Source organism: Hoplias malabaricus, chromosome 10 (assembly GCF_029633855.1).
Source record: "Hoplias malabaricus isolate fHopMal1 chromosome 10, fHopMal1.hap1, whole genome shotgun sequence".
In the NCBI taxonomy this organism is placed as follows: Eukaryota; Metazoa; Chordata; class Actinopteri; order Characiformes; family Erythrinidae; genus Hoplias; species Hoplias malabaricus.
Window position 1 is genome coordinate 17,328,693 of NC_089809.1, and position 108,381 is coordinate 17,437,073.

At 40.1% G+C, this 108,381-nt stretch overlaps 2 protein-coding genes and 2 long non-coding RNA genes across 5 annotated transcripts; 2 read left to right on the plus strand and 2 right to left on the minus strand.

The window, feature by feature from the left end:
- Window positions 1-12,631: 12,631 nt before the first annotated feature.
- On the minus strand, window positions 12,632-14,897 carry LOC136708322 (uncharacterized). The gene is made up of 3 exons (XR_010804341.1): window positions 14,840-14,897; window positions 12,903-13,143; window positions 12,632-12,750 (listed from the first exon to the last, which is right to left on the minus strand). It is a non-coding gene; the product is annotated as an uncharacterized lncRNA (long non-coding RNA).
- On the plus strand, window positions 12,853-68,660 carry rreb1a (ras responsive element binding protein 1a). 2 transcript variants are annotated; one of them, XM_066682800.1, is made up of 13 exons: window positions 12,853-13,158; window positions 32,947-33,026; window positions 46,160-46,279; window positions 46,591-46,808; window positions 52,485-52,574; window positions 52,667-52,830; window positions 58,995-59,142; window positions 59,545-59,687; window positions 61,971-62,160; window positions 62,752-65,293; window positions 65,393-65,557; window positions 66,634-67,383; window positions 67,836-68,660. In XM_066682800.1, exons 3-13 carry the CDS (start codon window positions 46,162-46,164, stop codon window positions 68,387-68,389), a joined length of 5,082 nt encoding a protein of 1,693 aa, XP_066538897.1. In that variant the 5' UTR covers window positions 12,853-13,158; window positions 32,947-33,026; window positions 46,160-46,161; the 3' UTR covers window positions 68,390-68,660. The 2 variants fall into 2 exon arrangements, with proteins under 2 accessions (XP_066538897.1, XP_066538896.1); XM_066682799.1 differs by lacking the exon at window positions 32,947-33,026.
- Window positions 68,661-74,695: 6,035 nt separating this feature from the next.
- On the minus strand, window positions 74,696-77,047 carry LOC136709022 (uncharacterized). Its single transcript, XM_066683985.1, has 2 exons — window positions 75,460-77,047; window positions 74,696-75,352 (listed from the first exon to the last, which is right to left on the minus strand). The coding sequence occupies exons 1-2, from the start codon at window positions 76,649-76,651 to the stop codon at window positions 75,306-75,308; spliced, it is 1,239 nt and encodes a 412-aa protein (XP_066540082.1). The 5' UTR covers window positions 76,652-77,047; the 3' UTR covers window positions 74,696-75,305.
- A 13,795-nt stretch (window positions 77,048-90,842) lies between these two features.
- On the plus strand, window positions 90,843-93,574 carry LOC136708070 (uncharacterized). The gene is made up of 3 exons (XR_010804310.1): window positions 90,843-91,226; window positions 92,668-92,788; window positions 93,317-93,574. It is a non-coding gene; the product is annotated as an uncharacterized lncRNA (long non-coding RNA).
- The last annotated feature ends 14,807 nt before the right edge of the window (window positions 93,575-108,381 follow it).

Below are 108,381 nucleotides of genomic sequence, written 5' to 3' on the forward strand. Positions count from 1 at the left end.
ACTACCTGCTGCGCCACTGTGCTGCCCCCTAATGATTCAGTGTTCATATATTTGTATTAAATTATTATTAAACTATGCAAAATCTTAAAATCTGTGCCATCTACATGATTTAATACCTTACCTCCAATAATACCCGTGCTGGAATATTTTGACTCATGCCAGTACCACAAGCCGATCCCCAGTGCCCTTACTCATTCCTGAGAGAAATGCTGTATCCGTTCGTGTCATGAATCATGCTGTTAATCTTAGATTCAAATCAGTTTTTCTGAAAACAATGCACCAGTCACGTATGTTATTTTCTATATTTTTGAAAGAGCCTAGATTTACATTTCGGAGAATGACATTTACATCAATGAGGGTCATTTCACTATTAGCAACTATTGCAAGACTTTTTATTTCTGCACTAGCAGGTGAGAGTGCGCAAACATGCTTGGAACATACTTTATTTGAATAACAGCGCAGCAGGTAGTGTCACAGTTACACAGCTCCAGGGAAGTTGTGGGTTCAAGTCCCGCTCCGGGAGTTTGGTGTGTTCTCCCTGTGTCCGCGTGGGTTTCCTCCGGGTGCTCCAGTTTCCTCCCACAGTCCAAAAACAACGTTGGTAGGTGGATTGGTGACTCAAAGTGTTCGTAGGTGTGAATGTGTGTGTTGCCCTGTGAAGGACCCTCCGCGGCCCTGAACTGGATAAGCGGATTTGGATAATGAATGACTACACTGAGTACTTTTGACTATTTTACTTCCCAAAAATGTCATCACATCATCAATTAAAGCTATGTTTGGCATCTTCTTTCTCCAAGTTTATAACGAGTTCCTTACCTACACATTATAAAATTGCTCAGCATCAGTTGGGCAGACTTGATTGGAGAGAGCATACTATTTTGTGATCTCATTCGTAATGGAATTAATTAATTAATTCATTGTCTGAAACCGCTCATCCAGTTCAGGGTCACACACACACACACACACACAACCGGAGCAAGGGGCTGACAACCACCTTGAGACCCGGGGAGCAGTTTGGGGGTTAGGTGCCTTGCACAATTTTCTCTTGTCACTTGTAACAATTCCACTGTAAATGTGATTGGTCACTTTTTTTGTTTTGTTTCATAAGTTACAGTTTTGTAAGAAATATACTGTTCACAATTCATTGCAGTGGCATCTGGAAGCAAAAGACATGTTCCTGTGTATCAGAGTGGGGGATGTGGCTCGAAAATGTTCTCATTTACAAGGGGGCGGTGCAGAAGAAGTTTTGGAACCGATGGTATACCTTAGCACAACTTCCCTTTACAAAAATATTTTAAGCAAATACGCAAAGCCATATGAAATGATGCAAAATTAGCCAAGCTAAAATAAGCCCTCGTCTCGCCAGCTTTGTGGCAAAAGCCAATATCTGTACATGTGCATTTCAGCAAAGTTCTGTTTTTGATAAGAGACTCAGTCAGTCAGAAATCGAAAAAGCCTCTTCTAAGCGGGTTATAATGTGGGGCCCACAAGTCAGTCCGGCAAAAAGAAGCATCTTTACTGGTAGGCTCAGACTTTGGTAGTCTGCTGTATGAGATTACGTTATAGTCTGTTACTCTTAGTGATCAGAATATGTGGGAAAACAGAAAATGCTTAATGTCAGTGTGTAAGAGCAGCATTACTGATTCTTCTGTATTGATGCATTTTGCTTGTTTATTAATCCAACGCATGAGTTTACTACTTTTACATGCATGTCTATTAGTAACGGATTTCTTCAGGCCTGTATGTCTCATTCATTCTTCATCATGTTTTGATTTAGGTGCTGTAAGGACTTACTGATTTCGTCATATGACAAACTAACAACAGCTTTGGAATGTGAAACCATCTGGCCTGTGTAAATAAAATGATATCCCTGTGTCATTTAAAGCAATGCATTCTGTGGGAATTACTCCATCCACCTCAATGAGCTACTCCTTTTCCTTCTGTGGAAGCAAAAACTGAGGCAAGATCATACAAAAGGGTTTTAGCAGAATTCTCATTTTTATATCCTTCATGATGGCGGCACAGTGGTGCAGCAGGTAGTGTCACAATCACACAGCTCCAAGGACCTGGAGGTTGTGGGTTCAATTCCTGCTCCGGGAGGGGGTTGGTGTGTTCTCTCTGTGTTCATGTGAGTTTCCTCTGGGTGCTCCAGTTTCCTCCCACAGTCCAAAAACACACATTGGTAGGTGGACTGGTGACTCAAAAGTGTCCGTAGGTGTGAGTGAATGAGTGCCTGGTGAAGGACTGGCGCCCCCTCCAGGGTGTATACTTGCCTTGCTCCCAATGATTCCAGGTAGGCTCTGGACCCACTGCGACCCTGAACTGTATAAGCGCTTACAGAGAATGAATGAATGAATATCCTTTATGGATCCTTTTACAAAACATGCCCCAGATCCTCAAAAAGCACAATTTAATATTAGATTTATAAGGAAAAAATATGTTGTAATGCTCGTCGCAGAGTCAGGCTGGAGCACAGTACTGATAAAGATGTCATCACAGTTACTGAATCCCTAACTGACAGACAGATGAATAACCAAAGTACTGTGCAAAAGTCAAAGACCCTTCATTTAATGTCTGTTAAAGCTGAAATTAAGTATTAGTTCTTCCTTTAAAGAAGGTGGCAGCCAAATAATATAAGTGAAAAACACACATTTCCAAAGCTTAAGTTAAAAAAAAGAGTAAAGTTACAGAGAAATATGGAATCCTAACAACCATGTACAACCTGGAAGAGCAAAACTTCATCCTTGCATCAGATCAAGAACATTCTTTCATTCATCATTCATTCATCCATTTGCTGAAACCACTTCATCCTGATCACGGTCTTGAACACTTGAACTATAACTGGGAATTCATTGTGGGTTCTAGCCCCACTCCGGGTGAAGAGTTTGGTGTGTTCTCCCTGTGTCCATGTGGGTTTCCTCCGATTGCTCCAGTTTCCTCCCATTGTCCAAAAACACATGTTGGTAGATGGATGGGCTACTGAAAATGTCCATAGGTGTGAGTATGTGAATGAATGTGAGTCACCCGGCGAAGGACTGGTGCCCCCTCCAGTGTGTGTTCCCGCCTTGCGCCCAGTAATTCTGGGTAGGCTCTGGACCCACCACAACCCTGAACTAAATAAACAGTTACAGACAATGAATGAATGAACAGACATTGATGTTTGTACACTCAGAAAAAAAACACTACAGTCGCTATGGTGGTACCCTAAAGAATACATACTCTGTCCCTTTAATTAGGGATGTGATATACTTTATTGTATTATAATTGTAGCGTTTAGAAATTGTGTTGATTTCATATTCCCAATTTCATCTCCAGGAATTACATTGTGTTCATTTCTTTTGCACAATTCTGTTTTACTACAAATATTCACCTCTCCTTCTGAAGAGGGTAATGTATCTTTAGGGAACTGGACTTTAAAAAGTCTGTTGAACCTTTAAAGGCACAATTACACTGTTTGTGCCTTTTGTGACAATAATGTACCTCTACTGTACCTTTTTTTCTTACAGTGTACAGGCAAATAATTTGACTTCAGTTGCACAGCTGCTGAAAGTACACAGTAACAGACAACAGAAATTTCACAGTACAGTAACACAGACTTCTCAACTGGAGTATCACACATCACACAGGCATGCACATACACCCCCTCCCCACACACATACTTTTAAACATGAGCACACATGTTGGTAAATTGGTGTTTGACTGCAGTAGCCAGACAAGAATAAGATAAACATCTTCGGTTAAGTAAAATATAATAAACTGGAAAATAAGTGTCAAGTATATATTGGTGTGTCAGAAGCAGAAACAAGTGTATGTGATGTAAGATGAGTGTAATGAGGGCTTGAGGAAAGAATCATTTATCTATTCTGAGGGGATGAGCTGAATCAAGTGATGGCTCAGTGATTATTTTCTTTGCATTCTTCATTGTTCTGGAAATGTGAGTGTCATTCAAGGGGTCATTCTTATACAAGTGGTCTTTTCTGCAGGTCTGATAAGTGATGGAAGACATTATGTGCAACTGTGTAGGACTGGACCTCCTGCTTGTGAAGTAGGTAGAGGAAGTCCATCCTCTGCTGGGCTTTCTTTATGGTGGAGTCTGATTTTAGGTTCCTGTTGATTGCGGTTGGTAGGAACGTAAAGCAGTAGTTTGTTTACAGTGAGTAGAGCAGTGGGAACAGCACATATCCTTGTTAGGGTTTTTAATGAGGCTTTCCTAGCCACGACTGCTGCTCTCTGCCTGTGAAAATGATCCACTGGCAGGTGGAGGGCAGCACATTAAGGGGGGAGAGTTTATTGTGGATTAGTGTGTGGCTTTTTGTGTGCCAGTACAAGTCTGTAAAAGCATTTGAAGACTATAGATGTCAGGGCAATGGGTGTGTAGTCGTTTCATCATTTAGTTGGTAGCTTTTCATGGATGGTTGTTATTGTGGAACGTTTAAAACAGGAGGTGCTTGGCACATTTCCAGTGATATGGTGAAAATCCTAGTGAACATAGATGCACATTGCTCAATTATGTGATTACTATCTTCAAACAGGAGGGTGAAACACCATCTGGACCATGTGCCTTCCTCACTTTCTGTCTCTGGATGATTCAGCACACATACATTTCATGTCTTGTTCTTCAGTGCAGACAGGCAGTCAGAGTTGGGGGGGAGAAGAGCTGATTTTTGTCATGGTTTGAATGAGGTGTGAATGGGAGCTAGAGTGGTGGGCTTTTAAACCAGCAGTTGAAGGCATTCAGCTCATCAGGCAAATGATGGTCCTCCATTGTCAGGGGGCTGGGGGGCTTTCCCACAGATCTGATGGTTTGTTACCAGACATTATACCACTCAACTTGCTGGAGTAGCTCTTCTTTTGTCTGCATTTATTTTCTAAAGCTTCCCTTAAATATGACTCAGGATTCTGTATATTGTCTTAAAGAAACATTCTATATTACGATTAATTTATATGATCACTTAGACATATGTTTATAATAATGGTTATTTTTGTAATATCACATTCCCCATGCTTTAGTGTAGCAATATTTATTTCTACCAAAAGATGGCGCCACTAAACTTTTAGCCATTACCTTGTATCAAACGGTCTATTTTAGGATTTTTCCTCGTTCGTTGATTCTTCGCTGTTCATTACGCCGTTCTCCCACAATGGCTGATTCACGCAAAATCTTCTTTATGAACTGAATTCACAACAATATTAGTAAACATATAGTACTAACGACATCACCGTGTTTGGGTGTGCTCCACTGGGTTACAAATTGTGTTATTTTTTAGGAAAAAAGTTGTTTGAATTGGCGTTTTGGTGAGGGTTATATGTTCCTTTCTGGCTGTACTTGATTTTATGGTTGGTGGACAACAACATATATGCAATACACAGACACTTTAAAAGAGTAGAGTATGTAAAATTCTATGGCATCAAAATGTAAAATATTCAATGGTTAGCAGAACCAATTTTTTCAGAAACTAAATGAAGAAAATTTAGAAGCAGCAATGCCAGCCTTCAGTCTCATAGGAAGGCTTTCAGTAGATGTGGGAACATTGCTGTAACTTTGTGGCATTCTGTAGCATTCAGCTAAAAGAGCCAGAACTGTCACTGTGTTGGGACCCTTAATTTCTTAACTGTACCTCTTGATCCCTTTAATTTGTGAACATAATTGTACCATATTTGACTTTAATTGTAGAGTCTGAGGGCGGCGTGGCGACGCAGCAGGTAGTGTCGCAGTCACACAGCTCCAGGGTCCTGGGGTTGTGGGTTCGAGCCCCACTCCGGGTGAATGTGAGTGAGGAATTTGTTGTCAACATGTCTGAATGGGTTTCCTCTGGTTTCCATCCATGGTCCAAAAGCACACATTGATATGTAGATTAGAGACTCGGAAGGTGTGAATGTGAGTGTATGTCACCATGTGAAAGACCCCCTCCAGAGTTGCGCCCAGTGATTCCAGGTAGGCTCCACCCTGACCCAGTTGAAAACAGCTAAACTTCAAATTCTACATTCATTCACTCATTTTCTGTAGAGTTTGAAGTTTAGCTGAACTTTAGTTCCAGACTTTTATTTTCTTTTTCTATTTAAAAACACATACATTCAGACAAGGTACATATACCCAACTTGCCTTCTGAAGAATAAAAAATATAAATGGACTTTCAAGGTACCCAACTTGACTTTAAGACTTTAAGCGGTACCTTTGAAGGGACATTTGCATTTTTTTTTTTTTGTAATTTTAGTGAACGACAAAGTACCTGTACAGGGCTTTTTTTTTTAAACATGCTGTTGTTGGATAGTCTGGATCACGGACACTGATCCAATTGAGTCGAATCACTCCTAACACTTCCCAATGGGCAAGCAGACCCTAGACTAATGTCTGAGTACTCCAGAGTGGGCTGTTCTGTTTGTCAAAAGTCTTCTAAACTGTGTGTCAGAAATGCTGTATTTTTTTTAAGCAATTGAATTTAATAATTACAGGTGAATGTGTACATTACGTTCATTGTCAGATCATTTATCTGAAATGTCCATCAGTTTTGGGCTTATGACACACAAATAAGAACCAAGACAAATCATAATAAAGACAAACTAATAATATACTGTGACTATCATGTATCTTAATGTAATTGGAGAAGGTAGAGCATGCAAAAGTACATGTTACAAAAAAAATCACATATTTCACTGAGAATAAGTTGTTTTTAAAATAAATGTATTTATAGTACTGAAAAACTATTCAACCTTTTTAATCAGGCAGAAGGTTGTAATAATTAGGTTCTATGAGCCTGCATGGTCAGAATAAAGGTACTGTGAAGGTACATTATTGTTTACTAAAGATACAAAGAGTTTAAATGTACCTTTAAAGGTGCAATGTTGATTTTTAAGTCTAGTTGTTTTCGCTAAAAAGATTAAATTAAATACTCCTTTACAGAAGCAGAGTTGAATATTTGTAACTTTTCTTTATAGAACTTAGTCCTGAAGATGAAATAGGGCGATCTACAAAACTAAAACTATTATGTTCCATAACAAAAAGTACAAAATGTATCCTTGAAGGTACCACCATAGTGGCAGTGTTCTAAGAGGATTACTAAAAAACAAATTGATTATATAAATGTGTATGCATTACCCAAACTTGTACAGTGTATAGATATAAAATGATTACTAACATATACAAGTATATAAATGATGATGTTTTTTACACTTCCTGTATTGCTCTTTCTCAGAATTTACTGTAGCTAATTTAGATGAGTTCTTCCTGTGTCCATGTGGGTTTCCTCCAGGTGCTTCGGTTTCTTCCCATGGTCCAAAAACACACGTTGGTAGGTGGTTTGGCGACTCAAAAAGTTTCCGTAGGTGTAAGCGTGTGAGTGAATGTGTGTGTGTTGCCCTGTGAAGGACTGGCACCCCCTCCAGGTGTGTTCCTGCCTTGCGCCCAATGATTCCGGGTAGGCTCCGGGCCCACCGTGACCTTGAATTGGATAAGAGGTTTCAGACAATGAATGAATGAATAATTTAGATGAAAATATATATTCAGTGCAGCTATCTAGAGTAATATCATGCAATTTTACAACCTCTTTTCTGTCACATGGCCTTCTGCAATGTATAAGAGTGATGGAGACAAATGGATGTAATCAGGAAATACTAAACACAGCTAACAGGTGTGAGTTGGATTTAAAAGCTAAAAGATAATATGAATATGATGTGTCTCAGTACCTGATCTTTTGCGTATTGATTAAGGAGTGTCACAGTGGAGCTGCAGTTAGTGTGTCGCTGTTGCTTGGGCTGTATGTTCTATCCATGTGTTTGGTGGATGTGTTTAGATGAACTTTCCTCCCGCAGTCTTTGGAAGGTGGATTGCTTTTAACAAGTGTCCATAGGTGTGAGTGAATGTGTGAGTGTTCGATGCCCTGTGATGGACTGGTGCCCCATACAGGGGGTGTTCCTGCCTTGCACTCACTGAATTCTTAGTAGGCTCTGGATCCACACCAACCCTGAACACGATGGAATTGTTACAGAAAATTAAAGCATGAATGAATGTATTGATTAAACAGACATTATGTTAGTGATAACATAGATATAACAGAACATCCCTGTAGTCTGTACCCCCCCACCACTACACTCTCTGCTTTTGCTCTGCTTTGAATTGCCACAGGAATGCTGCCTCAAGCCGAGCGAAAAATCCTTTAATGCACTGTATGGAGGAGAGGTCCACATGTTGGAAGGGTCAAACTTAGGTAGATGTAAAGAGTTTTGATTTTGGGTAACAATAACAGTGGTTAAACTGTTCGCTCACATTTACCAAAGAGGAAAAACTCTGTTCTGAGTTGCAGCTGAGCTACGCCTCGAAGACTGCGAGGCAAACAAGTCACCAGTCCCCAATGTAAACCGGTTTTTTTCGCACCACTCCCTCTTTCCTTATCTTTGCAGGGCCTTCTCTGGGCCTGAGCTCACACAGCATGTTTAAAAACACTGGAGCACACTGCTGTTTTCAGCATTTAGTAACTAGAATATTTAACAGTAATCAGCTTGATTTTTTATTTTTTTATTATTTTTTTTTTTTTTTTATATTTGAAAAGAGTTTGTAAACCTAATTAAGGTTACATTTCCAAAATGTACCATCCACATCCTAGTTTTATATTGTGAAGCTAGGCTGCAATAGTACCTTTTTGAATTCACTGTTTTTGTGATGTTAAGACAACAAGTATTAACATAACTATTATAAGCCAACGGCTGTTTAGAAGTTATAAGGAGTATTTCAGGCCCTACAGCTTTTTGAATGAGGCACACTATTAATTTCATTTACATACTGTCATTGCCAGAAACAAAATCTCCAAAATGGTAACTTTACAGGGGAAGGATAAACATGCTCAACATTAAATGGAATTTTATGTAAATTTTTAATTCCAATTAAATTTGGGCAATAGCACCCTGTAAAAACATGTCTATTTCCTATACCTCAACTGGAATAGATCAGGGCAATTTGTGCTTGGACTCTACACTCAGTGTTTCCTTCCAAGTCTTTTGCAGGACCTACACAACTATTTCATATGAAATATAGCTGATAAACTGCACTGTCTCCAGCCTGTCGTCCAGCTTTGGTCTAGCGCTGGATGCTCTAAAGTTGCTGTGAGGTACTCTTTCAGCCCTGTTCACGGAGGATAAAGGAAACCTTTTGTTGCTGTGCAGGGTTGTTCCTTAGCAACAGGCCTGCATTTGGATGCCCTGGCAACGGTCAGTAAATAACATCACTCTCAAGTTTCCCTGCTGTTTGGACAGTCTGGTTTCAGCACATCTTCTCTGACTTTGTGTGTGTGTGTGTGTGTGTGTGTGTTTTTTTTTTGTTTGTTTTTTGTTTTTTTTAGAAATGCACAGTTACTCAGGGCTTTTAAAACTACTGTTATTTTTATCTGTCTTCATCTGCATTGAAAGTTTGTTAAAAATATATTACATGGGACCCAGTACAGTTTATATTGTGTATAACTTTAATTTGATAGCATTTTAATATATGTATCATTTTATAAAAATAATTATTATTACAGTTTTGTTTTTATGGGTCCTCTGGCTGAAAGTGCACATGTAAGTTGCCTACATAAGTTACTCATTGACTGAAATGACCTGGACTCATCTTAACTGTAACCCTTACAGCTAACTCTACAGATTATACTCAAAAAAGCCTTGAAATGTTAATCGCAAAACATATTAACTTAATTTAAAATCATATCGGAGCAAATAAGCATATTTTATGATAATTTGAGCACAATTATTAAAATGAACAATAAATTAACTTTTAAGAATCCAATAATGTCAAATTAAATGGATCCCTTGACCACTCCCAGATGGACTTCTCTACATTATCAAACCTGCTACTTTTCGCTTAGAGCACCCTTTACCAGTTATATGTTTAATTTCTTACTGGGACACACAGCTGCTCTAATATATTCCTGTTGATGTTAGTCCTACTCTTTGGTGGCATGATGGAATTTAACAGAAGAATGAAAACTCCTACTTCAGAATTATATCAATGCACAGTTATTAATTATGTGATGTAACCATACAGGAATTTCTGCTGTGTTAATATCCCAACCTTAAATAAATTCTGTTGTCTGTAATAGTTTTAGATGCAAGTAAATTTCAATTTGGTCAACTTTTTATGTTGCTTTGCTGAAAATAATATCCATTGAAATGAAAGTCAATAAACTGACCATTTAAAAAACAGTTAAAATGTATGTTGAAGTGGCATACTGTATGAATTTGCAGATGAGTTTACTATTCTGATTCAGTGGAATTGTGTGGCACAACTTAGTTAAACTCATACATTTTAATGTATTACTTAAACTTGATAATGTGTTCATGAAAACATTTGTTGTATTTTCCAAAATTAAAAAATAAATAAAAATATATGTATAAATATTACTTATATTTCTACATATATATTTTTGTTTGTTGCGATTACATTTGCATAGAAGACTAGTAGTAAGCTTTGTGTAGTCGACTACAGACACAATCAAATCTTCAAATTCAGCTCAGTTAATTAAATCACTGGTTAATGGTCTACAGCAGATTGTGTAAACACAGATTAGTTTAAAAAGGTGCCACTTCACTCTCTCCAGAAGGAGCTTTTAGAACTTCGTTCTTATTAGTATTGCAAAAGGTACTAATACATAAAAAGCAGACCTGTTGAGCCCATTAAAGAGTCTGTAGGGCTCAGGTAAACAGTGGTGAATGCAGTGGGAGCTTCAGTCTGTGGAATAAAAAGCTGGGTAGGGTTCTTTGGTCTGTCAAATAGATTTGGAGGTCTGGGGGTCATCTGAACGCAGCAACAGCTTCAGAAAAGTATTAAAGGTCGTAAACGTGTTCTGTATTGACAGTCGCAGCTGTTTTAAAAAGAAGCTTCATTGTAAGTCGTGCTGCTTCCCAACAACCGCCTGTTGCTCGCGAGTCTTTCCTCAGCTGAGCTTCCTTCTTTCTCTCCTCCAGAAATTCACATGTACGGCAAGTCCAAACTATGGAACCAGCCCCTTAGATCCTTAAAAATCGAGTGCTTCATTTACTAGTGTTTTATTTCCGCGCAGCACCATTCAGATTTCGTAGAAATGTGTCATTCGTAAAAGAATCGACTCTTTGAACCGACTCATTGTGGTGAAGACTTGATATACACACAGAAATGTGCAGAAGTCTTAGGCACCTAAGATTATTTTATATATTTAAACTAAGGCCTTCTTGTAAGCGTGATGCTTGTATAAAGTTATATATAATCACAGTTAATACAAATATATATATATATTTTTTTTTTTTTTTTTTTTTTTACCTATACAGTAGTAGGTGTGAGTGAGTTTGAAGAACTGTTTTGTTCAGATTCTCCTTGATTGCATGAGTTTGTTAAATCAACAGAACACATTTTTTAAAATCATTATTGGAAAAAGTTAAAACCAACACATTCACACACACACACAATATCACACTTACTGGTACAATGTTATTTGGTTATATTCTAATGTTGGGCATTATTTGTTTGTTTGCTTGTTTTTAGCAAATAAACACTTACTGCTCAGATAAATAGCTTTATGAGTCTCATAGCCTCTGGTGCCTAAAAATTTGGACAGTACTGCATATATATTGTTTACTGTTTGAAAACATTACTGTGTAGGATGACTAATAAATGACTGATATTACCAACACCTGTTGCTTGTGCTAGCTTGTTTTTGCTTTTCTTTGTCTTCTAAACTTCTGAGCTGTGTTAGACTTTGACTGAAAAGCATCCAGTTAAATTTCATTCATTCCTTCATTCATTGTCTCTAACCAGGGTTGTGGTGGGTCCGGAGACTACCCAGAATCACTGGGCGCAAGGCAGGAACACACCCTGCAGGGGGCGACAGTCCTTTAGAGGGAGAAACTTTTGAGTAGCCAATCCACCTACCAATGTGTGTTTTTGGACTGTGGGAGGAAACCCACGCAGACACGGGGAGAACACACCAAACTCCTCACAGACAGTAGAACCCACAACCTCCAGGTCCCTGGAGCTGTGTAACACTAACTGCTGCGCCACAGTGCCACCCCCCAGTTAAATTTCATGTATGAAATTACTGTATATAGAAAATATCAATTCGGCCTGTTTTGTCTCAGACTGTGGCAGTTTGGTAGTTTTTAAATTTATGTTGCAAATATAGCACTTTGTTTATTTGTTAATAAGAAAATAGTTAATTACTTAACTAGGTAATAGATAGAACTGATAACTTGGCTAATAATAACTAAACAAAAAATGTTTTTAAGCCAAAACATTTAACACTCAGTTATTCTCAGGCAGCATCACTGACACTTGTGCTAACCGCCTAAACATTCTGTAGAGTGGATGAAGCTTTAGAAGTTGTTTCGTGTGGTGTATTGAGTGATTCTGCCTTCAGATAATCAGGTACTAAACGAAAACTTGTTTACTAAAAAATTCTATTCGCAGACTGTCTGAATATACTGGGGTAATAATATTAAATGTACACATTTAAATACATGTAAAACTTATGTCAAAGCAAATGAAAGAAATTGTTCACTGATTGCTGAGGACCTGTAAACGTCCTCCTTTTTCTCTCGTTGGTCGTTTTCTTATAACTTCTCTCTGACTTAGCAGGCAAACTACTGTAGTTTTTCCTGCAGTTGTCGGAGGTAGGAGCTTTCAGATTGCATTATAGCAGCGTGTAAAACAGTTTTGCTGAGCACAGCGTCACTGAGAAGATTCGTCATGTCCATCACTAGAGGCTGACCACAGCTTCAGGAACACACACACGTCCCCTAGGAGACGAGAGAGAGAGAGAGAGAGAGAGAGAGCAAGCAATACACGTGATGCGTCGGAGACTTACTGATCATGGTTAGAGGAGAGCGAGAGAGGGAGGACAGGAGTGAGTGAGTGAGTGAGTGAGAGAGAGAGAGAGAGACTGACTTACTTTTGGGGAGCACGCCGAGGGGACGAAAACCACAGAAAGGGCTTCCTCTCCTCCTCGACGCGTCTCATCATCCTCCTCTGGAGGAATCCACTCGAGAGGAGGAGAAAACAGCAAGTTGACGAACTTTGCACATCTTCAGGAAACGCCATTTTGATTCCTCTCCGGAACAACTTTAGCTGTTCATTCTTTCCTCCTCGGACCATCTCTCCCATCAGCATGTCTCGGAGAAAGCAGCCCAACCCTAACAAAGTCAAACGTGAGTTGTTGTTTTTGGACTGTTTCGTTACTCCTTTCTTCACTTCTCCACGGTTTTAATGAAACGCGTGGTGATCTGAATGATGTTGTGGGATTACAGAGTGAGTACAGGGACGTTTTTTATGTCGTGTGAGTTCGTGAAGGTTGTTCAGTTCAGTTGAGCTCGGTTTGTGTTTACTCCTGTTTAGTTTCGCTGTAAGAGCGAGGACCTGATGCTCAAACCTGCGGAATGTGCTTCTCCACATCCCTCGCGTTTTATCACTTTTATCACAGGGAAAGGTGGCTTCACGCGGTTTTATGGCCACTAAAGTAACTTTTCGAGCTTGTGGGAGTTTGAATTTGAGTGTTGTTGCTTCTAAACAAGTTTAAGATGTAGCTGGCCATTGCTAGCCTTACTTGTTGCGTCGCGCTGAGCGGAGCATCCATAACTTCTCTCTCTCTCTCTCTCTCTCTCTCTCTCTCTCTCTCTCTCTCTCTCTCTCTCTCTCTGCACTTTGATCGGAGCAGCTTTGTAGACGTTAGGTCGTTTTACTTCGTTAGGTCATTTTTATTTTTACCTCCTCGACGATTACAACTCAAAACGTTATCATAAATTGTTTTATGCGACTGTACGTTTAACGTAGCTACTTTATTTACACAAGTTAGTGCAAAGTTACGTTCTACCTACAGCTTATATTGAAATATTCAGATATTAATACATATATATTTTTCGGACCATTTCTTCCTCTCGTGGAGAAGTATTTACTGTATGGACGCCGAAAAAATATATTAGGCTAACAAAAAAACCCCACGCGGCTCATGTTGGTCGAGTTAAAGTTGATGCTCGGATTAAAGTACCGTATTTGGCCACTAGCGTTGGTCGCGTTAGGTAACAGTAGTGTTAATAGTTTATCGAATACTGTATTTATGAAAATGTTACGGTTCCTGTCGTCGTTAAAGTCTGTTTTAAGATTAACTCCATTGATGGAGCTTTTATTGTTGGGAGGGGGAGTGATGGGGGGGGGGGGGGGGGGGGGCAACGGCTGCTTCGTTGCTTCCGCGATGGTTGCTAGGCATTTTCTGCGGCCGTTTCCTGCCTTGTTTTGTCGAATTGTTTATTTGTTTGTTTGTTTAGGGAAATAAAATTAAGTTAAGGGAGTTAGTTAGTACCGTTTCTTTAGCAAAAAGCCAACGTGGCGGCTAAAATCCTGGTCACCGCTCCGTGTCAGTCAGCAGCAGCGGCATCTTACAAGGTTAAAAGAACCGATGTCCTACTTTTTTCCCTTTTGCTATTATTCCCCATTACAGTTGTCTTTATGATACTTGAGTAATTTTATTTAGCCCAATTCATTTTTGCCTGGCAATTTTCAATCGATGAGAATGACTTCTGCTCTGACTGGCTACCTCATTTGGAAGCACTAAAACACTTTTTATAACATCATTGTGAATTAGCAGGTCAAACTACTGGATATGGAGAAAGAGGGTATATAGGTAAATCAAAAAGGAGTATAAAACTATAAATATGTTTGCTTCTAAGTCTCACTCCACTCATCGATTAAACCCCTAAAAACTTGTCTGTTTACCAAAATTACAAATTTAGCAAAAGAAAAAAACAAACAAACAAACAAACAAACCCCAATGTCCTATTCAGTATGAACAGATCTACGATTATGCAATTAGTCCACACTTTTATATCTACTTACTCCTGCACTGATAACTTGCAGCTCAGAAGTCCCTCCCTCTAAGTTGAGGGGATTGGTTCCTCAGGTATATGATGTCAGACACCCTGGCTGTCTGAATGCCCCCACTTGAGACAGTCTTTGGAATACTACAGTTTAAAAGCATTAGTACTCAGCCATGGCACTGAATGCTTTTGTTGTTAATTAGAGGAGGTCTTTAATAATCTTTTAATGGTCGTTGTTGGGGCAAAACCTTGAAAACATCAGCTGTCGTATAATTGTGTGAGTTTTTATTCATTTATTTATTTAAATTACTATCAGTACCAGCAATGAAAAGATGTAGTTTTGCATTAACTGGGATTATAAGTCAAGAAGGTGTCTTCCTTCTCCTGACCAGTTCTTTCTTTGAAATCAACAGTATAGTCTGAGGAAGTTTGTGTTACATGACATATGGCCTGTAAAAGCATGTCTTAACTTAGTTGTTTGTTGAATCTGTCTTTCTGGCAGCAGTAGGATATAACATATGTAATTCCAGGTTTAAATAGGGATGTTCTCTATGGTCACCCAGCCTCCTCTCTGGCCATTTGGGAGGAGGAGGAGGAGGCAGGGAGGACAGATCCGGATGAGCAGTTCGCATTCCATTACGAAATTCAACACTGTAGAAGAGCAGGGCCTGCAGCCGTGCACACACACTGAGTTTGCGCAACGCCACCATTCTCATTCTCTCTCTCTCTCTCTCTCTCTCTCTCTCTCTCTCTCTCTCTCTCTCTGTGTGTCAATGCAAAGAGATGCTAGAAGTAAAAATGTATCTTTGTGTTGTGACCAAAATAAAGTCTAGCTGAGCTAATAAAGTAAGATTAACTAATAATAGTTACACAGAATGAGAGTAAAGGCCCTTCACCAACTTGTAGACCGATTCTGTTTGATCATGTGTTTAGAGCACACAAAAAGCAGACATTCTTAAACAAATTGTGTATTTTGTGATGTTAAAGGCCATTTTGAAGAGAAGTACCATACACATGTCCACACCAAGGCCCTAAAGCTATGATCAAGTGAGGGCATGCAGCTTGAACTAAAGTGACTGTTCTATGAGGATGTTATGCAGTTTCTGTGTGGTAGCAGAGGTTCTGTGATTAGAAGAGACACATCAAAACTGAAACCCAGCTCCAGCCTTGATGACAAGCAGTGTATATTTGATTGCAGTTGTTTGCAGTCTCTGTGACCTCCGATATACTGTAAAAAATCAGACTGAGTGCAGCTTTTGTTATTAAAGTTATGTTGTGTCATCACATAGAAAGCAGATAAAAAACGCTTTTCCTTCTCCACAAAGCTGCTGCTTCTCCATTTTGCTTGTTAACTGTTAGCTGCGCTCTGGTACGCAGGCCTGGGCTGGATGTGGCCTACTCTCTATTGTGATGACTGTTGACAAAATATACAAATCGCTGCTTTCTGCTGAGATGAAGAATCTAGGGACTAAACTAGCGGTTAACTGAGGGAGACTTTCATTCAAAAGTGTTTTTAAAAAAGACACACAATGAAATGGCTGTAAAGAAATATGAATATAATTTTCCAAAGCCCATCTGGGGATCATATACACCTGCATGGAGATCATACACCCCAAACAACAAGATGATGTGACTTGATTAAACTGCTAGACAGATGAGGCATATGAGCTAAGCTGCAACTGTCAGTTTAATTAGTGTCTGAGCAGAGTTTTAGGGACAGAACCGAGTCTTGTGGAATTACCTGTGTTAAACTACTTATTTGTCCTAATACATCTCATTTTACAACTATGCATTAGCTTTATGTAAGTCATCCTCTAAACAGGCAAATTGCAGCAGACTAACTTTTTAAATGTAAAAATGTAGTTTCTGATTCGACTCAGTGCAATCACAGGAAAATACCTTAAGTCATTAATTATTTGAAGTTTTGGAATTAGATGTGTTTTTGTGGTTCCTTAAGGAAATGTTTCCTTCTAGCACCTCCCTCACTTCTTTCCCCTGGGGACCCAGAACTGCTCAGGGAACTACCATTAGCATTTCTTAATTCATTATAATCCATTATCCAAACACCCAGGCTGCCTGACCCACCCTTGCATTCAAACAGCCAGATACCTGCTGGAGTATTATCACTTTGCATTGGTCAGCATATCAGAACAGGGCATTTGCATGGAATACTTGTTTGATTTTTTTTCTTATTTTAACCTCCTGAAGCTCAGAACATATATATGTAAAAAACAGTAAAATTAAATGAGCCTTCAGTTTTGTCCTCATGATGCAGAGGGTCCTCTGTTACTCTGGGGTATTGATGGGCTGGCCCTTTGGCTCTCAGGCTATATTTATCTTGCCTTTTTTAGATAAGATTATATTCCATCTCACTGAGGGTGTGGAGCGGAGGCAGGGACTGAACTTATGTCTGAAGTAAAAAACTTAGGATGAATAGGCCTTAGTCAAAATTAGACTCTGTGTACAGTTTTGTTGCCGTTCACTGCTTCTCGTGTAGTGACGAGAAGTGTAAAAGCTCTGTTGTGCAAAAGCTTTATTTGACTCTTATTTCCCTCTAAAATGTAGCCTAATTTGCCAGCACTGAAGGAGAGCCTAAACCTGACATGTTTATTTATCGATATTTGCCAAGTACTTAATTTCTTTTGAAAATGCTTGTGTGTACTTCAGTTTAAATGCAGTGCTGAGAAACTTGAGTCCTAATCTCACCTACAAAAGCATAATTGTGGAAGGCATTGTTTTTGCATAGTGTACCTTCTGTAAGGGTTAAAGGTGGACTGTCTCGTGTGAATGTGGACAAACTGGTGCGAATGTGAGCTGTAAATGTGTGGAAAGGAGTTCTTTAAAAAGTAGTCTGGCAGCCAGGAGGTCCTCACAAGAATAGTTCTGGTCACTGCTCTCTGTCAACAGTGATGTTGTAAATGATGCCAGCTTCAAAGTTGCATATCTTTGCATTCTTCTTCTATTTTTATGATCTTCATGAATTTAGTTAACCAACTTTAATGTGCTTTGACTTGGAAAAATCTAACCTCCTCCATGGAATGCTATGGGGTACCAAATTGAAGCATATCTTTGGCTGTTGTCTACTTGTAGCCTTTAGGGTATAATATAGATTACTGACTATAAGCAGGTGTTGAAAACGAAAGATGTCACTTGTTTGGACATGTTTGTGCCATGGGAACTTGTTTGGTTTAACTTGCACAATAAGCCTGCATTTAGATGCTCTGTCACTTTCCCTCATCGATTCTTATCCTTAGTGTAGTTCTCACTTTTCATAAGCTCTTACAAGAGTTTGCCGTAGTGATTTGATATGTAAAACATCTTGTTTTGAGAAATTGTGTGTGGAAAGCCTTTCATTACCTCAGTGACCTAATCATCTGCTGCTGAGCCGTCACCAGACTGATGAGCCATTGGGATGAGCACATCAGCTTGTTTTTTGTCGACCTGGTCACAAAAGCCTACGTGTCATTCAGGCACACCTCCGGCACCCTGTTCCTGAGTCCCGTCTCTATCACCTTCTCTACCCCCCACCCCCCTCTTCATCTCCAGCCAGCAAATAAAGCACGTATTTACTGTGGGTTCAAAGTCTAACTCAGCAGCCGGCACTGATGTGAAAGAATGTCATGCTGGAGGAGAGGAAGGAGAAAAGTGGAGGAGAGGAAAAGAGAGACAACAAAGACACTAGAGAGAGAAGAAGAAGAAGCATAAAAAATGCGAACAAGAGAAGACTAGAGGAGGGTCGGCAGGAAGTGAAACTGCCTCTTCTCTGAGGTGGACGGGGAAGTGATGGAGGAAGTGTAAGAACAATGGTGTTAAAGCGACTGGCCCTCGACTGCTCTGCAAAAGTTATTTAGCTCAGACAACAGCTTGTTGCTGATCCTGCAGAAGCCTGCATTGCAGATATTTGGTTTATGTGTTTTATTATTGAAAAAAAAAAAAAAAAAGTTGTTTTTTTTGCTTCCTCCTCTTATGCTTTGCTCTTGAATGGTAGCTATGACTAGAGGGTAGGAAAGGGTTAATATAATGTGGAGAATGATGGGAGCGCACGAGAGGGGCTAAATGGAGACTGCAATAAAGACGGCCTCCTCTAGTTCTCTCTCACAAACACTCCCTCGCTGTCTCTCTCTTTCTCTCTCTCTCTCTCTCTCTCTCTCACTTCTCTTCTCTTCTGTTGAGCCCATAGCTCTCCCTCCCTGCCTGGCTTTCTTGCTGACTAAACAGTTTTGTCAGCTGGCAGTTGTGTGCAGGCTGAGGATTTGTGATAGCTTCTGGAGGTTAGAACGGCAGGGGGAGGGGGGAGGAGGAGGAGGAGGGAAAGAAGGGGGAGGGGTGGTACTCCCAGGCAGCACTTGTTGCTCAGTGGAACGAGCGAGGGAGGGAGTGTGAAAGAGGGAGGGAAGAAAAGAGGAAAAGAGAGACAGAGGAGAGGCTGCGGGAGGAAGGAAAAAAAATGTGGCAGCAGCATCGTCCAACCAGTTTCTGCCAGAGTGAGTGAGAGAGAATGCAAATGCTACTCTGTTAAATTGACTGTATCTCTCCACAGCCAGATTGCTGTAACCACAATCAAAGTTTAATGGTTATACAGTAAATACTTTGCAGATTTTAAGCGGTTTCTTAATTCTTCATTGCTTTTTTTTTCTTTTTTTTCCCCTCCCACTTTGAATTATTCAGTATGAACGACAATGTAGGGGATTGTAAAAAATGACAGAAGCGTACCCAATGCTAAGCATTCTCCACTCTGGCAGGGCTGAGCATTTGCTTAAAGTTTACCCCAGGGTGGTGCGCCGTATTTTCCACATCTGCCACCTTTGAGGACAGGCAGAGGAGCTGTTGAGTGCCTTTGTGTAAACAGTGCTAATCTGGCCTCCTTGCAGCGGGCTGCTAATCGAAAGCAAGGCAGCAGGCCGCTAGCGCCTGTCAGCTTTCGGCTGCCGTGCTATGCCGTCACTCAGCCCAGACAACAAATATAGCCCAGGAGGATGAGCTTGAGCTGCCCTAATGACACCCTACCTGAGGATCTCACTGCATGCTGGGAAGGGATGTTATCCTGAGGTGCCATTCAGCTGATGTAAAATGTCGAAAGCACCTTCGGCAGATCTAGAGGTGGATTTTTCCAGACTGGGATGAAGTGTTGTGAAATTGTGGCTGCATTTTGTTGCAAAACATGCAATTATAAGGGTGGGTTTTGGGATAACTCTCTTGTGGTAACCCCTCTGTCTCATTGCTATTCTCTTTTTGAAGTCCTTTCAGCCAAAGTGCACCATACGTGCACCAAGCACACTCATATACACAATGTCCTGCTTCCCCCTCAAGCTGGGCTGAAAAGGTACCATTGTTTGTTCTGCAAACACAGGACACACCTCGTCTCCACGGAGACGAGAGCGCATGCCCCTAGTCTGGCTGCTCCTTTGGCTTGTAAAGAAGTCGGCCACACACCTCCTTGCAGCTTCACGGGCAAACAAATGGCTTTTACCTGAGAGCATCCACTAGCACAGTTGTTGTGGCTGCAGTGGGGGAAGGGAAAGGGTGGGGTGACCTGGAATGGCAGTGGAGGCACAGATAAGTCGTTGGAGAATGGTGATGGGGAGGGGTCTGAGCAACTTGAGACTTTGAAACTCTAGTTGCACTTTATTCTGGTTCAGTAAGGCCTTGCAGAATGATACAAAATGATATAAGGAACTATGAAAAATGCTGGCTCATGTTTTTTTTAAATTGAGCAGATGTAGTTTGTTTTCTGGTGAAATTTTATGTCACAGGCTTCTTGTCACATTTTTGAAACTTCAGCTTACGCATAGCGTCCTGGCATTTTGTTCATGCTGAAATTGACTTTCACAATCTTCTTGTTCTCTGCTGAGCAGATACAGGGATTTCCAGTTCAGTTTGTCTTGCTTAAATATGTGTCAGTCTAACCTCGCAAGTATGAAGCCAGTGGTTGAATGATAGGCAGGGAATGACTGTTATCTGGACGCCACACCCAAGCCACTCTCACAGCTCTGCTGAAACAACATCCTACTCAGTCCAGTTTGAATGGGATGATGTGCTTCAAGTCATGTCTCTATGAGAAACCTGCGGATGGCGAATGACAAATTCTCCACTGTGAAAGGTCAGTTTGACAGAAGACTGAGAAACCCTCCCCCCGTATGTTGGTACATCAGCATTTGAAAAGATTGCGGACACTGATATGCTCAGTACTGTTTCCAAAATAAATGTGCCATACAGGGATGGAGCCAGCGCTGGTGTAGAGGTCGGGGTGGGGACTGGGCTATTTGTAGAGTGTGTGTTCAAGCCTAAATTTGGGTTGTGGTTATGTGGGGGCAGGTAAAAAAAGGTAAAGACGTGCCTGGTCTTCTCGACTGGGGTTAATGGTACACTGTCATCCTCCCATGGGAAAGAAGGAGTCAATGGGCCAAGCTTTGCTGCCGCGCCCCTGAGCAAGGTGACACAAAAGGGAGTGATCCGTACTCTTTCTCCCACCTGAAACCTGGCCTCTCCCATCAGGATCCCAACACACAATGAAGCACTAGAAACCCTGCCCAAACTCAACACCTATTTCATACCAGCCATGCTCACTAACTTGTCGAAGAGAGGCCCACCTTCTTGTTCGGTTGTGCTAGCCCAGCTCCCCACGCCACACCTTTTACAAATACTTGGCCCATATACTCTCAAGTTTGAAAGTTTGTTCATGAGAAATAAAGAATTGAAAACTTCATCTTGCACATGCAGTACTTCTCGATGAGGATGAAAACAAACAGTACATGCAAACACAGTATGATCCAACTTGCCTGTGCCTGCCATGTAGATTACAGAAGGGATGAGCTGTAAAGACTATTTCTTAAACAGTTTCAGCTGAGCCTTAGTCACCAGGAAGTTAGTTTGGAACCTTGATTTTCTTCACCAAACTTTGCCCTGCATCCCTCGCATCGAGCAAAGCCTTCCTTTTAAAGAGGTGTTATCATTAACCAGCAAGTTAGACCTCAACTTGTGAACTTTGATATCAATCACAAGAAAAAAAATGGAGCAAAGGCAGTCATAAAGCTGACTGAAGAATGATGAGATAACCAAGCTGTTGATTGGCTCATACAAAGGCAACCAGGCCAAGGGTCTTTGCAACAACTCTTCCTCCTCATGTAATTGGTCAGCCACTAAATAGCTGTTACACTCGTTTTAATCTTAGTATTCTAGTATTCTCTGTTACATTGAAACTGTTCTAGGACACATAGCCTAATAACAACATTTTTTTTTCCAGTTTTAGTAGATGTAAGATTACCCTGCTGCACACTGGGTCCAAAATATTACCAACATTTGTACAATTCTGAAAGAACAATATGTAACTGGATTTATCTAAACTATGGCTGTGAAGAATATATAGTTCCATCTCTCTATCACATCTATGATATGCAGCTACAAACCAGGCTCCGTTCATATTCTAAACCTTGTGCTGCACTTTTAGACCCTTTCAAGTCTTAAGCATTTAAAGCATTTAAAACATTTTGCAAACCCATCACTGCTTGAAATATGCATAGGAATCCCCGTAAGGCACTGTCTGTTTACAGATAAAGTCTTGCACTTTAACGATAAAGAGCCAATCAGCTTGTAAATCCACTATGAGCGGAGGAATATAGAAGATTTTGTGGCATTTGTAGGGAAAGCTTCCCTTGATGTGGAGATCTGCACAAGCACAGGAGCAATAACAAGTGGAAGGAAACAGTAAATTGACTTCAATAAAGAGTATTTTTTTACATTCAAAGGCATAGGCACCTAGCCTTGTATGACTTCAGATAACTGCCCGGAGGCGTTGCCAAGATGGCTGCAAAGTTTGCCTTTAAGGATTTTAATTATGTTCCCTGGTCTTCTGAGTGGTATTATCATGGTCATTACCTTAGCTTTTTAGCCCTTGCATTCTGAATGCCAGCACACCAAGGCTTCAGAGAACTATCATAACAGTAGTGCATAATTTGACAAAGATCTTGGTAATTTATAACGAGCTTTTATATGCACATTTGTCTTCAGAGTTTGGTTTTCCTCCATTCATTTTATGCCTTGGTAAGGAAATGGCGTATCCCACAAGACTACACGTTTTTCAAACTTCCGCAGAACAGGAAATGGTGGATTGTGGATGTTGTTTCAGGTTTTCATAATTACGATAAGCACTGTGCTACATTAAGACAATTGCAGTAGGGGAGCAGTACTTAGGCAGAATGTCTGCATATTTGTAAGGCAGGGAATGGTCAGGAAGTGGCATGAGTGAATCTTTCTTCGGTTCTCTTAGATCTCTGCCGATAAATAGTTTATAAAAAATACAATGACACATTTACTGCTTCTGAAGTAAATACTGGACCTAAATAATAATTTTCTTACTACATAACTTCAGTTGAAAACATCTTATTCATTTAATTGTAGTTTCACTTCTGCATTTAACTGGTACATGGTATGATTCCCTTCCTTCATGCATTTTAACCCTTCTCATCCTTTCAAATCTTCTGGGTGTGGAGTGCTGTAACCCACCCACCAATCTGTACCCAGGCTGGTACTGGCTAACATCTGATGGGTCTCTTTATAGCCCTGTTGGCAAACATTGAGGGGGCCCATACAGATGGAAATGAGGCCTTTACAGTCACACAGCCGAAATGCTACTGCCCTAACGCCTCCACAGAGTGCCATGGGATTACAAAGGGGACCGGTTTGTCATGTCCACCCTCCCCTTGACTGCTGTGATGCTGGACGACAGAGATCTTGATGTTCCTCTTTCAGCATTGCCTCGCATACATTCTTTCATGTTAGTATCAATTGTTGTTGCACATTTCTGGCTGTCGTTGCCATCCTTTGGTTGTCATTAACAGCTAATTAAAAGCACTTAAAAGAATGCTGGTTGCGCCAGAGTGAATAGCACAATCCACTGATTCTGTTTTTGTGATGTACACTAAATTGGCCTCTTGTGTGTTATAAACTGTCGTGCTCTTTATTGAGTGCTCATTCAAAGTTGCTTTCTTGCCTCTAGACTTTGTCCTCTAATAGACATGCGTTCATAGCATGAATAGCTGATTTAGGAATTGTGGTGGACTAAATGCCTAAAATCAGTATTTCAAGGAATTTTTGAGGTATAGTAAGTTGAAATAAACAAGTAAGAACAAATAGTACCAAAAAAGGATATTAAAAAAATTATATATATATATATATGTTCAGCTTTTCACACACATGACTTCATTAAATTCAGTTAAACATGACTAATTATGTCTTTGTAACACTATATGCATTTAATAAGGGCTTTTAATTTTTCATAATAATAATAATATAAGTCTATGACACAATTTGATTCAAGTGCTACAGATTTACAGTCAGCATGGTACATTTTTTTTTTTAATGAAGATGGACACCCTTCAGAATTGACCACTGAAACAAATCAAGACTATCCCAGGACACTGGGCAGAGTGATGCTAACAGTAGTACACGTTAAGGCATAAATACAATAATAAATATATAGGCATGGCCCTTTTTAACACTCTCAGCCTCCAAATTCTCTCTGAAGTTCCAAAGCCTCCACCCCCCTAATCCAGATGAATTGCTCCCTTGTAGGAGCATGTCCTCAGGCAGAGGCCTATAGAGAGAGAGAGAGAGAGAGAGAGAGAGAGAGAGAGAGACTAGCACAGACACTCTGGAGTGGTGGGGAAGGAAAAAAAACAAAAAAACAATGTGACTCTTATTTCAGCCAGAGGAGGGGAGAGCGGAGTACGTGATGTGATGCTGGGGAGTCGCTTCAGTGTAGCTGAGAAAATTCAGCATGCCCACATACCCCCGTGTGTGATGGATAACCCCCGCTGCAAGGGCCGGCCGGGCTGTCACTCAGGCGCGCGGCCATAGCAAACAGCTGGCTGCCCAGGTTCCCATTGGCTGATGCAGAGTCACATGCCTTGGATTTTGGAGGTGGTTCCTCTTTAGTGGGTGGGTGAGAGGCTCCACTGCAACAGTTGGCTGATGTTATGGCCTTGTACTTTGGCCTCCATCCTCACTTTGGAGTTTAGGTCATATAACATCGGAACAGAAGCCAAAGGAGGTGTGTGTGTGTGTGTGAGTTCTCGTAGCAAGTGAGAAAGTGAGGATTAAAGATAGAGATGTTCAGTGAGCAATTGAAGGAAGTGCAGGTAACATCACAGTTGTTTGCCGTCTAGTTGTTCACCAAGTGCCTTCACAGTGATTTTTTTTCCCCCTCTTTACCCAAGTGCCTCTTTTCTTCAGTGCAGGAAAAAAAATGTCTTGACAGCCACAAATCATGTGTGGTCACTGTGTGTGTGAGTGTGAGAGAGATGTGTATGTGTGACAGACATAGGGATAGTCTCAGTCTCAGCCTAGATGAAGGGTGTATTCTTCTTGGTTTCACAAAGAGCTCCATTATGGCATGCTGTAAGAGGCGTATCTGCCCAGTTCTCCATCAAACCCTCCCTCCAGCGGTTTTCCTCTGCCTTGTCTCCCAAAAAGACAAGGTGAAACCCATTGAGGGCCGTCAGTGCGGCTCCACAACTAACAAGCTCAGGACGTGAAACCTGGGCATCACTTCCTTTTTTTGGGGGTGGGATTTTAATGTTGGAAAACATGGAGGCCAACATGGAGTGTGCTAAAATAATTTCGAATAGACCCAGTAGTGTTCAGATTTGTTTTGCCATATGTTATGAACATGCTGGTAAAGTAAGGAATTAAAAATAACAAAAATTAAAATTAAATATTTTTTTTTCTATAAATAATTGAATAAAAAAATATATTCGATTAAAAATAAACTCTAATTTAACTGGGGACTATACCTATGGTTGCATTTCCAAATTCATGCATGTTTCAGTTCGTGCAATTAATTTTTTCCAGGCTAGGTATTTTCATTGTACAGAACAGAACTTCGTTTTTTTTGTTCTTCTCTATCTTGACGTGTGTGTGTGTGTGTGTGTGTGTACAATGGAATCTCTTTGTGATTTACAGCACTGGGAGCAGGTTGTGTGTTCAGGGCATATTGGGGCTCTTTTCAGGTTGGGGCTTGTTCCTTTAACGGGCCTGAAAGCCCTAGCACCCAACCCCCCCCCCTCTCCTCCATCTTTGTCTTCTCAGGTGTGGCGAGGCTTTTGGGTTTTGCCTCATGAAACTGACAGCCACGCCTTAACCTCACTTCAGATAGAGATTATCTTAAGCATCTTTAGTCCTTTATTTTCCAAAGATGTTGAGATGCAGCAGTGAGATCAGCTTCTGTATGACTTCACCCACAGCTAAACTTGGCATATTACAGATGTGTTTTTCACCATGGCTTGGCCAGTACTTCATGTTTAAAACCCATCAGCAAATGTTCTGGCCTCTCATTATCATGCTGAGTTTTTTCATTTGTTTTTTTTTTATTTTCCTTGAGGTCTTTTATTAAAAACTCACTCACACAGGCATCTTTCACACCCATGTTACTGCAAGGAGTCATTTAATACAGCCCTGCCCTTCAGTGCAACTGTGTTGTAGTGCAACTATTTTGTTTTTTTCTTTTTTTTTCTTTCAGATGAGGGGTCTTTAGTGCATGGTCATAGAATTGTCTTGTGGAACTGTTAACCTTTAATCAGCATCTCATTTTCTGTCACCATTCTGTTTCCATTCTGACTGTATTTGTGGTTTTGTTGTCACAGGCTGCTATTACAGTATGCCTAAAGACATATTGGGGAACTCTTGTGGCGACATGGCTTGCTCTAGCTTGACTAAACTTTGTTGGGTCTTTTGTTAGGCCTTGATGTCCCAGAACCCTGCTCTGGAATAATTGAGAGTGGTTGGGATCCTCAGGGCACTTCAGTGAAGGCCTCTTTATTGTGGCAATGATTTAAAAACAATATATTCTCCTGCTGTAGCATTTATGTTATGTCATCATATGTTGTCCAGCAGTGGGGCCCATTTTTGAACAATGCTTGCTCATGAAAGACCCAAAGATAATTCCATTGCCCCAGTTCCTGATGCTGCTTGCTCCGAGGCCACGACCTGCTACGTGCAGTGGGTGATGGGCGATGAGGTCAGTGCATGGAGAGGCGGCCCTCAGCCCCCGGTGTGGACTCGCGATTTATGGAGTGGAGCTGTCACTGCCGCCTGTGAATGAATGTGCCATTTGTTGCACGGATAGACAACTGTCACAGGAGAGATTGGCCGAGCTGAGGCCTGTTATGTCCTCCTTGTCATAAATACAGCCACCCAGAACTGTGCTGCTGAGGGAAGTTGAGAACGAGAGTGTGAAAGAGGGAGCATGAGAGAGAAAGATAGGGGGAGGGAGGGTAGGGAAAATGGGGAGGGAGGAATTCCCATGTGACTGCTTTACAGGACTTTGTTTCATCAATGAACGAGGGCGGAAAAAAAAAGTTAGGTAGCACTGGCCAGACAAGTATATTAGCATAATATAAATAGTCTGAATTTCATGAGTTAGTTGTTAAAAAAAAAGTTTTAACCTATTTGTATTCATTTAACCAAGATGCATTTTAGCATCTGCATTATGAGGTAATTGTCATGGAAGCTCATGACCATTGTGTACCACTGCAAACTGCATGGCTAAATCATGACCTTTTAGTAGACACTTTATTTGTAATTATTGCATAATATTTAAACATATATAAAATCTGTAGTAGCCGTCATTATAATATATTTTTTACACTTTTCATTCTAACTCAAGCATGTCACTTGACTAGAACTAAATGTTTTTTTGTTTTTTTTTTTTTTTTTGTAACACAGCGTTGTCAATGTGATTTAAATGTGTTTTTGCATGAGCTGCCACATTGCCATTTACTTGTTAATGTTATGTAAAAAGCACTTGCGAGTTTGGTTGCTTTTGGCCAGTCTTACTCATCTACTGATGGATCACAACTTCTCAAACACCCTTCCAAGAGAAAAATATGCAGCTAACGGCATCACACGGTGTAAGTGTATACTATTCCAGGATTGATCTGCGAAATAAAGAAATAGTTAGACCAGCATCATTGAGCAGGGGCGGAGTGGGGGGTATTAAGAGCTCATGCTATTTTCCTCCGGTGATTAGCACCTCACAAAGTAAAGGCAGCAAAAGCACCGCTGTGTCTCATTTGACTGGGTGGCCCTGTAGCCTGACATCAATGCGACCTCTTTATGGTTTGGTATTTAGGCCCATTTCTTAACAGAATTGGAAGTCCCTCTCAAATGGCTGCAGTGTGTTTTAATGAACTGAAAATGTAGTGATGGTCTTTGTGGGAAGGCCTGGCTGAAGACACATGTGCACATACAGACTGGCACCATCTGTAGTGTGCTGTGGACAGTGTATGCCTTTTCCAGGCAGCTGTCAATGGCACACCAATCTGTCAGCACACAGTCTGCATCTATGCTCCTGCTTTGTAACTCACACCATGTAACACTCTGTGGTGGTGATCAAGCTTTCCAAATCGCCTTTTGTTGAAGCAGTCTACCATCTCTTGTGAGAAAACGTTTCTCATCTATCTGCCTTTTGTACCTCTGCATATTGACATGGATAAGAGCAGGAGACTAAAACTGAGCGACATTGGCTTTCCAGGCCCACATGACCAGTTAGCATCTTTTCGAGTGCCCCACTGTGCGCCCAGCCAAGCCTAGGCTGCTTATGCACTATTCAGGCCCAAATAAAGGCGCACGACCTGGGAGGAAAACGGAGGAGGGGAAAATGTGTCTGTCATTGGCACCTGTGATGGGTGAAAGCTGAGTCGTGTGTTGCCAAGGACCTTCATTTTCCAGCCCTGTTTATGCTCTCTCTTAACCTCTCAAGAGCTAAAAGCTACCAGGTCTGCTTTGCAGCCGGCTGGCAGTTCCCTGAAATCATGATTATCTGACGCTTCAATGGTTTATTTGTGATTCATTAGGAAAAGATCCAGTGTTTTGAGAAATCAAATGTGATCACATTAAAAAAAAAAATCAATTAATTAATTGAATTAGATAAAATAATCGGAATCCTGAAGTTTAATCTGAAGGATTTTATTCTTGGAATTATTCTGAATTTTTTTTTATTTTATTTTTCATTGCAGTGGCCTTATTTTTTAACACAACAAAACAGTGCAGTTTAATAAATACTTTATTGTGGATTTAATCCTTCTGCTCCCTGTCTTGGAGATTTATCCGCATGGTGGACACAGTCAGTTGATTATCTATAAACCCAGAGTGAATCTCCTGTCCAGAAAATTAACTTCACACAATTTTGCCAAGAAATGCCTCTTGCCTTTTAACTTTGCAGTGGAAATATGAAGCTAACGAAACCAACACGTAATGCTAACAACTCATGCTCATGTTTTTGCGCATGCACATTGCATGCTAATGTCATTGTAAAATATTCTGGCTGATTAACTACATTTGGGATGAGGCAAACTGCTTCACCTAACTATTGTTTTTTACTGTTTCTAAATCATTGTCATTTGGTTTAGCGAAGCACATCTCTTAACACACGCTGTTAGTGCTACTGTTTACATTAGCCTGAATTTGAAGTTAAACATCCGTATCCACATTTTGTATCTTTTTTGTTTAACTAAAACACTGTGAAACAGTATAGTCTTTAATCGTGTGGAAGCCAAAGGACACTGATGGTCCCTTTAGCTTGGTCAGCCCGTATTGGGCCATACTGTGGTAACAGCGCTGTTGTCTCTGTTTCAGATTTTTAGCTCTTGTCCCTTTTTTTTCTTTCAAGTCATTGTCAAACTTAAACCAGCTTGAGAAAGTTACACTACTGCATTGTTGTTCTTCTTTTTCTCAGAGTTTAATATTCTTCAGCTTTTGGCTAAAGTTTGAGGTAATATCTGTGGGAAGATGAATAGGAAGCTGAAAGCACTGTGGAATTGCTTTGGTTCTGAAGGGAAATGTAATAAAGCATTGTCAGTGAGTGTCTCCTGTAGTCCAGCTGCAACAGAAAAAGCTTAAACCCACAGCTTAATTTTCCACACGTTACCACACACTGGCCGATCAGATGACTTCAATTAGCTCAGATAGATTTTGCATTGCAGTCAAAAACCTCCTGTTTGAAAGTGTTTAGGCTGATGCTCACAGCCTCCACTCACTTTGTCACACATTAGTACAATTTATATAATTGTAAAGTAAATATTAATACATCTTAACAAAAAGACTGAATCTTGAAATTGGGCAAAAATAACAGTAAATTAACTTTAACTTAAGAAAGAATTTGTTACGTTTCACCTCTGCGCCTCAGAGTCTGCTACAGAGCATGTGGGTGTGAGTGAAAGAGAAAGTTAGTGCGTGGTTTACAGTGTGTACGGTTTGCATTGATAAGGATTGGAACACTCCTACCCTTCCTCCTCCCTTCTCCTCCTCCTCCTCCTCCTTTGCACATTGTCCTTGCAGGCATGTGGTGTTGGTACAAAGTGACCGAGGTAGGGAGGTACAGGGTTTTTTTTTTTTGCTGCGCACTAGAAAACTGGCCTTTCTGGTTCCTCCAGATTTTCTTCTCAACCTGTTGTGCTTGCATACACTCATTCATCATTAACACACTAACTTTCAGTTCCTCTATATATCCTTTCATTCTTACACAGCTCTCCATCTGCTTCTGCTGCACACTCTCTCTCTCTCCTTCTCATTGTCTGTATGTGTTTTTGTCGTTACCTCTTGGTACTAGAGGCTGATATTATGGACAGATATGAGTGAGAAAGAGGCAGAAACGGTCATATCTCACTGAGCCAACTGCTCTCAAAGCCTTCAGTTTCTGCACTTGCCTGTGCCTGTCATCCTGCACAGAAACAGCACAGCAGCATTCTTTCTCTATCTCTTTCTCTCTCTCTCTCTGTCTGTCTCAACCCAACTCTGGTTCTCTGGTTTGCAATGTTTCTTGTGACAGTAGCATATCATTGTGAAAACTAGTGAAAATAATGAATTTATTTTAAAAACATAATGAAGCTGGTATCTAATTTAAAATAAAATACTGATGGCTTTGTACCGAAGGCCTGAAGTAGTTATTTTCCGATTCTCTGGGGCAAAACCCAAGAAGCAAACTTTAGACACTTGACATATCTTGGCTGATTGACGCTATTGATTGTTTGTCACTCTATCGCTCTGAAGAAGTGCACGTTCTTGCAGTGGAGTCCATTGCTCGGGGTGAGAGCTGTGTGACCTAACTCAGCATCTTTTGTCACTTCCTACAGGCTTTCTCACATGTGATACAAAGTTCCTCAAAACTCTGCCCTGCAGCATTAATCCATCTTTACTGCAAAAGCACTAGAGTGTGTCGTAAAAATAAACCCTCTCTTATCGAGTCCGTAGACGGCAATTTCTTCCTGAGTGCGGCTTGCTGCTCTGCTCAGTGTCACAGCTGAAGTTCGGAGAGACTGCACTATATTGTGTGTGTGTGTGTGTGTGTGAGTGAGTCTTTGTACATTTTAGGGTGTGTTTCTTTTTGTGTGGTTGGGAGACGTTTAAGTGAGGTACTTGAATTTTTTTTTCCACACCCAATTGTTACTAATTGATTCCCTTTTATATCCACAACATCTCAGTCTACTTTAGGAGTAACACCTTAATCCCATTACATCCATTGATTAACATTAAACAAAATTATAGCAATGAATAATGGACAATTATTATGAAAATTCATATTTGAAATAATGTTACTAATTTTTTTTGCAGCAGGACAAAATGTCTGAAAGATTTATTAATTTGTAAATATGTATATGTTTTCATATTTTAATATGGGTATATACAATGTGCATTTTCTCAACGTGAAAACGTGTTGACTTCTCTGTGATTGCAGCCTCTCGCGCTCTTTAATACAGCTCTTGGATTCTTAGTACAGTGGATCAGTTTATGATCAAAATGAAAAGCTGTGTTTGTCTGAGCGGATTCATAGCAGCTTGCAGCACTTCAGCAGCTGAGCTTCAAGCCTGCAGTGTTGTGGATGGTTATGCATCAAAGTTGATAAACGTGTGAACGGCATCGAAAATGTGACATTAATAATGTATTCAAACTAACGCTTACAGACAGTTTTAAAATCTGTGCGACCTCTGAAATGTGTTGATGCTGAGACAAACTTCTCCATCTTCCATGACTCACATACAGACAGGGTGTGTTTCATGATCTCTCTCTCTCTCTCTCACACACACACACACACTGGCATGGCTAAAGACCTTTGCAACCTAAATGTCTCCTCCACCCAGCCATTATAACTACCTCTGTGTGTCTCAATTAGGCAGTCTTACCAGCCACTAATCTGATAATCACTGTCCTGTACCCCCCCACCTCCCCACCCTCCACATATCTTCATCCTCCCCCACTCCTCTCTCCCGCTCTTTCTCTCATCCTCCCTCTTTTCCTCTCATCCGTCCTCTGCTCATTTGCACGTCCTCCTTCACTGCCCTCCCATATATCTCCGTAAGCAGCATTTATCCCATTGTCTTTTTTTTTCATTTTCTTGGCTGTGTTTGTCACTTCTAGAAGTTATTCCTTCTTTCTGCTTCCTTCTCTTACCCAAACAAACACTCACACATGCACACAAACACACTCCATCACCCACTCTCCCCGTCTCCTCTGTCTTTTCAAAAGCTCCTTCACAAAGACGATAAGCTGTTAGTGGCTACGTAAATCTCTCCTCCCCCTTGTCTGCATCCATCTGTATCTCTCTTTCTCTCTCTCTCTCTCTCTTTAACACACACACACACACCCTTAACTGACTTGGAGCCACTTTTTGTCTTACAAAAGAAATCCACAAGATGCTGTATACAGTTTGGCTCAAATGCAGTACACATTTTAAACTCGAAACAGAACTGATCAGCAAAGACATGTTCCGTGTCTGACGTTTGCATCTTTATTATTACAGTGGAGCTACAAGGCTGATGTGACTAGCAAGTAATTTAAAATATACCTGCTTAAGAGTTTCACCAAACTCTTCCTTTTAAAGTAAGAAAGTGGCAATGAAAGTAACGTACCAAGCATTGCGTTTGCAATGTGACTCCCCCTGGTCAGATTGTTTTCCTTCCTGGTCATATTTTATCGCCATGTTTTGTGATTTTATTACTTTATTCTCGGGTTCTCTTCCTTACAAGTGTCTTTGGGTGTACTGTGTGATCAGGATATCTTGTTTCTTTTGTGTGTGTATGTGTGTGTGTGTGTGTGTGTGTGTGATATTAAACCCTGTCTGTGGTCTTCCTGCAGTGTGAGTCGTGGGCGCTGACACTCGAGGTGCTGCCGTCCCTGTTGCATCTCCAGGTTAATACAGCCTCGTTGGAGGACGGGTAAATATATACCTCCTGCCAGGGCTGTGCCTCTTCCACCTCACTGACCCTCACTTGCCACACACACACACAGCATGGAGGCCCTGAGCCAATTGTGCAAGTCATTTTTTTTTCTCACATGCTTTAATAGGGGCAAGCATGCAAAGTTTCATCTGAAACTTTACCCTGGAGTTTGACTCTCTGGCTCTTTGCAGGTTCTCTGCCACCTCTTTCTCTTTGTTTTCGTCATGGCTTCAGTCGTTATATCAGTGACACGACTCTTACGTCATCCATTTCATGCCCTTATGCCCTTGGCTTGCTGCCCTCTTTCTCTGTTTCTGTCATTCATAGCACTGAGCATGTGAGCCCCATTCCTGCTCAGCCTGAGCTAGACAGCATGCATTTTTGTTGTTGTTGTTGTTGTTGTTGTTGTTTACAAGATGCAATGAAAAGTCAAGACACTTGAAATAGCAAAGGATTTATTCATTATTAATTTAGTTAAAGTATTCGGAATTAGGGGTGGGAGATATTTTAGAAATAACACAGTATGTGCAAGGTACACCATATTTAAATACACAGAATGCATTGTGTCACATTTAAGAACTGTATTAAGTTGATCTTGGTACAGTGATAGATACTCTATCAACAGTCTTATCACAATGTTCTACACTAATTCATGTCAGGTATATGCACATTATCAAATTAAGAAATCCTTTTTTTCATGTATTTATTTATTTAAAAAAAAAACTTTAATTACTGTAGTCTTGCTATGATCTAAAAATACAGGAAGGTGAAGTATGGGTCTTAATTTCTTCATCATAAATGTTACCCCTTATTGATATTCCAGTTAAATCTCTGTGAATCTGATTGTCAGAAAGTTCTGACTGTTCATGACTCACCTCTTGCTAAACAAGCAGCCCGTCGTTGTAACTCTGAGTAAACCCCTCCTCCCATGCTCAGACATGTACCACATCTCTGCAAAGTCACCAAACAGGACCAAACCATTTTAGCACACACCCAGAGAGCTGTAAACCAAAGTCAGCTTCCATATCCCTGATGATACTTGAACATCAGATCTGTGGTGTTACAGTAAGCATGGACACCTTACTCCCCTCAGTATAGTCTTCCTTAAATTTCACATTGTAAATAGTGTAGTTGGTGTTGTGAAGATAAGGTTTCTTATTTAATTTATTTGGCGATAAGCTGCTGGTTCTAGACGCCAGTTTCTTGTTGTTTTTGGTTCATATTTTAGTAGTAAAGCAAATCTCCTTCTGGAACAGTTGGGGAATAATCTAATTTTGTATTTTGTAGCTGAAGTTGATCCAGTGTTGCCCCCCGAGGCGTGTGGGCTGAGGCATGCTATCAGCCAGTGAGAACCTGTTTGAGCGGCTGTAAGGTAGAGATGCTCCGAGATAGTGCAGGGATCCTAAACACTGCTTCTGCAGATTCATACCCTCATATTAAAATAAGATTTTTCATAAGAAAGCCCAACATTTTCATTCAAGCACTAAAAATAACATGCTTCATATACATCTTAGTCATAGACTTGTTTTTGTGTGGGACAGACAATAAAGAACTAGTGATGACATGTCAAAAGCAACCTGATCAGAATCTAAGATCACAAGGAAATTTAATTTCATACCAGTGCACTACATTCAGTAAATATTAATGTTAAGGATGCACAGATATGGAAATTTGGGGGTCAGTGGTAATATGGGTGTTACACAGCTCCAGGGTCCTGTGCTCCTGTGTTTAAACCCCACTGTGGGTCACTTTGGGAGGGTTTTGGTGTGTTCTCTCTGTGTCACTGTGGGTTTCCTCTGGGTGCTCTGGTATCCTCCCATAGTACATAAACACATTTTGGTAGGTCGATTAGATACTCAAAATTATCCATAGGTATGAATGTGTGATGCTCCTTGATGGACTGTAAACATCAGGATGAACCAGTTACAGAAGATGAATGAATGAAAATATGGAAATTATTTGGAATGCTTTCAGTATTAATGATAGTACATAATTTATACAGTGTTGCAGCTTAAATTGAGAATATGTCCTTGGTGTTGTGGTAAACTGTGGTAATGCTTAATGTAATGTAAATGCTGAAATACTGTCTAAACCTAAACGCCTGCCCATTGATGTTTAGACATTTTAAATTTTAATAAATTTGCTATGATTCCGATTTAATAATGGCTTATGCTTATTTGTTGGTCAATGCTGGTATTCAAGATATAGACCAGAAATAATATTTGAGATATAATTTTGCTGAAGTTTAGGATAATGATAATGATAAATGAGGTTATTGCCCACCTCCATGTGAAGTTTGTCACATTTGGTTAGGTCAGTTGAAATGGTCGAGGGGTTCTAACTCTCTGGAAGAAAAGTATAGTTTATATAAAGTTAACAAAGATGGCAACGTAACATGCATCATTAATAAATGGAAGAAAAATGGTGCTGACTTGGAAGAGCATAATGACAGGATTCTGGTTGTAGGCCTTTAGTCTGTCAGAGTTGTGAAAGAGTGAGGTGGAATCCTCTACTTTAATGAGATGGCTTCCAGTATTGGTGCTGAGTTTTTCTACTGCACTGTGGTTGGAGCAGACAGACACACCCTGTGTGTGTGTGTCTGTGCGTGTCTCTCTCTCTCTCTCTCTCAACTCAGACAGGAGCCGAGAGGACACTGATGCTATCTCTGGTGCTTCACACTATTTTAACTGTAGCGTCTGTGTGTGTGTGTTTGTGTTTGCGCTTGCCCATGTGTGTGTACGTGTACTAAGATACCAACTTATGCTGAGACAAACTTGTTTCTGTTCTGCTCTGTGGATGGTTTGGGCCAAATCTAGACAGGAAGCATTTAATAAGAACGTTTTCTCACAGTCGTAGTTAAGACTATTTCATAGTGTGTCTGAATGGTAATATAAGAAGTGAGTGTGTTTTAAAAAGGTAACACCCAATAAGTAATAAAACTAATAAACTTTTGTATGGTTCACAGCAGGGTATAAAATGCACACAACAACCTACATTTTATTTAATGTGCACAAAAAATGGCCCCTAATTACAAGGTATTTTGGAAAAACATATTTTGGAAAAAAATGACACCAGTGCCCAAACCTAATATAATAACATGTCTTTACTAATTAGTTGTGTGCAAACCCTGCGTCATTATTACAACTTCCATTATATGCTTTCACTTCACAGTCTTCAAATATTTCACTTTGAATAATATTAGCTCTCAGCATTTCGCAAGAGGCGTGTAATATTTCAATTGTTTGTTTTTGTTCTTTTTTTGATCCTGAAACTATGCATTTTTTAAACTTAGTGTTATTAAACCCACTAAACAAACACAACTGTCTGCTAGCATGTCTGAGCTGACCAGCGTGGCTATAATTAACACTGTAATTTGTTCATTTTTGTAGGCTGATGCTACAGTGTGGGCCTGCTTAGCTGGCCACACGGACATGGTGGTAAATGCTGAGCTTTTTTATGTTTTAAATTCCATATTCCACCAGTGATTATGACTCCATTTTTTACAATGCTTCATTGTGCAGGGCCTGAAACACAAATCTCACTCAGTAAGCCATCACAGAGGCTTATTCCCCTTTGAGCTGGCTGAATGAGGAAAAGGTTGTATAATGTACAACAAGGCAGAGGCAGAATTACCCAATGAGGCGATAAAGAAGAGCTTGTGTGAATGAACCATCAATGAGAGAGAGAGAGAGAGAGAATGTGGAGAAAAGAAGAAAACAGGGGTAATGTTCTTCTTTTCTATAACTCTGTCCCACGTTGGCCCCAGATCAACCCCGGTGCCCTCTGCCTCTGTCAACATGGCACTGCACTGATACCTTGATCTTTGCCCTGAGAGAGAGGGAGTAGGGGAACAGAATAGAGAGAGAACACCTGAGTGTGGGAGAGCACATGAAGAGAGGAAGCAATGAGACACTAAAGGAGTGACTGCAACACTGGTGTTAAAAAGAAATATACTCCCAAACATCAGTTGATGTTGGAGTATGAGTGAGATGTGATCTGTGTGTGTGTGGTGTCCCTGTAGCTTGTCCAAACCAAATTTACTTTGTGAGACATCACTTTTATCCATTCCATTATTATCCACCGTTTAATCACTTTTATCAAAACTCATTTTCATCTTAAACTAATTTAAATTAATTACCATATTATTTGTAACTATGTCATCATCACATTAAAATGATGGAACATCTGGGAACATTTCTGGAACACCTGTGTAGTGTTTAGTAGACATTGGCCCATTAAGTTAGCTGTTGTCATACTCTGTAAGATTACAGGATGGGTAATATTGTTAACATAATAACATCTTAATTTGATTTGTCTGTGCATGAAGAAACTGGATATATGTCCATATATTTAGTTGTTCTGAATATAGATTGGAACAAAACATCAGTGGCATATAATTTAATAATAATAATAATAATGTTACACTTGTTGGTGCCTTTCATAAACCCAAGGATGCTTTATAATCAATGGCGGGGGACGAGGACAACTTTAAAGAGAGTGAAAAAGTAGAGACCTAATTGAGTGGAGGAGCGTAAGGCTGTAAGAGAGCAGAAAGATAGGATGGAGCTAATTCATGCAAAGCCTTATAGCTCAGCAGATAGATTTTGTTAACGGTTGACCAATGAAGCTAGTGTAGTACAGAGTACTAGGAGTACAGAGGTGATATGAGCAGATTTTTTTGATTGGTCTAAAATTATGGCAGTAGAGTTTGGAATATATACTAAAGAGGCCGAAGAGTTTTGGCAGGTAAGCCGTGAAAGAGAGCATTACAATAATCCAAACGTGAAGTAACAAAAGTCTAATGATGTTTCGAAGGTAAAAACAGACTAGGGTCAAATATGACTCCCAGATTAGAACAGTAGAAGATGAGATGACAGTGGTGTCATCAATGCCAGTGACGCAGTCTGAGTAAGCTGAGAGGGCTGCCTTAGAACCAACAATCAGAAATCTTGTTTTTATTTATTCATTTATTTATTTTAAACTTAAATTAATATAAAAAAAATAGCTCTCCCTTCTGTAAATTTGTGTATTGTGTTTACAAAACCCTAATGACTGTAAATGAGTAAAAAAACCAAAGCATCTCAGTCCAGTATGTTTTATTTTTCTTTCCTTGTTCATGGCAGAGGCATCTGAAGTATATAGATGGGTAATATTGACTTATTTTTGCTGTTTACAGAAATGTCTCCAAACTCGGGAGAGCGCTACCTGCATTACCGAAAGTGCTACAAAACTAAACAACTTCAGTTCCAAAATAGTTTCTGTGGTACTTCGAACAGTGAACTAAAAATTTAGAACTTAAATTAAACTTCATCCATGTACAACCAACAGGTTTTTTTTTCACCTTAAAAGACACTTAGCTTCTGAATGTAAGCAACCAGAGGGAACTGTGTTTATCCACAGCTGTAGATGTTCGCTTTACGTTTGCAGTGTGCTTTGGTGCTTGTTTTTCTGTGGGTTTGACTAAAGTTTCCTTTAAGTTGAAATCTCTTTTAATGTTTAGCTTCAATTTTGCTCTAGTTTTACACATGCTAAAAACATATAATTTATTGCATAACAGTGTATGATATTATTTTAAAATTCAGAATTTTTTCATTCTGATCAAATAAACCACACTACTTTCATGTATTTCATAATGATCTACACCAAGACATTCAACTCGAATGCTGTCATCTTTAAATGATTAACTGGCCTTTCATACTGCCATCTATAAGTTTTAAGTAGGTATTTTATCCACTTTTGACTGAACTGTACAACTACAAGTTTGAATAAATAATGTGACTTTCAAAGAAGCATCAAAATGGAGGAGCGGTTAATTGCAGTATCGGCCCAGCTCTACTGTGCGTGAGAGAGAGGCAGAGCGGGAGAACGAGGGAGAGAGGGAGGGAGTACGTGTGGCATGTTGGGGCAGGATGCAGGCCTGAGTGAGCAGAGGATGAGCCTCAGTGTGACTCAGGAGGGGAGGAGAGAGAGGGAGGGAGAGTGAGAGAGAAGCAGGGGAAAGATAAAGACTAAAAGGAGAGGTGTAACTGGAATGGTTCTGGATTTTACACTCCATTTTGTAAGCGGTTACGTTTGTTTGTTGTAAAAGTGAACTGTTCTGGCGCTGTGCTTGGTTGTTAGAATTAGAGCTGTGCTTGGTTGTTCTGTCTGTATTCCTGAGGGAGGGGGCAAGCAAGAGAGGGGGTGAGTGAGGGAGGGCTGCTTCCTTCCTCCATCTCTAAAACACACACATACACATACACACACTCACTCTTTCCTCCACTCTCTTTTCACTAATGACCACGACTTACTGACACAGCCCTGCATGGGTGTGTTCAAGTGGGGTTCTCTGTCTCCCCCCCCTTGTATTCTCCTCTCTCTCTCCCCGTTCTTCTTCCTCCAGCTCCTAACTGCCCTCCCACTACCCGCTCTTTCTCTCTGCCTTTGACTCACTCCCCCCTCCTTCCTCTACTTTTTTTCCTTCTCACTCTGTCTCTCATCAGCTCCCCCTCACTCTCCCCTTACCTTTCCTCCCTCTCTATCTTTCTACCTATCCCTGCCTTCTCATTCTTCTCCCTCTTTGCCTCCTTCTTTCTCTCCCTGTCTTCCAATCTCTTCTTTTTCTCTTTGCCCCCCCCCTTTCTGTCTCACTCTCTCCCTCCTTCTGTCTCTCGCTTTCTTCAGTGTCTTTTTGTGTAGTGTGGTGTCAGGGCAGACACACAGGAGGCTGTAATAAATAGCCAACATATGGTCACCGGATCTCCTGCTTTTCAAGCCCCTCACCCCTAGACATCTCTCTCTCTCTCACACTTTTTTTTTTACTCCTAAAGATGAACTTGTCTACCTCTCTCATCCTTCAATTTCTCAAATTTAACCACACACACACACACACATATATGCATGTCGTCCCAACTCCTGTTTGGTTTGAAATGCATGTGTCACTTTTGGCAGTTTGGCTCCGATCCATTGTCTGTGAGCCATATCTGTGGAGCTAACTGCAGCTCCAACATGGAGACATTCAGAGGCAGGATGGTTCAGTTTCTCAAGACTTTCTTAAAGGTTTTTCCCCTCTAAAGGCATTCCATGCTTCAGTTGAGGACCAGCACAATGCACCCACCCAATTTAACCAAGCTTTATGTGCTCCATCAGTGACACGTTTTCAGTCACTTTGAACATTAACCAATAGCTGTAGATTATTTTTGGTTTTTGTAATGAAATGCAATATATTCTAATGTTATCATATTGATATTGTTGAATGGCTGCATTCACACTGATGTGTTACACCTCTGGTTACAGCTAGGAAAGAACCCTGTATGACGAAGTACTCCAGGGAAAGCTGTGGTAAAGCTGATGCTGGGCTGAAAGTTTGGCTGTCTGCCCTTGTTTATAGGTAAATTTAGATTTGGAATGAATCTTGGCGAGTCTAAAAAATAACCAGGCGTTGCTTTAAGTGTGGCAGAGTCAAATATATACATCCAGAGAACAGGCAGCCCATGTATTAGGCTGTTTTAATAGTCTTGCAGCTACCTATATGGTAAAATTAGTGAAGCAAATATGCCTTGTGATAGAGATGTTTTGATCTAAAATGTAATGGATCTGTATTGGCTAGTGCTGGGTGATATGACAACAAAATAATTTCATGATTATTTGAACATTTATTGCCCTCAGTGACAAGGCTTGTACTGTAAATATGCTCAAGTAAAGCTGGGATTTTTTTTTTCTTCTGATATTGATGGGTGCTTCTCAGTCTTTTTTTTGTGCTATATTTGGTGATGGGCTTGTTTTTCAAGTGTTAAAACAGACTGGAATTACTTTTGGTTGCTGAGCCTGTTTTATTATAACAGACACAGCTGCTGGAGTTGCTCGGTTTTCCTCTGTGTTTAGGTTCTCCTCTATGTTGCATGGGGCAAAATTCACATGGCTACATCTGCAGTCGTATGGAACAATACATGAACACATTGTGGGACATAGTAACAGAATGAACAAAAACAATGAAAAATGTTGAACAGACTTAAAAGAAGAAATGTAATTGAACCCTCCACTCCACGTGTTCAGCCTTGTCAACATAAAAGTCTTGAACGAAGCTTAAACATCCGAATATTCACAGAATGTCCCCTCCGAAGCCCTAAAAAATCGTATTAGGGACAGCCCTAGTAATTGATAAAGTTAAGCTTGCGTTGATTAGAATTTGAATTTAAATGATATTTGGTTAATTGCCCACCCTTGAATTTGGCTATATTAAACCCAATCAAATTCTTTCATACAAATATTTTACATACTATTTACAGCAATTTTTTAGATGTCATCCATTGCATTTTAAATAAAATATAGCTCTATACATAGCCAATGCAATGTAATCCAGTTATTGGAACTACTTTAAGATGCAACCTTATTAAAAGTAAGCTATGTTTTATCAGTTCCATATAAACAACCTTGTAAATAAGCAAATTCCAGTGTCTATCTTGCCTTACAGCGAGTGGACTATCTGACTTTAGTGTAAAGCTCACAATGATGAGTATTATAAATGTCATCTGTAATAAGTCTGAGTGCCAAATGACTAATGGTGTCTAGCTGAGTGACTAGCTGAGTGTTGCAGTTAAAGCATATATTTACAGAATGACCAAATGATCCAGGACTAAAAGAGGCAGCACTGTGGCATTAAGGTAGTGTTGGTGCATTGCAGGTCTGGGGCCCTCGCTTTGGTCAGTGTGCCCTCCCTTGTGTGTGCTGGCCCCTGCCACTGATTGGCCAGTGCGCTCATAGGGCCAGGTAGAATGGGAAGGGCATCTTGAGTTAAACCAGTGGCATGTTGAGAGCAGCCAAAAGTGGAAGAACGACAACATATCCATAGGTTATTATGCAAAAATACAATTATCAGATCAGAATCTGTCAGCAGATATTAGGATCAGAGCAAAAAAAAAAAACGTTATCATGCAATCTTTAGTGTGTCTCAGTGGTTGCAGTGTGTCTGTGTGATATAGACAGATCAGATGACCTTTAACCCATCTACGATCTGTAAGGTGTGTGAGTGGAGTCTCAGAACTGCGGGAAACTTCTGAGGCTCTGAATGAGCCCTCTGTCTCGCACCCCATACACACTGCAGGGGTCTCACACCTCCATCACCCCCACCTTCATGCTCAAGACATGCTCAAAACTTACACTGAACTTTCTGGAAGGACAGTCTAAAGGTCTTGTGTGTACTAGCCACGCAGGTTTAGAACAGTTCTATTCTCAGTAGTGCTTCGGAATGCTTGACACATTGAAATATAACATATAATGTTTAGCAATAAGAAAAGCTTAGCTATTTACAAGTCCACATCCTATTGTAATGGCGAGTGATGACCACACTGATAAATTGTGGTTTAAATCTATCTTCTAATACTGGATCTAGCCTTTGAGTGGGTACTTTGATAGTTTAATTATTGCAATTATTGACATTGTCATAGGGCTGGATAGTAATTAAATATCAATATATATCACAATAAAAATGTTTAAGTAACAATGTGATTTTTAAACCCATTTTCAATATTTCAATATGAATTTATTGTCACTGACTAACATTCATTACAGGGCACTGCTCTAAATCCATTGCACTCAATGTTGGAGCTGGTTTTGTCAGTATCAATATTTTTAAACTAAGAGGTTTATGTTTGACGGTGATGTCATGTTTCTTGTTTGTTCTTGGTATTTTTCTGGGGCTTTTATTTTTTTCAAATTGATATCAGAATTATATAGTATCAACAAAAATTAAGAAATATATTGTGATATTAATTTGGGACATATCGTCCAGCCTTACATCATTATATCATTTCTTCCAAAGAAAACATATGTCTCCAGAATAGTAACTTTATAGTAGGGGGAAAATCTTTCAGTGGAAGTCAAAATAAAAAAAAAAGATTTGGAGCATTTCTATTGGTGCATTCATCATGAACTATAAACACAATGTGAAGAATAGCTGTTGGTTTTAAATGGTGTAGTAAACTAAAGAAAAATAAAAAGTATTGGAAAACCCCAGCCTGTTAATAGATTTTTAGACACTTCTTTTTTTAATAAACTTTGCATTCAGTAAATTATTTAATACATTTTAAAATTGGCCCTTTTTGGTTGGAGCCCAAAAAATTACATTTTCAACAACTTCTATTATCCATGGGTGTGAAATAGACATCTAACAACAGGACCTCACACAATCAAATTGTGGGATAGGGGTGGGTGATATGGCCCTAAAATATCACAATATTTCAGGGTATTTTGACGATAACAATTTTCTTGACAATACTGTTAAAAAAAAAATTGTAAAAAATATATTGAGAATATTGATAATTTATTTCCAAACCACCTCCACACGACTGACGTCACTCTTCTTTTGGAGCAAATTCTTTGATTCTGTTAAGCAAATTTCACTAAAAGAATGTATACTATATTACGTGTAACTGCATGACATCATTACGTAAACAAGTCAGAATATCACAATTATCACAATACTGATTTTATTTATTTATTTTTGGTCATTTAAAAAAATTGCACGCGATACAATATGGCACAACCTTACTGTGGGTTATTTCATGATAAATTTGTTAATGGATTAGATCTTTTTCTCTGATATCTGAGCCAGCATTTTCTGCTGATATTGCTCCAATAATGATGAACTGTTTTATGCTTAGTTTACCGTGCTTCCCACTGGCAATTATCATATTCCAGTTGAAAGACAGGTTTAGTAATATCTGAATACGGATGTAAAATAGGAAGTGAAGAAGAAATGGAAGACACAACAGAGAGCAAATGGAGGGAGGTATGGGAGAAAAAGGGGGGCACACTTTTCCAGTGTGTTTGGCACTCCATGAGGACTTTTCCACTCTGTAATGCCTCTGCAGAATACACACACACACACAGCCATATTACACAATGCACAACCTCAGTACGATCCCCTACCCTGCTCACACTAGAAGATTTTTTTTTTCTTTCTTGCAAGGATGTGCAAGAACCTGTGTGTGTGTGTGTGTGTGTGTGTGTGTGTGTGTGTGTGTGTTTCAGTGAGAGTGATGGGTGGGAACAGATGTAGTAACAGCAGCCCCCCTTACCCTAGCACTTTCTCCCAGCGAGGAAGCAAGAATCTTATAACAAGTGCCTCTCTCTCTCTCTCTCTCTCTCTCTCTCTCTCTCTCTCTCTCTCACACACACACAACCACACAGCTCTAAACTTGCCCCACCGTTGTGCAATCCAAACTCTCTGCCTGTCTCTCACAGCTCGTTTACACCACACACCTCAATCTTTCTTCTCCCCTTTCCCGTCATCTTTGTTGTTCATTCTTTCTTTTCTACCTTTAAGAGAACTGAGGTGTTATTTATTTATTTATTTTTACTTTTTTTCCTAATTCATACATTTTTTCTACCCCTGCTCATTATTCTTTGCCCCCTTTCCCTTCTCCTCATCGTCTGGTGCTGTTCATTTTACAGGCCATAAAATCGCTGGCCCAGCATCTGTTTGTCTAATCACAGCTTAAGGATGCTCAAAACACTCAAACTTAAGTGGCTGGGTGCAATCAAATTCTCGCAAGTGTTCCAGGATCTAGTGCAAAGTATTCACAGAAGAGTAGAGACAGATAGGGCAGCAGACGTGGGACATAATCCCTTTTAATACACTTTGAGTGAGCATTTGTCTACGATCTTAAGAATATGCAGTGAGTTTTTCTACTCTGTAAGGTGAGAGAGCTTCTAGATGCTTCAGACATCCTGTCACTACCGTTTCTCCTGAATGGATCATTTCACACCAAATCACTTCAAATGACTTGTTTACATTGAAAAAAAGCTGGATTTTAAATAAGAATGGAATGTCCTTGTAATGGTTTCAGCTGTGGATGATCTGTGCAGTGGTTTGGTTAAAATCTGTGTCAAAAGAACATTTGGACACTTTTTTTTCTCCCCTCACTCAGCCATCCTCTCTCCCCCCGCCCTTCTTTCCTGAAGAAACATGTTGGTTTCTCTCTTCCCCTCGAGGCCCCTCTGTGTTTGCTGCACATTTTGAAGTGTGCACAGCAGGTTACATTTCATAGTTCTTGCCTTTTGTCTTCTGCGCTGAGAGAGCCGAGGCAGTTGTTAATCCAGCTGTTAAGATGTGTGCAGTGTGAGGCTGTAAGACCTTCATTCTGGGCCTTGTATAGCTATTCAGCTGATGAAGTTTCTCCAGTTGGTGTTGTCAATGCTTCATGTACATCCCACTGCAGTGATTCAGCCAGCTCTCTCTCTCTCTCTCTCTCTCTTGCTCTCTCTCTCTCTCTGAGGAGGAGGAAGTTGCCTGGACCGGAGAAGAGCTTCCTGTGGGGCTCTAAACGGGAAATGGCAATTAGCTTAGGGAGAAGCTAGCTACTACATCTCTCTCTCTCTCTCTCTCTCTCTCTCTCTCTCTCTCTCTCTCCTCTTTTCATCCTTGCATATTTTCCTGCTTCACTTTATTCTTCTTTGCAGGGATGTTTCTCACTTTTTTCAGTCAGTTGGCTCTCTCTTTCTCCCCGTGTCTCTCACCACCACCCCATCACCCCATCTCTTTTTCTTTCTCTCATTTTGATCCTACAGTGAATACATATTGGTGCGGAGTTGACCAATCCTGTGCTCATGGGCTTGTACTAATGTGAACAGACAGACACACACACACACACGGTGTTGTGTTGTGTGGACAGGTGCTGGAGTCATAAAGCACACACAGTGCCAAAGCCATGTCAGTGTGCGCTATGCGCTATGTGCTACGTCTCTCAGAGGTAGAGGACACTTTGCTCTCTACAATGACCCTGTCAGACCCTGTGGCCTTTACCTTACTCACCGGGCTTCTGTTAAATCACTGTCCACAGCTCTGATACAGTCTTAATAGTTCTTGACCGAACGGTTTAGCATGACAGAGGCCTCTCTGATAGATCTGATAGACCACCAGTACATCCATTTATACTTTTATATAGTGAACGTATTGAGATAGACTGCCAGTTCACAAGCTCTTCGTTATTTGAATATGATCAGATGGTGTTGAATAGTGTACATTTTGTCAAGTTTTGAAATTACATTATGTTAAATTGTAATTTTAATTTAAAATGAATTATCCTTAAGTCTTACAATGGTTGCCAAAGCACCATTCATTCAGACCATCCCTCTTTCATGTCTTACAGTGATGGAGAGTTCAGCTGAGGACAAAAAAGCAGGAGAGAAACTAGGGTCCACTGTTGAGGGCAAGGAGACCAAACAGGAGGAAGAGACTTCCCCTACACAAACACGAGACAAACACACTGGTAAGAATAGTCACACCTTGCTGAAAAAGACCCTCCTGCTGCTCTTCAGGATTCAGTGGGACCAGGGTGAACGTCTGCTCAAAAGCTGTAGCTGAGACTGGGTGGTGCAATGCATGTAGTTCTAAATGGATGTTAATTGGTTAAAACTATGCAACTTATTTAATATAAACAAATACACCAAAAAAATAGCTAAACTGCACCAACTCTTACTTGTCAAAGAGGCATGTCTGTGAAATAATTGAGAGAAATCCATTAGTATATGTTTGTTTCAGAAACACTTTACTTCAATTAATAATGTGAGTTCTTCTCAGAGAGTCGGGGAAAATCAGAGGAGAGAACGACAGAGGAGATCAGAGCGCAGGAAGGGATGGATGGGGCAGACGGCGTGGACCTGTCCTCCATTAACTCAATGATGAACACTGTGATGAAAGCAGCTCAACTGAACGGAGGAGTGGACGGAGCCTCCAACACGCCTGTGAAGACCAGCATAAAGAGTCCCAGCTCCAGCCGCAATGGCAGGAAGAACCAGGTTTGTGTCATACACACACACCCGTGCCCTCCCAGATCACACAAAACATTTCTGAGAACCTTTATTCCATACGCCATCATGATATCGTACATTTTCTCCTGGTTAAAAGTGACAACTGCTATTTGGTTATTAAGGAAACACTGAATATTTAATAGCCCAATAGAAAACATTAAAAATTATTTTAAATACGCTCTTTCTACATTTTATCTAGCTTTGAATCCTGAAAATACTTTTCATCATAACTTTAAAAGGGGGCATATTGTACTATTTTACCAATGCATAAGTTAGGTAAGTTCCCTGGGGCCTGAAACATGTGTGATGATTTTTGTCAAAATACCACATGGATCCAACAACACAGCACCTTTTCATACACTTTCTTGTTCTGGTTCCAGTGCCCATCTATCAAATTATGATAGGAAACTGTTCACCACACCCTGAGCAAACAGCAGGGTTTTTGGATTTGGTCATTTTTTACTTTTTTTTTTTTTTTTTACCATTTTTGCTCAGTAGTCTTACGTTTTGTCACCCGTTGTGTTCATTTACACCATTTAAACTCAACTTTTACATAAAGGCGAGTCTAGCACTGTGATTGGAAATGCTCTTGTGAGAAGGTTTTACAACTCAAGTACAGGCACTTAATTCAAATGTTGAGCAACAGCAGAACTTATCATGAAATATGCAGTAGTTTCATTTTGTTGGTTGAAAGACCTTCCAGATCCACAAATGAATGTGCTATGCATTAAATCATTCATTATTATGTGAATAAATACAAAAATGAACTTTTTTTTGCCTCATACTTGAAAAGCAAATACGGCAAATGGCAACAACAAATTTGTGACAAAATAACACCAAAACATTTCAATAAATATTTGCATAAGTTATTAAATAACTTTATATGGTAGAATACATGTGTCTCTATGGAAATTGTGATCTCAGCTTACAAGTTTTGAAAGGCTCCCTCTCAGAGGGACCACATTTACTGAGTGAGCACACAGGCGCACACACACACACACACACACACACACACACTGACACATGCAAAAGCTTTGTACACTCACTCTCACAGATGCTCTCATTTGTCCATTTAAAATAAGCACTGATGTACACCACAGGCTGCCAGCAAGTTTCCAGCTGCCCCTGCACATAGCTCCCTGTCCAATGCTCTCAACAGATGCTCTCTGGCACACCACTGCCACTCACATTCGCTCCACTTCAGCAGCAAAGCAGAGGAGTTTATCAGACTTTGAGCACATGAAATATTAAACTTTAGTTATCAAAGAGGATGTAGGTCACTGATAAAGAGCTGTTAAGTCAGAATAGGAGAGATTAGGGTTAATGTGTGTTATTTTTATTTTTTTTATTTATTATGATATATATATATTTTTTTTATCTAAAGGCAAATTTAAGACAAATCTATTATATGGCCATAAGTTAATAGACAACGCCATTTCCTGTCAGTCTAGAGGGTTTATTACAGTGTTTATCTGTACTTTAAATGGAGGAAATGTTTGTAAGAATTTGATTATATTCACGCACAAGGACAGTAGAAAGGTCAGGAACTGTTGTGGTATGATAGCTCTCGATCACAAACACCATTTCACATTATCCCTGAGTGTTGTAGTACTGAGTGTTGCTTCGTCACTTTTATTTTACTGCTCAACAGCCCAGTGGTCTGGGCCTTTCTACCCCTCTGTTCAAAACAAGTTAATGTGCAGCTGCTTCAGAGTGTCTGAGTTTTAGAAATTGTACAAACTTTGTGTGCAGCTGAACTTGTGTGCTCACAGTGGGTGCACTTTCAAGTAGCTGAATTCACTAATTATAAGGTGGCGCATAAAGTATCTAGGGTAAACGTGATATTGGATTTCAAATATGAATACCACTGCGCATTAGCTGAGAGTCAGCTGAGAATCAGCTGATCTACATGTGTGGGTGTACAGTATATGTGCCTTCTCCAGGTTGAAAAGTCATCATCATCCAGGCGTACATTACAGAGGAGATGACAGGATGGTGATAGTGTTGTTCTGGTGCCTTGTGTGTGCTGAATGTGCCACAGAGCTAGAGATATATGAGATGACTGTTGGAATAGAAGCTTGGCAATAGTCGTAGATTTGATGTGTGGCATATGAACACTGTTAAACCAAAGGCCATGTTTTATTAGGCCGACAGGAGGGGTGCCCTGGTGTTGGATCAGTGGCAGGTGTCCGCGTGTACATGTATATGTCTGTGTTATGATCAGAATTGTTTCTGTATGCGTATCAGATGTATGAGAGGCGAGGTGATGGAGAGCATGTCCATGCACACAGAGTGGGCTCCTATGTTGAAACAGAATGACACATGGTCCTCTTTCCCTCAATCCCCCTTTTGTCCACGCAGCTAGCCGTCACATGGCTCTGATTAGAGCGTGCACTTCAGGCCTGTGTGGGGACTAACAGGTGTCAGTTCAGAGCCCTCCAAAACCGCCTGGCCTGCTTCTGCCCTTAAACTGAAATCAACAGATTTTTATTTGCAGTCATCCTTTCCCCATCAGTGTGTTACTGTTTTCAGAAATGGGCATAATGCAGATTTTGCGCCTTTTGAGCAACTTGTGACTTATGGATTGATGCCAAATAAAGAAAATGATAAATAACTATATTTTAAATAATATAATATAATGTATATGGAAAAGTGCCAGTTGAAAAATTAATTGTTTTAGGGTGTAAGTGGCAAAGTATTTGGAAGATTTTGGAACACATTATATTTTATGATATTTATGCTAAAACCTCCGCTTTTCTATTCCTTTGATTGTATTCATACCCATATAAATGTCATGTTGTTGTGGCAGTGATATGTGTCAATCTTTAGTTGCTTTGAGAATTGTTAATTAGAATGGACTAAAAATGCTGTCTGTAATGAAGCGTCTAGGTGCTGTGTTTTTTTTTAAATAACTTTTTGTATTAAAAAAAATCCCCAGCAATTGTAAATTTGAAGGGATTTTTAAAATAATATTTTTTAAAAATTTCAAAAAGATGTTGCACAATTATTATTTTTTTACACATATGTATGTGTATCAGCAGATGAGTTGATAAAAAAATGACCCACCTTTTTCTTGCTGGTGCACATTAGTGCAATATGTTTGTGCTCTTCACCTTTATTGATTATTTGTGCTACACTGAGCAACAGTATGTTGTGAAAGTGAATGCTCTCCTAAAGAAGTCCCGCTGTCTCAGACTGCTCCCTCTTTTGAGGAAATGGATGAGGCTTATGGAGAGTTATGTAACTGGGTGGATTAACCCCACATAAAGCAAAGCACTACGCTCTTGAACTCTGCTCAACGCTGCTGTGTAATACAGATGGACACTGACGGCTGACCTGTTATTTTCAGCTTAAATAATGGCAGTGGAGCTGAATTCAGGAAATTACGTTAAAATTTTGTACTGGAGGTTCTAAAACGTCTTCATTCACCATCAGTACTAGTGAGTCAGTGAAATAGAAGGGGGGGGGGTCATCTGTTCTGATATAAGGAACAACAACAAAACATACTTAATACGACTGAACATGTTTAAACCCTCATCTGAGAGCTGAGCTGGGCCCTGATGTATGCAGGTATATTTTTAGTTTTGTTTTACAGCCTATGTAACACACATGATTGTGTTAGTATTTTTCTTTTAATGCTAAATACATCTTGTCAGAACGTTTTCAGCTAGTGAAAAGGAAATGTTTTTTTCCTAGAGCTTTGTGTGTGTGGTACATGAATTGGTTTTGTAGATATCCACTTTCCAAAACTATAAGCCGGGACCCAAACCACACAAATTAAACTGTTTCCATTTGTTGTACTTTCCCTTCAAAACTCTGTTTTTGATGATACACTCTGAAAAAGATCAGAGCCCTACTACACACTGGTTATACAAATGTATTACATCACCTGAAGTTGTATTTTGCAGATGTATCCCAATGCTGGCTCATTTTTAGAAGAATCCATCCATCACATCCTGACTTATACTTCCCGTTTTCTTTGAGAATGATTAACCTGTAAATTGTCCTAAGTTTAAACAGACTAACTTGATGCAAAGTGCATTTTCCAAGTCAATACTTCTCAATGTTAAAACTGTTTTTTAACCAGACTTGTGCCCATCCGGGGCACTGAAATCTTAGTTGGAGAATAGAAGGCTCTGGAGCTTGCATGAGCTAGAGCAACTTAAACGTTGAATTGCGTTCCAGAGGTGGGTTAATGTAGTGTTTGGAAGCTTCTCCAAGGTCAATGTGATATACCATGGTTTTGCTGCCTAAGCTTGGAATCAAACACAAGTCTACCATGTGGAGGGCAGCTGTGTAACCCACTTTGCCGTATCTTCACGTAACAAGACAATAACAGCTGCTTGCCTGTCAGCATTTGTGTGGTTGTGTTTTTTGCAAACTCCATAACAATATACATCACAAAATTACTTTTATTTATTTATTTAATTAATCAATACAATTACGTTTAATAAAGCCATTTAGGCTTATTTTAATACCCAATTAATTATAAAGATTACTGAGGAAAGTTTGGACATCTGTTATGATTGGAAAACCACCGTACACATATAAAATAGTGTTTGATGCTGTGTGTGATGGCATGACATAGTCTGGATGTGGCCTTGTGGGCCTCCAGTGTGAGCTGGGCAGTGTTACACAAAAACCTCTGCGTTAATGATCTGCTCCACTGTCAACACCAGTGGGAAGGAGCATTCCGTGTTGGGTTACACTGATCTGCCACTCAAGGTGAAACACACCCACATGCGCACACACACACACACACAACCTCTCACTCACTGCTTACCTTGGGGATGCATCTCTCACACACATTCACATGCAGATGGATGAATGTCTGAAAGAATATAGACTTCTCTCCAAGAATTGAATGAAACAGAAGAATAAATCTGAAGACCGTTTTGGTGTGTACTGGACACAGACAGATTTTTACTCGGTCTAAGCCCACACTAATGAATAAATTATCTGGATTCATTTTGCAGGTCTAGACTGTGCCTCTCTTTAGAAACTAAACCGCTGAGATCTCTCAACCACGATGTTGAGTTACAGGACAAGATGCAGCAGTGTAATTGAACTGAAATAAATAGGAAATGGTCGCATCATGTCCCTTTATTTATTTAATGGAATATTTATTCAACCCAGTATCTTACATATGCAGTAGTTAGCATCGACAAATCACTCAAGGTCAGGAGACAAGTCCTTAGACCATACTACCAGGTGGGACTTTACCCACACTCGCCACTGGTGTGTTTTTTTTTTTTTTCAGGTGCTAAAAGAAACATGGCCAGTGTAAGGAACTGGAACAATAAATTCCCATCATATATATCTGTATGTGTGTGTAAAATACATTTAATTAATTTCACAAGTATTAATTAAATTATGTTGAAATGTATTGAAATGTACAAATGGGGAGGTAAATCTAATAGGATTCAGTGCCATTTTCCTTGGGATTATAGAACAGTGAATTGATTTAAATGCTGACACTGTCAAACACTAGCTTTAAAAATCAGTCTCATCTAAACATATGTTCAATGGCGATTAATATTTGTATATGATGATCTGATAAATAGTTATCTAAAACAACATTAGGAATCGCGCGTGTTTGTGTGTGTCATAATATGAAGTATGAGTTGTTTTTTTTTAACATATGAATGTCTTTGTCTGTTGTAGGAAGCCAAAGATAACAGCTCTTCTCTCGTCTGTCCACTGTGTGACAAGAACTGTCAAACCCAGCACCAGCTTACGATGCACATTCGCCAGGTATAACATGCACAGCTTTGAGCAACACTAAAGATGCCTCATAAATCTGCAGTTGTGATGATATTGTCTTTCTTTGTTTTTTTTTCCTCCAGCATAACACTGATACTGGGACTTCTGATCACTCCTGCAGTATCTGTGGGAAGTGCCTGAGCTCAGCCAGTTCTCTGGACCGCCACATGCTGGTGCACAGTGGTGAAAGGCCATACAAATGTAAAGTGTGTGGTCAGACCTTCACCACAAACGGCAACATGCACAGGTAGCACTGCCTCTTACAGGCCTCTTAGTGCCTCTTTTTCACCAATATTACAACTGAGATTATACCTAACAGCACATTTTTAAAACTCTTTTTAGGCTTGGGATTTAAACATTGAATAGGGCTAGAATGCCAGTGTGAGGTTAAAAACTATTTTAGTTGATATTTAATGGCGATGTTCAGGATGTATCCTTACATTTTGCTAGCTCTCCAGTCTGTTTGCATACTGAAACTGGTCTAATGTGTTTCCGAAGCCCAAGAGTCAGTAAACAGTAAAAAAAAAAATAATAATAATAATAATAATAAAAAAAAATTAGTTTAATACAACCAAAGGGTCTTGAACCAATATGCTGGACTTTCTTTTGGCATCTGGAGTTTTTTATATCCCAGAGAGACCTGCAAATGTTGAAAAGCATGAGAAAAGATGAGGATATTGCTCTGTTCCTGCTTCATAAGAGGGTAATATTGACTTATATTGGCTGTTTTTCGTATTACTTAAGATGGATCTAATGCCAAATTCAAGAGACCGCTAACTGCATGAAAGTAACCACAGACCAAAAGTGATACAAAACTAAATAACTCAACCTACAAATGAGTTTCTGTGGCATTTCACACAGTGAATAAATCTTACAGAGAAGTTAAACGTCAGCCACGTAAAAACAAGAGTCATGAGTCATTTTTTTCCCCTCAAACATACCAATGCAGAGCTTCATACGGTTCCACAGAATGAATGGACACAATGGAAATTGCATATCCTCTAAGTGATATATAAATATTGTATTCCAAAGTGTTATTTCAATATAAACCAATAACTCCTTCAGCCTAAGTAATAAGTATTTAATGTAATTTTAATGTATTGGTTTAATTTATTTGGTGGAGTGGTATACCTATACAATATCTTCTGCACCATTCTCGGTCTCAGAGACTGGTCCAATTCTAGGTGGCACCAAAGCATTTTGGTCATGGTTGTTAAGAAGCCCTCTTGTCTCCTCAGTATTTCCATAAAAATAGCTTTCCTATATTGATGGGAGCCACTGAGGCAATTATGTGTTTTTTGGCGGTTGGGGACACAGCCAAGCACACACAAGTCTGAGCAGTGTGTATGAATATTTGTACAGGTGACTCATCTGTAATTGGTTAAGTAGGAGTTTGTTTATGTGTGTTTGACAGAGAGAGAGAGAGAAAGAGAGAGATGTGAGTACAGCAGGAGCATCCAGACACCTGTGGCATTCTGCCTCATGTTTAGCTTCCTAACAATGAGCTCTAATCCCAGATTAGCAATGGCTCTGTATGCTAATGGATTCTGTGGTTTGTGTGTTAGTGCAATGGAGAGATTCCTCATTTATTCTGGAGATGTTTCACACTGAAGCAAGTTGTAGGTCCTCAGTGGTTCATATCTGACAGGTGCAATTTTTTATAGAGGTGATGAATTAATATTGTAGTTATCTTTTTTTTTTAAGTATTATTTTATGCCCTTGAATCCCAGGCCTGCACAGTTCCTAATCTAGCACATTTAATTGAGCCCAAAGCTTTAATTAGGTATGGATTATGGAAAAACATAATAACATAATAATAACATTCAAATTGAAATGACGATCAATGTGCTTCTATTTCAGTCTTTAGGCCGTGAGAGAGTAGTCTGAGCTGCCCACTTTTTACCCAGTGACCACAGATGCACACTGGACTATAAGGCGTTCATAATTAAGTATAAAGATTGAATATGTTCATAATTTTGACAATTTCTGATAGCCATGTTGGATAAAACACACAAGGTTGTAAACATTCATCATCTTTTCCGCTTTTCCCATTCAGGGTTGTAAACAAATATAACAAAATATGACGTGGCCAAACTTACATAACCTGATGCCCATCTGGTTCTGTTGGCAATTATAATTTCACAAGCATGAAATTAAGATATGCAACAAATGCTGATTAATGAATGAACTAAGTGTGTGACAATCGACATATGCAGTTTTGCAGTAACAAAAGAATAGACTTTTTTTTTTTTTTTTTTTTTTTTTTTTTTTTTACACAGTATATAAATATCTTGAGGCAGGTTTTCTAGTGTTAGCTCTTCAGTTAATTCTGTGTCCCAGACCTCGCCCTGATGCTTCTCTGCCAGCCTGAATGGGGGTTTAGACATCGAGTGTGCCACTGAGATAAATAGCTGGGCGTTGGTGTGTGTGGAGATGCTGGTGGCTGTGTGAAGGTTAGACAGTTTGTTGTGAAAGCAGGGAAGCCAGCAGGAAATGGGGGATGTCTCCGAAGCCCTCCCCCGTCTCTGTACTTTGTGGTATCTCCTAGCAGCAGACCATGGTGGAGGGGTAAATGTGAACATCCTCTCAGACTCACAGGGGCTGGAGGTGTGAAGCATTAGCAGGGGGTCTGGAGGAAGAGTGAGTCAAAGTGTAATTTAGACAGTTGTCTCATCAATAAGGACTTAAACTGAGGCTAATTATGCAGTTAGAAAATTATCAGCACTAACAGTGTCTTAACTTAATTGTAGGATTATTAGTGTAAGGGTACGTTTTCCAACTTAGTGAGCTAACACTTGGGATAGGAGCTAAATGTGAAAGAAAAACAGTAGAATGTGGAGGAATGAAGCAGTCAACATTGTTAAAACACAATATTACCAATTTCTGCATTACAAGATTGAAATCTGCCTTGAGACTGTAACTAAAAACATATTGGTGAACCCTTGATGTAACACACTTCATGTGGAGGTTGGTTAAACTCTTTCCTGCATATTGTAGTGTTATTTATAGTCCGAATGATGACAATTATTGACAAACTATGTTGTGTGGCCTTAGCATTTATATATTCACCATCATTCAAATGTTTATGTTGGTAATGAGTACTTTTTTAATAATGTATACAGTGTACACTGAAAAAATGCTATATATGGAATTAAACTGTACTCTGAATTATAAATAATACAAGGCTGAACGATCACTGGATTAGGGATACCTACCTTGTATCTACACTCTGTCCATTTTATCAGCTATACTGACCATACAGGAGCACTTTGTAGTAAAGTTACCGATTGTAGTCCACATGTTTCTCTGCATACTTTCTTATCCCCATTGTACTACTGTTTCATTGAAAAGTAGGGTAAAAAGGACAGTCTAATACATTTGTTGTCATCATTTCAAAACCTTTTAATTCCAAAAATTACAATTTCCAAATATGATTTTGAAAAAAATTTAGTATGAGTCAGTGCTGATAACTCTTTCAGTCTCATTATAGCCTCATTTTCACTCTCATAGGGTACAATCTTCCTAATGTGTAGTTAATAATGTAAATTATTGTTACTGTTAATAAAAGTAAATATATCACCCAAATGAAGTGGCTTGATTTCTGTGGTGAGGCAGTTGATCAGTTCAGAACTTCTGCAGGTTTAGACTTTTAGTTGGTTGATGACTGATGTGTGGAGAATCTGGTCTGTCTGCCTGTACGGCTGCACTCACTGAAACTTCTCTTTTCATCTGTCTCTGTGTGAGCTTCCTCAACATTTTCAGCAACAAGAATGTGGCGTTCCCTTTACATTTTCTGATCTAGCTTCTTTTATGATGTCAACAACTTGATTTAACTATTGAAACATTTGCTGAAGTTGAAGTTGTCAGCCTGACCCTGATGCATGAGGAAGTTGTCTGTGTTGTTGGCAAGTAGGCAGCCATTTTGTGCCAAAGCATCACATGGAATGGGGGTAGGGAGGAGGGAGTTGCCGTTACCATGGAGAGAGAGAGAGAGAGAGAGGGAGAGAGAGATCACAACTCTGCAGAGGAGAGCAGGATTGCAAGCTGACTGGCTGCTTTTATTTGCTTAAACTCCTGCAGCACTGGTTGCACCGCTAAACTGCCACAAGGCTGGAGTGGTGCCCTTGATGTGACATTGCATTAAGAACTTTACAACGCTAGAGCGCCCTCTGCCTTTGTACTCTGTTGCTGCTTCTTCTGTGCTGGAATGTCCTGGATTAGATGAAATGAACCTGTTAAAGCATCAACAAGTTTTGTGGCTCTTTACAGATTAGTTAGCTGGCTCTCAAAATCCCCAAACTAACACCTTGGATATAAGTACAGGAAGCCTTTTACAGTTGGCAAAATGATTTATCAGAGTTTTTCATCTTGTAGTTCATCTTAAAGAAAACAAAAGCCCTTGTTAGTTAGGTGCTTAAAAAGACATTCTTATTAAAGCCATATTTATTTGATTTTAACGTTGGTAAACATTGTTAACATGGGCAGTATTGATATTTTAAACAGCTGTAGCGTGTGCATTATTATACTCCAAACTCCAAACTCACCATATGCCTAAATGAGGCCTGAGGTGTTTGCCATCCAGTCACAGTTTGCTGACTTGGCAGTGCAGGTATGCTGTGATTGGTCAGGCCTGAGGTCAGAGTCCAGAGCAGTGAAATAGTGAGGTCCTCACATGGACGAGCCAGTTCACTACCTGCTATTAATAACCCACTGACTGAAAGCTGAAACCCAGAGGACCAGAGATTGCTGGCCATTTTTTCACACAAATATTATAGTGTTGGAATATATAAAGAAAGAGATTTGAGAGAATGTTGCATTTGCATTCAGTGAATTGAACACCGGTTGATTCTTTGTGTCATGGAAACACAGCCTTATCAGTGTAGACCTGTTGCATAACAGTTCCATAAGCTTTGATCCTTTGCCCAAGTTGGCTTAGTTTAAATCTTTTCACCTCTCAATGGAGTGGAGCGTGGGAGACGTACTGTATGTGCTTGGTGAGAAGAAAGAGGGAGAAATAAAGAGGGAGGAGTGGTATTATAGGCAAGGCCCTACTAGGCATTGCATGCACCAAATCCCTAGTTTTAATCTTAGGATGCATGTTTCCTGAACTGTTAGTCTTGCGTGATTCGGACTACCCAGATGCATTGCATTTGCCTCTTGCTCACTTCACGCAACATTGCTCGTCCCTTCTGTAGTGTTCTCCTGGAGGCCAGTCCCCCAGCACTGGACTCCGGCCCATGTATGGGCATACACAGGCACTTGGATAATTGCAGGCTTTTTCAGCCCATTAGTGCTTTTCCTCTTCTTGCCATTTCCATCAGGAAGCACACGGAAGGGATGCAGAGATACTTCTTTCAGTAACGGTTAGAGATAATCCATCCATTATCTTGGCATTTTAAACTTTTCCCAAACTTCAGTCTGTTGACTTACAATAGTGTAACTGTTGCTTTGAAACTGGTACAAAGGAGAAAAAGGAACTCTTCTGCCAAAACAATACACATACACATACATTTGTTTAAAACTCACCCCTCCTGTAGGCTTTAAGCCCTGCAGCTTTTTTAGGTTAGTCATATTGATATGACTATGATATCTGAATTACAGCGATATCAGCAGATAATTGCTTTTTTTTAAGATTAATTTGGCTGATACTTTGATAATGATGACATTTTGAACAGATCATTTCCTGACATATTTATTTCAGCCAGAATAATGGAAATAAACAGGAAAAAAATGTTCCCACAAAAAAAAAATTCCCTCTTCCACATCTGACAGAGAGAATTTGTTTGTTTGAGTAGATCTATAATTTTATTTAAAATGTTAATATGACAGTGTTTAAAGCTGTGACCAGTTTATTTAAGGAGCTGTTAACTAACGGGCCTAACAACTTTTAATTTTATTGTTTGCATACAGTTTATTAAAGCTAAAATACTATTCAAATAAATGTAACATTTGTCTATATTGCTTGTCTAGGGTGTCTTATCTTTCTGTATAGTATAAATGTGTTTATCAGCAGATATGTAAATGTATAATAGCGCATATCGGCATTGTCCAAGAATTCCTGTATTGGTGCATCTTTAGTTAGCACTTTTAATTTGTTTAGATCATACAGACTATTATCTTTATAATTTAAGATAGAGTATGACTTACTGTGAACTATACAAACAAACATAAGTTCACTGTGTACCTAAAAGCTGGAGGGAGCTTTAGATGTCAGGAAATCTTAAGCTAGGTCATTGGTTAACCATTCTGCAGCATTTTGGTTCAGTAAAACTAATGGCTGTTGATATTTTTAGTCCTATAAAAAATGATAAGAAATGAAGCATGAATATGAACAGCTATTTTTGACTAAACCAATTGTCTTTTCTTTTTCTAGACAGTGATAAATGTTCTGTTGTCTCCATTTATCTGCAGGCACATGAAAATCCATGATAAAGACTCAGTCATCTCTAACCCTACAAGTCCTGCATCGCCCATCAAACGTAGACGCTCCTCCACCATTAAGAGGAAGTCCAGCCATGATGACGACGGAGATCGAGCTGATGAGCCCACCAGCAAAAGGGTCAGACTTATCTCACTGGCATGTTTTTGTTAGGATTAAATTAGCCTGTTTATTAAGGTTGGAGATGATCAGACAGAAAATCAGGATCAGGGTATTAAAACAAAACAAGTTCTGTGTTTATTCAAGACTTAAGACAATATTAAGTATTGCTGGTATTTGTGGCATTCTTGGACACCATTCTTTGGGAGTTTGTTACATTGTCTTTTGAGATGTTTTGTTCTTGTATGCCAAGTGAAAATTTATGGCAAACAGTATACAATGACAGTAATTTAGAAACACAATTACAAACAGCTGAAACCTGCATTTCTCCCAGTGCCATACCCTGAAACTTACTGTTTTTATCCAAGGAAGTTGATTTTGGGTCCAGCTTTGTGCAACTGACAGGGATTCTTTGTGTTGCAGGCTGTGGAAGATAGTGGACTGGAAGAACCGTTGTTGAGTAAAGGGCAAGAGGAACCGCTGCCATGCCCCATTTGCTTCAAGACCCTCAGCTCCAAAAATGACCTGGATGCCCACATGGACACCCACCATGACACTACACTCAGGTTCGACCACTGGCTCAGAACACACAGACACACATTTGGAACACTCTTGGCCTCAGAAAAGCTTATGAACTAATGATAAGAAGGCGGTAATTAAATTTTGATAAACAAAAAAATTCTGTGCCAGTTTTCCACTGTTGCTAGGTAGGCCTGTTAGATATTGTAGATGTCCATTATGCTAGGGGAGGACTGCTGTCTCTTTTGTTTGATGTGGGAGCTGTGTTGCCAGGGGACGCAAGAGGCTGGGGCTTTGGGCTGGACCGCTGCAGTTGCTGGGAGATTATGGTGGCATTCTTTGTGCTGAAACAGTCATAATTTAACACATCCAGGCAGAGTGTGGCTGTGTCCTCTGGCATATCAATTGAGCTTTTGTTTCAGGGGCTTGTGCACCGCTATGTGTGCTATAGGTGCAAACTTTAAAGGTATAAAGAGTATAAATATGTTTTAAAGCATTTTAACAATAAGCTAAAAGTTAGTAGTTTGAATATAATAAATGAGAGGAATGTATTTGTCCCTGTATGTGTGATTTTGGTTTAGAGGACTTTGATTTTGAGATTTTAGCATTCGTGTGTTTTTTTTTTTGTTTTTTTTTTTACATTTTTAATAAAATCAAAATCGCCATTGTTTTAATACTTTGCAATAGTTTCCATAAAATGACAAGAGAGGGGGATAATATTTGAATTTGGAAAACTTTAAAACACTCAAACTGTTTTCAGGTAGTTGTAGTGTCATCTTGGAAGTAGTTTTAATTATATAACTTAGGAAAAAAGTACTCTTGAAACTGTGAGAGTTTTATCCTATCTAGGTCACTTTCAAGTTATCAGAGTACAGTTGGCATGGCAAATTGTCCTACCTGGGTGATTTATAATATGTCTGCATGCAGTCTCCTTCATGTGTAGTGTAGTGGATTTTACCACACCCCCCCCATTTGGACCCCCAGGCGGTGACCGAGGGAGTAGAGAAGAGAAGGGAGGAAATCGTGTAGGGAAAAAAAAGAGTAGGGAAGGGGGGGAAATGTACCATGGAGCATGGACTGTGTGTGTGTGAGATGAGGGGATTTAATGAGTCACAGAAGGAGGCTTCAGGACGCAGTCTGCTGGACCTCTCTGTTGGGGGCTGGGGGTGCCGTATCCTTGGAGACATCACAGTCTGCAGTCTCCTGCCCTAAAACCACTCATGCAGTGGCTGACTTCTCCAACTGTAGTTAATGGGTAATGGGTAGCTGCGCAGAGCTGGTTCCTGCTGAAGTGACCTAGCGGTGCTTGGCCTATTCGGTTTCACAGCGCCGTTATTGTTGTATGGAAGTACAACAAATTTAGCGCTAATCCTGTGTAATCACAAAAGCTAAGGGAGCTAGTTAAGAGGATCTGGGCTGCTGTGAATTGGGTTCCACTATGCAAAGTTCTTAATGCAGTAGAGTGAAGCAGACAAGTCTGCAGATAAAAGGATGCTAGACATGACATAGACATGTTATCTGTTCCACACAAACGCATACTAAAACCGGGTCACTCCCAGTTATGCACTGTTTCTCAACCACCCACATGCAAAGAAGCCCCTCCTAATGAAGTGAGTTGGTATACAAACAACAAGAGACTCCCTCTGTGGACTTGCCTGTTCCTTAAAATTTGTCAGTTACAATACTATTTTGTCAACACAGTCTAATAAAAGGTCCTATTGTTCAAAAAAAAAAAATCAAAGATAGCAAACGTGCCCTTAAGACTGTAAACACAAACATACAGGCTGTGCTGTTGGCCTGACCAGTGTGTGTGTGCGCGCTAAGATAAAGCAGCTTACGGTGACTGCAGACACCTCAGCATGTTGGTGAGGGGCAGGGCTGATGATAAGAGTTGTGACCAGCGTGGAAGACACTAACCAGCTGTCTCTCTTGATGCCTGACAAACAGACAGAGAGAACTGCCAGTCCTGGTTAGAGTTATCTACCACCTAGCAACACTCAATCTTTTTTAAAAAAAAATATCTCCTAGATGTGTGTTCCCCTCACTGCACTGTTTCGTGGAAGCAGTTACTACAGAGTTAATATAACACTATTACAGGGATGCAACACAATTTAATAACTCAACTAAAACATCTTTTTGATCAAATAAATGTTATGTGGCTTATAATTGATGATTATTTTATCTTCAGCATGCATTTGAAAAGCTCTTTAGAAATGGCATTTATTATTTTCAATGGTTGCAGCCCTGATTTTTAAATATTTTTTAAAAATATGTAATTTTTTTATTTAATTGTTATTAATTTATTTTATTTATTTATTTTTTAACCCCAGGTGTGAGCTCTGCTGTATCTCATTTCGGACACATCGAGGTTTGTTTCGTCACAATGCAGCTATCCATAAGCAGTTGCCAACTGACTCCAGTGGGAACCCGTTTATACAGAACAACCCCTCCATTCCACTTGGCTTTAATGACCTGGCCTTTATTGATTTTTCATGCCGCAAGTTCCCTCACATTGCTCAGGTAAGTTAATTTTTACGCTCTACTCTCATCCATTACATGAAATACAGCATTCAGCATCATGTATCATGCTTGGATTCGGTTTACTACCTTTTCACAAACTGCCTCAAAATGAGCTGAACATGGCTATGATAGTAACGTTAGCTAAAGCAACTTGGCCTGTGGTTTCGGTATGGCTTTAATTTAATGTAGTACAGTCAAAATGCTTTGTGGTGCATTGTCACATACTAGGGAATTAAACAGGGCTCAAAGTCATGCAGCCCTTGTGTGTGTCAAGAAGTGGGCAACAGGCTTTACTTCATGAAAGTTCTTTTCACCTTTTAAAAACCTATCAAGCTTAATGTTGGCTTCTTTAATCTAACTTTCTCTCTCCTCTACCTGTATTCCTTGTTTCAAATTAAAAGCCCTATGCAGAGGTTTGTAATTAGGATTTCTTGATATTACATAACACGTTGAGGCAGCACCGGCAGCTGTTGTTTGCAACAACAGGCCACCACTGTGAAATAAATAGATGTTAGTGTTTGCTATGAATATTTAAAGTGTTTATATATATTTAATGTTTTAATTTTTTTTATCCTTTTTTTTCAACAATAGGTCTGGTGTGAAACCAACCTTCGCCGCTGCACCAGCAAAATCCATCGCTTTGTGTGTGAGACCTGTGACAAAGCTTTTCCTTTGCGCTCAGCCCTAGACCTGCACAAGTGTACGCATGAGACTTCAGAAGAACCTGATGCAGCCAAGCCCTCTGCTGTGGATCCTCCTGTATCTAAGAAAAGCACCTTTATGGATTCCCTGGGTTTGCAGTGTATCTCTGAGGTTAAACCTGTACCATCAGATGAGGAAGTTATGCAGGCAGAGCTGGACAGTATCCGAGTCATCCATGTGGAGTCGTCAGCCGACCCGCAGGAAGTAGGATTCCTTGGTGGGCTTGGCCTGTCATTGGTGGATCCGTCTTCTCTGCGAGGTCTCTCTCAGAATGAAGCCCTCAAGCTCCTATCGCTACAGCCCTTCCAGACTGGTTTTCTAGTCCAGCCAGATGGCGGGATGGTAGTAAAACAAGTTAGTGTTGAGAATGGAATGGAACTGGCTGACATACAACAGATCCTCAAAGTGGCTTCCGCTGCCCCAAAGCAGATCAGCCTCCCACCTTTGTCCAAGGCACCGTGCAGTGCAATGCAGACTGGCTACAAGCAGATGCCCCCACTTAAACCAAAGCCTTTGGTGGCTCCCAGGACCAACATGGCTGCCTCCACTCCTCCTCCTCTCGTGAGCACCCAGCAGGCATCATTAGGCTGCATAAGCCCCAGCTTGCCACCTCCTGCTGCCCATCCTCAGAAAGCTGGCAAGGAATTATCCCCATCTTCATCCTCCTCCTCCTCCTCATCGTCATCTTCTTGCAACCAGGCTTCGACAGAAAGAATGCAGATGGAAGCAGAGTGCATGGGTGATGCCCACACACCTATGGATATGGATGAACAACAGATCAAGCAGGAAGATGACAAGACAGGACAAGAGATGTCTGGAAAGAAGGGATCAGCTCGCAAAGGCTCCTACCCATGTCGTCTTTGCGACCAGGTATTTGCATATTCTGGGGTATTGCAGGCGCACATGCGCTATCACCTGGGCATCTTGCCCCACCAATGCAATATTTGTGACTATGTTGCCCCAGACAAGGCCACGCTAATTCGTCATCTGCGAACCCACAGCGGCGAGCGACCTTATGTGTGCAGAGTCTGCCATTACCCATTCACCGTTAAAGCTAACTGCGAGCGTCACCTTCGCAAGAAGCACATGAAGAACACGCGTAAGGAGATAGAGAAAAATATCAAGTATGTCACGTCGCCTTCCACACCTGATGGATTGGAGCAAGCAGGTTCAGGTGACACTACCTGCCGAATTTGTGGCGAGGACCTAAAGACCTACCAAGCACTACAGATCCACCTGCGAACTCATAATGGTTTCCTGGTAAAGCCGTATGCTTGCAAACGTTGTGGAGCAGCCTTCCTGGCTAAGCGCAACTGCATCCACCATCTGCTGAAACAGCACCCAGAGGTCCAAGAGCAGCATATAGAGGACCACATAGCCATTACTCCCTCTCAGACCAATCCTAACCCCATTTCACTCAATGGAGTGTCACAGAGTGATCCTCTGCCTCCCATCAAAGTAGAGGACCTGAGCTACTACACTGCAGATCCTGAACAACCACTGGACTTCTCAAACAAAAAGAGAGGGGGTAGCAATGCTGGAAGCACAGTTGATTTTTCTGGGTTTAAGATAGAGGCCGTCTCCTATGACAGTTCCATGGAGCCTATTGATCTCTCCATTCCCAAGAACCCAGAGAAGAAAATGAAGGTAGATGCTGATGCCCCTTTGCGTAGAGAAGTCAAGAAGGAGCAGCCATGCTTCAACGTTATGGATCTCACCCTTACCCAGGGCTTTCAAGCAGTTAAGCCAAGCGAAGAGAAGGCCCAGCAGCTTGGGTGCTACCAACTCCCAGTAGCTTTGACCACTCTCAGTGCAGCTAATGCGATAGGTCGAGGATTGAAACTGAAACCCCTGCTCCCCAAACCCTCTGCTTCTGGTGTGAAGGAGCTACCACCGTTGGCTTCCATTGCCCAGATCATCTCTTCTGTCTCTGGTGCTCCTGACCTACTGAAACGGGAAAACACTAACAGCTGTCTATCTGGTTCTGATTCGTCCTGCAAACAGGAGGTCTTAGATTCTTCAGTAGAGGAGCCTCCGCTAGAGAGCTCCAAGAAGACATGCAAGAAAAGGCCAACCATCAGCACAGGGAAAGATAAGACTGTGATGAACGTGACGGACAACAATATTGACCTGGAGTCCAGTGGGGAATTTGCCAGTGTAGAGAAGATGCTCGCAAACACTAATGCAAATAAGTTTAGCACATACTTGCAAACCAACACAATTGAGATTGGAAGGAAAGATGGGGAACAGTCCTGTGTGAATGAGGGTAAAGATGAAAAACAGCTACCAACCAAGCAGACCCTGCTGCCCCAGCAGTCCAAAGGGAAAAAGAATGCGTACTCCAACTCTGTGCAAAAGATGACTTGCCCTTTCTGTCCCAGAGTCTTTCCATGGGCCAGCTCTCTCCAGCGCCATATGCTGACACACACAGGCAAGATACAGCTTAGATCTATTAGTATCTTTAAATAACACATTTTAAATATATGAATAGTATGGACAATTAATAATTATATTTAAATGTGTGGTACAGGTCAGAAGCCGTATCCCTGCCCTCAGTGTGAAGCCCTATTCTCAACCAAGTCCAACTGCGAGCGCCACCTTTTACGCAAGCATGGCGTAACAAACAGAATCCTCCGGCAAAATGGTGCCGTACCCAAGCAAAAGGATTCAGAGGACGGCTCACCAGAGAGTGCAGGTAACCACATATGACTTGTGTAAGATCACAATTTGGTATTAAAATCTCATTGCGATTAAAAACAATGCCCTGAACATTGTGATACACACTGAGCAGTCACTGGATTGGGAACACCTATCTTGTATCTTCACTCATTGTCCATTTTAAAGACCACACAGAATCACTTTGTTGTTTTACAATTACAGACTGTGGTCCATCTGTTTCTCTGCATACTTTCTTATCTCTATTTCACCCATCACCATTTCAATGATTAGGACCCCCACAGAGCAGGTGGAATTTGGGTGGTGGGTCAATGTCAGCGCTGCGGTGATACTGACTGGGTGTAGTGTGTGTTGTGCTGTTACAAGTGGATCAGACACAGCAGTGCTGCTGGAGTGAATATTCCGCCAACCAAAAATATCCAGTCAACAAGGTCCTGTGGGCAGTGTCCATTGGCTACTGATGAAATACTTAAGGACGACTAGCTACGGTCTCTGACTTTAAATCTGCAAGGTGGACCAATGAGGTAGGTGTGTTTAACCGAGTGGACAGTGACTGGACACAGTGTATAAAAACTCCAGCAGGACTGCTGTGTCTGATCCACTTGTACCAGCACAACACACACTAACACGTCACCCTTAAGTCAGTGTCACTGCAGCGCTGAGATTGATCCCCAACCCAAACCATACCTGCTCTGTGGTGGTCCTGGTTATTGAAGGGCAGGGTGAAATGGGGGTAAGAATGTATGCAGAGAAACATGTGGTCTGCAGTCTATAACTGTAGAACTACAAAGTGTTCCTGTATGGTCAGTGGAGCTGATAAAATGGACAGCGAGTGAAGATATAAGGTAGGTGTTCCTAATCTAGGGGTTGTTCAGTGTATAATGAAATGACCACATATATGACGGATATTAAATATGTTTCAATGCAAAAAATGCAATTAAACTTAAAATAAACGAGTTCTATGTTCCTTAATATATTATATTAAGGAAAAAATGACCAGTGCAGCTAAACCCTTAATAGACATTTTTATCTTTTTCACCATGCATCTGTTACATTTAAACATTCCAGGATTAACAGATGTTTGTTGTGTTTTAGAGAGCATGTCTGAGACAGAGCTCCCCTGTGGAGAAGCAATGGATCTCACAAATTCCGGGCCTGAAAGACCAACTGCGTCTGATGCTGAGAAACCCTCCCCAGCCAAGCCAACAGAAGCAGCTGTAGTAAAGCCTCTTCTCCAGCAGGGGGAGACTTCTCATGAACTGGAGGAGAGAAAAAGCACAGTGAAAGATGATGATTCCCACAGCAATAAAAGCTTAGACCTGAACTTCGCCTGCAAGCTGATCGACTTCAAATTCTCTGAAGGTGAACAGCCCCAGTCCTCTCCTGCTGCGGACAGCGATACACACGAACGGGCGACACCAAAGGACGACTCCAAACTGACCTGCAAGAACTGCAACAAGAGCTTCCGCTATGCTGCCACTCTAGCCAGACATGAAAAAGTTCACCAGCTGGAAAGTATTGCTGACACGCCTAGTGTGACCACCAAAACCAACGAGGCAGCTGAGACCGAACCGAAGAGAGAAGAAGCAGAAGAGGAGGTGGGGAAAGAAGAGCAGAAGGGCACTGCAGAGAGTGAGGGAGCCTGCAGCGTGGTGGACAGTGGCTCTGAGGAGGAGGAGAAGGAAAGGAGTGACGAAGAGGGAGGTGCAATTGAACCAAAGAGTTGCGAAAGTGAGGCTGGCCCATCCAGAAACAAACCTGACAAGAGGAAGAAAATATGCAGCGTTTGCAGCAAACGCTTCTGGAGCCTTCAGGACCTGACGAGACACATGCGCTCTCATACAGGTCAGAAATGCAGGATATTTCCTGGTTATGAATTTGCATCTTTTAGTTTTACACCAGAATTACACAGGACTAATATCCACTTTAACAAGTAGTGGAAGGGTATATGTCTGGGGAGCGTGTTCGTCCATTTTCTAAGTGTAAAAATTGTTGAAAGAAAATCATATCATGTGTTGTATTTTTGAAAATCTCATTTATTTAAGGAAATAACAGGGAAAAAATATTCTCTCCAGAAGATGTGTTAATGAAACCTAATTTGATCAGGGTTTCCAAAAGTGGGATTAATACAAGTGGCATTATGCATCTCATCCATTTGCTTTGCTGTACTGCACCTGCAATACCACTATGCCTCCCCAGGGGGCATACCCCTTCACTTTAGGAACCACTGGCTTAATGTGTATCTGGAAAAGCTGCTCTTTTTTTAAATGATTGTTTTTTTTCATTTTTTTAAACAGGTGAACGGCCATACAAGTGTCAAACCTGCGAGCGCACATTTACCCTGAAGCACAGCTTGGTCCGGCACCAGCGGATCCACCTGAAGCCCCGAGGGGGAGATGGAGAGGGCTCGATGGGGGGTGTCTCAGGCAGAGTGGGGGATGAGGAGGGGTTCAGTGGCCGTTCAGCCAGTGAAGGGGAATGCACCCCCACCAGTACCAACCCTCCTTCTGAGAACGAAAGTGAAGGTACGGAAACAGTTAAAGAGAGTCGGTGCTCACAGGACAAAGACGGTAAATCGGCCTCATCCACGAAGGAGCCAGAAGTATCGGAGAAGAGACATGAAGGAGAAGCTGCTTCTGTGAAAGACAAGGCAGAACCTGAATCAGAAGCCGAGAACCTACAACCCAAAGAACCTCCAAAACAAGAGCAGCCCACAACCTCCCTCTCAACCAGCATCACAACATTAGAACAACCTGAGGGATTCATCCAAGGCCTGCTGGAGATACACTCCAAGCCCAACATCGAGCACATACTCGCCACCAATGAGCCCCAACTGTTGGGGGTAGAGTGAAGACATCTTTTTCTCTCGTGCTGTCTGGCAGTAATGCATAACAGCACACTCCAGAGGTTGTGCCATACAATAAAAGTACATTTGTAATACAGAACCTTTTTTTTTTTTCTTTTTTAAGAAACAAAGATGAACTTTTCCAAGTGCCTTGCTACTTTTTTGCTATATCTTTATTGTACTACCAGATGATCTAGTTGATTTTAAGAGTAATTTTATATAGATAATTTTTGGAATCTTGAGAAAATGCATTTAAGCAATAAACAATTTAGTCTGATGATTATTATTATTATTTTTTTTTTTGTATGATTAAGTGACTGAATAGAGGATGGTGGTATTATATGATGAACCAGCAGAGGCTGAAAACAAGCTGGCATACGGCTACTGAGACTACTATGTCAAGGCTTGTGTATGCGAGCATAACTGGAATATGTTAAACAAACTTAGCCTACACTTCCAAGGGTTTTTTCATGGACTCATTTTTGCACCCTTTTAGTTTTTACAATAATACAAAAGGCCTCCAGAGTATCTAAAACAATGCTGAACTGTATTCAATACAAGTTTTCAACGGGGGGCACAAGGAGTTGCAGATGCTTCAGCGTGGAAGGCGAAGCAGCCTCCAGACATTGAATTGCCCTCAGAGTGGTGCACAACAATTTTTCTTCATGGAATATATGGGCAATATTTGCCTGAAGTATGATGAATCTCTCTGTGACGCTGACCATGTCAGACATCTCTGTTTGAACCTTCAGTTTTTGGAAGAATGTGAAGGGCAGGGGTTTTTACTGAGGGAACTGCAATGATTTTTAAACTAAAGGGCTTAGGAATTGCTTTCCCTCTGAACTAATAAATCAGTATCACATGCAAAAAAAAAAAAAAAAGAAGGCCTACAACAGTGCTAAACATGATAAGGTCTGTTGTCCAGGTTTAATGTCTTCCAAAACCCCTCTACTTTAAGCCTTACTAGTGTCTTTATAGTTTTTTTATTAGGTATCAGCCTGTTGGGCAAACACTAGTATGCTTTTTCTTTTTCTATGGCCATGTACTTGAAAGCTGTCACTCTGCTGCCTCCTGTGTATGGATCATGGTGCCAGTTGTGGGTCCATTGTCCTTCTGAGTTCCTCTCTGAGTAGGATCTAAAGTCAATCACATAAGCATTTCTGGTGTGGGGTATGTATGTGTGTATGTATGTTTTTTGTTGTTTTTTTATTTTTTTCCTTTCTTCACCATTTGTGTGAACCTCAGACTAAAACAAAGTAAACCTCAAAAGGCATGGAGACTAGAAAAGGCAGTGGACTCTGTTAAGATGGACACGTCTTCTAATTTCCGGACCAATAGTCAGCTGACTGGAGTCCCAGTGACCACAGTCATGGCGGGGGGAAAAAAGGATAAAAAGCTGAGTGCAGCCGGACACAGAGTATTAACCAACAAGGCTTTCATGAAAAAGTGATGGGGGTACCACAAGGGGCATCTACGCCCTCTCGTGGTGAAACACTAGTATTTCCTCTACTCTGCTTCGCAGGCACACGGCTAGTATTGAATGAACTTGAATGAAAAATGCAATTGCTTTCTCAATCTGTATACTGAATCCTGGGACTCTGCTTCTCCTAATGCCTTTTCCTGGGCTGGTGTGTGAGAGGACGTGTAATGCGTGTGTGTACATGCGCTTGGGTGTGTGTATATGTGTGTAGGGATTTCTGTTCAGAATGCACACAGTGTTTTAAGTGTATTTATTGTAGCCCAGTGCGAGTGAAGAAGTCAAATGTGGAGAAGCCATGTATTAGCAAATATGCTGCAGAGAGAAATGATACAGATTCAATACTTTAGTGCCCCAGCGTAGACCTGGGTTTTTTTTTCTCCATAGCAATAATCACTATTGATCCAAAAGCTTTATGTAGACATTTATATATGTTTTTAGAATTGGTGTTGTTTTTTGCTATCTTTATTATCACTATTATATCAGTTTTGCTGAGAGTTCTGTTTTCTTTGATTTATATAAGGCATATAAAACTGTGAAATTTGTTATTCTGCTATGGGTGAATCTTTAGGGTAGTTTTTGCATGTTAACCTTTTTATGTTGTTTAAGTCTGGGGTTTTTTCCCCTCAGTTTCCCCCTCCCACACTGTCCTGCTCTCAGGGTATTTACAAAATGTTTATTCAAAATGATTTCTTTTTCCTGAGTTGCAAAACCTCTCCCCATCTTTTGATTACATGTTATTTTTGAACAAGTCGAACTGTCAATCACTACTTTTAGCACTTGACTGTGAATTAAAAGGAGTGGGGGAGGATTTATTGTGTCCACACCAGCCCGCATTCCTCTCTCATCTTTGCATTATTCTCCAAGATTCTCCCGTCTTTTTTCCCCACTCTGGTTCCTTTTCTCAGTTAAAGAAATTAATCAATATTTAGGCTGGCCTACAAAATACAAAATGGCATTGGACAGATAGATGTTTTTTATTTTTTATCTTTTTTTGTCCATGTCCAAAGTTCTGACCGATATCAAAGGGAGCTTTGTGCTGCTGCTACACACCCACACACACACACAAAGAATTAATTCTACTGGACTTGAATGGAAACAGAATCAACCTAGAGTATTTTGGTACACTACTCCTGCTCTTCAAATAAGTGCTTCAGAGATGTAAGCTGTTCTTTGTCAAACCTGTTAAAGCAATAAATTCCTATAAAAATTGTGATCTGTATTTGCCTACTTACAAATAACACATCAGTTGTTGTTTATTCCCCGCCCCCCTGCCTAATATGTGCAATCAATGCAGTACTATGCAGTAAACACGATCATTTGCTTATCTGTATTAGTATGTCAAAATCCCAATACGTAGCCATTTGATCTTCACAGGACCAGTACTCGGGAACACACCCTGGAGGGGGCGCCAGTCCTTCACAGAGTGATACTCGCACTTAAGTCATGAAACTGCCTACCAGCGAGGAAACCCACATGGACACTGGGAGAACACACCAAACTGCTCATAGACAGTCACCCAGAGCGGGACTTGAACCCACAACCTTGGGTTGCCTCCAGTTTCCTTCCACAGTCCAAAAACACACGTTAGGATGTGGAATGGCTACTTGAAGGTTGTCATAGACGCAAGTGTATGTTGCCTGGCAAAGGACTTACGTCCCCGCCAGGGTGTGTTCCCAGTAGCCTCCTGACCCACAGCGACCCTGAACTCGATAAGCTGTTACAGACAGTGAATGTTTATGTTAATTCATTCAACTCTTTTACTAAAAATGCTTGAAGGTGTCTTGGTAATTTCTGGCATGTTCAACAGCTGATACAGAAGTTCTTCACTGGGTTTACACTACATGACTTTTAGCCCAATTTTTGCAAGAGTCCAGTGAGGTTGTCCAGTTGTGCAAACCAAGGAGGCAAGCAAAACCTCACCTGGACAAAGGGGGGATAAATGCTTGGTGGTCTGATGAGAAGAGACAGGAGTTAAAAAAAAAAAAAATTAAAGCCCTTAATTTGCTATGATGGAAAAGTGATGGAAATATGGTGGATGATTATTGAGAAAGAGTGAATAGACATGGCACTTTTGTAGAAAATTAAAAAGCATAGAAATGCTTTGTACCACCTTTCGTCACTTTTCATTATAGATCAAGATTTGTCATGTACACCGCTGTACATTTACCTATCCAGGTTTAGGAATTGCTCAACAAGGGGCATTGTTCACGTTTCTGCGTCAATTACATTTTTGTAAAGGAGCTTTTATAAGCATTAAACTACTCAGACATCTGTTTCTTCTCTCGACAATGGACTGACTGCAAAGTTTCTGATTGGCTTAAATTCTTAATAACATAATGATGCTGAACATTTGAATTCCCCAGTGAGTAGTGTGGTTTTGCAAATAACATGAGAAAACTGTCCAGGATGAACTTGCTGGTGAATTTCAAATGTGCCTCTCTACCCACATCGAGAGCACAACTGCGCTATCCTGTCTTGGTGATTTACATATTGCTCTGCTGAGATGCTCAGCGGACCATCAGAACATTTTTTCTGACCTGCATGAACATGCATGTCCCTCCCCAGATCACTGGGGCATCCAAAACATTTAGAACGCAGTGCTATTTCCAGCCTCACACATGTTTTGATATGAATGTTTTGTTCTAAAGTCAGAGCAGGTCACTGTCACGGTGACAGATACTAGACGTACAAACCATTCCCTCCCTCCAATATTCAATACAAAAATTCAGAAAACGTGTAAAGGTTCACTAGCTATTTTGTTAAGTAAATAAAATGGCTCTGTTTGTGTTTTAGATATCACTATTTGGACCATATCACCAAACTAATAGGGTCTTGCGATGACTTTCACATAAGATATCAGACTAAAATCTGCTAAATATTTTCACACATGCACATTTGTGACTGTGTAATTAACTTAGTCATATTTCAGTTAAACTTAATTACAAATGATAAGATTATATTTTTAAATTAAGTTTTACTACTAGGTGGCCCTTTGTAAATTGTTTTAGTGTTTATGTAATACTATGTCATTTTTTTCAGCACTTTTGGAGCATTATTATATGAAATTGTGCCATCCCCTACAGTAAAATATAGAGTGTGTGTGTGTGTGTGTGTGTGTGTGTGTGTGTGTGTGTGTGAACCAAATATCCCATTGGTTAGAAATGAGACTTGTTTTCATGCCGGTTGTTGTCGTTGGAGGGCGCACTTGTGCTGGAGACTGTGGTAGTTCAGTTGGAAGCGACTCTCTGGATCTTTCGACAAAGATCTTCATTTCTCCTGTCGATATGTGGGTAAATATTAAAAGTGCACAGGCATCTCAGAAATTGCGAAAGAAATTCGTTTCTTATGTAAGTATGGTCTCATGCTACCGTGTTGACAGAAGAAATTTTGACTTTAAACCGAATGAACTGAATGCTAACTAGTCTTTTAAATGAATGTATGCTAAGTGCTAGCTAGCGTTAATTACCACATTCCGGCCACTTCAGTTACAATATTGGAAATCTTAGCTAACTGTAAATAAATAGAAGTACTTTACTCACTCAAATCAACATTTTTCAGGAGACGTGTGTAGATTAATGTCCAAGACCTGTTTGACTTTGACAGTAAATACGTTTTTATATAAACACGTTTTGTTTAAGTAGACACCAATACTGCTAAGATAATTGGCGCCCCCTAATGTCGGCCACCTCACTTCCGGGACTGTTCTGGAGATCATGTTTTCAGATTAAAAGCGTGTATAATAACTGTTTAAAATAATGATATGTAATATAAACGTGTATATAAACGTGATGCAATATATGCTGTGATAACCTGGGTTTCCTATTATGTTCATTAGTTATCTTACATGTAGTGGATGCACAGGAAAACTTGGTTACACTGCATCAAATGAAATCTAAGCAAGTAGATTGACTTAAATCTAGTCTAAATACCTAGTATTACTCATTTAGAATATAGGTAAAAATAAAATAAGATTATTCAACTTATTTTAACCTGTATATAGTAATTTTATCTACAGAAAGTGTCTTATTCCATTAGCAGATAATTCTGTTTCTTTTAAGCATCATTTCAGGTTCTTTCTTGAATTAAACAGTAACATCTGTCAATTAAATAAGACACTTTTTTATATTTTTACAACAATTTCCAAATGAGTAATACTAGAAATTTAGATTAGATTTAAATCAATTTCACTTGCTTAGATTTCATTTATTACAGTGATGTTGGAACCGTCAAAAGGCTGAAGTATAATGATATGACAATATTTAATATATTTCATCAGACGTCACCCATAAAAATATGACATAGAAATAGTGGGAGTGTCTCAATCAGCAATGTGCTGGATAATTCCAACTTGCCCTTATTGTGGGAAACATACACTATATTGCCAAAAGTATTTGCTTCTCAGCCTTCACATGTATATGAATTTGAGTGGCAACACATTCTTAATCCATAGGGTTTAATGTGATGTCGACCCAACCTTTGCAGCTATTAGCAGCTTCAGCTCTTCTGGGAAAACTTTCCACAAGGTGTAGGAGTATGTTTCTGGGAAGTTTTTACTTCACTGTGCCATAAATGCAAAAATAAATAATCTTGGCAGTTTTGTTTTTACTGATTACTTTAGCAAAGGTTAGTTTGACACATTCTGAACAGAAAGGTTAACTGTGGGAGTATTCCACCAAATTGTTGATCTTGCCTTATTACTGGATTCCTGTAAAACTGCATTGTGACTACATCTGTTGTGAAAGGTACTATACAAGTAAATTTGATTTTTTGAACCTGTTAAAAAAAATTGACCAGAGTTTTTAAATGTCAACTTTACTATAATTACAGACTGTACATTCGATTAAAACAAAAAATAAAAATCAACAAATGTAATATTTGAACTAGTTACATAAATTATATTTGTTTAAATGGCAAAAACAAAATGTATAACTCCGAAGAGGACATGATGCGGGCACGGATCTTCTGACACCGAAGACACTCAAATTCTTCCTCTTCAGAGTGGTTCCACTGTTCACAGCTGCAGTGGAACCACTCCTCACACAAGGGACAGTACACCCATGACACAATGGTGGAATCGTCCCCTGGTGGATTAGCGGCTCCACACCTGCCACAAAGATCTGACACAATAGAAACACAGTCTCACCCTCACACTATCTCACTTGCTGACACAATATTATACATTAAGATAATCTGTTCACTGTAAATGCATTTAATTTGCAATCAAGACTTTAAGAACTCTTCTATTTACTGGCTATCTACCTTGGTTTTGTGCCATGGGTGCTTCTCTGTCCCCTCCCTCGTTTGGCTGCCTAGCTTTTCTAGCCTTCTTTCTGCCTGTAAGAAATAACCTTTAGATCCTGAAAACCTCTAGATCATAGAAAAAAATCTACCTATTTAAAAAGGTAAGATACAAACTTAATGCCCTTAACATCGACAGAATCTCTAACTGTAAGTCACCTGTCTTCGGTGTCTAAGTTTCCTCTTTTCACCTGTAGGTTGATAACATTTAAATAATTATTAATTTCACATTTTATTCTATTCACCTTTGAATTTTTTAGGAACAGTAACACAGATGAATTTATAGTTAGCTCATCACCTATTGTTTCTGCTGCTAGGCGTGAGGAGGAAGAGGATGATGAGGAGGAGGCACCGGCAGAGGTGGAGGGGGTACTGGCACTGCTTGTGCAGCTGGGGGTTGTCCCAGAGGCTGTGGCGGGGTCAGAGCATGTGTTTGCTGCTCCAGCGGTGGGGCCCTTGGTGGTCCGGGCCCTCTTCCGTTGTGCCCTCTGCTCCTTTGCCTCTTCAGCCACCCTGGCCGAGTCCTCCTTCTGTCGCAGGAGTCTCTCATACTCCTCTCCAGTGATGACCCGGGCCTCAACAGGGATGTGTCGAATAATCTTTTTCCTGTAGTCGACCCGGGTCAGGACCTCTGCAAGGTCAGGCTGGATCAATCCTGCTTCCACCAGGGGATGATCCAGAGGGGCTGAAGGTTGCGGTGTGGTTGGGTGGATGGTAGGGCGGATGGGTGGCTTGGAGAGGCCATCCCTGGAGAGGAGGTTGACGATGTTGCTGGCTCTTGTGTGGTGGTGCTGCTCCTGGGTCTGGTGGAGGGCATGAGGCGGCTTGAATCCACAGCATGTGGATTCAGAGGAAAGATGCCACACTTTCTGAATCCCTCCACCACAATGCCCCGGTATTTCAGCTGCTGGTACTGGTGGCTGAAAACTTTGGCAAACTGTTTTATTAACAATATATGAATTTTTAAAATGGCAGAGGTTGGCAGCCACCTTGGCAAATTCTGCCTTCAAAAGGCCAAAGAATCCCACGTCCAGTGGCTGTAAGACATGGGAACAATGTGGTGGAAGGCACAGAAGTACATCTTCCCTCTTAGCAGCCTCAATGACTTCTGGCGCAAGGTGTGATTTGTGGCCGTCGAAGTTCAGGAGCAGAGGGCGCTCCTTCCGGGCGTGCCTAAGGAAGTGCTCAAACCACCGCTGGAACAAGTCCCCCGTCGATGTACCCCGCCGGAGATTTGCCATAGAAAGCATTGGGGGGTCCTCCTTGAGTATATGGGCCTCTGGGAAAATGCTTGGCAAAAATAAATGGTGGAATGTCCTCCCCAGCTGCATTGAAGCAGGCCAGTACAGCAATGTGGTCTCGGGTACCGGGGGCCTGTTGGTAAATATGTTTGGCCCCCCGGGGGGACAGTACTTTAAACCTGGTTCCATCCATCTGGAAACCGGTTTCATCACAGTTATAAATTTGGGATGGCTTGTCCAATAGACCATATGTTTCCAGATTGGATGTCAGCAGGTTAAAGTACTGATCCACCATCCTCTGCCTGGCACATGCTGCCCTCCCACATTCGATGGTGTCCGAGGTCCTCATGCTGAGTTCTGACACATGCCTCCTCCTGAAACGGTGCCACCACTTTTTCCCAAGTGGGGAAAAATTTTGTACAGGGCCATTCTGTTCTCTCATTATGAGTCACCCCCCCCCCCACACCTTTCTCAATTCAATTCATTTCAATAAGCTTTTTTGGCATGACCATATTTACATACAGTATTGCCAAAGCATTAATACAACAATATTGATTGTATTATTTAAAAGGAAATAATAATTAATAAATAAACAATACAAATAATAATGATTATGTTGATAAAAAAGCAATCTAAAGTACAGCGGAAGTCAAGGAACATGTTAAAACATTAAAAGAAATAATAATGTATAACAGTTTAACCTAAATTAACTCTCTCTCTCTCTCACACATACACACACACAAAAGGATTAGGAGCACATTGTGTGTGTGTTTCCGTGTAGACGTAGGACCACTGGCCACAGCGTTTTCCTAACTCCCATCTGGGAGAGCGTTTTGGATTCTAAGTTTATAGTGACTTAAACACTGTTTTTCTGTGAATGGAAGGCGAAAAAATGCAGTCAAAGGTATATATATATTTTTAAATATCCAGATTCATGTGAATTGGGTCTAGTCAGTGGTGAAAGGCATGGAGTGACACCATTTTGTGTAGCATCACTCCCACAGCCCACACAGTGGCTGGTTCTGCCCAATAGCACACTGCAGCATAATCCAGATTGCCTGGAAACACAAAATGAGAAAATTCAGAGATGCATGATTTCTTTAATATTTTCTGAGTGTGGATGTGAAGGACAAATAAAAATCGTAATGGCTCACATTTACCAGCCTCTTCACAGCTACGGCAATAAAATAAGCAGCCTGGCTACTGACCACACTTATGCTCATTAGCTAACAATGCAGCAAAGTGCTATACAGTTTTAAAGATTTGCACATCACACTGAACAAATAATACATCACTGAGAGCATCAGCATATTTAACGTCACACTTTCTAACATATCACTTTTTAATAAGGACAAAATCCCTTGCCTGTTTTTAGACACCTGATTTTATAATGTTTCTTCTGAAATTAAGGTTATTATAAAGAAATGTGTCCCCACTTTGCTAATGGTGGATGGATGTTTATTTTTCCAGTGGTGGCCGTGGTTTGCTTACGCTCCAGTTGCTCCAAAGCATTCAATTCAATTGGAATTGCCTTTTTACAATGCTTGCAAGCTATGTGCCAACAACTGAACACCTTTGTCAGCAATGACTGCACCTTTAAAAACTACCTTTGGACATACTATGTACACATATAAAAATGAACAAACTCTAAAGAGAATAGCACTGTAAAATATCTGTCTGAGATAGATCACCTGCAAAGTGCTTGTAGGCGGACTTCTGGAAAAGGTCCCCACATCCAAAGTCGAAGAGCTTGATGTTAAGAGACTCTGTGTTGACCAGGATGTTAGCAGGTTTCACATCTCTGTGCAGGTCTCCACAGAGCTGGCAGTGGTGCAACTGCTTCACTACTACCCGAGCGAAACCCTCACACACACTGCCGCCGTGGCTCCTGAAGAAGGCCGCTCCAGTATCATTATATAATGGGACCGCTGATCAAACCAGTCCAGCAGCTTCAGGACATGGTGCATTCTGGGCCCTCATTCACCAAAATCATGAGAGCAACCTCTAGAGGAACACTGCCCACTCCAGGCTGCACAGGGGGAGGACAGGGTGAAGTGGACCAAGGGAAGTTACAGAAGCTTAGTTCAAATTTTCCTAGAAATCTGAAACAAATTGTCAGTGTCATATCAAAACATCACCTCTGTTTTTGTTTTCTAAACTACACTGTAAAACTGGTTTTGAGTTCCAATTAAACAGGTTACTTAAAGCTGTATCAAGCAAATTTAACTGTGTTATTAAACTAAAATATTTGTTCCTTTCAACACCTTTATTCGAGTTGGATAAAACTTGTTAAATTACTTTTTCTGGCATCAGGCACCATTGCCGATGATTGAAGTCTGAAATATTTTCTGAAATTACAGTGCATCCTGAATTGTAAATAAAATGTATATGTTGGTGTTTTTGTGATCTGTTCCATCCCCACTGCAGCAAGGAAGCTTTATCGTGCACAGACAACAGACTGTGACTTTGTTTACATCTCTGTGGTAGACTCAAGGATATTTTGAAGAATGTAACGAGTTGTAAACGAGAGTAACAATAATGTAAAACCAGACAAGCATCTCGTCTGTAATACCAATACTGTTCCGACACAAGAGACACGGAGCTGTGGTATGGAACGCCAAGAACGTCGGTTTGGCTTTAGAACGGCGTAAAATACGGCGTCCTGGAGGTTTAAAACGCGTTTACTACTTGGTATTTTAACGGCTTAAAAAACGGCGGTATTTATACTTTCACGGCGTAATTAAGGGCGCTACGCATGGAGAAACGCCGTATTTTTCGGCGTTTTATAAAGTAAATGTCTTTTGGATGCGGTTTTTTGACACTCTTGGCGTTCCATACTGTGGTTTCACTGGATCACGCAGCAGTGACGACTGAAAATCCGTTGGTCCAGTTTTGTCTACTTCGACGTCCATGTTCACATGTTAATATTTTATGTCATAAGATGTTATTTTCCTGTAAAGTTGTCTAATGTACACTGATAGTTAACTTAGTTAACTGATAACTAAGCGGCGAGTCATCTGGTCGCTGTGAGTATCTGCTCCATACGCTGTGTTGGTTTCACCAAATCAGCATGCCTCCGCGCTCAAAACGGCACTGAAAGCTGTTACATACTCCCTAAATGTTTATACTTGCACAAGGCAAAGCTGTGAATTTAAGGCTTAAATATTGTCATGTATTGATGCACGTTGTTTATTTTGACTGGAAAATTAACGGACTCACCTGATCCAAAGCGCCAAGCCGAGTACTACATCTCCCAGAGAGCTGTGCAGGTGACAACTGCGCACGCACATCCATTCAGTGCCGCACACAGAGCGAGGCAGTTGACAGTGAAGCACTCTAAACACATACGCCCTTAAAGTGTATAGGCTTGTTCGAGATGAACTGTTCCTTGCCTTGGTGATCAGCAAGAAAAGCTGGTTGCAGGGGAGGGTAGAAAAGAGTCGTCAACAAGGACAGTAGTCACCTGCATCCTACGTGAGCTCTGGTAGATCTCAGCCTTTCATGACATGAATTAAATCACATTTAAAGTAGTAAAGTAAATAAACTCGCTATACAAGATCGTGACGTTATCATTGTACATACAGGGTCCTTAGGAGAGACAACTGGGATTTATATTTTAGAAGAAAAAGAAACTAACGTTTTGGTTTCATTGGCTTCTGGCCAATGAGGATTAAGCTCTGTCGTCATCAGACTATCTCTCGTCCCGCGCAGCTCCTGGGCAGCAACCGCCTAGCACTCGTGAGCACCTAGCACTGTGTGTCATTGTGACGTATAGCAGGCGCAGACACAAGTCAGACAAAAAAAAATAAATTACCAGCATGCACAAAACATAGCGATCGATCAGCGCAGTGTGGGGGAAGTCAAACAAGTCATTTGTCTGCATGTGCAGTGAAGATTTGTTAAAACATTCTAGTGCACATAGAACAAGAAAGAAAATAAAAAGGGGAATTTTTATATTGCAGTTTTTATATTGTTCCTGTTATTTTTTTGCTGTCTAGTCACAAACACCATGAGGAAGGTCCGAATAAACTTTGTACTGAAATACAAATCAAATCCAAAATACGGTTCTAGCTTTCCAAGTATGACGAGACTTTCCCCCCCTTTTTACTGCCCCTGAGCTATGCAGTCTAGAACCAGGCCTGGGATGACCAAAACAAAATATTCAGTAAGAGAGTATTGACTTACCTCATGGTAGTGTCCGAGAGAGTGGACAGTGAGTGGAAGGGACGAATGGGCCTTTTTCACGCAAGGAGTAGGGGCCAAGTTCCGGGTGAGGTGCTGAGTAAAGTAATTTCCTGTTTGCATCTCTGCTACTAAGATAGGTTACTTTTATCATTTGTCATCTCTAGCCGAACTCTCACACTTTAGGCAGGATGATATAGTCAGAACTACTGATGAGCTATCGAGGACTAAATGAGCAAAGCACGATAAAGGCTATGAACTATTTTTTGAGCAGTTTATTTTTGATTACGAAGCTAAATGATTCCAGTTCTGCAGCTAAGCTACTTTAGCTGTGTGCTAACAACATTCTACCAATTTAGGGTTGTTAAGAACTGTTAAAATAAACTATATTTAACAATTAGATTATTACACTGTTGTAAATGCATGCCTCATAGTGTGTCTGCTTCATGTCTAATGTTGTAGATAAGGAGATCTGTGTAAGGGCTAGGTGTTATGAAAAGTACCTTAAAGAAAAGTGAGGAATCACATGATAGAGGTCCAAGTTCATCTATTTCAGTTCAGCAGTTACAGCATTGCAGTTCGCAAACCCATTTGAATGAACTCAATTAAAAAATAGCATTGCTACTGTAACCAAATGCTCTATTAGGTTTGGAACACACACAGGGCACAGACACAGACATTTGCGCACACACTCACACCTCTGTCCACCTCCATTGCTGTGAGGAAGTATAAGCATATAACACACCTTATCAACAAAGAAATCTTACAAATCAACACAAAAACACACACACTCCTGTTACTAAAATATTTTTTTTTTTAAATTACCACTATTTTTTCCCCAACAGTGTTTGGTCCATCAGTTATCCAGATGTTTAAAAATTACATGATGAATACATGAATGAACCTGCGTTTTATGTTTCCTTTAAAATGACTTAGCATTCTTTAGAAAAATACAACTGGCATGAATATAGTAATTTTTTGGTCACAAAAATCAATTATTTGTTTATGTAACCTAACATTTCTTCAGGAAAAGCACTTCCTTGAGGGGAAAATACATTCAAATACATTTGATTGTGATGGACCAGTACATGTTTTGAATTATTAAAAGTGTGTCTTAAGATTCAGTGTTGAAAAAAGCAAATGGTACCCATTTGGTGGACTAGCCCAAATACGTAATAACCCTACAGCCAATTAAGCCTTATCCATCAATGCTTTCTATTAAGTACACAGAAAATAACTACTACAAATATCCTTGTGCTAAAGAATGCTGAAGTAAAACCATCACTGACTCTGGAAACTTTATAATGGACCTCAAGCAACGTGTATTCTGTGCCTCTCCTCTCTTCCTCCAGACTCTGGGACCTTGATTTCCAAAGAAAATGCCAAATTTACTTTCATCAGCGACCATGACTTTGGACCATTCAGCAGCAGTCCCATCCTTTTTGTCTTTAGCCCAGGCGAGACGCTTCTGACGCCGTCTTGTTCAAGAGTGGCTTGACACAAGGAATGCGACAGCTGAAACCCATGTTTGCATACGTCTGTGTGTGGTGGTTCTTAAAGCACTGACTCTGGTTGCAGTCCAGTCTTTGTGAATCTCCCCGACATTTTTGAATGGGTTTTGTTTCACAGTCCTCTCCAGGGTGCGGTTATCCCTAGTGCTTGTACACTTTTATCTACCACATCTTTAACTTCCCTTTGTCCCCCTCTATAAATAAACTTGGACACAGAGCTCTGTGAACAGCGAGCCTCTTTAGCAGCCAGCCTCTTGCCTTGCTTGTGTAAGATGTCATTGGTCGTGTTTTGGAAAATTGTCAAGTCAGCAGTCTTCTCCATGATTGTGCAGCCTACAGAACTAGATTTACAGACCATTTAAAGGCCTTTGCAGGTGTTTTGAGTTAATTAGCTGATTAGTGTGTGGCACCAGGTGTCTTCAGTAATGAACCTTTTCACAATATTCTAATTTTGGGGTTTTCATTAGTTGTCAAATATAATCATCAAATTAAAAGAAATAAACACTTGAAATGTATCAGTCTGTGTGTAATGAATGAGCATAATATACAATTTTCACTTTTTTTTATGCAATTACTGAAATCAATCAACTTTTTTCATGATATTTCTTATTTTTTATTTTATGACCAGCACCTGTACATATAGGATATGAGAACTATATCTCCAAAGAACTAAAAATGACATTTAACATCTACAGAGTCCCACTGCTGGTGTTTTAGAAAGCAGTGAGCTACAGTAATGATTTCTATCCAAAGAAAAATAAGTATCTCTATATCTCTATATTGGTCCATTCTTCACAAATTACCTACACAGGGTGAGGAGCAGCTGGAGAATTAAAACAATGTAGAAAACCAAAAAACAAGACAATATAAGTGTACATGTTTTTCACCATACAGCAGTGATACAATTATTTTAAAGTCATTACACTCCTGGCTTTGCACTACTAAAGATATTCCTGGTTACTGAAAACTGGACACAGCTTACATGGCACGTGTGTACATGTTCAGCTGGTAAAGGGCTGTGTAATCACATAGTAGCACTGCTATACTTTGTCCTATAAACCAGCAGCAGTGCGCAAGGAATATATGAAGAACTCATCAATGAGCTGCAGCTTTCAAGATGGACTTAATTTTGTGTTTGCAGCGGCTTCTGTTCTCATTTTCAGTGCTTTGCTCCAGTACACAAGTCTGCTTGCAGATTGCTCAATAGATCTCCAAAAACATTGAAGTGTTGCTTTCATCTGACACAAAAACTGCTGAACTATGTCCTAATGTCAGTCAACCTCAAGACGATCCTCAAGATCTCTCACTTTCTCAAGCAACTCCTCAAAAGCTCCTGTAATTAAAAACAAGAAAGTAAAATTAATTTAAATAATACAAGTAAATGTAAATGCAATTCACAAAATATGGCAGAACATTTATATAAATACATAAAATAGTTTTCCTTTAGTACAAATTTGTTTTGTGGCAAACTGATAGCATTTAACAAAAAGGGTTTTATTTCTGCTATACTGAACCTGTATGCAGCAGATTTGCAAAATCGCATTGCCAAATGTCTGTTTTGACTTTGACTTTTGGGCCTTGTACATAACACACGGTATCACAATACACTAGTCTGTACAATCTCAATCAGTTTACACAGTAAGATTTGTTTCGTCATAAGCTAATAGTAGATACTCACCAGGAGCTATCCAAGTCAGGACCATGACTACTCGGACAGCTTTGCTCCACTGCTGCAACTTCCTCCTCTGAATATGCAGTCTACGAGACGAGCTTTCACTCAACTGTACACAAACTCCCTAGCTGCCCGAGTCCAATTAAAACAGCGCAATATTACCCCTTTCTTCAGCTATGTTTTGCTTTTTTGGTGTAATATAGCTAGATATCCTGTGGGTCAAAATGGATGCTACTCGCATACATGCTGTTGCAAATTACATTGAAAGTCAGCCCCTCACTCTTATTTGCAATTAGCCATTTTTTTTCTGTGATCCACATCTGCTGGGAATATGGCTGCTTTTGTTTAGAATTAGTGCACAGTGGTATGCTACAAAAAGACTCGTGACTCACATGCGCCATTGCAAATAAACAAAACACTCCAAATGGAAATGATTTTACACAGCTGTCCGGAGACCCCAGAAATGAGAGAAAGGCCTATTACCTTCGACCAGCACTAATTTAAACAACATAATTTGTACTGATTACCTGTGCTACTAGATTAACCAATCAAGACACCAGGTTAGAGATGGAGTTCCTGACATTGATTTACGTGAAGCTAATGTGGACAATCAGCAATTAAAAAGAAAAAGGATTACCTCAGACCACATCAATAGATCTAAGAAAAGAAAACCTAAAAAGGAAAGAAACAGCATCATGGGGAAAAAATGCTTAATATCTGTGCTTTTTTTGCCTTCTGTATGTTTACTGTAGCTACTGAGATAATAACGTGTAAAATATTCAGGTGGCATTCTTGCATAAAGGCCTTTTCACACCGAGTATGATTTTTTACGTACGTACACAAAGAACAGAGCAGTTCTTGAACCTTCACACGACGCATTTTTTTTCAGGGCTCTGGAATACCCAGACAGCGAGCATATATCGCTCCACTGGCATAAAAAGGCTGGCACACCACTGACTGTAGACCACTGCTGGTCCACTATTTAGACCACTCAGATTTATGTCCTGTACAGGATATAACTAATTTTTAATCTCCTCAAACAGATTTTACATTCACAGCATTACCAACAATTATGAGAGATATAATAATGAGTATAAGCCTGATATAAAATGATTGTGCTAAAAATGTTGACACTGTGCTGGATTCAAATTATTTACTAATCTTGTTTATAAAGGATAACAAAAGAACCTATTGAAGGAAAATTGCTAATATGTGGCATTTTGTCTAAAATTATGTTTAATCACCAGCGGTCCGCCCAGAAAACGCTGTGCAAAACACTAGTGGACCTCCAACTTTGCCCTCAGTGGTCCGCCGTCTCCTTGCTATTAATTATTAGGCGAGGACGCTTGGAAGGGGAAAAATAAGTTGATTTATTGAGTAGGAACAATGATGTATTTATTTTTAATTACTTTAAACACCGCAAGTAAACGACAAACTGAATTCCCCCCAGCCTCCCGAAAAAAACAGTGTCCAGCAGTGTTTCCAAAAGTTACAGGGGGAGATTGAGTCTGCTTCTGCGTATTGCTTCTCTCATTAAAAGGTACTTTATTTTCTTTAACCTCAGCGTGTTGGTTATTTTTTCAAGCTTATGTGTTCTGCTACAAACATAACTGTTCAACTGCCGTCTTCCTGCTCAATTGTTTGTTCTGTAACCATGACAACGGCGCTCTGATTGGTCGACCTGACTTTTAACGCTCCCGTCAACGCAGAAAATAGAACAGCTTCTAATTCAAAATCTGACGCAGCATCGCAGTCTGAAGAACACCGTTAATATAGCTCTACGTGTGTCTGTTTTCAAAGCGTGACGTCTGTTTTTTTTTTTTTTTTTTTTTTTTTTTTTTGAAAAGGTGTGAAAAGTTCTTAAGATGCACAAGTTGTGTTGGGAAGTGGGAAGTTGGGGCGGACAGGATTCTGGTTCATTTGTAGCAGGAGGGGGTCCTGCGTGGGTTCATGCCCAGGGGCCCATGATTTATTCATCCGTCCCTGCTGAGTGGACACAATAAAAACTCTAGGTGCACTGCTGTGTCTAAGAATGATACACCGCCGGAATCATACCTGCTCTGTGGGGGTCCTGAGTGGTCCATTGAAAAACAGGGTGAAAGGTGGCTACCAAATTATGCAGAGAAACATGGACTACATATAACTGTAGGAGAAAATGCTTCCGTATGTTCACTGGAGCTGATAAAATAGACACGGTGTAGACTAAAGATTTTTTTTTCTATTCATTAAATATTTTAAAGTTATAGACTGTTAAGATAATGAAATTTATTCTTAAAATCTCTTCATGCTCCCCAGGGATCTCGATGACGTCTGGTGTGTTTTCGTGTGTATTTTAATAGTTTCAACCCGTTTATCTTGTTGATGCACGTCTGTTTTCTCAAGAACAGGTGTTACACATTCTGTGACTGTCGAGATTTGTAACAGCAGAGGGCGCTACTTCCCAGGCAAATTAAACAAGGGACGCAATTTCCCAGAGCTGTTATTGGCCTGCCATGTTATCTGACATTGAAAAATGGGTACGTTTTGGATTTCATATTTTCAGCCTGCTTGTTTCTTTTGCCCTCAGGGAAAAACAACAAGAAATACTCTTAACATCAATAAACTATCACGCATAAGTATCACAGTGTGCTGTGTCAGCAAAACAGAGCTGTGATTAAACTTGGCTCATATTATAAACAAATAATGGTAAATGTTCATTTTGCATTAGGGGAGAAACATTTGTAGTACAATATTAATGTTAATAAGCATGCATTAATAGTTGTTTTGTAATTTCTCAAACTAAGACATGAAACATTCATTCATTTATGTGAATGGGGGGGAGGTGATGAGCTCTCGCTGCCATTGTATGCTTAGCTGAACCTATGTGTGCTTTTAGGTCCTTTACACCTTTATTTGCTACACACAACATGGGAATTTCTTTTTGAATTCATCCGAGAATTTACATTTACGTTTCGGCATAGCTGCTCGAGATGAGGGTAGGTACAGGAGCTTTGCCTGACGTAAACAAGGACTACTGACGGGCAGACTGACCAATTAAATGTTTACAGAGAAGGTTATCGACCAATAACGGAAGCTCTACAGTCAGACTGTCCAATCAGATTTTAGGCTACTTCACCACGCCCCCTTCTCACTCAAGCGAACCAATCGGAGTAGGGGAGGGCGGGATTAGTTTGTGAACGAAGTGCTTCTCAAAATTCTATGTAAGCTCCAGAAAAACAAAATCCCAGACGTTTGTGAAATTCCGCCCTGACACTTTTTTTAAATCTAAAAAAGTGGACATGTCCGGGTAAAAGAGGACGTCTGGTCACCCTACTGTAACCGTTTATCCAGTTCAGGGTAATGGTGGGTCCAGAGCCTGCCGGGAATCAAGGGTGCAAGGCAGGAACACAACTAGGTGTCATTAAATTATACAGAGCAATTGTGATAAAACAGCCATGGTGAACTTTGAAAAATATATACTAGAAAAGATGGATTAAAAAAAACATTTTATCTATAAAATATTGAATTCATTCACTCATTTTCAGAAAAGCTTATCCAGTTCAGACCCGGAATCACTGGGTGCAAGGCGGGAACACACCCTGGAGGGGTGTTAGTCCTTCATCTATAAAATATAGCTATTATTTACAATCAGCATAATTTTTTTAGGACGGCACGGTGACGCAGCAGGTAGAGTCGCAGTCACATAGCTCCACGGAATTTTACTCGTATTGGAAAAGAAATTGGTGGAATGGTATGTTTGAAGGGAAAAAACTACTCTTGTTTATACATGGCTGGAATTTTATTCTCTAAGCTTTTATTCAGTGTTAGAACTAACACAAACTCATTTGTAAGTAGAGTTGTTTGTTGTTTAGGCAGTATCTCAAGTAATATCCAGAAATTCTGTCAATATATCAGTATTATTTTATATTAGAAAAAGATTATTTTGAAAATATTCTGTTCAATAGCTATAGGTCCCTTTGACTTTTGCTATATGGAGAGTAGAGAACTGCAGAATTGAACAATATAAAGATATAAAGATGGAAACGTCTAGAATTTGGAAAAGAAAAGGATTGCACTGTCCAGAAACTTTAGAGAACAGCCTAGTTATTATTAAATCAAAAACAATTACAGACTATTACCAATTGAGAATGAAGTGTTGTTTCATTTCTATACATTCTAAAAACATTGAAAATAGTGCAATCTATATAATTGTAAAGTGTTTTTTTCCTGTTTTTGCATAATTGTAGTTGATAACACATTTTAAAGGAAACTCTCTTAAGGGAAAAAGTGTTAAAAATCTGAATGTAAAATCCTTTGAAAAATATTTGATCAGTATAAAATGAAAGTCAAAGGAAAATTAAAGACTTTTTGGGGTCCTATAAAAATTGTTTATTCCTCATTCTGTATATTTCTGCTCATTCTTACACTTACAGATGAGCAATATTTTTTGCAGTGGGAGTACCATGCTGCTGGGAGAGCTCACATCCCTCTAAATGTTTAAACTGTTGAAAACTTTTTTTCCCAGTCATTAATCATCACCATTTCCAACTCTGATTTGCTCATGACCCCCCTGTTGGAGAAAATGAAAGAAATGCTCTTGTATACTACAGAAATATGTGCACACCTGAGACTGGAAGTGTGAATGAATGAATTCCACTTTATTTTTGTAGTTCACTTCTCATATATGACTGTCTGTGAGGAGTTGGTGTGTTCTCCCCGTGTCCGCGTGGGTTTCCTCCGGGTGCTCCGGTTTCCTCCCACAGTCCAAAAACACACGTTGGTAGGTGGATTGGCGACTCGGAAGTGTCCGTGGGTGTGAGTGTGTGTGTGTGTTGTCCTGTGAAGGACTGGCGCCCCCTCCAGGGTGTATTCCTGCCTTGCGCCCAATGATTCCAGGTAGGCTCTGGACCCACCGCGACCCTGAACTGGATGGGCGGTTACAGATAATGAATGAATTAATGACTTCTCATATATGCACTACATTCATATTGAATTACTGTCCAAAGGAAAACATGTATAATATTAACTGTATAATAATAATAAAACCTCCATGGGTTTCCTCCCATGGTCCAAAAGCACACGTTGGTAGGTGGATTGCTGACTCAAATGTGTCCATAGGTGTGAGTGTGTGAGTGAATGCGTAAGTGTCATTCTGTGAAGGACGGGCGCTGCCTCCAGGGTATGTTCCCACCTTGCGCCCAGTGATTCCGGGTAGGCTCCGGACCCACCGTGACCCTGTATTGGATAAGCGGCTCAGACAATGAATTAATAATAATAATAATAATAATAATAATAATAATAGTAGTAACGTTAGGAGAAGGAAAATCCTTAACTTTTAATGGAAGTCAATGTATTATTATTATTATTATTTTTAATCCAAGATTAATTTTGGAACATTTACATTGGTCCATTCATCATAAATTTTTCACACAATGGGAAGGAAAGCTGCTGTGTTTAAATGATGTGATAAACTAAAAATTGAGATGTCTTTTTTGGACCGCAACGATATGTATATCATCCAACACGAGTGTATTGATTGAAAAGAACAAACCTTCAAAAAAATATTGATAATTTTAGCAGTAGAGAGTACTTATTTAGCAACGCTAAATATTTCAGAATCACCTTGCACTACTCTGCACTCAGTCTCTCCTGCTATGGACGTGATTCTCTAGGAGAAAGTACAGCACAAAACAGAGTTTATGGTTCACTCTCAGACCAACGCAGTTCACTGCATTGACTCGGGTACCCTGCTATCGCTCCAGTGCTGCTGAGACTTCACCCAGCAACCCTGCAAGGGACTTTGCTAGCCTTATCCAGGCTGCCAACTGCTATCAACATACATTTGCATGTTTTTCAGCCTGAAAATGAAAAAGAAAATAAATTTGCATCAGGTGGCGTTTTATTGCAGTTGAAAATGAAAAGCTAAATATACATTTTATTTCAATTTCATTTGGACACATCATGAAAAAGCAAAGCCAAAGTGGTGTTTGAATTTTCTATTCCCAAAAAGCAGTTTCATTTTAGATTTGACCATAATATACCAGAATGGCACTGAAAATATTATGACAACAAGGTTTTGTCATTTTACTTTTGTCAGTGTTGACTCATGGTTAAGTGACATGTTATATTGCAAATGAAGTTGTTTCATTTCATTTTCAATAGTCATATTTGCACATACATTTAGAAAAAGCCTTTTTTTCAGTTCTATCATTTTGACTGCATTTCTCATAATGTGTCCACTGATTTAAATCAAGGCTACATTAATTGAACTAAATAAACCCAAAGTTGCAAATGAGTTTCTCTGGTAAGTCAAACTATGAATAAACATTTACAGACAAGTTCAACTTCAACTATGCACAAGGTATAGTCTGCAGTATTAGCCTTTAACATCCATGATTATCAGTATAAATGGTGGTTTGTGTTGTAATTGATGTAAGATTGCTTCTACTGACTTCAACCAGCTATTATGTTCCTCCTCTCACTGTCAGCGAGGAAACTATATACCCCAATTCCTTTCTATGAGGGACTGGAACATCCCCGTGCAGCACTGTAAACAATATTGAGATAAGGACAACATGGAAGAAAGGACACAGACCAAATCCTTGACTTGCTGAGTGAAATAATGTAGTAAATAGGTGCATGGTAAAATTTAAGATAAATAAAGTATATATTTATTTGTGTTCAAACAAATGGAAATATGATATGATTATTTGTCCTGGCCGGATGTGATAAGGTAATGTACCAATTTTAATAGCATTTTATTTCTTACACATGCAAACCCATTTCTGTGGCTCCTTTCGAACAAACGTGAACAACACACCAGTGTGGCACCCGAGACACCATTATAGACTACCATACCGGCTTTCACCAAAACCATTGCTGAAATCATTTCACTGCGGAAGAAAAATTGTGCCCACGCATTTAAGACACACGGTCTAAAATAGATGTAATCACATACAAGGTTTAGATGTTTTATAGAATTATTGTAAAGCAATGTATTCATTGAAGGCTAATGACCAGAAATCGCAGCTTCCCTCTAATGTGCTTTCAAATTGACCTTCTTGAACGATCTGAAGCATGCGTGAGTCACGTGACTATCAAACATTTTGAATTCCTTGACACATTTCTGTACACGGCTTAGTTCTGGAGAGTCATCAGGAGTTTTTAGAGTTTGTACAGCGAGAAAGAGAGAGTGAGATCGTCCAGAGTTCGGAGAGCGTCGCGAAAGTGTCAGGGGGAGTATATTCTACTCGGTACATAAAGTTTGCAGTGAACGTGAATACGTTGTAAGGAAGAAATCTGTTCGAGCCTCTCTGTGCCATTCATTATTTTCGCAGCTGAAACCCAGATAACGCCCTGAGTCACCGGCGGGTGATGGGTTTCTCTGGAGACGAGGGACGAACATGAGGACAAAGCCAGTCAAGTGATTTGTCGTCAATGAGTGTTCCCGATTTCTGCCAGCTAGATCCCCCGGAGCGAGGTAGGCTACTCTACTGATCTTTCATTGCTCAGTGTCTCTACGTTCCCGAAAACTAACACAGGCCTATTACGTGTGGTAAAGATCTAATTCCAAATCCTGAACTTCCTTAATTTTCCAAAGCTGAGTTGGACATTCACTTTTATTTTTTTGACCCCTTTTCTACTTGTAACATTACAAAAACCTGGCGGGTTTGCAAACCTTAGCCTCATGTAGTCTTTCACACCGAAAATGAGATGTTATGTTTTAAAACAAACATCAAAGACCTATGGCTGTAGCACAGTTTGGAACTGATTTTGTGTTTCTGAAACATAGTTGTCACTAATGTGCAGCATTTCGAAAAGCTTAGAGTAACGAACAGTACATCCCCAGAGGACCCTAGCCATTGAAAAAGCCACTGTATCGCTTTGTACATTTTGTACAAGTCACAGGAAAATATTGAATGACTGAATATCTCACAGCATGCTTTCGCCTCTCACCACTCAGCAGGAGAAAACACAAGGTTTCAACATCGCCTGTTGCACACCTATTATTCTACTAGCCTATATTTTACCCCCATCTTATAAAAAATAAACCCTGTGGAATAACTACTTTTCTGTTGGTTGCAAAAAAAAAAAAGATTAAATATTCTTGCCATACTTGTGTGAAGTATTTTCTGTAAAAAAAAAAAAATGAAGCTGTCTGTGTGCATCTTCATGTTATTTGAGTTGACCGTGTAAAAATCCACAGCAGAATCTAATTATAAGGAACTGTAAAATTAGGAGTAAATGTTTAGCCTAATTACCGCTTCTCAGAAGATGAGATGATCCATGAAGTATCTAATGCTGTGGGCAATGAAGCTAAATATTTAATGACTTTAGACTTTTTCGCAGCATGTTATAATACATCATTTATCGGACATCCAAACATGTTCCTAGTTAATTTTCTAGTGACTGATTTGAGTCCAACTTTTTTTTCTTTTCCTTGAGGACCCATGTTAGTCTGTTCCATCCATCCATCCATTTTTATTTGAGACAAACATTACTTTCTGGAAGCATGTTCATTTGTGTCACCACTGAGGCATTTAGTTTTTTGACAATATTTGTAGATGTATTTAATAATGTCCGATGACTGAAGAGGTGAATTTCTTTTAATTTTTTCATTATCTTGGACGATGAATACCTTTTAAAGGTACATTATGTTCACATCCAGTAAACCTTTTACATTAAACTTGGTGACTTATGGGCTGATGTTTGCCTGTTTAGAGCATCACATTTCATTTTATGCTTGACTTTGAAGGTCTACAAGCTTTTGCATATGTGTTGCAATCTGATCTAAAATCCACGAGATGGCAGTCAAGTGCAGTAGTGGGAACTCACTGTACAACCTTATTTGGAGTGTTTTATGATCCAGACGTATTGTTTGTACAATGAAGACTAACAGATAATTTTTTTCCTACTTATAGGTGTAACACATGTTTTCCCACATGTAGGAACACAGCACATGGACCACAGGAGTACACAGTCATTGCTCTGAAATGATTCAACGATTTATTCTTTTTGTACAGCAGGCAGCAAGGAATTCAGGTTTGAATCATAACTAACATGTCAATCCAGTAACTGCAAATACCAGATTCTTCATTTCACTCTTTCCACATACAGTAAGTTTTAGTATATTTTGAAAACAGTAAATAACAGGTAAGATCAATGTGCTTATAATACAAACCACTGGGAAGTTTCACCATCTGTGCACTAGGTTTGATTAGTTATTCATTACTAGGCTTAATCTTTGCACACACTGCCATCTATAATAATAATAATTACTATTATTAAATATATTTTCTAAATTTAAGATATACTATGTCTCATTTAGTTGAATTTGTTTCATGAAACGTCATTACTAGATTAATATCTGCAGTTATTTGTCCCCAACTAATACATTATACAAAGTCATAATGGACAAAATTTTTTCTTAAGTACAGATCTGGCAGATGGAGATTAGGTTGAAAAAGGGATCTCTCTCTCTCTCTCTCTCTCTCTCTCTCTCTCTCTCTCTCTCTCTCTCTCTCTCATTCTTTCTCTTGTTCTCTCTCTCTCCATCTCCATCTCCATCAGTGGGAGCCCTGAGGTGTTCAGTGGTCCTCCGAGACTCGTAGTCTGAATATGTGTTAGCCGCTGAATATGAATTCAGCTCCAACTGTAGGACTGTGTGTGTTCAGACTCACTGGTGCTGCAGGTGTGGTGAGCAAATGGACTCCACTGGAAATTGAAGCCACAGAATGTATCCAGTAACGGACAATAAGAGATGGAAAAACACAGAACATTATTCAGTTTTGCACATGGACATCACATATTTATTAATATTTCCTCAGTTTTACCTCAGCTGCAGACTGTAAAAGTGTACAAATTAAAACGCTGTACAAGCTGTAACATGCATTTAAGTACCTTGTTTGTCTTTTAATGAGGATTTTAAATTGGTTGAAACCTTTGCAGGGTGACTCTAAGTAAGGGAGCCATATAATGACGGTTATCAAGTTTTATGGTGGTTTTCCACCGCATGGGTCCGGCTCTAATCAACTCGACGCTACACGGTTCTGCACGGCACGCTTAAAGCTTGTCGCTTTTCCACTGGCAGGGCTCCCCCGCGAAATGGACCTGGTGACGTCGCAAAACCCCATCTCTAACAGGATTTGTTGGCTTTTCAAAAACCACAACAATGGCAGCGGAAAAGTTAGGCGCTGTTTACTTGTCGTGTTGTTTTAGTTTTTTGGACTAAACATGGCTTTGTGACCCAGTTCTCGCAGATCACTTTTACTTGTTGCATGTTCGGCTTTCGCTGAAAATTTTCGTCGGCCACCAACCCAAGGAGCATATAAACCTCTTCAAAACACCTCGAGGCAAAGTTACGAGATGCTGTTGTGAGTCAGATAAAAATAAATGTGAAAGCTGCTGTAATTTAGGAGATTTGAATGAGCTCTGCATTTTGCGGTGATTGACATAGCTCTGACCAATCAGCGCTCTGGAGCATTTACACGTCACCATTTAGTACCAACTCAGCACGATTGGAACCCATAGCTAGCTGGGACTGTGAACCTTCCTGGTTCCAAGAACCAGGTACCAGACTTGGCCAGTGGAAAAGCAAAAGATTTGTGTAGGTTCCATGCAGTGGAAAAGCACCATTAGGCTTAATCTAATGGGAAGAGAGAAGGAAACTTGGTAGGACACTGTTTACTTCTTCCTCACATTTGTTTCCTTACTTATGAGACACGCTGCATACAGAAGTTGGCACAACTGAATGTGGGGAAAATTTCATGGAACTGGCTTGTAATATTCGCATTTTGTTAAATTTTACACAATGGACACTATCCAGTGTTTTAGCCTAATGACACAGTGTATCCCCATTTCGGATTTAAACAGTTCCAAATATAGCTATTGTGCTCATGCATAAACACTACTAAAATGGTTCTGAAGGCAGCACTGACTTGGAGGAAGAAGGAATGTTATTGGTTACCAGCCAGCAGATGAGATGAATGTGATTGGTTCACACACATTGAGCAGATTTTCAAATACCGTAAACCAGTGAAGATTCGCCTAGACCCTAAGTGCCTGAGAGAAAGTGGAACAACCATTGCTGCCTCAGAGGAAGCAGAGCATTATTTTTGTCATTCAGTAGTTCTTTCAGAGGCAGCAGTCATAAGTGTGCAAGAATGTACTTCTGCAGCTTCCTCAAATGCGGTAAGTTACATTATCCATTGAAACAAAACAAAATGCTGAGACTTTTTGCAACACTTCTCGCACATTATGAAGCAACTAAACCTACAGGAACAAAAAAACAAAATAATTATATTGGACACGTGCCTCTTCCAAAGTCATTTCTGACAGTCAGAATTTGCAAACCACAGAGTTCAAGGTGGAGCTTTACCTGTTTGAGAGGGTATTTGAACGTTTTCCTCCCAATGCATGCCAGCCAATCAGATTCCTCTCTGCCAGTCGCCTAGTAACCAATTACATTCTTCCTCCATAGCAGCTGATTTCAGAACCATTTTGAGTAGTAATTTTGCACCTGAGCAACATGGTTCATATTCTCAGATTACCATAGGGATATGATCTGTGAATTATCAGAGCAATTGCTCAATTATTTCTTAAAAAGCACCCTGAAGATTTAATTGTAGTGTATATAAGAACCTAATGGAATGTGCTATTAAGTCACTCACATATTTAGCAGACTAAAAATTCATATTGTACATATTGGTTGAAGCTTCATAAGTGCAGGGCTTCACATCAGTGTCAGTGGGTGTGCTTATTCACACTGTTCACACTTTTTATATTTGCTCACCAGGCAGATCAAGAGACTAAACTAAAGCACATTCTCCACACAGCAGGGTATGCAGTATTACAACTAAATCCTTCGTCTCATACATGTTCAAAACATTGAATCAAACCAAATGTTTTACGCCTTGCTTCATGCAAAGTTCCTATATAAACACACTATGATTGAGAGCTTAATTCAAATAACTGTTATTTATTGTAGCTGGTCCTACCAGGGTTTAATTAGCCTTTTTGTGGTTGCAAATAACATCTGACAGCATGTTTGCACTAATTATATTTATTTAGATGGATTTTCATGCTTCAGTGGATGAGCTTGTATATACTTCAAATGAAATTTTAGCAAATGTTAAAACTAGCCCCTCAGATGACATTTTTTAACTGCAGCAGATATGCACAGATGTTGGTATAAAAATAGTACCCTTGCTCAAGTAACGGAAAAAGCATTTAGGCAAAAATATAAAAATAAATAAATAATATTCTTTTCCTACTTTTGTAGGCAGTTAGCTGAAAAAGCAATTTTCAAGGCACATGTTCCTCATGGGAATCACACAATCCCATAATGTCATTGATTTAGTCAATCTGTTGCCAATTGTCTTCTACTTGATGATCTCACACACACACACACACACACTCTGCTCTGATGGCTATAAGCTAAGTGTCCAATCTGGTCTGTAGAGAGTGTGGTTCTGGGTGACTGCTCCTGTCACTTAATTTTCCACTGACTGCAGCAACAGACCAGCTCTGCTTGTCAGTGTTACTTTTCAGTTAAAAAAAAAAAAGAGCTAGAAGCCCTGTGATTAAAAATAAAACATGGCCGGAAGGCATTGTGGTAAAACTAGATAACTAATGTGAAGTTATCTCTCTGAGAAGGTAGGCTATGTCTGTGAACCAAGTCAGCAGAAACCTAGAACAGTAGAATCATATACAGCATATACTACAATATTAGAATTAAGTGCAGGAAGGCTGTCCAGATTTTGGTCCCCAGGAAAAGATGCTTTATAGGGCTCAAGTAGTTATACCAACTGCCATGTCATTCAACACTATGCTGCTCACCTCCATCTTCAGTTGGGAGTAATGTTGGTTCATTAATGGGGTAAAGGGGTTGAGAGGTGGGGCTTCTTATCTTTAGGTTAGGGCCTGGCACCAAGTGTTAATAATTGCTAATCATATTAATAAGTGTTTGCCAGCTTTCATTAACTGTCAGTTTAAAGATAAACAAAATGTAAACACTAAGAATTTTCTGGGGAAATATTAAGTAACTATGCTAGAGGAGCATAAGGAGTCTATTTCTCTATGAAGAAGCATTGTCTCATTTCCTGTCACCACTCACAGGCCACCAGTTCTACACCACTAAAATGTACTTATTTTGATTTAAATGGTGCAGTATATATTATTTCCATTGTTCATTCTTTAAACTGTTATCTGTGTTGGGATTTTTTTTTTGCATTATAATACATATATTTAGCATTTATCACATAATATATCATTCTCTTTGCCAACACTAAATACATGAGAATTGTATGTGTACTCTGTAATGTTTTCTGTAATACAAATATACAGGAAATATTCTAAACAATCAGTGCACTCCAATTTCGTATGTCTTTCCCTCATACAAAAAACACATTGATAAATAACATTTACATTACAATACATAGATTAATATTTTGTATTGTATTTGAATATATTTAATCTTATGTCTTTCAGGAATTAACTCCAGTTCAGAAATAGGACAACGCAAAATGCTTCTCTCTCTCTCCCTCTCTCTATCTCTCCCTCTCTCTCTATTGCTCTCTCTCTCTCTCCCTCTCTATTTCTCTCTCTCTATTGCTCTCTATATTTCTCTCTCTCTTTCTCTCCCACTCTCTCTCTTTCTCTCTCTTTCTCTCTCCCTCTCTCTCTTTCTCTCTCTCTCTATTTCTCTACCACCCCCTCTATTTCTCTCTCCCTCTTTCTCTCTCTCTCTCTCTCTCCCTCTCTCTCTCTATCTCTATTTTTCTCTCCCTCTCTCGATTTCTCTCTCTCGCTCTTTCTCTCACTCCCCCCTCTCTCTTTCTCTCTCTCTCTCTCTCTTTCTCTCTCTTTCTCTCTCCCTCTCTCTCTTTCTCTCTCTCTCTCTCTCTATCTCTATTTTTCTCTCCCTCTCTCGATTTCTCTCTCTCGCTCTTTCTCTCACTCCCCCCTCTCTCTTTCTTTCTCTATCACACTCTCTCTATTTCTCTCTTTCTCTCTCTCTCTCTCTCTGCAAAAGAACACGCACCTTCTTCCTGCGAGGTGAAATAAGTTTTCACACATGAGTAGAGACAGAGAACACACTGTTGCTTTTTTGAAACAGAATCCCAGACAAGGTGAGTTAGCTCTCCATGTTGCACTTCTCCATATAAGGGAGGGAGGGAGAGAGACAGAATGTGCATGAGAGATGATGGCTGGTTTGTATGGGAGGGTGGGGGGCGGGCATGGAGAGGAGAGCATCAGTGGAGCATTAAAAAAGTGAGTGCATAAGCACTGTCTCAACACCTGTCAAACCTGTTCACCGTGAGCATCTGCTCTCCCAGGTGCACTTCAGCTGTCAGTTATCAGCTTCCAAACTCCTGCACACAGCACAAAACTTAGCGCACACTCAGATAATTCTGAGATGAAGCTGCTCATTTCGGGCCTGCTTCTGCTGGCCATGTTCTGTGTCCTTTTGCCCTCTGCACATACAAACTTTTCTCTTCAACAGTACAGTCCTAATGTTTTTAGGGTTTTGTGTGACATTTTCAAACCCCACTTACATAACCTGCAAGTGTATCTAAATTGATTTTTACCCAGTTTTCTTTTTCTTTGAATACAGACAGCTGAAGAATGTAATAATTTCTCTATAAAGATGACATGCTGCTTTTCCACAAGTGAACGCAGTTCCCTGGGGTCTTAATAAACCCATAAGAATCAAACACCACAGCACTATTTTCATGTTGTCTAAACAGCCTTGTTCAGATCAACCAATTTCGGTGCCTGTTCTTTTAAATAATAAAACGCCATGCACAGCTCACACACACAGAGCAAAGTAATGAGAGGCAAGGTACAAAGAAGCCCCGTATTGCTTGTTTTGCTTATTTCTCGTGTCTTGCTTCCCCTGGCTTTGCATTGAATTTTTAGAATTAGAATCACTTTATTGGCCACTGCACTTGCACACAGAGGAACATTTAACTCAATCCGTGCAGTGAAACACATGTTTACACACACACTAGTGAACACTAGGGGGCAGTAAGCAGTTGGGGGTTAGGTGTCTTGCTCAAGGGCACTTCAGTCATGACCTGCAGGCTCTGAGGTTTATACCATCAAGCCCAGTTCCCAGTTCTCTACTGTAGTCATGTCTGTTTTACAGATTAATCACATCTTAAATCACATTAATCACACAAGGTCCACAACTGTGATTGGAAATACTCAAATGGGGAGGTGTGCTCATAATTCTGATATGCCTGATGTTCACATAGGAAGCAGAGCAATATCCCATGTTTTATGACTTTGCCCAAAAACCTCACTCAGATTCATGTATAATTCATACAACGTTTTAATTATTAAACATACATCAGATATGGCTAAATTTTAAACAAATTAATGTGTGTATAAATCACAAACAGGTGTCTTTAAGTGCTAGCTGATGGCCTTTGCTCCTCACAAATGCTCAGACTACTGAATTGGAAGGGAAAGTTTCAGTCTATTTGTCAAAACATTCTGGTTGTTGAGATGTGGCTAATGATCTTTGTTGCCATGCCAACAACATAAATGTGAGTTCTGGTGAGTTTATCTAACAGAAAGCAGCGAAAATATTTCATTTGGTTGATATCCAAATAAATTGCACTAAGTGTGTAAATGCCTGCTTTGAAATCTCAAATAGACAACTGTTTATTTTCATGATGATGTCATAATGTCTGATGACTTGAGAGCTTATGTCATATTCTTCATGGCACATAACATAATTTCCTGATTACAAGGTCACACGATAGTTTTAAATCACTGTATTACTGATTGCAAAACATGACTAAATATGTGTACATGGACTATGAATAGGAGCATTTCAGATTAAGTTTCTACATTATACCTTATGGACCGCAGTTATTTTACCATTGTATAATGAGCTCCTGTGCACTCCTAATTCAATGGAAATTCTGAAATTTGTAATGACAGCATATAACATGCCATGACATTTTTATGGCATATTATGTCAAGGCTATGCAGCAGTTTTACTAAGATATTGTCATAACACATACACCAGTCACTTACATTACACTGTTAAATACTACACTAATTTACTGAAACTTCAGATTTTCAGACACTGGTTTTAGAATAGATTTCAATCTTTATTAGCACTTTTTAGCTGTTAAAAAAGAGAGCCTAGTATACTGGACACATTTTATTAATTATATATTAATAAAATATAATTATATATATTCATTCATTATCTGTAAGAGCTTATCCAATTCAGGGTCGCGGTGGGTCCAGAGCCTACCTGGAATCATTGGGCGCAAGGCAGGAACACACCCTGGAGGGGGCGCCAGTCCTTCACAGGGCAATACAGACACACATTCACACCTACGGACACTTTTTGAGTCGCCAATCCACCTACTAACGTGTGTTTTTTTGGACTGTGGGAGGAAACCGGAGCACCCGGAGGAAACCCACGTGGACACGGGGAGAACACACCAACTCCTCACAGACAGTCACCCGGAGCGGGAATCGAACCCACAACCTCCAGGTCCCTGGAGCTGTGTGACTGCGACACTATCTGCTGCGCCACCGTGCCACTATCTCTCTCTCTATATATATATATTGTGGTTTTAGACCACAATAATTTATTAGTATGGTGTAGGGCCTCCTTTTGCGGCCAATACAGCGTCAATTCATCTTGGGAATGACATATACAAGTCCTGCACAGTGGTCAAAGAGATTTTAAGCCATTCTTCTTGCAGGATAGTGGCCAGGTCACTATGTGATGCTGGTGGAGGAAAATGTTTCCTGACTTACTCCTCCAAAAAAACCCCAAAGTGACTCAATAATATTTAGATCTGGTGACTGTGCAGGCCAGATACACAGCACCACCTTCAGGATGCAATGTTTGAACTATTGGATGCACATGGTCTTACTGGTGCAATGTGCAATTAATGAAGGTTGGCCACCAGGCTGCTCCAACTTAGTCATGAATCCTCCCACACTAAAATGACAGGTGTTTCAGTTTCATTGTCTAATCCCTGTATGTATGTGTGTGTGTGTGTGTGTTTGTGTGTGTATACAAGGTGAAACTTGTATGTTATACTCATTCATTACACACAGACTGATATATTTTAATTTGATTACTATAACAGACATGTAATGAAAACCCCAAATTCAGTATCTCAGAAAGTTAGAATATTACTTAAGGCCAATACAAAAAAAGGATTTTAAGCAATGCTGGACAACTGAAAAATATGAACATGAAAAGTATGAGCCTGTACAGTACTCAATACTTAGTTAGGGCTCCTTTTGCCTGAATTGCAGCAGCAATGTGGTGTGGCATGGAGTCGATCAGTCTGTGGTACTGCTCAGGTGTTATGAGAGCCCAGGTTGCTCTGATATTGCCCTTCAGCTGTTCTGCATTGTTGGGTCTGGCATATTGCATCTTCCTCTTCGCAAAACCCCATAGATTTTCTATGGGGTTGAGGTCAGGTGAGTTTGCTAGCCAATTAAGAACAGGGATACCATGGTCCTTAAACCAGGTACTGGTAGCTTTGGCACTGTGTGCAGGTGCCAAGTCCTGTTGGAAAATGAAATCTGCATCTCCATAAAGTTGGTCAGCAGCAGGAAGCATGAAGTGCTCTAAAACTTTCTGGTAGATGGCTGCGTTGACCTTGGACCTCAGAAAACACAGTGGACCAACACCAGCAGATGACATGGCACCCCAAACCATCACTAACTGTGGAAACTTTACACTGGACCTCAAGCAACGTGGATTCTGTGCCTCTCCTCTCTTCCTCCAGATTCTGGGACCTTGATTTTCAAAGAAAATGCAAAATGTACAGCTTTCAGCAGAGAACATAACTGTGGACCACTCAGCAGCAGTTCAGTCCTTTTGTCTTTAGTCCAGGCAAGGCGCTTCTGATGCTGTTCAAGAGTGGCTTGACACAAAGAATGCAACAGCTGAAACCTTGCATATGTCTGTGCATGGTGGTTCTTGAAGCACTGACTCCATCTGCAGTCCAGTCTTTGTGAATCTCCTCCACATTTTTGAATGGGTTTTGTTTCACAATCCTCTCCTGGGTGCAGTTTTATGTACCACATCTTTAACTTCCCTTCGCCTCTTTATTAATGTGCTTGGACACAGAGCTCTGTGAACAGCAGCCTCTTTAGCAATGCCCTTTTGCGTCTTGCTCTGCTTGTGTAAGTTTGTGTGTGTGTTTTATAGCCCCTCCCTTCTCTTTACAGACACAGATATAAATTCCTCAGAATTCAATAAACTAACCGAGCAGTATTCTCTTAAGTGATACAAATAACAATGGGCTTCACTCAACTTAATCTTGTAACTGTTGGTTTCTAAATGTATGTATTTATTGCAACGGCATGAAGACTCTTCTGTGCTGGAGAGAGCTGCAGACATTCAGCACACGTGTTGAAAATGTAGCCATGAATTTATATTAGTAATTCAATGGCAAAAATATGTTTTTTCACCAAAGACAATATGCCTTTGGACAGAAATCCTTATATCGATGCGTCAAATTCACTCTTCTAGTTTTGTAATCAAGGTTATAGCAAAGAGACTTGAGCACTTAAGGAGGCTGTTTGTAATTCAGTCCACATGCTCATTGTTGCTGTGTGTGAAGCCACCCCCAAAGCACTGTGAAACAGGTTAGATGTGGCGCAGACGGTGAAGCAGGCTGCATATCGACTGTTTCTCTCCTCAACAGAATGTGTCTGGACCTGATAGTGCACCTGAGAGACAGCACGGGCTAAAGACTGAATCAATATCAGCGCTGCGGTGGTCCAAGGCCCACAGAATAAGACCCTCTCTGGAGGTCAGCCGCAGGGCTTCACACAGAAATCTGCTGGTTAAAAATAAAGCGTAATCAACGGCAGCACTCATTTCACCTCTGCATTAGAACAAGTCCAAGGCACAAATCCCATAAAGGTGAAATATCAGATTACTCATTAACATGTCAGCAGGAAAAAAAAATAAAAGAAACATTTCACAGATTACAAAGCCCTGTGCTTATTTACCGGAGCCCTCAAAAGGGTCGAGCATACTTCACTCATGAAAATGAGCTCCTGAGTGCACACAGCAGGCTACAACCCACTGATCTTTGCCATTTATAATTATGGACAAGCTGCTGATTACACCTGTCTGCCTAAATCACATCTCCAATGCACTATTCCCAGAAATAAGGGGGAAAATGTAGCGGGGGGGGGGGGGGGGGGGGGGGGGGGGGGGGGTGAGAACATCTGGTGATGATGCTGTTGTTCAAAGCGAGACCTAGACAGCTAAATTGACTGTGCCGTAGCCCTTAATTAAAGCCATCATTAATGAAGGTCAGGCTTCACTTGACCTTCAGAAAGTCTTGTTTTTCTCACCACATGTTTTATGTTACCCGCTCCCTTGCTAATAGCAGGTATGACAGCGGCACACACAATTAACACACCTGAACTTCAAACTGAAACTTATAGTAGGTTTTGAGACCAAGTTCATTATCCTCCACTCAAAGTGACAGCAGACCAGTTACCAGATGTTCCTCAATCATTCTCATAAGCACAGATATTGTAAACTAAAGTTCTTAAGGGTAAAATTAATGGTAAATTTAAGGTTATTCTGTTAAAGCATGTAGACAGTTTGTCTTTTATATTAGGATTTTCTTAATGTCACATTTTGATGAAAACACAAACCCTTATGGAGTATAAAGGGTATAAAGATGTCCATTTTAAACATTTAAATTTCATATTTATGGCCTTTTAGCCATTCCCATTGCGTATTCTCTTTTGTCCATAAAGTGTATATTCTGCCTATACAATAGGTCGTGCTTCTAATTATATTACTCATTCACACATTCATGCACTGCAGTGTACGAAAATGACTGCCTGTGACCTTTTAAACCGTTAGCCCTGGCCTTTCTTCTTGCAAGGACTCTGGAGCTGAAGTCTGCTACCTTCTGCCAATTCCATTAGACTGATGTGTGAAATGACCAAAAGCCTCTTTTTCTTGACATGTAGGAGCAGGTAATTTTCAAAAAAGTGCTACAACAAAAACAGATACATGTGAAACAAACGTATGCCTCTGAACGTTATATATATATATATATCTTAGTTTAATTCGTTAAGCAGCAAGTAAACCTCTCAAAGTAATTCTAGCTATTTTCATCAAGCTGCTAAAACTTTGAAAGGTTTGTGGTCTCCACAATTTAAAACATACATGGATGCATTATTTGGTATTATTTACTTAAACGTTTAATAGAGATACAATATTTTGTGTACTTAAATATAATGTTCTTGTCTGATACATAAATGTAAGTATATTTTGCTTGTTGTTTGGTGTGGAATATCTTTAAGAGAAAAGGATGGGTACAATCGAATGCGATGTTATTAACCAACACAAAAGCAAATAGACATTTGACTGATTTACTTTATTACATTGTTGAGCAACATTTAATGTCTAAATCCCTATTCAGTCGCGATTGTTTTACATTTTGACGTGGGGTAAAGTAATTATTACCCAAGTATCTCAGTAGTTTTAATCCTGTCCGAATAGACCATTTCGAATTTCACCACCGAATAGACATGATTTTTCTGGAGTGTGCGCTCACATTTTAGTGATGAAATATACGGTTTAAGTTCAGCGGCTGAACAACACACCATGCTCAAATATTCAAAATGACAGTTTAGTAGCCTTCATACGTGTTATGAATGTGTCGTAACCATTAAATGGTTTATAATATCGATTATAGTAATTATTTTTTTTTTTGCCACCTTGTCCATTATCTGTTATGAAGGACTAGAAGATAGTCATTTAGGACTGTATGCTTTTGGTGGGAGGGCTGATCTCAGAACAGTTGTGACAGTTTAAAAACTCGAAGCTCTGCTGTGTATGATCCTCACTGTATAATGGCACAATTTTTCAATGCTGATGATTACCGCAGCCAAACCTATATAAAATATATATATATATATATATATATATATATATATATATATATATATATATATATATATATATTGTTAATACAGAAATTTTGGCTTACTAAAATGTACGTACAGTATATGCACTCAATACTTGGTCGAGCTCCTTTTGCATGAATTACTGCCTCAATGCAGCGTGGCATAGAGGCAATCAGCCTGTACCAAGTTGCTTTGATAGCGGCTTTCAGCTCATCTGCATTGTTGGGTCTGGTGTCTTGCGTCTTCCTCTTGACAATACCAATAGATTCTATTGTGACAGGCTTAATGCATATTACAGTTAATTTCAAATAAAGTGGAATTGAAAATATATTACTTTTAGAGTGTACTAGCTTTAAGTATTGTTGCAGTACAAAGTTAATCTTGTGGTGTACTCAATTTACTATTCTCTCACACAAATATCCTTAAAGTATACATTTATATTGCATAAATTGTGCCAATGTATTCCCTAGAACCATCACATGGTCTTTTGAAGGTGTGGCCTGAAACTGCGTAAATCCTTTGATGGCACCCCCACCCCTGAATATCACTGCCCCCTTTCAACTGAAATGTCTGAATGCAGACTACTGCTGTAGGGTTAATATGGGGACATCAGTATTATTCTCAGGGGTAGGACTGTCACAAACATGTATGTGTGCAATATTTTTTTGTTCTTTGTGTTATGTATTATGGTGTTTCATTCCAAATTGGCCAAGAAAGTATCCAGAATATGTTGAAAATCCGAGTATCCCCAGGCAGTGTATGCCTTGGCTTTATCCGTTTTTCATGTTTTATAACCTTTACAAATCCTTGAGTGATTTTTTTTGTGTGTGGTTGCCAGTGTCTTGTTTTTACATTGACATAATGGAATTAATTTGTAAATCTTCAGTAATATTGTCAAAATTCTGCTTAAAATGTACAAATCCTGCTCTGGAACAGTAAAATAATGGAAGCTACATTTGGTATGACCAAGACACACAAAATATGACACAGTTCACAGATGAAAATGAGGGCCGTCTGTGAGATCCATAGAAAGGCACCCTCATGCATTTTAAACCTCTTTTGGTATTGATTAAACCCTCGAGCGAGGAATATTTTCTCCCTCTTTCTGGTCAATGGATGTTCCTACGCTCGCCATTGAGACTAATGATGAGATCCCATTCCAGAGGAGGAGCTATCGTCTTTGAAGAAATAGCAGAGGAAGATGAATAAACTGATGATTAAACTTGACAGTTCCTTTTGACTCTACTTTTTACTTATGGGAGCTGTCTGTCAGGCTGTGGAAAAGAGGACACATTACGGACTGTGAAACAGACATCCATAACTACTGCCCTTTCGATTTTTCTGGTTTGGTTTAGCTTCACTTCATTTGTATTGGGTAGTATAAACCAAGCAATATAATCATAGTAAACATGCTTCAGTAATGTGCATATATTTTCCTTTCTAATATGTTTGGATATTGCAGTGGAACTGCATGCTGAATACCTCCAATTCCAAATTCAATTTCATGCTCCTGTAACTGAGAAATTAATAAGTATCATTTCAAATCACTGATCCAAATTGGTCCATCTGTAATGTGTGTCTTGTTTGTGAAATGCAGTGGTCCCTTTCTGGGAGGGAAAAAAACCCAACCCCAATGTGGAGTCCAGGGTGGTTAATAACACTTGCCTTCTGCAGTCGCTGATAAGGACATTAGGCAAGATTTGACCAGGCCGTCGCGCTCAGCTTGACAGGAAATTGACATCTCTCGGACAAAATCGCTGTACTGTTTGTGTGCTTGACCATGTTCCCCTATAGAATCACCTTCACTGTCACTAGCCATTTCCAAAGAAAATGGAAGCTGCAGTTGTGCTGTGTGAATGCAGGGGTTTCAGAGAGTGCAATCAGAAAGAGGCAGGCCCCTCATGGAGCTCAGCGGGAGCGGTGTATGCCTCTGTCGCTCTCCTACACAATCTCTGCCTTTTCTTTCTCCCTCAATAGTATCGCCGCCATTCCATTTCCTTCTGCCAGCATTGATTACATAAAGACCCTTTTGAAGGGTCTAACTGGGCAACATTCATGATCACATTCTACAGTTTCAAAAAGGAGTTTGGAAGGATAAACTGATTTTTTTTAAAAAAAGCAGCGGATGAGTGATTGTGACTGAGGGAAAGGATAGAAGCTGTACATCTGCAGTTTGTTTTCAGAACCCCATGGAAGTCTTTTAAACTCCAAACCTGTCTACGAATCCTGGCATGCGATGATGGGTATTGACCACTAGCTGCCAATGACCTCTGGAAGCTTTCTCCTGCCACCATCTGCCCAGTCTAGCCTACCAAAACTCATGAGGGATCAATCTGCAGAGAGATATGGGCTAATATGTCCCTGTGACTGATGTCGACACGCAAGCCTTTCCTCTGATAGACAAAGTGAAAGAAATCAATAAGCAATTTTGTCCTCGAATCCTCACTGGATCCCAGAAAATCTATTCTCTCCCCTCTTTTCACCCTAACTTCACAATGCCTGTTTCACTGACACGGAGAAGGCATTAAAATCACTCAGGAGTTCAGGAGAGAGGTTCGTTAATCATCAGGCTAGTGACGCTTTAGCAAAACTTTGAAAACAAGCCAAAAGCTTTTACGTCACCTAGACTGTGGTGTATGTTTTTATCAGCTATATTTAATTTAATGCTGGTTGTTTATGGATTTTCACTACCCATATTTTTGAAGCATTGGTTATTTAAAAAAAAAAAAAAAGCTGGTAATGTCACAGTCACACAGCTCCAGGGACCTGGAGGTTGTGGGTTCGAGTCCCGCTCCGGGTGACTGTCAGTGAGGAGCTTAGGGTGTTCTCCCCGAGTCTGTGTGGGTTTCCTCCGGGTGCTTCAGTTTCCTCCCACAGTCCAAAAACACACATTGGTAGGTGGATTGTCGACTCAAGTGTCCATAGTTGTGATTGGGTTAGTATCGCCCTGTGAAGGACTGGCGCCCCCTCCAGGGTGTGAACTGGATAAGTGGTTTCAGAAAACGAATGAATGAATGAGCAAAGCCACACAGGACATTTGCGATGCACCAAAAGTAACATGACTGCTAGAAATGCCCTATTTTTAGAGAATTCCTGCTTGCTAAAGTGCGACTTCTTCTGTGTTAATGTAGTAGCGCATGTGTGCAAAAGCACTGCTCAAAATGGATCTGGAGGCAGCGCTGCTGTTGAGGTGTAAGTAACGCAGTTGGTTACTAGCCAACAAGCGGGGATGAATGTGATTGTTTCAAATGAATTGGGCGGTGATAACCCTCATGGTTTTCCTGCTCTGACTGCACGGAATGTCTTTGGAAGAAATAAATGTGTAATATACTGTAAAATCTAACTTTAAAACTGTTAACTAAAACATGCACACTGCTTTTTCATAATTTGTTAGAAGTGTTGCAAAAATCCGTGTTTTGTTTTGATTGAATATAACACAACACAACTCAATGCCTCTGAGGAACCTGCATAATGTTATACAATAAAATTCGGCTGCCTATGAAGAAGATTCAAAGTACATTTTGCAAACATGATTTATGACTGCTGCTTTGGAAGCAGAATGACATACAGAAAAGCTCTGCTTCCCCAGAGGCAGCAGAGCATTATTTTCTAAAGTTTTGTACTGTAGCTCATTCAGAGTCAGCAATCATAACTTAAGTGTGCAGGAAAGGAAATCTACCTTGAAGGCAACAGAGCAC

Coding starts and splice junctions, on each gene's coding strand:
- LOC136709022 (XM_066683985.1), bottom strand. CDS start 76,651: ATGGTCTATTGGACAAGCCATCCCAAATTTATAACTGTGATGAAACCG. Junction 75,353..75,459: donor CCTAGCAGCAGAAACAATAG/GTGATGAGCTAA, acceptor ATCAACCTACAG/GTGAAAAGAGGAAACTTAGA.
- rreb1a (XM_066682799.1), top strand. CDS start 13,119: ATGTCTCGGAGAAAGCAGCCCAACCCTAACAAAGTCAAAC. Junction 46,280..46,590: donor AACACGAGACAAACACACTG/GTAAGAATAGTC, acceptor AGTTCTTCTCAG/AGAGTCGGGGAAAATCAGAG. Junction 62,161..62,751: donor AGTTCCCTCACATTGCTCAG/GTAAGTTAATTT, acceptor TTTCAACAATAG/GTCTGGTGTGAAACCAACCT.